The sequence below is a fragment of the Anastrepha ludens genome, chromosome 2 (assembly GCF_028408465.1).
Source record: "Anastrepha ludens isolate Willacy chromosome 2, idAnaLude1.1, whole genome shotgun sequence".
Taxonomy (NCBI): Eukaryota; Metazoa; Arthropoda; class Insecta; order Diptera; family Tephritidae; genus Anastrepha; species Anastrepha ludens.
This window is the reverse complement of record NC_071498.1, coordinates 135570459-135714637: the sequence shown is the minus strand read 5'-3', so window position 1 is coordinate 135714637 and position 144179 is coordinate 135570459. Positions and strand designations below refer to the sequence as shown.

The 144179-nt window shown below is 37.0% G+C and overlaps 8 protein-coding genes across 16 annotated transcripts in view; 4 read left to right on the top strand and 4 right to left on the bottom strand.

Moving 5' to 3' along the window:
* The window catches only part of LOC128855401 (beta-alanyl-bioamine nonribosomal peptide synthetase ebony), a 52055-nt gene extending 10325 nt beyond the window's left edge, over positions 1-41730 (top strand). Inside the window, exons 2-8 of the mRNA XM_054090271.1 lie at positions 36100-37233; positions 37405-37572; positions 37642-38413; positions 38484-38574; positions 38642-38817; positions 40739-40922; positions 40999-41730. Of these exons, the coding sequence (XP_053946246.1) occupies positions 36108-37233; positions 37405-37572; positions 37642-38413; positions 38484-38574; positions 38642-38817; positions 40739-40922; positions 40999-41142 (2661 nt within the window). The 5' untranslated portion in view covers positions 36100-36107 and the 3' untranslated portion in view covers positions 41143-41730. The remainder of the gene's footprint in view (positions 1-36099; positions 37234-37404; positions 37573-37641; positions 38414-38483; positions 38575-38641; positions 38818-40738; positions 40923-40998) is intronic.
* An 11255-nt stretch (positions 41731-52985) lies between these two features.
* Positions 52986-59351, bottom strand: LOC128855398 (negative elongation factor A). Of its 2 annotated transcripts, none has more exons than XM_054090267.1 (7): positions 58942-59351; positions 58075-58329; positions 56441-57997; positions 55256-56371; positions 54745-55143; positions 54493-54648; positions 52986-54429 (listed from the first exon to the last, which is right to left on the bottom strand). In XM_054090267.1, the coding sequence occupies exons 1-7, from the start codon at positions 59149-59151 to the stop codon at positions 54220-54222; spliced, it is 3903 nt and encodes a 1300-aa protein (XP_053946242.1). In that variant the 5' UTR covers positions 59152-59351; the 3' UTR covers positions 52986-54219. The 2 variants fall into 2 exon arrangements, with proteins under 2 accessions (XP_053946242.1, XP_053946241.1); XM_054090266.1 differs by having other exon boundaries at positions 54745-55188; positions 58942-59350.
* A 2491-nt stretch (positions 59352-61842) lies between these two features.
* On the top strand, positions 61843-63456 carry LOC128855400 (ATP synthase subunit C lysine N-methyltransferase). Its single transcript, XM_054090270.1, has 3 exons — positions 61843-62265; positions 62349-62530; positions 62592-63456. The coding sequence occupies exons 1-3, from the start codon at positions 62004-62006 to the stop codon at positions 62766-62768; spliced, it is 621 nt and encodes a 206-aa protein (XP_053946245.1). The 5' UTR covers positions 61843-62003; the 3' UTR covers positions 62769-63456.
* On the bottom strand, positions 63284-67832 carry LOC128855399 (protein O-GlcNAcase). The gene is made up of 12 exons (XM_054090269.1): positions 67392-67832; positions 67272-67323; positions 67101-67210; positions 66774-66997; positions 66277-66712; positions 66088-66202; positions 65929-66014; positions 64950-65857; positions 64805-64875; positions 64298-64743; positions 64141-64226; positions 63284-64075 (listed from the first exon to the last, which is right to left on the bottom strand). The coding sequence occupies exons 1-12, from the start codon at positions 67528-67530 to the stop codon at positions 63284-63286; spliced, it is 3465 nt and encodes a 1154-aa protein (XP_053946244.1). The 5' UTR covers positions 67531-67832.
* Positions 67833-69685: 1853 nt separating this feature from the next.
* LOC128859634 (uncharacterized) lies at positions 69686-71081 on the top strand. The gene is made up of 5 exons (XM_054096600.1): positions 69686-69966; positions 70086-70241; positions 70302-70439; positions 70517-70731; positions 70791-71081. The coding sequence occupies exons 1-5, from the start codon at positions 69823-69825 to the stop codon at positions 70918-70920; spliced, it is 783 nt and encodes a 260-aa protein (XP_053952575.1). The 5' UTR covers positions 69686-69822; the 3' UTR covers positions 70921-71081.
* Positions 71082-73393: 2312 nt separating this feature from the next.
* On the bottom strand, positions 73394-123420 carry LOC128855396 (actin-binding LIM protein 2). Of its 6 annotated transcripts, none has more exons than XM_054090260.1 (12): positions 122713-123420; positions 96658-96968; positions 93435-94112; positions 92880-92936; positions 92033-92559; positions 91793-91966; positions 82012-82151; positions 76756-76871; positions 74848-74914; positions 74726-74766; positions 74465-74665; positions 73394-74400 (listed from the first exon to the last, which is right to left on the bottom strand). In XM_054090260.1, exons 1-12 carry the CDS (start codon positions 122714-122716, stop codon positions 74287-74289), a joined length of 2430 nt encoding a protein of 809 aa, XP_053946235.1. In that variant the 5' UTR covers positions 122717-123420; the 3' UTR covers positions 73394-74286. The 6 variants fall into 6 exon arrangements, with proteins under 6 accessions (XP_053946235.1, XP_053946236.1, XP_053946237.1 ...); XM_054090261.1 differs by having other exon boundaries at positions 74726-74745; XM_054090262.1 differs by lacking the exon at positions 76756-76871 and adding an exon at positions 80426-80514 and having other exon boundaries at positions 122713-123419.
* A 3342-nt stretch (positions 123421-126762) lies between these two features.
* Positions 126763-136038, bottom strand: LOC128855395 (ubiquitin thioesterase trabid). Of its 2 annotated transcripts, none has more exons than XM_054090258.1 (10): positions 135825-136038; positions 134955-135362; positions 134117-134888; positions 133832-134051; positions 133646-133753; positions 132950-133568; positions 132644-132888; positions 132164-132375; positions 129929-130077; positions 126763-127882 (listed from the first exon to the last, which is right to left on the bottom strand). In XM_054090258.1, the coding sequence occupies exons 2-10, from the start codon at positions 135083-135085 to the stop codon at positions 127804-127806; spliced, it is 2535 nt and encodes an 844-aa protein (XP_053946233.1). In that variant the 5' UTR covers positions 135086-135362; positions 135825-136038; the 3' UTR covers positions 126763-127803. The 2 variants fall into 2 exon arrangements, with proteins under 2 accessions (XP_053946233.1, XP_053946234.1); XM_054090259.1 differs by lacking the exon at positions 135825-136038 and adding an exon at positions 135542-135817.
* Positions 136039-137295: 1257 nt separating this feature from the next.
* Positions 137296-140760, top strand: LOC128855394 (uncharacterized). Of its 2 annotated transcripts, XM_054090257.1 has the most exons (5): positions 137329-137351; positions 137475-137532; positions 137952-138257; positions 138333-138420; positions 139984-140760. In XM_054090257.1, exons 3-5 carry the CDS (start codon positions 138129-138131, stop codon positions 140436-140438), a joined length of 672 nt encoding a protein of 223 aa, XP_053946232.1. In that variant the 5' UTR covers positions 137329-137351; positions 137475-137532; positions 137952-138128; the 3' UTR covers positions 140439-140760. The 2 variants fall into 2 exon arrangements, with proteins under 2 accessions (XP_053946231.1, XP_053946232.1); XM_054090256.1 differs by having other exon boundaries at positions 137296-137532.
* The last annotated feature ends 3419 nt before the right edge of the window (positions 140761-144179 follow it).

The following is a 144179-nucleotide window of genomic DNA, read 5'->3' as shown; positions in this document are numbered from 1 at the left end:
TAATCACATTTGTTGTATAATCTTGACCTGCATTCTTACGAGATCAAATTAAAGAAATTTGGAACACTGATAGGCCTCCGCAATTAAATGGAAAAATTAAACTTATTTTTGTTTGCCTCCATCACTGTATCAACGGTTTTCGTACAAATTATTTCGTAATTAGTTTTATTGTTTTACTGAACCGGAGCCTCATAATCAATGAGAACACCAAGCCAGAGTGCACGGAGCTGTTGGATTCTTATTTATGTACTTCACAATTGGAATAAGGTTAGAAAGTGCAGCAATTGTCGGAAAAACTGTGCCAGTTCGTAGTACTTTTTGAACCTTTTGTATCATGCAGGATCTTTACCATGCCATTTTACTTTATTTATATTTTTTTCCAATTCGATTTATTTCCTCAATGAACTTTAACTTGCTTAATTTGCGCCAAATCTATGTCTAATCACCAAGTCATTTGCTCATATTTGGAAACAGAAAATAGTTTCAGATGCAGTTTTAAGAGTAAATGAAGTAGGAAGCAACTCTTAAGCGAATTCAATCAGTTCTACGATTACAATTGCAAACTTTAGTTCTGGAGCAAATGAAGCCAATTTTGGCGAGCCAGTGCCAGTTTTTGGTTTCTGGTATACTTTAATGAATTTATGCTTCACTCACAATTATGAAACGTTGCAAAAATGTCTTCAGATTGCGTTTGAATATTCAAAATATCCATTGAAATTTTGAAACTATTTTTTTTTCATTTTTGTTACTGAACGGAAACTAATTTTTCTGTGCTTTGTACAAATTTTACAAATGCAAAATTTTTATTTAATCTTTTTCATTTTAATTAATTAATTTTTTTAATAATAATTAAAATTACAAAACAAAATTTAATTAAAATATTCATATTTAGTATTACATATTAAGAAAAAACATCGTCCTCACTAGCTGAGGAACAACAAAAGCAATTTCTATAAATATTTGCCTAATAAACGGTTTCTTTTCTGTGAACTTATATTTCTTGCTTTCGAGAAGAACCTTTATTACATATTTTTAGCTGCATTAGAAATATCGATATCCGTTACTATGGTTTGACAGTTCAGAATGGCAAACTGTGTTGACATTTCTGCTCAGTAAAATTTGGCAAGTTATCATGACTCGAACACCTCTTCCAAATTGTTGAGATTTACACTCTTTTGAAAAAACAAAAAACAAAAAACGCCAAAAAGTGGGCAGTGTTATTTCTCATTAGAAATTAGCAACCACAAGGAAAAACTCAGGAAAAATGGCCTAAAGTGTATCTAAGATATATACACTACCGGTCAAAAGTTTGGGTTCACTTACATTATTTTGGAATTTTACACAATCAAGTCGGCTTATTAGTGTTTTTTTTTTAAACGTGCGTTCTGCTACTAGTTTGAGTTTAGGAGATTGTTATTGTTTACAAAGTGACTGTGGGAGACGCGTAGATCAAGCATGAACGTGTTATGACTTGCTGCATTCTGACAATGCGTGTAGTGCCTATTACGCGTAACATCTTATTGCTGCAAAACTCGCTTCAAGAATTATATTTCTAATTGTTGGTGTCATCTTTGTTATCAAAAAGGTACGTAAAACAATTTTTTGTAATCCAAAAAATAACTGTTTTACAAAAACTTACATACAAGTCGACGTTATACAAAAATTATCTTCTAATTATTAAAATTTCAATAAAACTACATATTTCTTGTTTTATTATTTAAAATGGGTCGGAAAGCAGAGCTTAGTGTAGAAACACGAGAAGTCATTGTAGCACTAAATGGAAAAGGCTATTCAACGCGAAAATTTGCTTCGAATTGTAATGTCTCTCAAACTGCTGTCATAAGAACGTTACAAAGAAAGGGCGATACTGGGTGCAATCAGAGTCGTCATCGTTCTGGGAGGCCTAAAACTACGTCAAAAGGAGAGGATAAGTTCGTATGTGTTGTAAGCAAAAAACAAATCGTTTTCTAACAGCCCCTGAAATTCGCGAACAACTCAATTCCTCGCGCGAGGCTCCAGTATCTGTTTCAACGGTACAGCGACGACTAAGCAACTACGGCCTAAAAGGGTGCGTCGCCGCCAAAAAACCTTTACTTCGAAAGCAAAATAAAGTAAAGAGACTTAATTGGGCTAAAAAACATGAAGAGTGGACAACTGAACAATAGTCTAAAGTCTTGTTCACGGACGAGTCCAAATTTGAAATTTTCAACAAACGACGCCGCCAATGTGTTCGTCGTTTTGTCGGTGAACGCATGATGAACCAATGTGTTGCTCCCACAGTTAAGCATGGTGGAGGGTTAGTGTTAGTCTGGGGATGCTTTACTGGAGACAAACTTGGAGACATTGTGCAAATTGAGGGTATCATGGACAAAAAAGTATACCACAACATACTTCAACGGCACGCTTTTCCGTGTGGGAAAAGACTTGTGGGCAGCGGATTCGTTTTCCAGCAGGATAACGATCCTAAGCACACTTCAAAATTTTGCCAAGATTATATTGCAGCCAAAGAAAATCAAAAACAACTCAAATATATGGAATGGCCTCCTCAGTCGCCGGATTGTAACCCGATCGAGTTGCTGCAACCTACTAATACAAAACAACTTTGGACATTTCTGCAAAATTGCTGGAATCAAATAAATGCAGAAACTTTGCGTAAATCAATTGATAGGATGCCCAGAATATGCGATGCTGTAATACGAGCAAAAGGCGGATATTTCGAGGAATCGAAAATATGAACAAATACTTGCGGGCTTATTTAAAAGTTAACATATTTTGTATTAAACACAATTACTTTCTGTAAAATAACAATATTAAAAAATATTTGACGAAGAAAATCATGATTATTTGAAAATTTTTTACAATTTTTCAAGTGACCCCAAACTTTTGACCGGTAGGGTATAAGGTATAGCTCTCTCTCTTTTTCCGTTATATCTTTTTTTCTCTCTCACGGAACGAAAATGCCCAAAACGTTGCATGGCCTTGAAATTTTACTCTCCATTCTCGCTCATCCATCGACGCCTAAGAAGTTTCACTTGCAAAACTAAGATTGTTCGCGAAGTTCATTGCGTTGGCGGCTTCATCGGCATTTATTTCTTTCGAATTCTTCCTGCCGTTACGGTGAATGGCGCGCGCAATCGAGAGATGCTCACTGAATTTTGGTTTTCAAAAATGAATGAATTAAACATCGGCGACATTTGGTTCCAACAAGACAACACAACTTACCATAGAGCCCGCTTTATAATCGATTTATTAGAATACTCAAGCCACCATTGACGACACACGGTCAGATTTACTAGATTTATTGGAAAAATTAATCAAAAATTGGAGTGATCGAATGGGCCATGTAAGTTGTAGACACGGCAGACATATTTCGGGCATCATATCCATATTTCATATTTTTTCAATCGGTAGATATTTGAGAGATTTTATAAATCAATTACACGCAGAAGTTACAAGAAAGAGAACACGAAAAAATAACGGCAAATTTAAATTCACATGAATAGGCCATGTGATGACATGATGGAGTGAATTTATGATGCATAGTTAGCTAAATCCTTATAGCTATTTTATATCGATAGCCCTAGTTATCGATATCAAGTACCAAACTCGAAAAAAGCATCGATTAAAAAATGACTTGCTTCGGGAAAAAGTATCGACTACTTACTTGCAAGGATTTACTATTTTTAAGCTGACTCTGAACGGCAGATGGTTTTTATGAGCAGTTTTTTTCATGTTAGAAATACACGCGGAGGCTTGCCATTGCCTGCCGAGGGGCGACCGCTATTAGAACAAACTTTTTATATTATTCGAACCTGTGCATTACCGAATAAAATCACCCAAAAGCTACGGCGTCAATTGCGCGGATATGATTTTCCCGATGCACAGTAGTGCATGGTAACGAAAATATTTCCGAAGTTTTATTTTGGTTTACTTAATAGTTTTTTCGACCTCGGTAGTCTAGCGTAGTCTAGCTAGCGTGCACTAGCCTGCCATCCCAGAGGCTGTGGGTTCGAATCCCACGTAAAGCACGGCCTTCTCACTTTTCCAAATTTACCTACTTTCCCTGTTTCTAAAAAAAAAAATTCCTCCCATTCCATTCCTGAACCCCAAACACTTATCCTTTCCATCCTTACTCCCGCACAATAGTCTGCGCGTTATTTGCATTTTGGATGCTAAAACAAGCAGCAAAGAAAACACACAGTTACACCTTGCATCAGTGGCGCCAGCAAGAGGAAGTGAGCGACCGCGGTAATAGCCCAGACACACAAAATTTAGCGAAGTCCTCAACCATCTGTGCGAGCCTTCTGCCAGAAAAATGCCTACTTAGGACTGGTAGCGGCAGGCTAATCACCTACCCTGTCAGAAATCAAAACAGATTAACGAAACCAACGCAAACTGACTTTTGTCAAGGTCCTATGCTCCCGAGAGGAATGAACAAGGACAAAAAAAATAGTTTTTTCATAGAAAAATAATGTTTAGTGAGAATAAGTAGGTAGGTGAAATGATTGAAGAACCAGGCAAAAGATTATTGATGGGATTTAGGTTGGCGCACTGCCCCAAGTTGTCGAAGAAAGTAGTACCTAGGGACCTTAATCGTTAAGTTGGACATTTACAGAGACATTCTCCTTCTCTGAAAGGAAGCTTCAGCTTGTGCAATGCGGATTAATTTGAAAACAAAGCTTTTTTGTGTGTGCGCCGATCGCCCCATGTCCGGTAAGCACAGCTACGAGTTTGGAAATTGAATGGCGCGGAGTCCTGAGGACATTCTGGGTGCTTTCTTGAGAAGTATTTTGTGTAATTCTCCTTTAGCAAACGTAGTTTTTCGAAGTTGTTCGTAGTCATCTTTTTCAAATAAATGCCACAACAAAACTTTTGGACAGATCAATCGAAAATTCTTTTGAAAGATGTTTCATGACAAGCAAAATGTTGGTTTAGAGGTCATTTGTTTATTTTCTGTGGCTTACTGGTTCACTCTCGTACGTAAATTAGATGTAGAATATCGGCCTGCGTTTGATACCAAGTCATCTTTGCCTATTTATGGTCATTTTAAAAAGCTCACAAAGTGTCAAGTCATTCAGCTGATGTCCGAATTGCTAAAAAATCTATGCTGGTATAATTTGTTCTAAGCAATACACTTAAGAATTTAATAAAATGCGTTTTTCCTGGCTAAATGTCATTTCATTTAGCAAGTAAATAGTACAGATTCTTCTTTACAAATTAGTTGAATCATACGCGTAATCCGTTTCGATTGTCCGCTTGAATAGTCACTTACTTTCGCTCTCATTTTAACAGTTTTCTTAGGAATTCCATATGAAAAAGGTAAAAAGGGCGCACACACATGCCCGTTATATAGCTGCTAATGGTTTATAGAAAGAAAACAACTTAAATATATTCACCCAATCACAATTAGCAAGAAACTACTGCTCCACTAGTTTTCAATCGAGAAATCGCATTGCACTTACATCTGCTCACTATTAAATACTAGCAAAAATTCCTCTATATACTTATACATATAAGATATTATTTAACACATTTCGAATGACGTAAGTCCGAAGTGAATATGTAAGTGGGAAGTTTACACCTGCATATATATACATATTCACTGCAATTAAACCTGCTCACAAACTAATTCGTTGACATAGTCTTATTGAACTTTTATCAACATGGACAACCAGCATGCAATGGAAACTATAACAATAAGTCAGCGAAAACATTACATGTAAACATCTAAAATACGGCACTTGTAAGATCTATTAGACGTAGACGAACTACGGTGCGTTGGTATAGAGGAAAGCGGTTAAAGCCACATCCCATCTCCTCAGCTTGCAAAGAGTCCAATGACTGGCATGTCTGTATGTAATAAGAGTAATTTGCTCAACAGCTTAAGAGGCAGTGGGGACAGCCCTTAGCATTCCACGTACTTGAGGAAACAAACACTTGAAAGACTATACGTCTATAAGTGCCTTAAAACTTAGAAGCATCTACTCACAGCAACACCCGTTGAGAGAAGCTTACAAACTTCCAGACTGCTGTAGTATTCATTTAGCTGAAATCCATGTAGCACCGCGGTCCACATTAGCACTACATCGAGGATGGACCCGTGATGGTGTCTATTAGCCACAAAAGAGCGTTTAGGCTCTCTACTCATGACGTATGGAGGTTATACGTCGCTGATAGTCTCCATTACTTTATGAAGCAGATGGAACTTCGAAAGAGTAGAATAATATTAGGTCGTGAGTCTATAACGCAAGCGTCTGTAATTGTTGTCGGTACGTCTAAGTATACATCCTCTGGAACAATGTTTCATATTCAATTCAGCACTTGTCGGGAAGTTCGGTGTAATCAGACGCGGCACAGGGCGTTGATATTATTTAACTATAGCTGCCGCTGCTGGAACAGCTCTATTGTTCGTCTTGTGTAGCGAAATCAGCAATTGCTTGGCAAACTTGCATGTAAGGTCCCAGCAATATTTTTAATTACACTTCTACTAGCTAACTTTGTCTCACTTGGCTGTCTCTCAAAGATCGTGGCTAACTCCTCACGTTCTCTTGCGAACCGTCTTCAAACTCCTCTGGGCGGGTAGGACAGTCTGGTGAAGTGAAGAGACCAAACTTATGCAGATAATACTGCAAGCAGACGTGTCCGCTCAGCATCTGAGGGATCAAGTAATCCACTTCTCTGTGTGTTCTTCGTAACCACGTAGCAAGTTAGGGATGAGTTCGTGTGCCCAGCGGCCATTAGAAGTAATATACCATCTTCGCTGCCATTCGTTAAGTGACGCAATTCGATGTTCCAACTTTTGGTCCCTTATTAGGATGACACCTTGCTTGGATAGAGACGGTTTAGTTCGCGTGCTAAGCCTGATGAACTTCGCTCCTTAAAAACATACCTTAGTTGTAGACAGTCAAGCAGACAAGTGGCCAAGACTCTTAGGTTGGAAATATGTAAATCAGAATGCCGTAGATCTTTACAATCGACAGTCCATCGTCGATTTATATTGAATCACTGGGTTTAGTGGTATTCTGGGAAATAAGGAAGCGGAGGTATTTGTGAAGATAGGGTCTGAGATAGGACTTAAGAAACCGCGTCGAAACACGCAAGGCTCTCTAAGGAACTTGATCTCGTAAGTTGGGCAAAAGGTTGCTCCAAATACTAACAAAACATTAGTTTGTGGGAAAACAAATCCATTATTTTTTTTCGAGCAAATAGTTTAAAACTGTCTTATGGTCGATCTTTACCTCCTGGGCGATACTACAACTACTGACATTGCGGTCAACTTCGATTATTTCTGTGATTTTATCAACATTTTCTTTGACTTCCATTGTTAACACCCTGTAACTTACAACTGAATGGAACAAACGAAAATATTTGTTCTGCCATTTGGTGTTTTATGCACGGAGATTCGAAACTGCGCACTTCCGAAATGTAGTCGCGCACCAAACCATTCGGCTACTGCGGCCTACTAACAATAGGTGGACGAATTTAGGCAGCTGGCTATCGCTCTATAAACGAAAAGAGCTCAGCTGGTTGTGGTTTCTCTGTGGTACTGAAATAGTGTCCATATGACCGCCAGTAAGGGAACCACGGTCGTCACTTCTATCGAAGCTTTAGAGATGAGGAAGAAGTAAAATTCATTTAGCATTTCTTCTGTGAAAGCTCGGCAAATTCATATTTACACTTAAATGATTAATGAGTTGGTTTAAGGATACTTAACGGACACTTAAAGACAAGTCTGGGGAAGTCTAGTCCCTGGCATTGCATTGAGTCTCTGAGGCCAGATAGCAAGAGTACCACGAGTACATTACTAGAGTGCCGTTTTGATACCACCCAGTGCACTCGCAAAAAACAAAACAGCGGGTCAAGTCCAAGCTAAATACAAAATTACTTGCATAAATTCCTTTTTCTATACGACAAGTATATGTTGTGACAATTAACATTGGTATCTTAATAAGCACTTGACCTATTGCTTTGACTCATTCCACACGCAGCTGCATGTTTTAAGCTTCCGGTGATACAAATTTTGCGAATCAATTAATTTTTTTATAACTCGCTAATAATCATGTTTAATTGAGGCGAAAATTAATTAATCAATTTTGCACCTTACAGTTATGAAGGTGTCACATAACTGCTACGACCGTTAACTGATTGATTTGTAGGCACAACCCAGCATCTGAAACAATTTGCCAAATCAATAGGTCGTCACATGTAAGCTACGTGGTGGTATGCCATTTTCATGCTTGTTATGGGCATAAATATATAAACGTGCTAACATACTTAAGTATGTATATATTTATGTATGTATGTATATGCTAGTTATTACATGTATATATGTGGCGGCATTTGTGTGTATGTGCGCAATTACGTTTAATGATTTGGCGTTCTACAGCTAAATCACCCCAACTTGATTGGCCGTTGAAATCAGTAAATTTATGCATATGTTTATATGTACAAATGTATCTACATATACACAAGTGTAAGAACTGTGCTGACATCTCGCTGTGCAATTGCAATTTTTTTCTTCAACGTTTTATTGCTTTAGAATATTGCAAACAAAACATTCTAACAGCACTTCTTACAATTGTTGTTGTTTTTTAATATTTTTTTCTATATCTGCAGCATAATTAAATTTACGTGTGCTTATGCATTTGCAGGTAAGTAATTAAATGAATAGAGTAGTTCTAAAAATGGAAAGGAAGAGAAAAAGTAGTTTTTGTTTTCCATTTTGTTTGGCAGATAATTAGGGTTATTTTTCGAAAAATATCAGTATGCATAGACACAAGTACGTTTAAAAATATTTTAGCGATCGTCGGCAGGTTTTGTAATTCACTTATGAGTGAATTTCAATGAAAAATTTCAATGAAGCTCCCTCGGTAGTGAATTACAGAAACCGCCCGAACATCTACGAAAAGGTGTATACAGGGTGCTGGGTGTGCGCAAATTTGCACAACGCTTTTAAGTAAATCACGAAGTATTTCGCGCATTTTCTTTTTCAAAAAGAAGAAGATGAGCTGTGTAATATTGCACCATCTGTCATATTGCCCATAAACGTCACAATTTTTTTTTATATCCTTGCCAATAAATTTAATACAAAAAAAATTATGTAACGCTACAATTTAGTCTCGTTCCTAGGGCAGAGACTAACGCATTCCACTATCATAATTTTGTGCAATTCCTCGCATATAAGGCCAGCTACCCATTTGTAGACATTAAGCAGTACCGTTCTTATCCATGTACTTCTGGATAGTCTTCTCGTTCGTGAAACTTCGTTCGTCATGCGTTATAACTCTGGGACAGAAAATTCGGCACAATTGTCGAAGACATTTGTTTACCAAGGTGGCTTAGTGGTTTTCCAGATTTCACAGTCGGTTCTACGTTACCGAAACGACCCGGATTTATATCCGGCCAAGGACTGTCACTCCAGCAGCATTCCGCGTATGTAAGTGCGAAATTCTCCAGCCTAGATCCAGAGGCTGATCGACTTCGCCTGGGCCCGAAACATGGTAGTCTGCAGCACCAGATTCCAGCATAAAAAGATACACCAAGCTACCTGGCTGTCTCCTGATCGAAAAACGCGAAACCAGATCGATCATGTTGTGATAGATGGAAGACACGCTTCTAGTGTATTAGATGTACGTACAATCCGAGGAGCCAACATCGACTCGGATCATTACCTTGTTGCAGCCAAACTGCGCACACTGCGCCTCTGTGCAGCAAAAAACGTACATCTACCTACGCAAAGAATGTTCGACATCGAAAAGCTGCAATCACAACAGACAGCCAGAAGATTCGCCACTCGACTCTCACTCCTGCTCTCCGAAAGCACTGCCCAACAAATCGGCATGCGCGAGCAATGGAGCAACATTTCTCGTTCCCTACGTACCGCCACCGAAGAAGAAATAGGATTCCGGCGAGCCCGAAAAAACAATTGGGGCGACGAGGAATGTCATGCTGCCGCAGAAAGAAAAGATGCCGCCTATAGAGCCACGCTGCGATCGGGCGCAACGCGAGCCATGTGGGATCGCTACAGAGAGCTGAAAAAGGAAATACGAAATACGTGAGTGCGAAGAGCTTGAGATGCTGGCCAATAGGAACAACGCCCGAAAATTCTACCAGAAAGTTCGGCGGCTTACAGAAGGTTTTAAGACCGGGGCGTTTTCCTGTAAGAACAAAGACGGCGATCTGGTCACTGACGTACAGAGCAATCTTGAATTATGGAGGGAACACTTCTCGAACCTGTTAAACAGTGACAGCTGCGCATGTCATAGAGAATGTGAAGATCCTGATACCCCAATCGATGACGACGGAATTGTAGTTCCGTTACCCGACCATGACGAGGTGAGAATAGCAATATCACGGCTAAAGAACAACAATGCCGCGGGCGCCGACGGACTGCCGGCTGAGCTATTCAAACATGGCGGCGAGGAGCTGGTAAGGTGCATGCATCAGCTCCTATGCAAAATATGGTCGGATGAAAGCATGCCTGCCGATTGGAATTTAAGTGTGCTCTGCCCAATCCATAAGAAGGGCGATCCTGCAATTTGTGCCAATTACCGCGGGATTAGTCTTCTAAATATCGCCTATTAGGTTCTAGCGAGCGTATTGTGTGAAAGGCTGAAGCCCACCGTCAACCAACTGATTGGACCTTATCAGTGTGGCTTCAGACCTGGAAAGTATGCCATCGACCAAATATTCACAATACGCCAAATCTTGGAAAAGACCCACGAAAGGAGAATCGACACACACCATCTTTTTGTCGACTTCAAAGCTGCATTCGACAGTACGGAAAGGAGTTACCTGTATGCCGCGATGTCTGAATTTGGTATCCCCGCAAAACTAATACGGCTATGTAAGATGACATTGCTCAACATCAGCAGCGCCGTCAGAATTGGGAAGGACCTCTCCGAGCCGTTTGATACCAAACGAGGTTTCAGACAGGGTGACTCACTGTCGTGTAACTTCTTTAACCTGATGTTAGAAAGCATCGTACGAGCCGCAGAACTTAATCGCTCAGGCACAATATTTTATAAGAGCGTACAATTGTTGGCGTATGCCGATGATATTGACATCATTGGCCTTAACAACCGCGCTGTTAGTTCTGCCTTCTCCAAACTGGATAAAGAGGCAAAGCGAATGGGTTTGGTGGTGAACGAGGACAAAACGAAGTTCCTCCTGTCTTCAAACAAACAGTCGGCGCACTCGCGTATCGGCACCCACGTCACTGTAGACAGTTATAATTTCGAGGTTGTAAAAGACTTCGTTTATTTAGGAACCAGCATTAACACCGATAACAATGTCAGCCTTGAAATCCAACGTAGAATCTCTCTTGCCAACAAGTGCTACTTTGGACTAAGTAGGCAACTGAGCAGTAAAGTCCTCTCTCGACGAACAAAACTAACACTCTACAAGACTCTCATCATGCCCGTCCTAACGTATGGCGCAGAAGCTTGGACGATGACAACATCCGATGAAGCGACGCTTGGAGTGTTCGAGAGATAGATTCTGCGTAAGATTTTTGGACCTTTGCACGTTGGCAACGGCGAATATCGCAGACGATGGAACGATGAGCTGTATGAGCTTTACGATGACATAGACATAGCGCAGCGAATAAAGATCCAGCGGCTTCGTTGGCTGGGTCATGTCGTCCGGATGGATACAAACGGTCCGGCTTTGAAAGTATTCGATGCGGTACCAGCTGGTGGTAGCAGAGGAAGAGGAAGGCCTCCTCTGCGTTGGAAAGATCAGGTGGAGAAGGACTTGGCTTCACTTGGTGTGTCCAATTGGCGCCGGTTAGCATGAGAAAGAAACGACTGGCGCGCTTTGTTAAACTCGGCCAAAATCGCGTAAGCGGTTATCGCGCCAATTAAGAAGAAGAAAATCCCTTTTTTCTCATCCACTACATCAATAGCGCTGAATGGCTGTAGAAGGTTTTCTCTGCCCAAAATTTTTCTTTGCACAGTAGTGGTCCACATTATGGTATCAAAACGGCACGTAAGTGCAACTTGAAATATGCCTGGGGTACTCTTGCCATCTTACCTACCTACCTACCTAATTATGGAGAATGTTTATGCTGTTTTTATTATTAAATCAATTATTGGTTTGTAATGAAATAAGCAAATCAAGCTCCGAGAATCTAGAGTAAGTCCCTGCTCATAATATGCAAACTGTGCAAAGCAACTGGCTTAATAAACTTGGCTGCTTATTTTGATAATTGAAAATTAAAAAAAATGTAATATAGTATAATTGCTTCAATTTTGTACCAAAATCACATAGCTGAGATGTGACTACTGACCAACATATGAACTAAAAATAGTTGTTAACTAAAAATATAACTCAGAAACTGAGAGTACTCTCACATACAAATACATGCAAATGCAAAAAAAAATAATTTGTTTCTACCGTAGGTGAGGTTGCTGAGCTAATGACTGACCCATAAATATTTTGATTGACTATTAAATACACAATTCAAATGTTATAGGTATTATGCGAAATGTTGTCCTTTCACATATACTAAACACATACTAAAGAAATATGGTACGTGACCGATTTCACAAACGCAATTCGGTTACTTAGTTGAAAAGTTGTGAGTATGCGTATGTAGATTCGAACTGTACTGAATGGAGTGGATTGAACTGCAACTTTACAGAACACAATGCACTTTTATCGGGAATCGAAATTTATTGAATTAAAAGGAAACAAATTCTGGAAAACAATAAAAAACTTAATATTCATTGGATTCTTGTTGCTCTTTTCCTCTAAAGAGTATTTTTTAACTTCGTCGTTTAACTTCGCGCCTTGTATTTTGCAGGGCTTTATATCGACTTCGTTGTTGAGTCGTGCATTGTCATTTGTTTTCCACCTCTGACCCAGACGTAGTTCTTTAAGACAACAACCACTGCCTGAGCCATTTTGGAGGTTTATTGAAGCATGGATGCATGAAAGTGTTGTGTGTGTATGCACAGGAAACTAAATGGATATTCTCACATACAAGGCTTGTTATTATATTTCTGGCCTAGCAATGGAAAAAGCAACACTGATGGTTTTATTACATTTTTTTTTCAAAACATTCTTCAAGATGATTAATACATTTTTGCATTCATTCGAGCCAGTTTTCGAAGTACTTTGTCTAGTTACGATTCCATAGCATTTTTTAATTTTTATGTTATCCAACGTAAATACACCTTTTTACCACAAAATACTCATGCAAAGTGTTATTGATGCATGCCTCTATCTCAAGGTGACAGAAGGAAAAGAGGCTTTGGATTACAGGGTGACGACCAACAATGGCTAACTACGTTTGTGTTAACCGCTTCAAACTACTGAATAAATTCAATAGGTGTGTGATATTTAAGCCCACAATATCCGCAGGTGTACCGAAAAATTGAGAGCCCAGATGTATAAATCTTTGCCCGACTAGAGCAGGGCAGCTGAGAAGAATGTGCTGAGATAATTCTACCTCATCCTCCAGACAGCATTTCCATAAAGGACTTGAAGCGATCCCAAGTCTCACCGCATGACTAAAGGACAATCGTATCCCGCAAGGGTACCCCTACCAAATTCGAGAGCTGCGGCTTTGTTAGTCTTAGAAGTCCCCTCGAGCGCACCGATCTATGCGTGGCCAGAAGCACCTCGCAACTTTACACGTTTGTGCACTAGCGTTTGCTGGGTTGGCGCGAAAGGAAACCCCAATTCTCTCGTTTTACAATAAAGCCGTCTCCAGGGTCTCCCGTCCAGCCAGCTCATTAGCACAGTAGTTTCCCTCTATGGCGTTGTTACCGGAAACCCATATGAGCCTAATATCGAACTATTCGGATGCAGTCGAGAGAGAAGTCAGGCATTTCCCGACTAATTTCGAACGCACAAACAACGAGCCCAAAGCTCTAATTGCCGCTTGGATGTCGGAGTAGATATTTACCTCCTTTACAGTAATTACAGAAGTAAGCGACCAATCCACTGCAGCCTTAGTTGCGGCTATCTCCGCTGCTCCAATAGGAATTGAAGGAAAAAATTAAAAATTAACAGCCAGTCCAGATTAAATTTTACTAAAATATGCGTCTGTATATCAAGTTCGGTCGGGAATGAATTTAGTTTCTACGCGTGTTTATTTTTATTTTTTCGAAAAAAGTTAATTTTTTAGTAAAAATTTGTCGATAATTTTTTCTATTTCAGTCTCTGTTGGACGATTATAACGAACGGAAATATACACAATTTGGTTAAATATAATTTTAAAAGACGGGCCATTCTCGTGCAAGATTTTAGTAATTTATTAATTGTTTTTGTTGTTGTTTTTTCTGCTAAACATCCGACAAAAGAAACATTATTGAACAATAGCAGCTAACAAAACAAAGCATTGCTTAAAGAGATACTCGCACTGGAGTTATTGTTTTCGCTTACTTAACTTAACCTGTGTAGTTTCAGAATACGGTCACAAATTGTTTAACAAGAATATAGAAACCTTTCAGAGCACACAGTTAAAAAAACTCAATTACTACTGCCTGAATTATTCAGAATGAGAATGAAAAAACACCTATTCAATTCTTTTGTTCAAAATAGCTGAAATTTATTGTTTTTGCTCACTTGCAGTTACACTAAACAATAAAGTTATTAAGCCTTTTAAAGGAACTGAACTTATTGCCTTTCGCTTATTGCGCATTAAAAATCAGTTTTTAAAAGAAACATTTTTGTATCGCATTTGCAAGCGAAATGAAACGTTAGAATTTTTTTACTAACTGACGGTACATTTTGCTGAACATGCAAACATCATAACAAATTATGTCCGCTTAACTAAATTAAATAAATCAAAACGTATTAGATTTGCGCACAGCTGGAACGCTTAGCGCAAAAAATGAACACACACTCGAACTCGCTTATGTTTATATACCTGTATGCATTCAATTGCGCTGCTGACGACAGCCATAGCTTGGGCAGACAATTTTACAGCAGCATCGCTTGTAGGGAAAAAATTTATGTAGTCATGCAACCTTTGAATGCTGGCAATTCGGAAGTACTTGTTTCCATTTTTTGTTTTTTCTGCATGTTTTAATGAATTTATCGCATGGTTTTTACTTGCTTATTTTGAATGATGGGCCCGTTATGAAAGCGGCGCCACTGTTAATATTGCCCATTTGCGCAAGAATGTGAGCATCCGAAGTACCGTGGCGTATGATAAACACGTTGAGTTCCTCTCAGGGTGCTTAATTAATGGCTTTTTAAATGAGCAATGGGGTAAAACCTATTTAATAACAATGGCTGAGGCAGTAGCTAAATGACACTGTGGAGTGTTTATGCGAGTGCTTATTTTACGTGCTCCTAACATATGTCCACAATTTGCCACAGACTATTGACTTATGCACTTGAAAATTGAACAAACGCTAACATTAAAGTTTATATACTCAGTCTGATTCATTTACAGTGACGGGATATGTTGATGCATTGTAGTTTTTTCAGTGCAGTGGCTGTATTTTCAGTATACTTGAGCGAACAAGCAAAACAACTGCATGCACTTGCATTATTTTACTTTGAGTGGCAATACTCAAAACGAAACTAACTATGTCTCATCTCTGAAGCTTCTCACTTATTAACTTTTTCTTGTGTGGATCTGGAAGTGGTCTGGATGACTCTCGTGGGAGTCAGGAAGAACTTATCGAGACTACACTGTGACTATCTGTTGAACCGGAGCTTTTCCGACTACTTCAGGCCCGGCATTAGATGGTCTGGTTAGTCTACCACCACTTGATGTTTTCATGCAAGAAAAGGACTTGAAAGCCACCTGCAGGCTGAAATACAATGGGAATCGGTACGGCGCCTGTCCGGTATTGGACAACTTAGAAGGCATAGATTTCAATCCCCCGATTCTCTCTAGAAAAGAGATACAGTGTGGTGGTTCCAGAGGCTCAATTGTGGTCACACTCTGAACAACCCGGTAAACACTGTTTTCGTATTTTCACGACTGACTCCAGAACCGAGCACGTTTCCGGCTCTGGTGACTACATGCAATCCAGTGGGACAAAACTACACTTTGCTCATGGTCTTAGACAGCCTTGCAACACCTTCAAGGGTAGTGGAGACCTGTAAATCCAAACTGAACTATGTTGGTCGGCTTAATATCCTAATGCTAACATGGGTCCCGGAACACGTGAGTATGGCGGGTAACGAGGCCTCTGACTATTTAGCTGGGTTTGGCTCTGCGGCCAACTTCTTTGGCCCTCCCGTCTGTCGCCATCACAGCCACGGTTAGCAAACAAGTTACTTCAACCCACAAGCCACTCAGGTTGAGAGAGGCTCTAGAGGACAAAACTGATCTTACCTGTCATGTCCGACCGAATATCGCAGATACTCCTGTCATTAAGCAGAAGGGACGGTAGGTAACGACCCACTTTCTGTGGGCGAAGCACATAGAAAAGGCGGGCATTTCAGACAGTGCACTATGCCCAGCATATGAAAAGGAGGATGAGACGGCGGACCACTTTCTGTGCGTCTGCCCGGCCTTCGCTTGAATCAGGCTTGAGGTCTTTGGCACTGCTGTGTTAAGAAGCGACTACCTTGTCGCTTTGGTCCCACAAGAGCTACTCAGATTTCTTCGGAGGTTGGGTAGATTTAAATAAAAATAAAAGGGAACCCGAGTGCAGTACTATGGACTTAATTTTGTCTGAGTGCTGTACTTGCTAGTTGTCCCGAAAAATAACAAAAAAAATCTTTATTTGCCAAGTCGATTTTGAATGTTGGTGATCATGCAATTTTACATACATTACATTGATTTTCATACGTTACTTTCAGTTTATATTAGCCACAATTTCATGATATATATCTCCATATCTCGCTGTCTCAATAAAGTTTCTTACTACAAATTCCCGTCCATCGCCTTCCCTTTCCATTTTCCATTTCTTAGCCAGCATAGTAACTTTTTACCTATGTCACATTTCTCATCTATTTTTCCTTGCAGAAATAGTTGAGGTTCATGATATTTATTGTTCCTCATAATATGACCCATATACGCAGCTCTTCGGCATTTGTTACTGTATCAGTCGAGGATATTTTCTGAAGTCTCCTATATAAGTATGACCACACCTCAAATGCTTCTATTTTATTTATATCAGTGGTTTTAATAGTCTATATCTATTCATAGCAAAGAGTAATGCAGGCAATAAGTAACACTGAAGTCATGATTATTGATAACTTGTTTGTACTTAATGAATACTGCTCTGGAAGCTTTAACTCGGGCTTTTATTACTTTCGAAGTTGCCCAATTTTCGTTAATCCAACATCCTAAGTATTTGAAATTTCGCACGCTTTCTACGGGCATGTCAATAATTGCTAAGCTTGTATCAGTATAGATGTTTCCTCTTCTTCAAATATATTATTTAGTTTAATTGACGTTTATTTTTAAACCGAAGTTTTTACTGCAAAGCGTAACAGCATTGACTAGTTCTGGTAGAGAACTTAAACTATCTGCTAAGAGGGTTGGTTGTATTGTCAACGTATCTGATGTTGTTAATATATATCCCATCTACCTAAAAGCCAGCTTCTAACCCTTGTAGTGCTTCTTGGAAGAGCCTTTCAGAGTAGATGTTAAAAAGTAATGGCGAGAGAATACACCCTAGTCTGACTCCTCTTTGACTAGGAATTGCGTCAGTACTCTCATTGCTTACGCTTACTTCTGCGGCTTGCTACCAATAAAAGTTCTTTGAATATCTTTAGTATCAATATCTATTGTTTTTAGAATATTGATCAATTTATCGTACTGAACAGTCTCAAATGCATTTTCATAATCTATGAAACACATAAACGCATCTTTGTGGATGTCTCTGCAATTTTCAACTAATACATGCATGAAAAATAGTGTTTTATGTGCTTCCATGCCTTCTTTAAATCCGCATTGAGTTTCTCCCATTGCCAATTCATACTTCTTGTAAATTCTTTTATGTGTAATTTTCGAAAATATTGTCAACGACTACTTGAAAAGTTTCATTCTATCTCCTTGGACTATAGATCGATCGCAGAATTAAAAGAGTTAAAGTGTTAAAAAAATTGAGGAATCTGTGAGCTTTTGGTAAACATTTTAAATATAAAAAAATTAACTAAAGGAGCCACTGTTCAAAAATTTATCAAGGGTTCTGAAAGGAGTTCCGTCAGCCCACACTCTTCAACGTGTATTTTCAAAGTTAAACTTGACAAAAATGAAATTACGAACTCGCATGCAAGCTAGTACAGTTGCATCCCTAATTCAAACGGAATATGGCCTACGATCCGCCACTCGCCTTCTCGCCATCTCTGGGCTCTGCACGCTTCACGAAAAATTGCTTGTGAAAGTAACAACAAAGTTATCGAGCAAAGTTCGCCGCTAGCGAATTTGGTTATACCTCTTAAAACTGATATATCGCACTATTTTACAAACAAAAGTAATTTTAGGCAGTTCTTTTCCAGCGCTGCCAAGATATACTTATTCTAATAGCAATCATCTTCGACATTTATGTACTCAATTATCACTTAATTACTTTATTGCAAATTTCATGATTTAAAAAACAGTTTTATTAGATTTAATTTCGTAAAATAATAATTCTTTTTTTTTTCAATTATAAATATTTAATTTTTAAGTATTGCGTTCAACAGTAAATTCCCCGCATTTTCAGAAACCAAACATGGGTGAATCATATCGTAAAAATGGTCTCATCCCAACATGGCTGTGATTACTAAATACAAAGCGTAGCAAAAAAGTAGCTGAAGCTAAGTTCGGCTTGGCACAAAACATTGTACATACTTAACTAAGTAGGCATGGAATAAATTAATTCTGCATTTATGCAAATCCAAAAACAAAAACAGAAAAACGAATGGAAAAACTGTAAAAGCAAAAATAATAAAAAAGGCGCCATATGGCCCGCCGCTCAACTGGCGAAAAATCAAAACGACCTTGAATCGTGGTTACGAGTTTGTAAAACCGCCGCCAAGTCTATATGTATTTGAATATGTTGTTTGTGCCTAAGTCAACAACAAGCATGCATACGTACAGTAGCAGTAGCAACAAAAGCTTTTATTTTACGGTTACAGCTTAATTCAATGACAAGTCAAGATTTCACCTCATCATCGGAGGCAGTGAACAGTGAACACCACAAAACTCAATTTGTTGCCCTTTTCCATTTTTAATGCTAGCATTCAAGTTTATCCAATTCGAACGGTAGTTTCCATTAAGAAGCGGCACACACTAATATAGGAACACACGCGCATATGTATATGTTCCGATATTCGTGCAGGCATAAGCATACTACCAGTTATCTCATTCACAAATGCCCAGAAGGTATGCAGCAGTTACTGCTAATAGTTTAAATTAATAAAAAAATACCTACTGCCAAACACAAAACAAAAAAAAATAAAAAATTAACAGAAAAATTGCAGCGAACTCCGTCATAGGTGTAGCACAAACGAGCGAAAGGGGATGAGGGCTTCATGTGTCACATATACTTAGTCTTGCCATAAATTCTGTGACAGAAAATTCTGAGAAAAAATGCGTCGGAAAAAGTTCCATTATTTTTGCTTTTGTTTGTATGCATTGTCTACTCATAAATTATACTCAGTTTCGTGGGCGTAGCTAAGGAAAATCGCATTGCGCTGATTGCATTACAAAAGTGCGGTAAAAGTGCAAGTGAGATTTACGAATTGCTGAAACAACTTAATATTTTGAGAATGTTTGTTTACCACACGATCAATCGTTTTTCCCAAATGTCTGAAGTGGCAGACAGAAAACGAAGTAATCGTCCTCGCGTGGTTCGAGCGGCCATAAAGGGCGTTCGAGAAAGAATTCGCAGAAACCCGCTTAGAAAGTAGAAAATCATGTTCAGGGAAATGAAAGTATCGACTAAATCCATGTCAAGACTAATTAGAGTTGATCTCCACCTGAAAGTCTTCCGTCGCTCAACTGATCACCTTTGGACAACGCGCTTGAAGAGAATTAGATTCGACAGATGCAAGTAGCTTCTTCGGTGGCAAGCGGTCACGGGCCATGAAAATATTACTTTTACAGATGAGAAAATGTTCACTGTTGAATAAGTTTTTAACAAGCAAACGACAAAATCTATGCTAAAACTTCTAAAAACGCAAACAATTTTGTTCCAAGGGTTCAGCTTAGCCAACATCCAGCCTCCGTAATGGTTTGGTGGGATGTGTCTTGTAAAGGCGTTACATCTCCTCATTTCTACGAAAAAGGAAAGACCGGTGTGAAAGTGTACCGGAAGGATGTCTTGGAAGGTGTGGGGAAGCAGTTGAACAGTACTCTCTTCATAAATGTGGAAAGTCTCAAATAATCTTTGGTTCAAGCAGCGTTGTCAATATTCATGGAAACCGTGCGTGCTACAGTAGCTGAATGACCTAATCACTTGAAGGTTTTTGTAAAAGCAAATGATGACCATTCCGAATGAATGTTTAAAATTTTTTTTTAATATTTACCTCATTAAATAAAAATAGTTTCATAAAAAAAGTATTATAATTTCATATCTATAACAGGACTTGTAACAGAACTTATGGCAGGACTAAGTACATACCTGTATATACCTATATTAAGAATAAATATTAATATTTCTTTGCAGTACAAAGAGTAGTTTCGAATAGTAGAAGGTGACACTTTCGGAAGATTCATAGCTTTTGGAAATGGCGTCGTAGGTCAATCATATTTGACACTTGTGAACTAGAAAGCTGCAGTATACAAACCAGGAAACAATGGAGCGCGTAAAGCTTGGAATAAAGATTTCCTTTTCTCAAAATCATGTTTTTGTTTTTTATTTTGTAAAGAAGTTATTCAAAAACAAAATTGGATGATCAATTCTGTGCCTGTATAAATACACTATTCGCTATGGGTCGCTATTTTATTATATTCGCACATTGGGTTATTAACAAAAATCTTTACATGACTTGAAAGTTTTAAAATGACTCTTAAAAAAATACTTAAACTTTTCTTTTTTTTATTTAATAAAAAAGGAAAAGTATTTTAACTTTGTTTTCTCTATGAACTATTAAAGTGTGTGTCCGTACTGTAGAGTGTTGTCCTCAGCACTGATTCTCTTCTTGTTTGGCGCGATAACCGCTTACGCGATCTTGGCCGAGTTTAATAAAGCGCGCCAGTCGTTTCCTTTTCATGCTAACCGGTGCCAGTTTGAAGCACTAAGTGAAGACAAGTCCTTCTCCACCTGATCTTTCAAACACAGAGAAGGCTTGCCTCTTCCTGTGCTACCACCAACCGGTGCCAGTTACAATCCAGTCGCATGGTCCAGCGAACCACGCCGTGTCTTAAGGTTTTTCCGCAAATGGAGGGACCTACAGTTTTACACCGACTCCGAACGGCAATGTTTTTTTATGGGAGAAATACACTCGAAGGTTTGCCATTGCCTGCCGAGAGGCGACCGCTATTAGAAAATATTATGATCTAGAAATGTTCCGCCTTGGTTCGGGTTTTCCTGCAAGGCATACACAACTGTCCATATGTCTACATCTGCATTAAGTTATGACACTCATGCGCAGAAACTTGCCTGTTATTATGGTAAATTTTCAACCAAACGCCGCCGCTCATGTTTTTTGCTTTATCAATGGCTAATTTTCCAGCAACTCAAATTATTTATTCTCCTCGCAACTGCTGAAGTCGGTTGCATTTATGAACGAGTATTTAATTTGCAGCATGAAATTCATTCAGCCTTGTGCCAACACCATTTTTCATTACATTTCTTTTTGTAATTGCAACAAATTTGGCAAATAATTGCAACAAATTTGCAACAATATTGGCTTCAAAATGTTGTCAAAAAGAATACAAAAATTTATAACACAAATTAATTGCGCCAGGTGAACGAGCCAAAGCAGTGGTCATATGACATACGAGTATATATACATACCTATATGTATGTTGGACACTCACAACATAGATATAAAAAACGAAAGAAAATATTATTGGGTAGGCAAAAAAGTGCCGCAACAAATTATCGATGTACGGTTTTAACATAAAATATCTCTTTTAATATACAACGCAACTGACAACTCTATAAAGCCTTTAAAAATTGATATTTTGTAGGTTCAAGTTAAAAAATTACTTAATTAAGAATTATTTGCATTTGAAAATGACAGCAGCACAGAATTCTTAAAAAATGTTTAAACCGCGTTTCGAGAGACCAACTACTACTGAAGAGGCGAATGAAATCATTGAAAAATGGATGTTGGAATCGAAGCCTGTACAGAAAATCCAGTTTAGTTAGCAGTTGGTTAGTAGTAATGTTTATAGTAGTAATGCAGTAGTTTTGTTAATAGAATGGGAAAAAAACCATTGGCACAACTTCATATTCTTGGAAGTATGATAGATAGTTCTGTAGGAAAGAATAGATATGGAAAAGTTATTAAAGTTTATAAATTTTATGGAAAAAGTTGATGGCGTGGCAGAAACTGTAGAGCTTAGCTGGGAAGCTTTATGTCCGAATTTTGCAACCTCGGAATATAATTTTTCTGGAGTTTGTGCAAAGCTCTTATAATCGGGTAAAGTTGAGCTATAAGCTTTTCATTCGGAAAACTCAAAAACACTAATTATCGTTCATAAAGGCACATAACTATTTGGTTTAATACAGAGTACCAAAAAAACTTCAAAATAAACATTTTATCTTTGCACAAATTTGTTTCCGAACTTTTTGTGCCACCCATATTTGAATTGGTGAATTTTTGCTGCATTCATAAAAATCAAATTTTGGCTTCTATTGGCAAAATTCTTCATATCAAAGTTTTATTTAGTCTCACATTTGCCATTTACATAGTTTTTGAGCTACGTAAATGGATTTAAGCGAAATAGTAATGAAAGGAATTAACGGTCGACGAATCTTGGATCTATGCATATGAGCAGGAAACAAAACAGCAATCGACAGTATGGCTGTTCCAAGACGAGCTTAGTCCAACAAAAGCCGTTCGTCTGTCTTTTCAGAAAAGTTGGTAATATGGTAACTGTATCACTAGAAAAACTTAAAGCAGCCAATGCTGAGTGGTAAACAACCATTTGGCTGCCAGAGGTCTTCGGAGAGTTAAGGAAAGCGAACCGCCGAAGACGAATCATCACTCTCACCGCTACCACATATTGGCTCACATAAGCACTCAAAGGATCGAATTAATGGATAATCCACCTTACAGCCACCTTAAATGGGATGTCAACGTTTTTCAACGCCTGAAGTCTTTACATAGCACGTTTAGAGGTATCCTCTTCTGAGTGGCAAAAGTGCTTTGAAAATTGGTTGCAAGCGAATACGAATAGTCTATTGACTTGCAAGCAGAATATTTCAAAAAACAGTAAGGCCGTTTTCTGTATTATTTTACTGGTTTTCATTATTAGGCGGAAAATATAAAAGCAACCCTCGTATTCTCCTTCCTCTAAAGCCTTTCAATATGTAGTATTATTATTTCTATTTTAGTATTTTTTCATTTGAGTCTACTCTCCCATTTTGTTATCGTTACATAATAAAAGCAAATCGCTCGCTTCCACGAAGGACGTTTTAACTCTAAAAATTGGTGGAAAAATGGAAGGAAAGCAGCTTCAAAATTTTCAACTTACCGTGCCTTACTAAATTAAAGTAAAGACTCATTTCGATTATATTTTTAAGCATAGAGGAACTGTTTTCTGCATTCTGATTTAACATTTTTTTCTTTTATTATTATAAAACTCGGCCGCCGAATGGGTTGGTGCATAACTACCAGAAACACCAAAATTAAGAAAAGCATTTTTTAATAGCGGTCGCCCATCGGCAGGCAATGGCAAACCTCTGAGTGTATTTGTGCTATGAAAAAGCTTCTCATAAAAATATCTGCCGTTCGGAGTCGGCTTGAAACTGTAGGTAGGATAAGAGGAGGAGCTCGGCCAAATACCCAAAAAGGGTATACGCGCCACTCTTGAATCAAATAAGCGTTTTATTCTTCTACATAAATCCTCTTCGCCAAAAAGTAACAAATAAATTTCCACTCACTGAATTTGTTTTCAAAAACCAGGGAAGTATTAAAACGAAGAACATTTTTTGCGCACCATTAACCTCCAAAATTAAATTATAAGAAACAATTTGATTTTCATTGTCTTTCAATGCAGCAGATTGAGCAAACACATGAACTTTTAAATTCTGAATAAATATGTATGAAAACAATATCCCAAATTTTTTATTATGAATATATTGTCTTACCTACTAAGATTTGAAATAATAAATATAGCATGCAATAAACACTAACAACAACAAAATATCCAACTAACAAATGTGCACAAGCATGTACAGGGCGTTACAATGACATTGACATAATTTATTTTGGAGGAATAAAAGAAAAAATTCCATCTTTTCCAGTTAAATTCGATATGTTTTTGCTATGACATGGTAAAGGGTGATCAATTTAGAGGTATCGAACTTTAAATTGAAATAAAACAACGAAAGTTCAAATTGATTGGGCAATCTTGATTATGTTTGTGACATTTATTTTTTAAAGATAGTCGTTCAAATGTTGGCCGCAACTGCGCAGTAGTTAACACCAATTTTGAATGACTCACTGGAGTACTTCAGTCAGTATCTCGTGAATAACTTTAGTAATGTTGACTTTCAATGCCTCAATCAAAGCTGGTTTAACCACTTTAAATAGCCCCACAAATAAAAGTCCAAATGTGTGATATTACTCGAACTTGATGGCCAATCCACTTGCCCGAGACGAGAGATTAATTGTTCACCGAAAAGACGACGCAGTAAATCCATTGTTTCACGGGCTGTATGGCAAGTATCGCCGTCCTCTGTCTTGTTGGAACGGGTTTCAATTTCCGACACCACGGCATCAAAAAGTTGTTTATCATGGCGCGATAGCGTTCGCCGTTCACTGGTACATTAACGCCAGACTCGTCTTTGAAGAAATATAGGCCGATAATTTCTCCAGCCCATAAGACGCACTAAGCGGTTGTTTTCTATGGATGAAATGGCTGTCGATTGGTTCTTGAATGCTGCAGGTTGCTCTTCAGCCCAAATACAGCAAATTTGCTTATTTACGTAGCCATTAAGCCCCAAATGGGCCTCATCGTTGTACAACATAAATTGGCCTGAACGCGCAATGAAGTCTTTTTTCACAGAGCGTCGATTTTCGTAATATAGGGTTTTTCAATAAGGGCGGGTAGATGTTGAAATGGAATAAAATGGCGTTTGCTGTGTGGCACGTAGCGCCGTCCTGCTGGAACCACATGTCGTCTAGGTCCATATGGTTCAATATGGGTCATAAGAAATTGGAAGGGCCACCACGTCTACCGAAAAATAGGCGCAATGCGCGCAACGATTGCGTTAATGAACACTCATTTTGATAATAAAGTTTTATCATTTGAACGTGCTGTTCAATCGTGTAACTTGCCATGATGATTTGGCATAAACAACTGAATAATAAACAAAAGATTTGACAGATGTCACCAAAACAAAATGGCTGCCATAGGGCGCCAAAATCGACCCGCTCTAATTGAAAACCCCTTTACAATTCCACTATTTGTGAACGTTGTTGAGACGTAAGTCTTTCCATTATGAAATGTCAATAAAAACTGAAAAAATTATGTATTTGGTTAGAAAAGCCCTATTGGAAAAGTACCTCCAATCTGAACACTCTTTATTCTGAACTAAAATGTTCACATACTCGTTAGGCTTTTCCCTGCAGGGTATTATTATCATATTATTATGATTATGATACAATATTTTGACAATAATCGGATAAACGAATAAAACTTCTTTGTTCTATCTGCATTGTGTCTATGAATGTACATATGTGTGAATATGTGTATAATTTGGTCTTATGAATTTGAAGCCCATTCTATAGTGCAGCCATAAACCACGTAAGAAGGTCAGTGTCGATGTCATAACAATCAGTTTTATAAATACATACATACATTATATGCAAATAAAAAGGCAACTTGGAAACATTAGAAATAAAAAAATCATATAATTCACTTTTAATTGGCCTTTAAAGTCTATCACAATCAACTGAGGCCAACGATATGCCAAGAGGAAGCCCAGAAGAGAAAATCAAGTATTTATATCATATTTATATAACAAGCGATTAGAAGTCAGACACATACGTTTTGTACAGACATATCTACCTACATACCTACATACCTTCACATATGGCATAACATACATACTATACATACGAACGCATATGGGCTTTTTCAAGTAAATCGCAATGCTAATGCGCATGCGTATGGCTTGTGGCGCATTCACAATACAATTCAACTCACATGCGAATGTACGATTCATACTAAAACGCTATGCATTCATACATACATACATTCATAGTACGTATGTTCATATGAATGCTTGCATATCGGCGAAATCATGTAACGTAACGCTGGATTGAAAATTACCTTCGCGAACAATAAGATGCTAAGTCTTTCTAGCCTCCGCTGCGGGGCGATATACATATATTACATACACATATATTTGTTTTCCTTAATGCGTCATTAAAACAAATGTGGCAGTGGTGTAAGTGTGCCACCTGTCTGTTAGATCGATGGACAGGAAAATGAGGAATATAAATTTTAATTGCATAAATTTAAATACCTGCGAGGCTTCACATCCGTTTTTAGCACTCATTCAGTAAATCATAGTAACGTCGTTCTTTGTCTATTGACACATTCAATAATTACAAGCGCACTTGCATATTTACATACTTATCTATGTATGTCAGTAGCAGTTAATGCTGAAGGTTGATGCTGTACCTGAATGAAAAAAAACTTTTAATTTTATTAAATCAATTTTGAATAAAAATACTTGTACGTATTTTTGTATTTTTATATGTGCAATTATTTAATACTGAGAGAAATTTAATCACGCCCGAACTTCTCTTTCTCCGATAGTCAAGCTGCGATCAAGGCTCTGACGACGCCATGGTGCAGGTCCAAACTAATCAACTCGTGTAAGGTGTATAGTAACATTTCTCTGATCTGGGTTCGAGGGCATAGGAACATAGAGGGAAATGAAATTGCTGATGAGGTTGCCACAAAGGGTACTGTATTGGTCTCAGAGACCGTCATCGGCCTCCCCCTGATTGTTGTTAAAGTGGGATTGCACAACTTATTTCTCAGGAAATCACAGCGAAAATAAACCTCCATTTCGAAAACCTCTGACCCCAGTACAATAGACTCAGGACTCAGAAAGTCCTGGGGACGCCACGCTATTCAATTTTCAAACACGTAGCTATGTTCACCGGTCATGGGATGATCGGCACACAGGCGGAAAAAAAGGTTTAATCCACATTGCAGGAGATTTGGCACCTTTCTGTTAAGATACTGTTGAGCACTTTCTCTGTAAATGCCCAGGCTTGGCAGCTAGACGATTAAAGTCACTGAGTGCTCCTTTTGATATCCTGAGGCAGTACGCCAGCCTAAATACCATCAATCTTCCCCATTATATCAACAGCTCTGACTGGCTGGAGGTCACATAATGCTATCAGAACGGGACGTTAGTGCTACTTGGGGAGTGTCAGTCTGGTACTTCAATTTCTATTTTATTTCGTACACCGTTTGTTTTCTACAAACTGGTAAAGCAGAGCATCTCTCATTTTCCACGGAGCACGGGAATCAATAGCCGCCCACTCCTGCCTGCACAAAATCTTAAGGAACTGGTGGCCACATATCATTTCTAATACTGACTTATTGGAATCGATCAATGAACTCCCCATCGAGCTAATCATCAAATGCAGACAGTTTGGTTGGATAGGTCATACACTGTGCATAGATGCCGGCAAAGTATGCAGTGCTGTCCTTTCTTGGGATCCGAAAGTCGCAAGAAGTTGTGGTACACCTAAGACCTCCTGGCGACGATAGATGCAGACCTAAGGAACTCTAATATATACATATATAATTGGCGCTTACACCCATTTTAGGTATTTGGCCGAGCTCCTCTTACTACAGGGTGGGCCATATAGCGTTTGCTTTTTGAACCACCTATTTTTTTGAGAATGGTAACACAAATGGCATGTCAAATATGTTCATAATTTACATAAAGGTTTGACATTTACGAATTTACGAAATTGGGAAATATTGAAAACCTATTTCCAAAGTGGTGAGTTTTTTTCTTCTTTTCTGATTTTCACATCGGTGGCTACGTCAATAAGCAAAATTGTCGGATTTGGGGCTCAGAAAATCCACACGTTACTGTAGAGAAGCAAATGCATCCACAACGAGACACTGTTTGGTGCGGTTTTTGGTCTGGCGGCATCATCGGGCCATTTTTTTTCGAAAATGAGCGAGGACCCGCGGTTACAGTAAATGGCGAGCGTTACCGTGACATGCTCAACGAGTTTTTGTTTCCAAAAATTGAAGAGGATGACATGGACGACATTTGGTTTCAACAGGACGGTGCAACTTGTCACACTGCCGAAATTCCGATATCAATTGGCCGTCTCGGAGCTGTGATTTAAGCCCGTTGACTATTTTTTGTGGGGAGCCGTTAAGGACAAATGCTATGCGAACCATCCAGAGACGATTGATGCTTTAAAACACGAAATCGAAGTTGCCATTCATGAAATTGAAGCCCAAACAATCGAAAATGTGCTTAAAAATTGGGTTGATCGAATGGCCTACTGTAAAGCCAGTCGTGGCAGTCATTTGAACGATATTATTTTTCATTCATAAATGATAATGTTCGATCTTCAAAATAAAAAAAAAGGTTGAAAAAATATTGATTCGTTTTTTTTCATAACCGATTCAAAAAGCAAATTTTACATGGCCCACCCTATATAACAAGCGGGTTACCAGATTGATTATGGAGTTGACTTATTCAATAATTTATGATGATCTGAATTGCTCAAGCACATCTTCTTATGAAAAGAAGTTGCCCAAAACTATACCTTCAAAATAAGTAAAATTTTTCGAAGCCACACTTGTGTAAGGCAGACATTGCAACATGGGCATCACTCTCCCCTTTTTTTTGTATTACCATCTTTCAGTTTTTCTGCAATAGAGAAAATATTTCTTCTGAATTATTACCAATTATGACATTTCGAATTTTTTAACTGATTCTGCCCTTTTTCTATGTTACTGCATTAACTGGAGCCATTAGGTTCCTAGTGATGAAGTCGATTTACGTTCTTAGTGATGAACTCAAGTTTCGCCTTCAGTAACGATCCGATGCATACAAGTAGATTCATGCAAATACTTGACATGTAGTTGCTTCTGCAGTGGTGTGAGCTTTTTCGGCACCTATCTTACGCCGACCTGCGATATATCAAGGTCGTATTACTCGACTCTTTTAACCTCATCTTTACAAATTTTTTTCTTCTCTTTCATGTGAACTTCTTAAGTGATAAGAATTGAAAAATAGCTATCCGCAGACCAGTAGCGTAATCTGCCGCCTGAAGAATTTTCGACACCTATTTTTTTTCATTTATATGCGCCTCAAGTGCTAGAACATATCTACTACTTATGTAAATTTCTTATTGGGGGCGTAGTTGTCCTCAGTACATAAATAAATTGACTTACACGTCAATCCATTTGGTAACGTAAAAGCTAATTGAAATTGCGTAAGAATTTGTGGTGGTATTTTATGGCACAGCTTAGCATTAGTAGATTAGCATAAAAAGCATATAATACTCGTTTTACATATATACGAATATAAAATATTACTTTTGTGAAAGTTGCTTCGGTTTATAAAAAATTTCCTTCATTGAGATATTTTATGGTAGCTCTTCGTAGATGCAAAGCTTAATTCAATGCATTATTTATAAATATACTACAGTAAATTCCTTCATCATTACGTAGGCATTTGGATAACATATTTATATATAACCTAATTCGCAACATATTCCAAAAACACGTCAAATGTATTTGCAATATAGCTACACAATGAATTATAGAATTACCGAAGCCTGGGCTACCTACGCACACTGTTTTATCGTAATGCAGTTGATTTTTCAGGCCCTTATTTTTTGATTTCAGGCTAATAGAGAGATGGCTTACAGAGTAGTACAGTTAGTTAAATTTTACAAAAAAGCTAAGTTTAAATTTCATTAACATTAAAATCTATAATAATGCCGTGATTATTACACAGTAGGAGTATCGCATAATAGACTCAATCACTGAATAATTGGTTTTGTTAGATGAATGAACAAACAAGAGATTATTTCTAAGTTTATTAGACGATAATTTATTTGTATAAATTTCCGCATGGAAGAAGAACTAAATCAACCAAAACATACATTAGTGAATTGTGTGCATGTGCAACTTGAGCTCGTGGCTGACCTGTTTTTCTACTATGGCACAAACTTTGCATTCGCCGTGAAAGAGCTGGCCATCGCTTTACAACATTGAATGGCAGATTAAAAAAACTTCATTTTTTCTTCAACAAGTTAAGAATCGATAATCGTTTTAACCCCTCAGCCGCGCTATATAGAGACGGGTACTGGGAGATTGGCATAAAACGAATAAGGTACCACTTAAAACATGCATTTGATGATAAATTCCTGCCATACGAAGAGTTCAACTCATTATTGACTGAAGTTGATGGCAGCCACCATAGTCGAATGGGATTGTGCGTGACTACCATTCAGGAGTGCGTAGTTTCGAATATCCGTGCATGAGACAACAAAATTTTAGGAACAGTTTTTTTTTTTTGATAGCGGTCGCCCCTCGGCAGGCAATGGCAAACCTTCGAGTGTATTTCTGCCCTGAAAAAGCTGCCCATAAAAAATTTGCTGTTCGAAGTCGGCTTAGAAACTGTAGATTCCTCCATTTGTGGAACAACATCAAGACACACGCCGCAAATAGGACGAGGGGCACGGTAAAATACCTAACAGAAGTGTTCGCGCCAATTATTATTATTTTTTTTTTATATTGCATTTAAAATATTTTCGTAAATATTAATATTAATTATACTAACTTTGTATTAATTAAGGGCAACTTCTTTTGAAATTTGTGGGCACGAAATTTGCTTTAAATAGACTTTACTTAAAATCCGAAACTGTTATCGAAGATGTCGAAAAAAATCATTGAATGCATATGAACCCGCCCTAATGTACCTGTATGGTATGGGGGTTGTTTGAAATACCTTGCAATAATAAAAACTTACTTTTTCAAAATAGTCTTCTTTTAGGCCTATGCACTTCATCCAATGTTTAGTTTGTTAATCCCTTCGAATAACAGGATTTGTCCAAGTCTGAAAAATAGCCATTCGTTTCTGCAATCACCTACTCGTTTGCATGAAATCTTTTTCCCGCCAGCCATTTCTTCAAAGAAATAGTAGTCCGTGGGTTCCAAGGGAGCCAAATCTTAAAAATAGGCGGGATAAGAAATGAGATGTAGCTCCATTTCCATTAATTTTGCGGCCACAACTGATGAGGATGAGCTGATGCGTTGTCGTGATGGAAAAGGAAGTCACTCGGCTTCCAAGATTTATATGCATACCAAACGCAAAGAAATATTCCGATCTGACAACAAGTTGGTGTACGACTTCAAAAATATGCTACTAACTAAACATAACCTCGATACGCGCCACTAATGTTATCTCTCTACTTTGCACGTAGAAGTTTAGTACATAAATCTATGCCAAAGTTTGACAATAACTAGTATTTAATGATAAAAACTTGTGCGAGTAAGTGGGTTAATGCTTTTGTACTGTGTAAAATAGATGTAAATTTAATTTAGGTTTTTATTAAATTAACGAAAATTGGAAGCTAGACTGTACTAAATGTTGTTGATTTCTAGTTTGAGTAGCCTTCAATTTAATTCATTTAAAATCTAATGCGTTTAACTAACTATTTACTATTTAGACCTTCAAAATAAGAACGGTTTTGATTGACTGCTCGTAAGCAATCACCTTTTACCTCTATACAATTATTTTCAGTTTTCTTTAGGAGCTACATAGCTACATTAATAAAATCACTAAAGGTGTTAAATGAAAAAATTAAATATGTTATAAAAATTAATTAAATTTCCTTTGCTATATGTAGCCAATGTGCTGAACGTTACTTATGTATAGGATATAGTGAGCAAGTTCATTATTAAATATTCATGCATAATTTCTAAAATGCATTTTAACTAACCTAATCTTGTCTCCAGAGGGCAATCACAAAAACAGTAATAGAAAACATACAGTTAGTTACAATATATTGATTAGCAAGCACTTCCACATTTTACAAATTTAGCATAATCTGACTAATACACACGCACATACATACACACATGCATAATAAAATATGCACTAAAACTGATATTCACACTCACAAACGCCACTTACCCATAACGACAATTGGCATTCAATAATACGATTAACTAAATAGCTGGCACAACAACAAAAAATAAAGCAAAATGCATTAATTAAGTGCTCTTAAATAATAAATATAGAAACAGCAATTTTTAATAGACAGTAGTAAACGACGCTGCATATTTGGTATTGCATCTAATTTACCAGCTTGCATTTACTTTTCACACATAATCGTCCTACTAGTCGTATACGCAACTTGTTGAATATATGAAATAGTAATAATGCAACTTTTTATGAACGTGTCAACATATGACATATTTGGATATGTGAGAGGCTAATAATTCACATATGAAAGCGAGGAAATAATAAATTTTAATAGATGTATTATATGTTAATAAGTTTAAGTTTATTAAGTCGGACTTATATTCCCGCAAAAAAATGCTACATTCGAGTGAATGTTTGTATTTATATATCTGCAAATATAAGTACTATATAATCAGGAATGGGTTTGGAGACGAACGAGGGCATACGAAGTATCAAGTTACTGTCGGCAGTTATAATTTTGAAGTAGAAGAGGATACTTTTTTTCTAATAGTGGTCGTCCCGCGGCAGGCAAAGAGAAACCTCCGAGTGTATTTCTGCCATAAAAAAGCTCCTCATAAAAATATCTGCCGTGCGGAGTCGGCTTGAAACTGTAGGTCCCTCTATTTGTCGAACAACATCAAGACGCATCCCAAACAGGGTGTACGCGCCAATCATATATATATATACAGAGGATACTGTTTACTTGGGAATCAGTATTCATATGGTTAATGATGTCAGCCTTGAAACTCATCAGATAATCTTTTTTGACAACATTGCTTAAATAGATCTGTGTCTGGTAGTGCCGAATTTCTTGGGTTTTATTACATTATTGTACTAAAATGCTAAACTAAGCTAAACTATTTATTCCAATTTTGCCTTCTCGTTTGAAATTTTGTAAGGCAAAAATATTCAAAAGAAATTTAACTAGTGTCGCAGTGTGTCGTGCTAATTTATAAAGATGAATATTTGTTTGTCTGTTTGTTTGTTTGCCTGTTCGGTATACACTCATTTACCGTTCATCCATTAGCGAGGGAATTGTTGTTTATTTGTTGTATGCTAGGGATGTTTTATAAATTCATTTGGATACGCTAGGAAACGATGGATTTAAGATATCTGTAAAAACTTAATTTATGGTCCGATTTTACTTAAATATTTCTACATTTAAGTCTAAAAGTTTCAATTATTATGTAAATATAAAATTTGCTTTTTGAATCGGCTATAAAAAAAAAACTAATCAATATTTTTTCAAACTTTTTATTTTATTTTGAAGATTGAACATTGTCATTTATGAATGAAAAATAATATCGTTCAAATGACTGCCACGACTGGCTTTACAGTAGGTCATTCGATCAACCCAATTTTTAAGCACATTTTCTATTGTTTGGGCTCCAATTTCATTAATGGCAACTTCGATTTCGTGTTTTAAAGCATCAATCGTCTCTGGATGGTTCGCATAGCATTTGTCCTTAACGGCTCCGCACAAAAAATAGTCCAACGGGCTTAAATCACAGCTCCGAGGCGGCCAATTGATATCGGAATTTCGGCTGATTATTCGGTTTTCAAAAACGGTAGCCAAAAGTTCGAGAGTAACTTTGGCAGTGTGACAAGTTGCACCGTCCAGTTGAAACCAAATGTCGTCCATGTCATCCTCTTCAATTTTTGGAAACAAAAACTCGTTGAGCATGTCACGGTAACGCTCGCCATTTACTGTAACTGCGGAAAAAAATGGCCCGATGATGCCGCCAGACCAAAAACCGCACCAAACAGTGTCTCGTTGTGGATGCATTTCCTTCTCTACAGTAACGTGTGGCTTTTCTGAGTCCCAAATCCGACAATTTTGCTTATTGACGTAGCCACCGATGTGAAAATCAGAAAAGAAGAAGAAGACTCACCACTTTGGAAATAGGTTTTCAGGTTTTCAATATTTCCCAATTTTGTTCAAGCGTATATCATCCCATTTCGTAAATGGCAAACCTTTAAGTAAATTACGAACACATTTGACATGCCATTTGTGTTACCATTCTCAAAAAAATAGGTGGTTCAAAAAGCAAACGCTATATGGCCCACCCTGTATAAAGGTAAACTATTGATATTTCACAATTAATTTTAATTTAACAACACATTTAAGACTACTATAATTTAGATTTTAAAAGATTTAAAAAGCAACTCTCGAAAGCGAAATAATGGAATTTAATTCACGTATATCGCGAGTAAAGTGAGCATTAGCATACAAAGCTTTCAAGTTTCCCCCATAAAAAGCGTAGCGGTGCCTAAGAGATCACTGAGAACATTAAGTCGAATCTTGTTCAGGAAGTAATGATAACCAATGGATGCAGTAATGTTATTATGCGTAAAAGGCAGGTCCATTATAGGCCTACGATTTTCTAAGAACTTAAGACTTATAAACATGAGACGAACAAAATATGATGGCATGGGATCAATAAAGTTCAGAGACCAAAAGAACGCGCAGATATAAAGTAACTATAGAAAGACTATAAAAAAACATGCCTGTTATATTCTGCATATTACGATTAGACTCCGAGAAGAATTGATTTTATATTTCTGCCAAGATTGCACAATAAGGATACCTTTGACTTTCCAATAGAATTACGCAGAAAAGTTTATGTTCAACACCTGGAATTAGTGCAATATTTCACTTAAAATTGCCGAGTCGCATCGGAGATACATCTGGGAACTGGCAGTACAATTAAATTTGTTGTATAAATCATGGCAGTCAAGAAAAATGCCGATTTTTTTCCTGTTACGGTACTTTTCCTGTCATTTCAAATGCATAACGGATACCTTTTCATTTTCTTAATAGTATTGTTTTAATTTGACCTTGTTCTGTGATATTTGTTGACTGTGTGTTTACTAAGTATCTGCTAGTGGGGTGTGAAAAAAACGAAGTCTAAAAAAACAATGATTTTATTCAAGAAGCTATACATTTATATAAATAGATGCCAATAAGCGGCAAAACTTATCAAATGTCGAATTATTCACAATAAGTTATTCATAACAAGCATTTCATTTACTGCTGTTGAATTATTCTCACCTCATGAATATGATTAGTATAGGGTGTTTCCTTAACTGCATGGGAAATATCGATATCGAAAACTATTGTTTGTCAGCTGAGAATCGGAAACTGTGATGATATTTCTGTTCAGTTCTGTTCGGCAAGTAATTGTCAGTAGTAATCAAATTGTAGAAATTTACTTTTAAAAACAAAATCAGTTTGCGAAGTTCCTTATTACTTTCCAAATGGAAAAGGTACGCTGAATGGCGAGCTCTATCGAGCCATGCTGGCTCAATTTTTCTTTCCAAATTTTTTCCATATTCAAAATTCTTTTTCCAAACTCTTTCCATTCGCAACTTGCCATACAGCACGCTTAAGAATAAATGTATTGCAATATTCAAGCCATCACTAATGCCATACGGCCAGATTGCTTTTAAAAAGTTCTCAAAAATTTGGCTGAACGAATGGACCATGTAACTCGTAGCCGCGGTGGACATTCGGCATATATCAAATTCAATAAATAAATGCCAAGAAATTATCTACCAGATTATATTTCTGTTTGGTATTACAATTTTAAGTTCTCAAACTCTAAAAAAGCACCCTTTGCAAGTGCATTTGCCTTTTAACTAAATCGGGGTATATCGTTTGTCTATTACATGCAACCTACCTCAACCAATTCAATATTAGGTTTCTATTTTTCTAAAGATATCTTAAATATAACAATCTTAGTTCATCACTACACATTTTTTTCTGTTAGTTCCTGTGAAATTATTTATGTCATCTTACACCTTTTTTATCCATTTCCAGACACAACAATGGGATCTATACCAAAACTATCAATTGTTAAAGGCCAACAACAGGATATAACGCCCCGTCCGTTGCATCGCCTTTTTGAGGCAAATCTGTTGCATCACTCGCACAAAACTGCACTGATAACGCACAGCAATGGCGGTTCAATCGCATCTGAAGCCACGCAATGCACTTACAAGGAATTGAATCAGCGCTCCAACCAATGTGCACGTCTACTAGCGGCTGACATAAACCGTAACTGTTTGCAACCTAACACCGACGGCGATTATATTATAGCAGTATGCATGGAACCATCAGATGTGCTCATCAATACGCTGCTCTCCATCTGGAAAGCGGGAGCCGCCTATCTACCAATTGACCCCACCTTCCCGATCACACGCATACAACATATCCTACGAGAAGCGCGTCCGACTATGGTGCTATGTGATGACAATATTGAACAACAACGCTTTAGCGGCACACTCACCATTACAAGCTCGGAACTCATTCGCCGTTCCACCGAGTTAAGTAACGCAAACTTAATTGCTGCCGAGATGCTGGCCGACGGTAGTAATCATTTGGCGATTGTGCTCTACACATCGGGCAGTACTGGTGTACCAAAAGGCGTGCGCCTACCACATCACGTAATCTTGAACCGTCTGCAATGGCAATGGCACAAATTGCCTTACGCGCCAACTGAGTCGGTGAGCGTTTTCAAGACAGCACTCACATTCGTCGACTCAGTGTCCGAACTGTGGGGGCCGCTGATGTGTGGACTTTCTATTTTAGTTGTACCCAAAGTAATAACTAAAGATCCGGAGCGTTTGGTCGATTTGCTAGAGAAATATAAAATACGTCGTTTAGTTTTGGTGCCAACACTTTTGCGTTCTATTTTGATGTATTTGAAGTTGAACGATGGCAATTCAAGACATCAACTGGTGCAACGCGACCGACTTTTGTATAATTTGAAGATTTGGGTTTGTTCTGGTGAACCTTTGCCGGTAGCACTGGCAGAAAGTTTCTTTGACTACTTCGCTGAGGGCATACATATGCTGTATAACTTTTACGGTTCCACCGAAGTGATAGGTGATGTTACGTACTTTGCTTGTGAAAGCAAAAAGCAATTGAGCCAGTTCGATCATGTACCGATTGGTGAGTCGAAACTTTGAGATATTCAAGCTTTTCCAATAAACGTCTTAATATAAATTTAACTGCTGGTTTAATTCATAATAACAGCTTATTTCATAGCATGGGCGGCGATTAGTGTCGTGATCTGTTTGTACTTAACACTTTTCTAACAGTTTACGTTTTCACCCGTGATAGGCATTCCACTTTCCAACACTGTTATCTACTTACTTGATGGAGACTTCCGCCCAGTCAAATATGGCGAAATAGGTGAAATATTTGTTTCGGGCCTGAATCTTGCCGAAGGTTATGTAAATGGTAGAGACCCGGAAAAGTTTGTCGAAAATCCATTGGCTGTGGAATTAAGTAAGTTCAAACAAATCATCCCTCTATGTAAGTACGTAAATGAATACAATTCCTCTTCGTCACAAACAGAATACTCACGTCTATATCGCACTGGTGATTATGGCTCTATACGGGATGGCAATGTGATGTACGAAGGCCGAACCGATTCGCAAATAAAGATTCGTGGTCATCGTGTCGATCTTAGCGAAGTTGAAAAGAACGTTTCAGAGTTGCCGTTCGTCGATAAAGCGATCGTACTTTGCTATCATGCCGGCAAAATTGATCAGACGATTCTAGCTTTTGTTAAGCTACGCGACGATTCACCGCTATTCAACGAACTACAAATCGAGGCTAAATTGAGAGATAAGCTCGCGGAGTACATGTCACCACAAGTTGTGCTTATTGACCAAGTTCCATTCCTTGTCAATGGGAAAGTAGATCGGCAGGCACTTCTCAAAACTTACGAGACAGCCAATAATAACGAAGGCGATTCCAGTATTGTGCTGGACTATGATTATACACTCGTACCCGAAGAGGTAAAGCACATTGCCTGTGATCTCTTTGAGACCGTGGGTGGCGTAATCGGTCGTTCTACACGCGCCACTCTATCGCCTCGCAGCAACTTTTACGAGTTGGGCGGAAATTCGTTGAATTCGATTTACACAGTCACACTGTTGAGAGAAAAGGGTTACAATGTAGGCATATCTGAATTTATTGCCGCAAAGGATTTGGGTGAAATATTGGAGAAAATGATAAATAATCGCAATGCCTCCCCAATGGTCGAGGACTGGACAAACGCTGCGCCACATCTTGATATGGTGGCTGAGCAGCTCAATGATTCCCACAGGCAGCAAGTGGTGGAGTAAGTAAAGTGTTGAATGCATTAATTGCGTATGGACATCTATATTAATGTAATTCTCTTTTTTACAAAGCATCATAGTTGACAGCTTTTATGGCAAGGCGGATCTGGAACAATGGCTCAAACCAGATATATTCCCGAATGACTACAGTGATCTTATTAATGTAATATTTGATTTAATTCCTTCCACTTATGTATTTATAAGTGAATTTGTTCTTTTCCTTGCTATAGGATATGTGGGATGTTTTAGTAGAGAAGAATCTCAGTTTGGTGGTACGTGACAGACGTACAAATCGCATCATTGGAACGGCCTTAAATTTTGACGCACGCGCTGAACCCGAAGTTGAGGTTAAGTCAAATCTTATTATAGTATTTGAGTTTTTAGAGTTTGTTGAAGGCCCCATTCGGTAAGTTTACTAATTATATATAGGCATATGTATATATACTACATAAACTTGTACACATTCATACGCATAAGTACGTACATATGTACAGGGTGATCAATTTAGAGGTATCGGATTTTAAATTGAAATAAAACAACGAAATTTCAAATTGATTAGGCAATCTTTATTATGTTTGTGTAGAACCGTAGAACCATATTCTTTCAAATGGTAGCCGCAACTGCGCCTTAATCCGTAAACACCAATTTTGAAAGACTCGTTGGGGCACTTCGATCGGTATCTCGTGAATAACTTTAGTAATGTTGGCTTCCAATTCCCCAGCCGAATCTGGTTTATCCACAAAGCATTTAGACTTTACATGCCCCTACAAATTAAAGTTCAAAATTGTGATATAACACGATTTTGGTAGCCAATTCACTAGTCCGATAAGAGATATAAATTGTTCACTGAAACGACATCGCCGTGAATCTATTGTTTCACGGGCTGTATGGCAAGTAGCGCCGTCTGCCGTCTTGTTGGAACGGGCTTCAATTTCCGGCACCACGGCATCAAAAAGTAGTTTATCATGGCGCGATAGCGTTCGCCACTCACTGTTACATTGCCGCCAGACTCGTCTTTGAAGAAATATAGGTCCATGATTTCTCTAGCGCATAAGTCGCACCAATGGATGTAATGGCTTTTCTTGAATGGCTTCAAGTTGCTCTTCAGCCCAAATATGGCAAATTTGCTTATTGACGTAGCCATAAAGCCAGAAATGGGCCTCATCGCTACTCACCATGCGTTGGCGTGAGCGCGCAATGAACAATTATCAAAGAGCGTCGATTTTCGTAATACAATTGTACGATTGGTAAACGTTGTTGAGAAGCAAGTCTTTCCATGATGAAATGTCATGAATTCTGAATAAAATGATGTATTTAGTTTGACAGTAGTGAAGCGTGATCTGTCAAAAAAGCCCTATTGAAAAAAGTACCTCCAATCTGGTCACCCTTTATAATGTTTTGATTGTTTTGAAAATGCTTTCTGAACGTGATTTTATTGGGTACAAATATATAGTATCAGGTGGCGCAAAATTAGTCATCGCGTTGAAAGACTTATAATTTTTGCAAATGGCGTCGTAGATCAATCATATTTGACACTTGAAAGCTATACTGCTGTAGTAAACAAACAGACAAACTATGAAGCGCGTAAAATTCAAAATAAAGATTTCCACTCAAAACCATTTAATAAATCAAATGTATTTTAAAGAGTTGTTTGCTGTTGTTGTTATTTAAAAAATTATTCAAAAAAAATTTTATGATTAATTTTGCGCCACCTTTTCTCTACTCAAGTAACTAATTCAATATTGTCAAGTTAGCATATCTGAGGAAGGCATACTAGAAATCCAGCTTAATTTTTTACCCACTAAACGTATACCATTTCGAGTACGTAGGTTCGAATCTCCGTGCATGAAACTCCAAAATGAAGAAAAAGTTTCTTCTAATAGCGGTCGCCCCTCGGCATGCAATGGCGAAGCTCCGAGTATATTTCTGCCTTGAAAAAGCTTCTCATTCCATGTGTGGAACAACATCAAGACGCACACCACAAATAGGAGCAGGAGCTTGGCCAAACACCTTACAGAAGTGTGCGCGCAAATTATTATTATTTTTTCTTAAACGTATGCCATCAATCGAGGGAAGCTCCAAGTAGCTCATTGCATGCGCGCTGAACCCTATTCATCCAAAACACACTACGACTATATATCGAATGATCTTAAAAATTAGAAATTAAAGAATTATTTAATGGAGGGACAAAAACAAAAAAAGTTGTATACAAATTATTCATTTTTATTTTATTTATAATATTTGTCCAAACTAAAAGTCTATGCAAAACTCAGTTTGCAGTTTTATAATTGTTTGCATTTTTTGCTTTAATTTATTTTAAAATAAAGGGACAACCAACTTCCCAAGGGGCTCAACAAAATTCTCCACTCGTTCATGATGGGCACCAGCTCCGAATTGAATCCACAAGAGAATATCGCCTGCATGTATTTCATGGAAAACGAAGTGCTGCGCGTTGCTAGAGAGAAACAATTTGCCGGAATTTTAACAACCAATACAAGTCCCTTAACGCAGGTAAAACAAAGGAACCAAATGGTTCAAGGTTTTGCAATATGAGCGATTTCTTATACTTTTCTCCGTACAATTACAGCAACTCGGTAACGATGTCTACCACTACAAGACATTGCTGGACTATCAGGTCAATCAATACGTATACATCGATGGCACTAAACCATTCGGAAAAGCTCCCGATTCACAACGTTCCATTGTTCATTGGCGCGAAGTTACCGACTAAAGTATGACGGGCCACAAACAATTCTTGTTGATTGATTTCGAAAGAAAGCAATCGTTTTAAAATATTAGTTATTTAGCATATCATTTTTTCACCACTTCATAATTTATTTTCGCTGCATCTACAAAAGAATAGATTTCCATTTTAATTCTACGCTATAAATGGCATACAAACATTTAATTATGTATTACTCAAGGATTGTGTTGATAAAGTCGGAATTTGCTTAAATTCAAGTTATGTATAAAAACGCAAATAACAAAAACAAAAACATATGTGCACATGTAGAAAATTTGGCGAACTTTTGTATTTCTTAACGAGTCCTCCACCAACTCAGAAACAGCACAAAATTAGAATCTAAAAATGGAAATCGGCAAATCTCATACTTCCATTATTTTTTATGTATGTATAGTATTATTTTCTTTGTTGCATACGCGTTTATTATTATCTTAGTTTTTGTGCATCTCTCCAAATATTAGATTTTTCGTAATGCATGTACCTGTTGAATACATAAACAATCATCTATTTATAAATCTAAGCTAAAATAAATTAAATAAATACAAGAATATGTCAAAAATACCAGACATAAGAAAATTAATTGTTTTATTTTAACCCTTTGCACTCCGTTGTTACCGTATTTGCGACGTTAAAAAGCTAACAGTAAATCCGCGGTCGCCGTAGTGGCGACATGGTGTTTTGCTGCCAAATGTTCAAGATTACACTGTGGAACAAGTTCAGGTTAGCAAAAATTAGGTCCATTCTGAGAGTGGCGGGTGAAAATAGAGGCGAAATTAGAAGACCCGTATCGCGCCGTTTTTTTATGTTAGTTCGAATTTTTTTTAATCGGCTTTCGAAGTTCGAAATCGGAGCCGATTTTCGGTATATTGTTTCAAAAGTACCACAAAAATTTTCGAAATCAATTTTTTCAAAAATTGTAATTGTTGCACAGGTCTCTAGCAATAATTTGGCTTTTACAGATTGAAAAAATATCAATTAGTCGACGAGTTATAGCCAAAAAACCATATAAGCAATTTTGCTCCTATTTCGAACTTCGAAGGCCGGTTAAAAAAAATTCGAACTAACATAAAAAAACGGCGCGATACGGGTCTTCTAACTTCGCCTCTATTTTCACCCGCCACTCTCAGAATGGACCTAATTTTTGCTAACCTGAATTTGTTCCACAGTGTTATTGGTATACTATTGCAAATACCAAAATACCATTTTTTTTCTGATGTGTTCACTAGAAGCAGATTTAACCAATTATTTTGTATGTTACATTTAAAATCAGTTAATCAGCAAGAAGCAGACATCAGATCACGGATTCAACGGGTCAGTAATTTTATGGAATATATCAATTCAAAATTTGCGGAATATTTTGTACCAGGACAAGATATGTATACTTTTCTGCTCAAATATGAACGAGACTGTTTTAATAAAACACAAACGGTTAATTATTGTTCAATTTTTATTTTATCTCCTTCAAAGTAATCACCATTGGAGGCGATACACATATGCCAACGTTTTTTCCAATCATCATAGCATTTCTGGAAGGCCGATTTCGGTATGGATTTCAGTTCCTTCTTCGAATTCTCTTTTATGACTTCAATTGTCTCAAAATGTTTTCCACGGAGCGGCAACTTGAGCTTGGGAAACAGGAAAAAGTCACATGGAGCCATATCAGGCGAATACGGTGCTTGCGGAACGATATTAACATTATTTTTGTTCAAATAATCGCGAACAAGACGTGATGTGTGAGCTGGTGCATTATCGTGATGCAAGAACCATGACTTGTTGTCCCACAATTCCTTCCTTTTAAGACGAATGTTCTCGCGCAAACGCTTTAAAACGTCTAAATAATATTCAGCGTTAACCGATCGGCCTTGCGGAAGGAACTCCTTCGTAATCGAAAAAAAACAATCAGCATAACCTTAATTTTTGAGCGACTTTGGCGTGGTTTTTTGGGTATCGGCTCCTCCGGGGGGCGCCCTTCCGGTGATTGTTGGGCTGTTTCGACGTCATACTCATAAACCCAAGTCTCGTCACCAGTTATGATGTGCCGGATGTCCGTATCAGTCATGGCGAGCATTTCCTTAGCGAGAGTTTTGCGTTGTTCTTTTTGAAGAAAATTCAACAATTTTGGAACAAGACGCGCGGACACGCGTCTCATGCCCAAGACATCATGAATAATAGTATGAACGGATCCATTTGATATGCTCAGCTTACTAGCTATCTCTCTTTCGGTCACACGGCGATTTTCAAGCACAATTTCCTTTACTTTTCCGATGTTTTCGTCGTTTACTGATGTTGCTGGACGACGTTCATGAGGCAAGTTTTCAACCGATGTACGGCCTTCTTTGAACGATTTGTACCACTGGAAAACACGTGCACGCGATAGAACAGAGTCCCCATAGGTTGTCTGCAACATTTTTAAGGCGTCTGAAGCCGAAATTTTGTTGGAATAACAAAATTTCAAACAAATTCTTTGTTCAACTTGAATTTCCATCGTTAAATTCGAAAAACACACTCGAGCTTGACTTGTTTACAGTAGCACAGAAAACAAACTATGTGACATATCACGCTGAAATTTGCCATGTAAGCTTATAACAGTCCTACCAAAAAACAAAAAATTTATTTTTGCCATATGTCATCCGCGGACCGTTTTATTGATAACGTTTCGTTCATATTTGAGCAGAAGTATGTGTCGACGAATCGGTAATTAAATTCAAAGGTAAAATCAGTTTTATAACCTACAATCCAAATAAGCCTACAAAATGGGGCATACGCATATACGTTTTGGCTCACTCAGAAACTGGGTATATATATGTACAATATTCTAGCATATTATGGTAGTATTATAGTATTATATTATAGAGGTGAACAACAAAATGTGGAAAAGCCAAAAATTGTTGTTAACTACACGGCTTCAATGGGTGGTGTTGATCGCGCTGATGTTTGTTTTCTAAGAAATTATCTTAAGTGGTGGAGGAAGGTGTTCTTTTGGGGAATGGAGATGTCTGCAATAAATGCATACATTTTATATAAGTGTGTAAAAAAAGCAAGAACGAAAACCACTGTTCCATTTGAAGTTCGTCAAGAGATAAGTCGATCAACTTGTAGGTGAATTACGCGAAGATCGATCAAGACCTTCCACTTCAGCAACTGAAACAAGACTGGGCAAAAAACTGCACATATAGCGAAAAAGCAAGAAAAGAGATTGTATGTATTGTTTGTTCTAATAGACAGGAAAAGGGACAAAGACGCGAAAAATCGGAATACTGTGATACTTGTAGACCGCGAATGCATATGGGCAATTGTTTCGAAAGATATCAAACGTTAAGAAATTTTAAGTCCTAAAATTTATGTTTTTCTTTTATAATATAAGTTAGAATATGTTTTACAGTAGACTCGCGGTTGAGGGAACCCCGGATTGAGGGAACTACTCGGTTGAGGGGACCACAAAAATTCTTTCATTGAGTACTCTGTAGAAGGAACCTCAAAATTTGTATGCAATTTCAGTTATTTTACAGTTATGTTAGAATGCGTATATAATTGGTATGTTGTATATGTATATTATGTACATTGTCCAAGCTATTTAGTTCGGTTCAGTGCGTTGAAGCAATTGTGCGAAATAAGATAGTGATAAAAAGATATATTTACTTTTGCTAGTTAACTATGAAAGCGAAAAGGTTTTTACCCCTCAAAACAAAATCTGAAATTATACAAAAGCTCGATAAAGGCTTTACATTAAAATCATTGGCTTATCAATATGGTGTTACCAAATCGACCATATCACGTATAAAAAATGGCAAAAGAAAGATTTTAAAAGCGAAGTCTCTGAAGAAGGGTGAGTTTGCTAATATGGAAACTAAGCTATATAAATGGTTCATCACTCAAAGGAGTCGATATATTCCAATATCTGGAAACCTTATTAAAGAAAAAGCTAAAGAACTGCATGCAAAAATGGAAATGGAAGTGGCTTTAACGCAAGTTCAGATTGGCTAAATGGATTCAAGGCTAGATTTGGAATTAGATTGTTGAAAATTTGCGGTGAAAAACTGTCTTCTGCTCAAGAAGCAGTGCCAGCATTCAAGGCAAAATTTTGGCGACTAAAAATGATTTACAGTTGGATGAAAACCAGGTTTACAATGCTGACGAAACTGAATTATTTTGGAAATTACTGCAAGACAAAACATACGTTAGCTCAAATGAAAAAAATGAGTGCGGAAGAAAAAGTGAAAAGCCGCGAGTCACAGTTTTAGTGTGCACTAATACAACTGGCAAACACAAATTAAAGCCATTAGTAATAGGTCAACCCAAAAAACCACGATCATTCAGAAATTTTCAGCTTCCGTTGAACTACACGTGCTCAAAAAGAGCATGGATGACTGTGGACATTTTCGAAGAATGGTTCCACAATTCCTTTGTACCAGAGGTAAATTAAATTATTAAATCATAACATAAGTAAATAATGAATTGAACTAAATAATTTTTTTTTTTTGTTTTTTAGGTTACCACATTCCTAATACACGCTAGATAATGCACCGTGCCATCCAAAACAAGAGTTATTAAAAACAGAATGTGGTTCAATTTTCGTTTTATATATGCCACCAAATGTAACACCCCTTCTCCAGCCGATGGACCAGAATGTAATAAGGTTAACCAAGTTGCACTATAGAACAAATTTGTTAAAATCAGCTATTGGCTATTACTTGACTATAAACATCCGATAGACAATGAAGAGTGCATCGAGGATGATGTGCCTCTCAGTGTTTTAAGACAGCAGATAGTTGCACAACAACATTCCGAATTTGAAGAATTACTCAATTTAACTGAAACTGCATTTCCACAGGCAAAAAACACAATCATTACAGTTACACGTGCACTTAACATGCCATAATTTTTTTTTTATTTCAGTCAAACTAAGTGTCAACGAACTAAGAATATGGGCAGGAATATATGACAATTGCGCTAATGGTACTGGGGGCGTTATCGATTATGTTAATCAACCTGTTGAGGCATCTGATGGGGATGAGGATGAGCATGACGAAATAAACGGCGGCAAGTGTAGAGGCAGCTGAAGCCATTAAAATTTTTGACAAAGCAATCCATTGGACCGAACACAATACCAACTCGCTCGAACACATCATTTTTCTTAACAATATCAGGGATATTGCAGTGAAAAAATCACTGGAAGCTAAGAAAAACAAAAGTACTATATTGGATTTCTTTAAACAATATATATCACTGCACAAACTATGTACCTCTACCTTACATACAACAGTATTAATAAAATATTTATAATCCGCCCACTTCTGTACATGTATAATTTCAATCTCAATTGAAGGGAAAGTCCGGGTTGAGGGGAATAGCCATTGCACGAATTAGTTCCCTCAACCCCGAGTCTACTGTATTTGTAAAATAGCTAAGAAATAAAAATTTTGTTTTATCGAAACGACTCTATTTTTCTTCTACATCATAGCTATCTACTAATGTAGTGCTGGAGTTGGTGGTCGTGGTGGATTTTGTGATCGCAAAAAATAAAGGCAGAGAACTTGAGCCTTTGGGTCATTTGGAGACCTTACGACCAACTTTCGATAAATAGAATAGATCCCGTTCAAAAAATATTTCTGCGGCGCACCTATTCCATCCTATAATTATCTTTTTCTTTATTTGCAAATTCTTAATACAGAATACAAGCAATCACAGTAATAAATTGTTCATTAATTTTACTACAAATATGATAAATAATTCGTTCTTCTTTTTTACATTTAACAAAACTATAAAATATTAGATATATTATGGTAATTGTCTCTGCTTCGGATTGCTTCCACCACCTGCCCAATAGTCCTTAATCCTGGCCACTCTCTTATGTTACGTAGCCAAGACATTTGCTTCCCTCCAATTCCTCATTTGCCTTCGATTTTAGCTTGCACAATCAGTTGCAACAATTCATATTTACATAGGATCACGCATAATATGACCAAAATAGGCGGTTTTGCGGCACTTTATCGTTAATAACAGCTCTCTAAGCTCTCTTTCTAAGTTTCGTTAAGACTTCGTTACTAACTTTGTCTGTCCACGATATTTTCATCATCCGCCGATAGCGCCACATCTTGAACGCCTCTAATTTATTCATACTCGTAGCCCTTAGTGTCCATGCCTCCACACCATACAACAAAACAGACCAAACATAACATCTAAGGTACCGAAGACGTAATTTTATGCTCAAGCTTTTATTGAAAAGAACTTTCCTGAAATTGAAGAAAGGTTCCCTCGCTGCTTCAATCCCACAGCAAATTTCTCTGTCATTTGTCCATGTTTCGCTAAGCCAACATCCTAGGTACTTAAATCGGGATACTCTTTGGATCGGATTGTCATATACATATACATAAATGTTTGAATTGGTGATTTGTTGAGAGTTTTTTGAAACAACCATGAATTTTGTTTTTTGGGTGTTAGTACTTAGGCCGTTTTGCAGACTTTTTCCGCTGACTTCTTTAAGGAGATTTTGCAGGTCATTAATTTTGTCAGCCAATATTGTGGCGTCATCGGCAAATCGTATGTTATTTATTATTTTGTCGTTGACTTCTATTCCTAAGTTGACTGAAGCCAAAGCTTCTTCAAATATATATTCCGAGTATAAATTGAAGAACATTGATGATAAAACATATCCTTGGTGAACTCCACTTTTGATTGAAAACTTCGCTCGTCACATAATTTTGTAGTCTCACGTTCGCAGTTTGGGCCCAATAAAAGTTGTAAATGCACGTTATTTCTTTTTCATTAATGTCCATTTGCCTTAAAATGTCAAATAGTTTTGGGTGCAATACCTTATCAAAAACCTTTTCATAGGCAATGAAGTATATAAAAATATCTTTCTGAACGTCTTTACAATAATTCTCGGCTAAAGCTAATTAATCTATGTAGGATCTCTAGAAAATAGAAAAATTGGCCTTTCACTTTCGTTTATTTGCAGCATTCTCAATGCAGCGTCTTCGCAATGTTTACCCTTTTAATGGGGAAAAGTTTAAGACCCAATTTGCGAGTAATGCACCCATTGCATTAGAGACAATGTACCCTCTCGTAGACTCTCTTATGAAGCGTAGGATAGATTATATCCCAACAACGGTTAAAGACTATAATTCATTAACCAATTTCAGCCTGCTTTATTTCGCTTTAACTAAATCGACTAAAAATTTTAAATTTAGTTACTTAACACTTTATGTACGGGAGGCCTATTAATAGGCTTTTCAGTTGCAGTAATTTTATTGAGGCGTCAAATACATAAAAGTGCATCCGCATTAGGCATTACTTTGCTGTGAGTGAGTATTGTTATAGGGGTATGTCCATGTACTTAAAATTTTGAGAAAGAATCTCGAAACTCAACTTCGATGTTTGGTTCGGCCTGTCATAAACAGGAAATTAAACTATCAGGCGCCTTTAAGATCTACCTGAGTGTGGTAGAGCATTAAAATAATTAAACCGTACCATTGGTATGATAGGATAAAGGTGCAGTGATGATGAGTGGCCGAACGGAATGTTTTCGTTAGATTATGAAATTTAGCTAACGAAATGTATCCTAATTACCTGTTAAGTAATATGTAGAAAACGGTAGGGTATAAACAGTGGTGCAATCTCCCAGGGCGCCATTTGTGAATTATTTAGTGTAATAGTGTGCTAGTGGAATTCGTGAAAAGAAAATTGGTTATTGAAAAGACTCGTTATCTGTATGATTTTATAATAGTATTAGCTGCATTATGGTGCATTTACGTACTTTCAAATCTTAATCCTTTAAAATGGATTTAACTAGCGAAAACGAAGAAGTATTTATTGATTCTTTGTCTCAGTGTTCTGTGAGCAGTGATTTCTGTGACGATGGCGATAAGCGAAAAGCATTCTGGATTGCCACTACAATACGGCGATTCAGAAGATGATGTTACTGTGGCATGTGATAATAGTTAGTCAACGACTGATAAACCAATTACTTTGGAACCTTTTGAGGGGAAACTCCGGCATAAAAGTTATGCCAAAATCGCAAGAATGCGTAGCACATGTTATAGAGTTGATTATTGGAGAAGATTTTCTTGAGTCTATGGTAAGCCAAAAAAATATTTGACAGTCTCAAATAGAGTAAAAATATCATCAAAGTCAAGAAAGTGGACGAATATTACAGTCCAGAGATGAAAAAAATGTTTAGGTTTAATTATTGTATTATAATGGGACAAGTGCGCAACGAACGACTTAAAGATTATTGGTCCACTGATCCATTTATTGAAACACCAATCTTTTCAAAAAATAATGAGCAGAGAGTCTCTGCTTGATTTGCCTTGATTTTCTGCACATTTTTATCTAGTCTGTAAAGTAATTTGTACTGCAGATTATCAAAATAAAATAAATAAATAGGTAAGCAGATACCCGGGCACCTTTTTTAACTTAAAATGCTCGAATCTCTTCAATTTAGATATGGCCATGGAACTCCGGATCATCATGATTTGGATGACGACCGCCTCAATCGAATGGTTTTCTTCAGAAGGCCTCTTCTATTCGCCAATCGCTAGCAATTGCAAATTAAGCAACTCGCATAAATAAACATATCTTGGTAACGCTGAAATAGAGCTGCCTAAAATTACACTTGCTTGTAAAATACAGGGGCCTGCACTCGAAGTGTAACCAACTTCAGACCGCTCGCGCAATTGATGCACGGGCATCAACTGTCTGTTAATTAACTAAATGACAGTCCAGAGTATTGTTAACAAGCACGTGGAAGCATTTTGCCGAGAGTAAACGCGAAAAAAGAAAATCAGTAATGGATTTCAAACGTAAAAGTGTGAATGCATTATTATTGGCTGGAAAATCACAACTAGCAATTGTTTGTCAGCTCGAGTACCTTAAAGTAAATAAAGTTTTTATTTATCGCACAATTACTCGTTACAATGATATTGATAGCATCGCAAAACGTCATGGAGGTGGTCATCAAAAGACGGCAACGTCACGTGAAATGGTTCAGAAAGTGAAGAAGGGCATGAGCGAAATCCCCGACAAAATGCCAATTAAATGGCGAAAGAACTGAAAATATCTGACCGTAGCATCCACCGCATACTGAAAAATGATCTCAAAACAAAATCCAAAAGGAGTTGCTTCGCTTGGCCGCTAGCGGTCAATTTCCGAACATTGTGTTTTCTAACGAGAAAATTTCTCAAACTGAGCAATTCGTAAACTCCCAAAACGATAGGGTTTATTTGACCGACAGTGCATACAAAATTTAAGTCATGGATTGTACACCAGGAGGCAGCACCCGTCACAGGTAATGGTTTGGGCCGCTGTAACCGCAGATTGCCGCTCTCCAATCGTTTTTATCGAACCTAGTGTCAAGGTAAATGCGAAATATTATCGGGAAAGTATTCTGGAGGTTGCTTAGAAGCCGTGGGCAGACAAACATTTCGGTGGCAGACCATGGACGTTTCAACAGGACTCGACACCATCTCACAAAGCTCGAGTGAACCAAGAATGGTTAAAGCATAACCTTCCAAACTTCATAACGTCCACACGAGGGCTCTCAAATTCAACAGACTCGAATCCGGTGGATTATTCTCTTTGGGTAATTTTTGAGAGTAAGGTCCGAACTAAAAGATTTACTAGTCTTGAGGCGTTGAAAAAAGCTATTGTTTGCGAATAGGCCAAAATAACTGCAAGTCACATTCAGGCAGCTTGCGATTCGTTTCTGGGCCGTCTCAAGGCCATAGTCAAGGCAAAAGGTAGTCATATCGAGTAAACGTAAATTGATTCTTAATTTTGTATTACTCTCACATATTTTTTACTTTGAATTGAATAAAAGTAATTTTCCAAACTAAATTTATGGTCTTTTTAATTGGTTACACTTCGAGTGCCAGACCCTGTAGTGAGTTATACCAGTTTTATGAGGTCTAACCATACTCGCTAGTGGCGAATCTTGCTCGATAACTTTGTTATTCCTTTCAAATGCAAATTTTTCGTCAAGTTAATCGAGCATAAAGATAGGGAACAGAGAAGTGGTTAATAGAAGAGGCCTACAGTTTCTCATCAGGCTTTGTCAGCATCCAATGGGTTGTAACTTTGGGTTGGTAACAAGGGTTGTAAACTTTAAACAGCTAAAAATACATTTAGGAGAGCTTATAATTGGTATTCTTTTAAGAAATAAATAAAAATATTTAGTGGGCTCGCAGAAGTCGTTTATGAACTTTCGCAAGGTTTAAAAGTTGATTGTGGTTTTGAGCTCTCTAAACGACTCTTTGTGAACCACTTAATTGTTTAACAGAAATATTGTACAGCATTAAGGCGAATTGATACTTAAATTTAATAAAAATAAAATAAATTTATTACTGCATGTTGTATTAAGATCGCCCATTGCAGGCTTAGAGCAATTTTTTTGTGTGAATCTTGCGGCGTTATTGTTTAACAGCCGTACGGAAATGCGAAAGTAATGGTACAGAATACAGAGGTGCGGCCAACATCACACCTTTGACCGGCTTTCGGCGGTTTTGAAAGAATCAGCTGATTTGCAGACATAACCGGCGTTAAGACAGCGGTTTGTTTACGAAAACACTGAAATTGCATTGGTGATATACGAAAAAAGATCAGCAGTCTACACTCATGTTACGACTGATTGGACGAGTGTGTGAATACGTGTGAAATGAGCGGACAGAATTCTACTGCCGCCCAATTTTGCTTTCTCACGGATAACTCTCTTCTATTTATTTTATAAGAAGAACAATTACAATCGATGAAATTCATTTGGTATGTAATAACTAACACCGACGAACTAGCACCGCCGTTCCCCCGACAGTCGGTTCTACGTTACCGGAACGACCCGGATTTACTATATACAGGGTTGCCCATATTCGACGGACCCATGTGTTTTTTGGGCCCATTCCAATCGACGAGGCTTGTCCCCAAGCAACAATCTTTGCGTCAATTGAATCTTATACGGGAATAAATGCAAATCAATGCGGATAATTCGTTGTAAAGTGATCGGAGCAATGCACAACTGCTGAGAACGGCGATTTTGGGATGTCCTTGGCGACGTCTCGTTGGCGCCTTGGTCGGTTTTGATTTGGCCTCTTTGGATTAGAAAGAGCATCACCAGTCGAAAACCTTTCGTACAAACGTATAATGGTGTTCTTAGAAGGCGCACTTTTCACAATATTTAATTTTTTATACGCACGTTGAGTTTTCACAATTGACTTCTTTTGTTGAATGTAAATTTCAACAATTTGGGAGCGCTCGCGTGGCGTGTACTGTACCATGGGTAAAATCTGCTTGGACTGACGCTTCCAACGCGGTATGTCATTAAGCGATCTGACGTCTTTGTCAAAAGATACAGGGTTGCCAGATGGGTCCGTCGAATATTGGCAACCTTGTATTCGGCCAAGGACTGCCACTCCAGCAGCATTCCCCGTATGTAAGTATGGGGAATGTTTATGCTGCTACAACAACAACAATAACAGTCACTCGCGGACACGTTTACTCTGCTTGGCAGACTCTCTCTGTCCGCGATAGCTTCGGATGACCAAAGCTGAGTAATCTATTATCCTTGAATGTCACTTGATTATCAAAGTCATGGGAGTTCACGTCGTCGGATTCCTTTCCTTGGTCTCTTTGAGAAAGAAAAATTGATGTATACCAATCCAAGGGCAATAATGCCTGAACTGAAAGGCGTGGTTCGACATATGTTTGATGAAATTGACTGGCAATATGCTCGAACGTATTGTCTTCTACACAATTACAATAAGAACAAAAGTTGTTTTCCGGTGAATTCAGTGGACCATATCTACCTGACCTCCCAACATACGAAATTTGACCGAAAAAACGAATTATGAAAATCGTTACTTTATAATATTTTAACATTAAGCCATCATAATAATGTACGTTATTTATTCTATATCTTAATTTCATTTCCGAATTCATGTATCTTTGTAACTACATACAATTCAACTTCTCAACTAATACAGATTTAATTGTATAATAATTTCTTATGATCAGTATTATGTCCACGGCTAAGCATTTTTTCTTGGTTTTTTTTTTTCAATTTAATATGCTATCTGCTAAAATATTTATTGTTTTCATTTTAAGAGCTAATACATACTTATGCAGCAGCAAATTAATGCAGTTAAACTTATATGCGCTTCTCGGTGTACATTTGCGATAGGCGTGTTCATATTATACATAGTACATATGTATGTATGTATGTATGGATAGATATTATATAACTTAAATTACGTTACGCAAGTATTAAACATTTAAACTACTTCCTTTTGTACAGCTAAGTATTTATATATTTAGGTTAGTTAATTAGATAGTGTATATCAATTGAAAAGTTGCAATGTAAGAGTACTGATGTTTCCAGGCCTAGCTTGCCACGTTATCCGACGTTTTTGAAAACGTGAGTTGGTCAAAATATACGGCACAAAAGATGAAAGATGAAACACAATTTTAAAAAGCACATTTTCTTTGTTTTTTACTACACTACTCTTGGTCTCCCAACTTTTGTATTTGCCAATTTTCCGTCGTATTTTTCTAATAATTTTTCTAACTGAAAAACGTGTTTCAAACAACTCTGATGCTTCTCGATTTTAGTTCCACATTTGCTTATAGAAATATGAAGCGAGTACATAATCGCGAAGTATTAAATGGAGTAGTGTACAACTCTAACATGTGTGTGTATGTATTTATACATGATTATATATAAAACTAGTTCAAATTTTTCATTTCGATTCCAAATCGTTAGGAACGACAAATCGTCATTCTCTGTTAGTTTAGCGCGGTCAACATTAAACGATTTGGTTCTAGTTGTGCGTATAAATGCTGTACTGTCCAAAGTTCATGGTCCTTTGGATCCACCTCAGCATTTGCACACGAATTGCACCTGGTTATAATTATTTTAATTTTGTTTTCACATTTTTTAAAAACTCTCTTCCACAACGCTATTCGTCACACGTGCACGCAATAGTGGTCATTAAAATGACAGCCATAACACCAGCGAGGGCACGCACAATGACATTCACGTCATCAATGACTGCACTGAACTAAAAGCTATGCACACTTCATTTAAATGACAACGGAATTTTGTGCTTGTATAATACCACCAGCGCCTCCGGTCCCACTGTTGGCGTTGCCGTCCACCCCTTGGCCTTGTACACTTTGATCGAGGCGCCGATAGTTTTGGAATGTCTTCCACTCGCCTGAATTGTAATCCAGCCTTATGTGTGATTCAACCAAGCAGAGCGCTGTACTTCCGTCCTCTTGTTGCACTTTTTCCTACGAAAACAAATAAAAACAATAAGTGTTTCTTGCACCAAAAGTGATTTAGTTTTTTTCTACCTCAGTTTCGCCCAATTTTATGACGATTACATTCTCAGAGTTAGGACGTGGATTTTCACGCATTCCCGCCATGAAACCCAATATGAGTGCCTTGTCGGGACGTGAAACTCGATTCGCTTTGCGGAACATTTCGTGCGCTTTATGAACATGTTCGTTCTATAAATTGGAAATTAATATTAATTAGGAAGCGCACCAAGACATGCGGTTATAAGAGTATGCAAAATGTCACTGTGTTCATAACCTGGCGCTTACCGATAGTGAGAGTCCCTTACGCTGCGGTGCCTGTTGAGTCTGAGGTTGCTGTTGTTGCTGCTGCGCCTGTTGTGCCACTTGAACGATGTGTGTGGTGCGCGAAATGCCACCCGTCGGTGTGCTTTGTTGAATTTGTATCTGCTGCGGCTGGCCTGTCCCCGTTTGCGCAGTCGTAATTATGCGTTGTTGCGGCTGCGACTTGTGCTGCAATACAATCTGCTGTGGCCGCATTTGTTGTTGCTGTGTTGGCTGTGTTATAATAGTTCGCTGAATCTGGGTCGGCTGCTGCTGGACTACCGCTGTTGAACTGCCGGCTGTTTGCACCTGTACTAACTGTGGCTGTTGACCAGGACGCTGAATCAGCGTCAGACCTTGTGGCAATGTCGTTAAGCTGTTACCCTGCACGTTAGAAATAACAGGTCGGATAATAGTTTGCTGAGTAGGCTGAAAAGTTAATAAAATATATTATTAACTCTAAGTGAACTGCAGCGATAAAATCGTCAATACTCACTGTACTAATGAGGTTCGTTTGAGTTGGCTGTTGAACAATCATGTGTTGGGATGTCAACGTATTTGTGGGTATAAGCGTTGGTATGTGTTGTTGTTGCTTCGCTTGCGTTACACTTTGCTGCTGTTGCAACTGTATAGTTTGACCTTGCTGCACGCCAGAGCCCGTCGCCTTTACTAGGCTGGGTGGACCAGCCGCTGTAGTCATCAACGTGGCACCGGTACTAGTGCTTAGACCCTGTAGTCCACCCATATTACTTATCGGTATCTGTTGGTACATATCACCGCCTATATTACGCAGTATGACACCCTTTTGGGTAAGTATGATGGTTTTGTTCTTCATGTTTGCGTTCGGATTTGCAACACCAACATTTCCAATAGAACCGCCAACACCTGAAGGATTCGTTGACTGCACCAAGACTTGGGTAAGTTTAGGCTGTTGCGTTGCACTAGTGTTCGACACGATCGTGTGCTGCGGCTGCTGTTGCTGCAGCTGCGCTTGAAGGTGCTGCTGCTGTGCTGCCTGAGAGGCCGGTTGTATGGTGACTGGCCGATTTGGCAGCTGCACATTTTGAATATTCAGCAAAGTAGGTTGTTGTTGTTGCGCTGTGGAAGTCGCTATTAGCGGTGGTGGATTGCCGCCAGTATTAGTCGCACCCTGTTGTTGTCGTACAGGTGTCATCATTACACCTGATGGGGATGTTTTCAATAAAATCTTCGTTGGAGTTTGCGTGTTGGACGAAGTCGCCGTCTGGTATAGCGTGGTGGTATTTTGCTGCGTGGGGCGAGAATGTGCGAACGAAGTCAGTGTGGGCATTGTAGCTGTTTGAAGCTGTTGCTGTTGTTGTGGCGTTGACGTGGTCAAAATATACTGAGCAGATGTTGTAGATGTACTAACCGACTGTGGTATATTTTGTTGCTGCTGCTGTTGCTGTTGTTGTTGTTGTTGATGATGCTGGAGACCTGTCACAGAATTAGCTGTGCGTTTCGCTGGTTGTATGATGGTCTGAGATATGATAACTGGACCACTGTTGGCAGCACTCTTCAATTGGCTCAGTGGCATAGACTTAATGGATTGTGCCGTTGTTGTTGTCGAGGTTCCAGACGAGACAAGTTGTTTCTATAAATATAAATACATACATATTGACTTATATTTATTACCAATAGGGGAATGAAATTAAAATCTTACCGGTCTTGAAACAGGCGCATTAGAGGATGAAATTATCACCGGTGTTGAGCTGTTAATTAATATTGGCTGCTGCTGTTGTTGCTGTTGCTGTGGCAGTGAATTTTGCTGAGGTAATGATTGAACCTTTGATGATTTCGTTGACGTTATTTTCACGGAAATATTATTTGGCAAATTCGCCAACGGATTGTTTGTTTGACGCAACTGTTGTTGGCTATAAATGTTAGCGGGCACAGTGTTAGTGACGGGGCTCTTTGTTACCATCGGTTTTATATCTAATTTCTCCATTTTTATCATAGTATTGGAATTAGTAGGCGATGTGGTTGTTGCATTTATCTTTTGCCTTGTGACTGTTGTACCGCCAGCGCCCAATGTTAAACCACTAAGAGTTTGCTTTTGTTGTTGTGGCGCAGTTCTTATCAGGACATGTTGAGTTGTTGGCTGCTGAATGGTTTGTGGTGTTTGCTGGGGTTTTTGTTGTGGTTGCTTTTGTTGCTGGATAATTATTCGCTGCTGCAGCCGTGACGGTGTTGATGGTAATTGCTGCGTTAGCATAGGCGGCTGGATCTGTGGCTCTATTTTTTCCACCTTAATATTAGGTGGCATTAAAATCTCTTCGCTCTTTATTTCAATCTCCTGTTTGATGCGTTTGTGGCTGTGATTCAAGTTATTGTTACTAGTACTGCCTTGTGTCTGAGTAGTTGTACGGATTTGCGTTTGAGTTTGTGTCTGCGTGGACATGCTGCTCATTTTGGTGGGTGTAGCAACTATGGCAGCAGTGGTAGATGTTAAAGCAGTACTGGCCGCACATGTGGATGGCAAATCCAATGACTTTATTTGCGGTTTGCTATCCAGCACTTTTGGAGAAGTTGGTTGGGTGTAGCTTAAAGATGGTGCATATTCAGGCGTTGGAGGTTCAATCTTTGCCGTCAGAACATTGTCTTTATTATCCGTTAGAATATCATCACTATTACCACTTTGATTTAAGTGTGAAATCGTTTCCGTCTTGATTTCAAATGTACTATTTGTACCCGCACCTGATGAAGTTTGAGGTGTTGCTGTAGCAACAGTGCCTGTTGCATTGCTAACACTACTTGCTTGCGTTGGTGATGTGGCTACTGGCGAAGCGCTCTCTGCAGCAGCTGCAGTTGCGATTTGCTTCTGTTCCTGTTTCTTCTGTTGTTCCTCTAATTGTTGTTCTCGTTTACGTTTCTTAGCCGCAGCATAACCCAATGGTTGCTCTGTAAACTCGATCAATTTGATACCGCCGTCCTTTCGACCCGCAGGCGTACGACTTAAGTTGGGACGTTGTGGTGTCCCAGATACATTTGGAGAACGGAAGCCTAAAGAAGGCACGCGGGAAGGTATTCCTTTGAGGGGCGTTGTGTCCGTCATTTTTCGCGGCATGCCACGCGAGCGTAATGGTATAGTCGGAGCAGAAGACTTTTTTAAGGATGATTGCGCATCAGCCGATTTATGTAGTAACTCTGTGCGCAAATTGGCACTTTTAGGTTTACGCTTTATAGTGAAATGTTTTACCGGATTCGGTTGCTGGCCAACCTAATGGAATAGAAAAATAAGTCTGTTATGCAAACAATTTTATTTTAATTACTAAAAGCATTATTTTGTCAACTTACCACCGAAACAAGAGCATTTTTGTTTAGATATAAACATTCAAGAGGAAGCATGCCAAGATCACAATGCTTACTAACCAATTTGCGCAAGTCATTCACCATATCAGTGAAGATAGGTCGAGTATCTTCATACTCCGATATTTCGGTATTCAGTGAACTTGTCGCGGGAAAAGTTTTCATAGTCTCAGCTAACATAGATACCCAAAGCTCCGAATCTAATCCTGCCACTTCAATAACTTCCTCCAACTCAGCTTTCCACTGTAATACAAAAAAATCTTGTTTTTGTAGATTCTATCGATTTTCAAAACAATACTTTCACATTTAACTAGAAATAAACTAAATTTTCGTATAACATCAAGTCATATTGTATGTATGTATGTATCTTTACACATGCTCTCTGAAACAATTGTTTGTAGTGATTTCTACTGATATAAGACACATACGCAACCGCAATAGCTAAATTCATTAACTAAATCAAGTGGCGGGAAAAAGATCAGCCGCAAAGAATTCATTAAAACAACAAATAAATAAATCATACACACATACTCGAACACTAAATAACAACATATTTTCATATGACGATAATTTATGTTTGGAAGAAAAATCTGTTTAAATCAAAACGACCAAGCTTTGTAGAAAAACTAATGACGGGGCAGTGGCGCTTAGCGGGCATGGAGCGATGTCGCCAACGCATGCACGCATACAATCGTAAAAATGCTAAACACTGGGCACCCGTAAACGCTTGTACAAGCATACGTTCTTTACATGTATGTGAGTATTGATGTGTGATCTATCTTAAGTTTTCATAATTCACACCATACACAGTCCCTTCCAACAAGCCATTCTCAACAAGCAAAAGCAGCAACGTACCTCTTCTACCAATCGTCGAGGTATATGGAAAAAACTTAGCAATAATTTCAGCTTCACTTGGGTCTGTAAATCTGGAAAGCACTCCTTTATGTTGCGCAGCACTTCCTTGTTAAGTTGCGAGCATATCGACCCACTTATCCACGAATCGTTCGAAGTGCCGAGTTTGTTATGCAGCCACAATGATGTGTCGCTGTCCCGCACATTCGCCATATTTTCACTTCTTTCGACTTTTTCACTTTAACAAAACCACAATAAACGTATTGGTTGCAACTCACAATATGGGCTTGCTTTGCAAACCTCCTCTGCGACAATATTTTATATTAAAACGCGTTTACTTTTCCCAACCAAAAAATTTGACACGAAATCCCGAAACGAAAATATAAATGGCGGCGTCGAACACGGTTGCATTAATGCGTGACAGCAACGTCAAGGGTTACCTGTAGTCAAAAATGATAAAATTGCACTTTTCGAAGTGTCATGCCCTGAGTACAGAAAATAAGCAAACAAAAAGAAAAGGAGCAACAAGACAATGTGAGTAATACCCCAGAATATAGAATAATCTCAAGATTTATCTATTTTTGTGCTGAATTTAAATGAGTTATACAACTACGTACCCAGTTCAATAAATATTTTTGTTTGTTGTATGTGAGTAAATAATTTTAGCATAAAATGTATGCAGTTCTTATTGGATTATATACCCAACCGTAAAGCACTTCCTATTATGAAATTCGTGTTTTATAAACACTTTCTTTCAACCAACTTGCTTTCTAATAATCACAATCTTCTTTTGGTTTCTATCTTCGCCCTCTTTTTATGTACATAGCATTGCTCTACAACAAACTTTGTGTCAAAAGCGCAACCTCATGTCTAGAATTGTTTTTTCTTTCCCCTCCGAATACGTAATCTTGTTTATTTTGTTCATAGCATTCGTGAATTAAACCCGATTTACCTCCAAAAATTAAATTCAATAAATATTGAATTGAAGATAAATTGACTACAATCTCAATGCAACTCTGCCAAATCTACTCAAAGAAATGTCACGAAAACAAAAACAGAAAACAAATAGGAAGCAAAGTTAGTGATGATGCTTTAAAAATGTATTTCTTTTTTTGTCTGCATACGGCAGATTATATTTAATTATTTTATTCTTTTTCTAAAACTTTAATTATTTTGATTGCACGCTGGTTTTGTAACAAGACATGAAAACGACTTTAAAAATTATTTTTCGTTTTTTTTTGTAATTTTATTAATTTTTATTATAATTAGATCACTGATTTAAGATATTGAACTGCCTAAAACATAAATTAATATTAAGAAAATATAGTTTAAAATATTAGGCCTAAAAAGCCAATATAATTCCTAAATTCTCAATTGAAACAGTGTATAAGTCATACGAAATTCCACCTTCGATAATCCTCGGTTTAATAAAAATTTGTTACCGATTATTCTCAATCACTTATCGATTAGTTGTTTGAAGCAAAGAAGAAACGTCAATAGGAAATGAAAATGGACGCCAGCAAAAAAAAAGGTTAATAAACAAGTATGATACACCGTGGGGGCTTCCGCTCACTGTGGTTAGTAGAGATACTACCATGAAGAAAACTTTACCGGAATGCATATATTCAGAAAATTAAAAATACAAAGTACTCCCCATTAAATGCAACGCACTAGCGTTTGATCTAGTTCACGAAACATTTTTGGATCTGTATTTTCGACTCAATCAAACGCAAATCACAGACAATGATGGTACTTTGCAACGGTACCTTATCATGATGTAAAATCCACGAGTTGTCTTCCCACAAATTCTTTCTTTTTTGGCGAATTACTTTACGTAAACGTCTCATAACACCCAAATAGTAGTCCTTATTAACTATCTTACCTTCTGACAAAAATTTGTGGTGTGCAATGCCGTTATAATCCATAAATCCATCCGTAAGCATCGTCTTATATTGATTGACAACTACGCGGTTTTTTTGGTTTTGGTTCATTCGGAGCTCTCCACTCACTCGCATGATGTTTGGATTGCGTGTCGGACTCCTTAACCCACGTCCTGTCTCCAGTAATGGTGTTCGATGAATGTTGTGTCAGATTCAGCCTTGCAAATTATGTGATTGGCGATATCAACGCGCTACATTTTTTACATGAAATTCAGGACCCTTGGGACCAACTTTGCAGCAACTGCAATGTCCTGAACGGGTCCATAAGTAATGTTCAAATCTTCTGGCAGGTCTCTGATGGTTAATTGGGGGGTATTGATCAATTTTTCTTTCCTTTATCACTTTAATGATGTTTTCATCATTAAACATCGAAGTACCACCTGTCATCAAACAAACAGTCGGCGCACTCACGTATCGACGCCCACGTCTCTGTTAACAGTTATAATTTTGAGGTTATAAAAGATTTCTTATATTTAGAAAAATCGCGAAAAATGAAGTAACTGTTTTGGGAAGACGACACCTTCAATTCGCCTTGTAGCTTTGTAGAGAAATCTTTTCGTTTGCTTTATTATTATTACAAAAAACAACTTATTTCTAATTTATTGATATTTTGCGGGTTTTCTTGAGTAAATCGAATAAAACTTGTTATTTCCCACAAATTTCCATTAAGTGATAAAAGAAAATACAAATTTATTAAAATAATTTCCTGCCGTAAAAATAACCGACAGAAAGAAGCCGAAATTCTGTGCAAATCCTCTCGATTGAATTTGTTCTAATTTTGACAGAGGGTACTGTCAGTCTATTACTCTCCGTCAGTCCGTTACCCTCTGTCCGCTGCAATTCTGTTTAGCACATTACTTATCAATATTCTGTTCTATCAGAATGTAAACACAGCAACAATAAAAAATAGCACATTGACATTCAAACCACCAAATTGAAATAAATAATATTGTTTTAACAAACTCTGAACATACTGCTTTCCTCTTCTATAATTTGGTTTCGCACTTTGCTTATGTCGATCTTCTATTGTAAGCCATTTAATAACCACCTATCTTTCACAAGGTTCGTAAATAGATGTGAGGGGAAATTTAGAAACCGAATCTATGGTTGAATTATTCAAATGCCATGGAATATTTGATCGAAGATAGTGCAACAAAACGCAAAGGTATTTCCACAACAGCTAAAATTTGTATAGCTGCTACCGGTGGGATTGCTGTTGGACTGAGTGTTATTTGTGCGTCCTTTGTAGCGCCTGCTTTTCGACGAATATGTCTTCCCTACGTACCCGCCACCAACGAGCAGGTTAGAAATGTGCTCAGCTTCTTACCTAAGAACTCGCGAAGAAAGTTATTGGACATAGGATCCGGTGATGGCCGAATTGTTATAGGTACAAAATATAGGTTATTAGAAATTCTGATTGTGATTACATTCAATTTATAAATAAATACAAATTTAATATTTCATAATTAGCTGCCGCTGAAAATGGACTACTTGCCGACGGAGTTGAATTGAACCCTTGGCTAGTTTGGTATTCCCGCCTGTCAGCTCTACGACAAGGTGTGCAGCGACAAACGAAATTCTTTAGGCGAGATCTGTGGAAATACAGCGTAGCGCCGTATGATTATGTAGTTATATTCGGGGTGGAACAGATGGTAGGCTTGTTCGCAAAACTCTTTTATTGTAAATAAATTATTAACAGTTTCTCTGGTATAGATGAAAGATTTAGAAAATAAGCTAATTGCGGAGGCACAGAGAAATTCAAAAATTATTGCGTGCCGCTTTCCACTTCCGAATCTGCAACCACAGCGTGTTACTGGAGATGACGTTGATACCGTTTGGTTTTACGATTTAGATAAGGCAAAATCAATTGGCAGTGAGACGAAAAACTAGAAAAATAAAACAATATACACCCTTCGACCAAAAAAAAAAAGCCACTGTTTAATTTTATCAAGTTTTTATTTGCTGGCTGTGTATTTTTGATATACTGCTGCAGGTGGACACAAGCTGAACACGAGAAATAAGACAGCAAATTACTGATAACTGCTTACATACATATGTACATAAAAAGTGCATACATTTTTACAATACATATTTTATTATTCGAATGGAGTAAGAAGTCAGTCAGAGAGCAAATACCGATGCTTTTAATAACGTTAAATGATTGTGAATTAAACTGGGATTGGAGTGTAAGGAAGTTAGTCCGCTTGCCGTTTAGCAAAATCTTGGCTAGGAATAACCAATTTCTTAAAGTCCCTTTTGATGACCAAAATGATTGTGTAATTACATATATTAACAAGAAAAAAAGAAAAGTTCATATCTTGATTTCTCATCTATACTGTTTTTATATTCGTCAACAGTTCACACATCTTTAGCAGATTAGTTATGCGCGATTGAGCTGGCAGTTGCTAAAAACGTCGTCCAACATAAATATATTTGTGCTCATGGTCACGATACACTTCAGTAAAACCGATTTTTGCATAATGCTGTCGTAAATTTTCGGAATCCTTAACGGACAGGCGAACATGCACACCAAAGCAACCATTGGAACGCAATGTTGCTAATGCCACTGTTATCAGACGCTTCAAAATACCCTGATCACGCAACAGAGCATCTTTTAAGGCAGCGGCTGTCATCACAGAGGGATATGCATTGCTTACTTCTGCCGGACATTGATATTCATAATTGTGAAATTCACGTATCATCTCAATCAGTAAGGCGTTAAGTCCAGAAGGCATTCCTAACTGCTGCCATTTCTCGTTGGCAGTACCGTTTATAACGTCTTTCTCCAGTAAAGACAGCGCGTATTTTTCCCTCATCGAAGGTATCCAGCAGACTTCCATATTCTGCATGAAACTGTGTACATTTGAGGCAGCTGCAGCATAACCAACAATGGCATTGGAAGCGTCATGAGCTACAATACATAATTGAGGATACATAGTCACAAAATGGCCAATAATGTTGTCTGCAATGAGTTCACGCAAATGACTGGGTAACAATGTTTCCACCAAATTCTCGCATTCAACCGACTTTTCCTCAGAGTATAGTGTGCTGAGTTGTAGAAAAGTTCGGGTACAAATCTGTCCCAACTCAACTTCGTCAATTGGTGTATATGGACGTAACAAATGATAGTCACTTGTTGGCAGTTCAGGCAGTTTATACATAAACAAGTCATTACCGGAATCCACAGGCATTAGACGCTTCATAATGGGAGAAAACGTAAAATATAGAAAACTTCTCAAATAAAATGTGATTTAATTTGTACCTGTAAATCGGCAATAAGTCCACCTCGAAATACCCAAGGTTCTTGATCGCCGGACATGAAGGCCTCCTTCCAGCCCTTACTAAACCCTGTAATTATTTTATGTCAAATACACCATATAAAAATAATTTTATGTCCCTTTCCTTCAATCTATGCTTACATGTGTATGTACCCTGGGTATATGTTTGCACATTAGCCGGAAAATGGCCAAGACTTAACCACTTTACAAAAGCGTTTAAAAGAGTTAAAGTCCCTGCAATATCCCACACGTAAGAAAATAGATCGTGACATATCTCCTTGTTAGCGCAATTGGCAATTTTGCGTAGTAGTTCGTGTACAGCATTGCAGTGTTTAGAGAAAGATTCGGCACGTTGCATCCACTCGGCTACCTCTGGTTTCGGTGATACTGCACCATCCGCATTGGAACATTTTCTAACAGCTTTGTCGATCCCCAATAAAACGCCAGCATTTGCTTTCAACCAGTTAAACTCGTTTAATAGCTTAGCACCACGACTTCCATGCTCGAACGGAAGATAAAAGAGATCACATAGTAAGTAAAGATCCTCCACTGTAATACGGCTGCTACTACCGGCTTCAGGAATGGTTCTAAGTTTTGAACAAAGACATGGATTTAGTAAAATATGCATTGCTGCATTAAAACACATACTTGTCTTCATAATCTTTCATGTCGGCATTGGAGAGTGGCGAGCCCCCAGAGCTTTCAACCTGCATGCTGTTCTGCATTAGAAAATATTAGAAGTGTTAGTATGAAAACTTTTGCGTATACAAATTTTAAATTAGAAGTCATTTACATTCAAGTCGTTCATGGAGCCATTGCAAACGTCGTCATCTTCCACGCCTTCAGCCATTACCACATCCTCAGAGATAATTTTGCGATCTTCTTTTCCGGAAGCTTGCGAAGCTAGACTGCTACTGCACTCCATCGGCTCATTGCCCCCTGCGCTAGTTGCACTGAGCGGGCTTAAAGTGTGCTCATCTATCATAGGTAGCGTCTCTGTGGTATTTATAATTTCCCCTGGTGTAGCGCTGGTATCTATCGATAAAACTGTGTCCCTGTCAACGACTGCTCCATCACTTTCATTCAGCGCAACAGCTAATGTCTTGTTTTCATTAATCGTGTTCAAATCTTCTAATTCGGTTGTTAGCACTTCAGCTTTCTCGGTAATCAATTTGTCCATCTTATTGACTTCGTTCGCACTCTCAGGACAATCCTTAATATTTACTTCAACTATAGCCGCCTGCGAAGCTTCTACATTATTTTCGTTCGTTATCGGTACTGAAGTGATCGCTGTCGGTAGCCCAAGTTCAGAACACGCCGTTTTACCATCGTCTTCCGTATCCACATTTCTAGGCAATATATCCTCCACTGCCTTGGTGTGCATTATTGGCACTGCCACAATCGATATTGGGATCTTTTTAGGCAACTCAATATTTGAAGCCACAGAAGTAGAAATTGGATTTACAATGTCGTCATTTGTTACAACTTTTGTCGGAGAAACCAAGGAATTCATTACTGGATTTCCAATCGGGTTAATAACGGATGAGTTAACTGTGCTGCAAACGTCTGCCAAAGCTTGAAGCTGTGTAGTGTTCACTTCCGGCACAGTGATAGTTTTCGTATTAGTAGATGTTGTGGTTGTTGTCGTCAAACTCATGCAGGTGTTGATAGACGGTATAATTGGTATAATAGGCATAACCACTAAGGCATGTAAATAAAAAGTGTATAGCATTGAAGAGTAATTCAAATTTATATTACATGCAGGTTCTTACTTGTCACTTGTGGCTGCGGCTTCGTAATAGGACCCCAAGCTTCTTTTGTTAAAAAGAACTCGGGCAGCCATTCATCTATAGCATTTCTAAAATAAAATTTTAATTAGTTTATTGTCAATTGTGACCTATCAATAAATATATCATTTGATTATATCTTACTTTAACGCGATACGTGGATGATACATATTTTTTGATAAACAATCCAATGGCAGCTCTTCCTCATTCGTTCCATCTTCGTTTTCAGTTTCCAATTTAATGTCGGCCGAAAGTGAACCTTTTTGATTAGCGTATATATTACAGTAAATAAAGTGGCTATTAATTCATTTGAAAATGAGGTGGATTACTTACTATTAACTTTGGAATCAAGGCTGCATTTCGACCAACTGGCCAAAGAGTGAATGGCAATGGTGTTAGCGTGAAACTCACAGTTTGGATTTGTCATAACTCCTCGTAAATGTGGAATTAATTCTGGCGAACGACCTGAATAGGGCCCAAGAAAAACCCGTTTCTGGTCGTAATCGTTAGCATGTAAATTATCCCAAATAACAGGCGGTCGACGTAGTACTTCCGTTATTTCTTGAATGGATTCCAGACTAATAATTTTAGAGATTACTTTATTTCCGGTCCACATTATGTCTATATCGTGATTAAGTTTAGAGCCTAATGTGTTTAAATACTCAGAATCGTGTACTGTTGGTATCGCACGAGAACTACAATACTGCGTGGGGCAAAACAGAAATTTCGGGTTGCCCAGATGTGAAAATATTTCGTTAGTTACAGACACCTAATTTGGGGAAAAGTAGGTTTTATAAAATTCAATGTAAATCAAGCAAATGCTGCATTACCTGCGCATTGGCAAATGTCTGGAAAGCTTCTTTATCTACTTTAGACAATTCCGAGTCGATATCGTCAAAGAGCAAAGCAAATGCTTCACATCCGAATTGTGAAACCTGATCAAGTTTTCGCTTGAGAGTTTGGATTTCTTTTTGACTACTGTAAGACATATCCAAGCCAGGTGAAAGAGCATAGTAAAATATTACATCGTGCTCTCTAGCTGCAGTTATTAAGCCTGCAAAAGTATTTAGGAAATAAATGTCAGCAGGAGAAAAAAAGCATTTTTATAGAACTGTGTTGAAAAACAAATCTGTATAGTTGTTTCTCAATATACATACTTGTTAGATGGTCAGCTTCTTCCACTGTATATAATTCACGCCAGTAAGCTCGATGCTTATAATCGTCCTTAGGTGCGTAGACGTATGAATCCATACCCCATTTTTTTAACCTAGACAAAATTCGGATATCAACATTTGTAACACTGTTTAACAGAGTTATTTCATACTCACTTTCTAAAAAGGTCCTTACGTTGCTCCGTTGTCCATGGCCTGCCATAGAAACCTTCGAACAAAACCAAAAAAATAGATTAAACCTCAAATTTACCCAAAAGAACTCTTCATTCAACATACCTTCGATTACACCGCATATAAAATTTCGTTTTTCCTTGCGATCCCGCTTCTCTTTGGTAAGGTTCGCAGGACTGCTTTCATCCGTCTGCCTTTCCTCTGGCATTGCTTCCTCAACTTCTACATTAAGCGACTCCTCCATTATAAGAGGTTTACAATTACAACCAAACAAGTTCAACGATGAAGATTAGTAAAATCTTTGCGTATTGTTTGGATATGGTTACTTGCTTTTATGAAAAACTTGACCCACGTATTTTTATCAAATTCGTTTTCACAAAGTTCTAACGCATGTAGAATATTTCGAATTTAATAAAAGTCATTAAATCAACACAACAGTGCATTTATTGTGCACAAATTTTAATGAGGTTTTTAGACAAAACAATTGCGAAAATGCAAACTACTGCAATAAAGCCGCTGGATTTTACCCCTGTTAATGTAAAATTAAAACTGCAATCGATATTGAGTTAAGTCGATAAATGGCAAAATCTAGAAAAAGTGTTGGAAACGATTTTGAGGACCGGCAAATGAAAATGAAGTCGAATGTGGCAGATTACCTGCAAAATTGACAATGTGCTGTCAATACTGCTTTGAGAGGTTTTCCTTTATAGAAATTATTTTGGTGGAATATTTCGGTGTTTTTGATTTCTTTAATTATTATTAACGATATGAAGAAAATACAAGGAGAAGGAATAGCTAATTTAATTTCGCAGTTAGCTGCTAATAATAAACAGTTGGAGGACATCCGTATGCGACGTTTACTGAGGTTGCAAAAAATGATGGCAGCAATGCGCATGGGATATTCTATATTACATTTTATAATAAGTAATAAGAGGACAAAACGTTTATGGACAAACGCTTTTTTCTGTAAAATGAATCCCTAATTAATAATATTGAACAAAAATTTTATTAAAATTATGTTTATAGACCTGTTTTCTTTGCCGGCATCCATTTCATTTAGTTTTTATTTTGATGTTTCTGCTTACATTCGCAATAATAATTATCGATAACACAGAAAACACAGGGTTGTATGTCAAAAAGTATCGTTATTATCTAGGATTATTTTATAATCTCAGATTTTGGGAGGGGAATTTTGTATGGGAAATCGCGCTTTTTAATTACGGATTTTGAGTTAAGCGCGAAAAAGTAGATCATCTACTTATATGTGAACGCATTATAATGCATAAGTCAATTCTTTCAATATTTTTGATTTTTTATAATCTAGATTTTTTAGATATAAGCTAGTGCAAAGAAACTATACGACCCCTTTCTTACCTCTAGAACTCAAAGCAGATAATTATTTTGTACAGCCTAAAATTGTGCACGTGTTCACCGCATTAGAAGTTTAAGAGTTGTTTTACAATTCTGTGATTCTTGATTTTCAATCAAAATTATTACAAACTGAACTCTGCAGATCGCTGATAAGCCAGAATCAACGGCCCAGGACAAATGAATTCGTAAATGAATACTGGTCAAAATAGGAGTACTTAGTTTGTTGGATGACGGATGAAATTCGTGATAGTAGCCAAGATGAACTAGCCAATATGTTCCCTTACAGTGCTATATCGCAATGCAAGAGTTCAAACAATAATAAAAATATAAGGTTATGAACCGTTTTACCTTGCCACGTTCCTTACATTATAATCAACGGCTTAGTACACAAAGCTAGAACATAAATGGAGGGACCTACAGTTTCAAGCCGACTCCGAACGGCAGATGTTTTTTATGAGGGACTTTTTCATTGCAGAAATACACTCGGAGGCTTGCCATTACCTGAGCGACCGCTATTAGAAAAAACTTTTTTCATTTTGGTCTTTCACCGAGATTCGAACCTACGTTCTCTCTGAATTCCGAATGGTAGTCACGAACCAACCCATTCAGCTACGGCGGCCGCCTCTCAATAATTTATATAAAATTCACCTAATGGTGCACATTTTCTATTCAATCCCACAGAAATTTGACTACAAATATTACTCACTTACTTTTTTTCTGATCTTTTTGTTATTTTAAAATTAAACTTTACGCCTGATCATGAAATGACAAACAGTTAATTTTTAATTTGGCAAATACCGATAAATTGTCAAGCTTGCCACCGCGACTCTTCGTTACTTGTTGCTAACTACTTTCGTTGGATTTACAAAAACAAAATATACGTAAACTGCCAAGCAACGAAGCAACAAAGTCGGTGTGAAAACCCCTACTACATATATTTCTGTAACGGTTTTCTATTCCCATCGCTAAAGGTCAAAGAGAAAATATGCGACAGTTAAAGGTTAAGCACTAGTAAACAACAATCTTCAATCGATATATTTAGTTATACTCGTCTTCGGGAGTGTCATCCCAATTTTCGTTTGTTTTCATTCTTGAAATATATTTGTAGAGTCCTTCAAAAAGTTGTGGAATGTTTGTGTGGGGCTATTAAAATTCTTATAATCAGATGAACCTAACGGACGTACCAATGCAGCCATTCATTGTAATACGCAACTACCGCGATGATGATGAGCTTAAATGCCAAGAACTGGTGCGCGACTATATTATGTCCTTCGTGAAGAAGTCCTTCTACTGCTTTTGTTTTAGAGAGGTATGTTGATTTAATGAAGCATTGTCCTTGACCGATTGAACATGTTCAGATACTTACATATGTATGTATATGGGTGCAAAAATATTCATAATTATTATATACTGTATGAACATTTTCAGATAACTTTACAATTCATTGTAATAACATGGGCTATACTCTTCATTTTCATTGGAGTGCCACTACATTTTTGTGCAATGACCATTCCCGGCTGTATATTTTTTTTGTACTCTGGAACCTACTTTTCGTTTTACGCAAAAGCAGTTGAACTTATGAATGTAATAAATAAGTTAAATATACAAAGAAAAAATAATCAGTTATATTTCCTTAAACAATAGACAAAACCGTCACAAAGTCTAGTAGCAGAGTGCTATGAGCCATTTATATTTCGTCTCAAACCACGAGAAGCGACATTCCAAATATTTTTGGAGGAATCTCCATATGAACAATCATATAAAAACAAGTTTAGAAAAAAGGTAGGATAACATAGGTACAATGTACATAATGTTTGTATTATAAATTTGGTATACTTTATGAATTTATTTGTTTTTAGATTATCGCTACCGTAAGCGTGAAAAAACACAATTCACTCTACAACGCTGCTTGGATGTATCGTTTCGCTGTGGCGCCAGACTATCCCTTTCACAAAGTCGCCGAACCAATGCTCAACTTGGTGTCTAAAAAATGTGTAGCAAATGGATGTAGTTCTTTAGAATGCACAATTTCCGAGTGGCAAGAAGAAGAACGCGACTTTTATGACAACATGGGGTATTTCATGGATTGCAAATGCTTAAACGTATAGCTATTACTTATCTACTTTCTTTCAGTTTTGTCACGCGTCAGATTTATCATAAGCAAATAATAGGAAGCAGTTTGACAGTAATGAAAACACTTCTCACTCATGATCTTCGTGCTGACGATGCTTCGCTACATCCAAAAATAGAAATAATAACATAGCGACACTGCCGATCAAATATACTGCACTGAACAAAACACAGAAGCCTTCCGAAGCATTCCTTATCCTAATACTCACAGCAAATGCGCACACTATAGTCAAATTAACTACGAATACATGTATTTTTACAATAAAACTCACACTCCATTTTTACAAATAGAAATTTTGTAGTTTGTAATGTTGTTGTTGCGGCATAAACATTCCCCATACATCTACGCGGAATGTTGCTGGAGTGACAGTTACATTGTGGTTTGTAATGATGAGTGGCGGTTGTCGTGAACGGTTTGTCCTAGGTTCGATATGAAACCTCAAATAACTGAAAATTTCCAAGTAGCAATCGCCTCTCGCCGACATCGTCAAACCGCCCAGTGCATTTTTAAGATCCCTCCATTTCATATCAAGACTAGACAAAAAAATTTGATAAGATTTCATTAATATATTCTGAAAATAAGGGATCTCAACCGTAGGATTCAGAAAATGATTAAATATCAATCGTTTTCATGAATCATTCATCGCACACTTTCTAATATAAAATATGATTTACTTGAAATTAAAAAAAATATATATTTGAATAAATATATGTACTTAGGCATTTAAAAAGAGTGTTTCTGTATTGCGATATTGACTATAAGTTGAGTTTCACTTTTATTTAATTGTAGCAAAAAAAGAATTGGTTCAGCTCATTACTAAAATTGAAAAATAACCCAGGTTTATTAAAAAATATTCCCATAAATTCACATATTCCAATAATTTTGGGCCCATGAAGTCAGACTAACTAAGAACTGGACAAGTTGCAAAAGTTTTGGAAAGTTAAAACCTGAGGATATGCCTTGAATTAATATTTTATCAATTATTCTATAAGGAATTTTTTTCTTTTTTTTTACATCGCCCTAAAAGATTTTTTGAGACTTACTACATATTTTGGATGTAGTTAATACGAGTTTTTTCTGTTGTTGCTACAGCTTACTGAACCCTGTCAGTGCGATGTAGTAACCTGCCATTTTCGTCTAACTAATTTAACGGTAGACTCAGAAAACGCGATGTTTCGAAAGGTTGGGTCCACAGGGAGAGGGGTGTTAGGTGAGTAGGTTTGATAGGGCATGTGAATAGATGGTTAGTGTCGTGCGGTGTGTCTCAACATGCTAGACATATATTGGGTTTGTCGGGGTCGATTCTGGATAAATACGAGTTTAACGCAATAGGACCAAAGTAACGCGGGTCTCGCGGGGCAGCTGAAGCTCTTCGTCTGCAATAGGTGTTGGTTGGACTCCGATAACGGCATTCAAGGATCGGGAGTTTAGAAAGGTGGTAAGTGTCTCCCGATAAATGTTGCTTAGTGTTTGTCTGCATAATGTCCGGCCCAGTAGTTGTAATTTTATTTTGTCCGGGATCTCAACAGTGTAGTTACGATAGCACCCAGAAGAAATTGCTTGCTGAGCATTTTCTTGTGCTCCTTAACAAGAAGCATGGGTGCCTCATTGGGTAGATGTTGCAGGGGGATGAGGGGGCATCAGTAGACATCCCGTGGCTGCACTAGTTCATACTGGTCCTATTGACTACTTATGATTTCGACGTTGTAAGAGACAGACTTGACGTTAGCAAAATTTCAAAAAAAAAAAAAATTATAATAATAATTGCAGAAGTTATCTCTGTTTGTGTGGCGCCCTCATCACAAGTCCTTGGAGATTCATCCAAAATCAATCGGACAAGAGAAATTAGTTTTATTAATAGATAATCTTGTGCCTGATTTTTGATCAGGCACGAGTTTTTTATGTTTTTCAAAAGCAGTACACATTTTATTGAAATCAACCAAGCGGTTTTTAAGTTACAGTGATCGCGAGTTCAAAAAACATAGTTTTGAGAAAAACGCATTTAAAGTTTTGCTATCGAACTCTGAAGCGCCCTTTGTTAATAATATTAATTGAATAACTCGAAAAGTACTTGTTGGATTCACTTCAAATTTTCACACAATATTTTTAGGATATTATACTTTAAGAGCAGTAAAAAAGGCTAAGAAACGACAGGTGGGCATTTTCCACCACTTAGGACTGGTAGCGGCAGGCTAATCACCTACCCTGTCAGAGATCAAATAGATTAACGAAACCAACGCAAGACAAGTCTCGTCGAGGCCCTATGCTCCCGAGAGGAGCGAGCAAGAAAAAAAAAAAACTTTAAGAAAATGCAAAAAAAAATCCATTTTTCTTTAATTCTGACTACCCCTAACCCCTTATAACACTCTTGACATAAGGTCTTTGTTTGTATCTATCTATCTTATAGTCGGTAAGCATCCTGTTAGTTGATAAATAAATAAAAAATGTAATAAATAAATAAATATGTCTTTTCAAATGGAAGAGGCCACTTCAGCAAATTAAATCCCATCTAAATCTTTTTCCCGTGATTCGGGATTCTTGGTTATTAGTTGTATTATTTCTACTTACTGCAAGGAATTCTCTTAGTAAATAAAGAATTAAACGATTCACATTAAATAAATGTTAAGCATATATTTATAAATACATTTTTTTAATGCAATTATCAGATTTTCAGCGTGTTATACTCGTATCTTAATCGCATGTTTCTATGCGTGTGTTCTTTAGAAAGCAAATTAGTACTTTAGCATCATTTCTGCTTTTCGACCTATTTCGCCTTAATAATACGCGAATAAATGCAAATGCATAAAGGAAATCAAAATATATAGAAATCAGTAGAAGTCAGCATACATGCAAATGTGTACATACATATATGTGTAGTGTAAGCTTTCGCAATATTCTCTTTTAATATAATTTAAAAAATACAGGTATATGCACGTATATAAATACAATATAATTGCGAACGAAAATAATATGCTATGTAAAATAGAAAAAGCTCAGAATTTGTTTAAGTTTTACTATTTTTGCATACTCGTATTGTAAAGCCGTAAAGCTTGTCCGATTATTTTCTTGTTTCTTTTTTTTTTAACGGTCAATATTTGCATTCAGGCAATACAACTTAATCTTATTCACTATTAGAAGATAGTTGGTACTCGATTTGGTTACAAAGGGGCGGTCTAGCGCGTTTCAGTTTCTTTTTCTATAGTTTGGAGCATTTAGTTTCTATAGTTTTTTCTCCTGTGAGTGTGGCAGACGTGAATAGCGGCGAAGCTATAGACGTTGACTCGTTGATTTTGCTTTGCTATGCTAAAGCAAGTGTACACGATGAGCCTATTTAATTTGAATAATCGTTTGTAATAACGATGCATATATATCTATATATGTATAATTTTTTTTTTCTTCTAAGCTACGAACAATCGCAGGTGCATGTGTGGGTTGAGACAGTCCTATTATCCAGCCAATAATCCGGTAGAGAAATGTTGATTCAATGTTTTTGTTCACTTAGAACAGCTTAGCTCGTCGTTTCAGCTCGTTTCGTCTCCATTGGGGTAGTCGATAGAACTCGGATCGAGAACATTGCAAAACATGCTCGAATTCTACATCGGATAAATGACGCTACAAGATATTTGAAATGTGTTAAAATATAATATATTCAATAGCTTAAAACGCTTGAAGTTACCTCTAAGTTGCAGCGATCAACATCTGTTGGCAGACGATAGTTTGTGATGATTAATAAATGATAAGGATAAATCTTAGCCGGCTCGTGTACCAGCAAAGAGTGTGCCATGTTTGGTAGACTGCGGCGTATCAACCCAGTTTGTGGATAATGATAGGACAAAACACCCGAATAAGTGCTAGAAGCGGGAAGCTCGCCACCCATCTATCAATAAATTTGTTTATAATGACGAGTTTCTTCCTATCGAGCATAGAAAGTACTTACCAAAACACGCCTATCACCATCTGTAATGGAATCAACTGAAGCTATAAAAAAAGAGTGCAAAAAAATTAAAAATAAAAAAGTCTAAACATTTATTTACAAAACTTTGCTTAATGGGTACTTGCCTTCCGATTTTCCGCAACTTAAATCTGTGCTATGAGTTTTATCCACAAGACCTCCATATGAAAAATCCTAATAGTTGGTAAAAAGGAAAGTTAAAATTATGTAAATATACCAACTGTTGAACTGTTGTGTTTTGAAAATTGAAATTGTTATGTGCAGATGTCTGGAAAATTCTTGTGAAGTGATAAGCAAATCTACAAAGGTGCAAAGTAAGACCCAAATTATAAATTCAACTTCATGCCGTGCCAAGCTAAACAAACAAATAAATTCCTCTTAAAAATTAGAAACAAGAACCACAAATTACAGAAAGTATACAGAATTAAAAAAAAAATTAGAATAATAATAAGAGTAGTGCACGTATTGAATGTATTGCGGAATTTTAAAAACAAAAAAGAAAAAAAAAATTAAATACTAAAAAAAAACAATAAAAAAGGTAATTATTCATTGTCGTGTCGCTAATTTGCGTTTATAAATATTAAACGGTACATTTTACGATATCTTATCAAATAATTCTGAAAATGTAATATGAAAACCAAATTTCTTCGTGTAAGGTACTTAATTTAAAGTTTGAACCATGTACGCAATCATTGAGTTAGCCGTCGTAACGTGCTAAATAAGGGGTGATCAGATTGGAGGTACTTTTTCCAATAGGGTTGTTTTTGACAGATCACGCATGGATAATGGATTTACTGCGTTGTCGTTTCGGTGAGCAATTCACCTCTCGCCTCTGACCTCGCCTCTGAATTGGCCACCAAGATCGTTTGATATCACACCTTTGGACTTTTATTTGTGGGGGGCATGTAAAGTCTAAATGCTTTGTTGATAAACCAGAATCGATTGAGGCATTGAAAGCCAACATTACTAAAGTTATTCATTAGATACCGACCGAATTTCCAGTGAGATTCAAAAATTGGTGTTCACGGATGGCCTAATTACGGCGCAGTTGTGGCGAATATTTGAAGGAGATTTTCTTGAAAAAATACATAAAGGTCACGAATGGTTCTACATAAAAATAGTAAAGTTTGAATGCTCGTTGTTTTATTTCAACTTAAAATCCGATACCTCTAAATTGATCACCCTTTACATACATAGATTTAAGTATACGCGGCTGCTACGGCTTATGTTGTATTTGTGTGGTTGTAAATGGCGTCACAGAAATTTTGGAATAATATAATATTTAGTAGGTATTGTTATTGTTGTAACAGAAAAAAACATCTCCCAGTCATTACAAGGATTCAAATTCTTGTTGTTCTTGTTGACTTAGGAAAAAATTAAATTTAGTGTACAACTGTTCCAAAAAAATGTTGGCTTATTCTTACCAAATCGTAAAAAGTTCAAGCCGAAATGTTAGGTTCTTTCATTTTCAAAGATTGTGTAACTATGTTTACGAGCTCCTAGCTTTGATAATAGCGGTACATTAGGTTAATTCAGTAAAAGAGTTTCTGGAGCAATAAATTGAAGTTGAAATACTTTGCACTAAGACATTGCTTTGGAAATATAATAGTAATAAAATGCCTTTAGTAAAATTGGACAATGTCCTTGGCATTATAAGCAACAAGCAAATAATAAACCTAATTAAGACTAGGTGTTTATTTATGCTGTCGTTGGTACAATGGAAAATCGCTTGAATTTTTTTTTGTACTATACACAACAAGTATGAGAAGTATTTGAAAACTGTAAATCGTCCGTTTTTACCGTTAAACTCATAATAGTCAAATTGGTAGTATTTTTTTGACAATTAAAAAAAAAAATCAAAAACAAATTATAAGATGAATATAGAAAACACAAACAACTTAGTAGCTATTACTTATGAATATGTAATAAGAAATATTTGCAGGTAGTATAATAAAAACAATTCAGAAGAAGTCATTAAGCATTTTCAAATAAAGCAACATATTGAAAGCGCTTACAGTAGCAACAGGGTGCACAGCAGTAGTGCCACCGGCTGGAGTGGATGCACTGAATGTATGTGAGCGTGGAGCCAAGCCGTATCCTGGTTTAGGGACATGTCGCAAGGCGCTCACCACTATGTAACGAATGTGTATGCATATATATAAAAAACCACATGTAAATATATTTGTGCGTGCGTATGTGTTCGTATGGTCGTATACGTGTATGTTGTATAAGCATGCAGGCATGAATGGATGGTAGCCACCAAGCGAATGATGAGCGTTGATTGTATGTAGAACGAAGCGTCCAAGCAAATGTTCAATGAATTGCAAATGAAGCGTTTTTGATATGATATTGGTGATATTTGACAGTCAAAAATGATCGACGAGTATGAAGAGTTTACCATTTGATGATGAGGATGAACGAATTGCGCGTTGTTATCGTTGATAAATATGCAAATTGGGTAGTAATCACCAGACACCAGAATCAAAATCGGTCGTTACGTTGTTGTTGTTATATGCAATACACATTGTTTTATGTTGTCCAGCACCGAGTGTGCATTTAATGTGCAAGTGGTTTACGAATTCATATATATATATATATATGCATATATGTAAATATATATTTGTTGAGCAACACGGGTAATATACACGATCACAAGCCAAAAGCAGCATTAAAAGAAAAAAATACAGTGACAATTCAGAGGAAGAGTTGGAAATGAGAACATTAGGTCAAAAGTTAAGGTAATTATAAAAAAGTTCTATAGATAAATATGTATGTAATATAGATATTTGACAGGGTGTTCTCCTAACTGATTTAAGATACCATAAAAGTTTTGAAAAATATAACAAAAGCTACATGGCTTTGGTATATGCATATAATTGTGCCTATAATTTAAAAAGTAGTCTAAGTCACTAAATAAAAAAAATGTTTTTTAGTAATTTGACATCGAGTTAACTTAATCTAACAATGTTCAGAAATTTCTTTTGCCTAATCGTCGAAAATGAGTTCGTAGACAGTGTTTGTTATTTCAATAGTATGCGCAAGTCGATTATTGTTAATTATGAAAATGCTCAAATGGTAAAAAAAAAAATAAAAACTTAGCTAGTTCGTTATAGTAATCAATGAACATTGATAAGGAACACGATGGAAACTCCTTTTCTAACTGAAAGCCCAACTGAAAAAGAAGCTAGGGGTTCTTCTTGTGTTAGCTATGTATGTAATTTGTTCTTATATTTAATTTATTTAATCCCGTATCGAAGCTGATCTTGATCGCAGGAGAAATGGAAAACTGAATTACTTTAAACATTCAATATTTTCACGAATCAATTATTAAAGGTTTGCTCACTTGTGACATTCGAATTCTGACACTCCCTTACGAAAGGCTGCATTTAAGAAAGTGGAAAAAAGTAATTCCTTTTTGGTAAAAAAAAAACACCAAAAAAGTATTTCTTTACTTTTTTAATTTTTTTAACTTAACCAAGATTATATTTTTTGAAATAATTTTTAAATTTAAAACCGATCGCGAAGTTGCGAAGCATCGCCAATATGAATAGACTCATAGACGAAATTGATTCTTCACAAATTTAGTTGACTAAAAACAAACTTTGAGCATACTTATACCTTACTTTGCTCCGCTTTGCTCACGTAAGTTTCGAATTTTGATCTCTAAGTCACGATTATTCTTACGTTACTAACTATTTTGCAAACTACCTGAACTTAATTAATTTAATTATTATTACATTTAAAGGGCTTTTTAATAGTATTTGCGTAGAATTTTTATTAATTGATTCATTCTTATTTTGAAAAAAGTTTCCTGCCCTCGACATTCTAGTCCTGTGGTAGCATTCATTCACGTGCACGCAATACGCTTTTTTCAGTAGTTGCCGCATGCCGAATAGTTGTACCGTTAAAACTTTTGAATATTACCTCCAATTTTTTAGCAATACTCAGAAAGCTGATACTGGGATATTTGCTAAGCCTCCTGTGGACACTTTATTTACCAATTTCACATGCTCATTTGAAACATGTTCCGTCAATCTCAACTTTCTTATAATGAAACCTGCAAACGCCGATACTATTCAATGCAAACATGAATTCCTTCAAAATCACATCATAAGAAAAAAAGCCTTTTAAATTCTCCATTAATGCATCAGTTTACGGTGATTAAAAAGTCCACTTTTCTCGCACATTGCCCCAATGAATATCTTATGTCCTAGCTTAAGCGTTATATAGGGATTCCTGGACATATCGATACAAATTATTGAGCGAGTTGTTGCTCATAAGCAACAAAATTGAAATTGAAACGAAAATTAAATGTTTTTCTACAAATTTTACTTTTCCTCCACTTTTACTCAACATTTCTAGAGCTAACAACCTAGTGACTTGCTAGAGAGCCGAGGGAACGAGAAAGCTGCTTACTGAGCAAACCTTTTATTATTGAATCATGTAACATTCTAATATTCAAAAATTTCAATTAAATATTTTAATTAAAAAAATTTAAATACACATAAAGCATTCAAAAATTCATAATTGTTTTTGACTGATTTTGTTTTGTACCAAATTTTTGTTTTCAATTAAGCTCATATTTACTTGCTTCGAATTTTTATATGTTGGTTATTTAGTTGCTTCTAAAAATGGTCCAATGCCCGCTTTCACCCATCAATTTGGAAGTTGTCAGACTGTTAAAATTTAAAATAGCAAAGTTTCGTATTGAAATTGTACATCCTTAAATTTTAAGGAGCCTGATAAATTTTAAAATTAATTAGTGAAATCGAGCATGAGTTATTTAAAGTTAAAACAACAAATTAGTACAAAACTCAAAACTCATAATAAATTTTTATTATTCAAGGCAAAAAAGCCGAGAAAGGTCATCATACATACATACATAGTAATTCACAATAGAAAAATATTTTTTCATCCAATCAAATGCAAAATCTTAATTATCTCGTAATAAGAAATTTGTGACTTAGACCACTTTCAAAATTATAGACACAGTACACAGAACAAAATCCATAAGCGTGAACGACTGCTGATAGAAGGGTTTGAAAAGGTTGGTGCAATTCTGAATGGAAAGATACATTTAAATTGTTTTTTTCTGTTTTTTTTTCCTAATATGGAAACACCAAATATCATTACTACCAAGAAAGAATACATCTTTGCATGGGGGCAGTTCGAATCAGCCACGCTTACTCATGTACTCGTATGTAGATGTAGGCGCGTATGTTATCCTAATAAAATTTTTAAATACAATTTATATATATAAGCAAGTTTATTATTACAGTGCTATAAAAGCGCTGGCTTAACCAAAATCAAAGCTAACAATACAAATTATAAAAAAAACACAATTCCAAAGGGTAACAAACTGATCAGCGCAGTTGGTCAGTAACAGTTTGGTGACATTTTATACCTCAAATCTATATTTATTTAAATACGGTATAGAACGTAGCTATGATCGAGTATATGTACCAAGATAGCGCATTATGTTACGTCGCAGTTAAAAGAATTTACTATAAATCTTATAGGTTATGTCCGATTAGACATTGTTAACCACAATACAAAGTGTTAATCACAAATGAAGTTGTATTCAATATGAAACGTAGTAGCACTACCAATCACCAATAATTTAAGCGAGCCGAACAGCATGACTTTCGCACCAGCATAGAAGCCACATATTTTGATTACACTTACGGAACTATAGCCATTGCGTATTGATGGCGGCAAAGTCGAAGTTTTCAATCCATATCCTGGTCTTGGTGGAGATCGGTAGGAATGTATCGCTGTGTTATATTTCAAATATGTAATTTAGTTTTGTGTATAAAACGCCCAATGTAAGCCTTATCAAAATTATAATAACTAGAATTAAAATAAACGAGACTGTCATAGTCATGGATAGAGTGTTACAAATAGTTCCGTTACACGATTGCACGAAAATGGCTTCTTTTAATAATCCGGAAGCGTTAACTGCCTAAATATGCTTCGTTTTAGTTTAGTCATGAAATAAGACTAATTATACATAGTTTTGTTTTTACTGTTGGATACTGTTGTTAATACAGCAATTTATTCAAATGTAACACGTACGTGCCGGAGACATATTGCCCTTATAGACAAAAATAGTAGAGTTTAACGCTACTTTCCACCTGAAGGTAATGGAAACGTGCAATCTTGTTTGTAAACATAATTTGAAAATTCTTCACCGTAAAACCCTCACTGAAAATACCTTTACAAAAAAAAAAGTATTGTTAATTGCACCTTTTAGGCGTAGCAAATGCCATGGACCATTTTTTGTTTTTGTTTTTGAATATTTAACTTAGTTAAAATTCACCACAGTTAAACTTCCAGTAACAGAGCATCGACTGTTGTGGGAACAAAAATGGATATATAAACCACGCATATTACTGCTTTGCGGCAGATGTAGCATATCATACATATTTGGCAGAGGTCCTTTTCCAATTTGTGGTGTGCGTCTTGATGTTTTTCCATAAACCTACAGTTATATGCCGCTTCTGAGCGGCACGTGATTTTTAATGAAGAGATTTTTCATGGAAGAAATACACTCGGGGACTTGCCAAAAATTTCCCGAGGCGCGTCCGCTATTAGAAAATTATTAAATAGACACAAACCCATTCGGGTACGGCGGCCGCTAATTACTAATTTATTAACTTTCGAAGATAAAGTGTTAACGATGCAAATTCGGGGATTTTTAGGATGTCAGAGCGGTCACCATTGTGTAGGGCCTTTACCCGGGCCCTCATGAAATACTAAATAAAAGAAAAAGTGGTTTTTCTAAGAGTCTTGCATCCTCGGCAAGCAATGTCAAATCTTCTAGTGCATTTCTGTCATGTAAAACGCTTCTCATTAAAAATCATCAGCAAAGCTACGGCATAAAACTGTTAGCCCCTCTATATGCGATAAAACATCAAGACGCACACCACATATAGAATAGAAGGAGGAGCTCGGCCAAACACCCAGCAAACCATTTATGTGCCAATTATATGTATATAAATGTACCTCATGTTACACTGCCAATATAAAAAATAAAAAAGTTCATAAAGATATCGAAGTTAATATTGTTTTCCAGATCGGTTGGTGCTCGAAATATAAGGTAAAATATATTTATAACCCGATCGATTTTGCCTGCTGTTCGAAAAATATCTTATATTCAATGCATACATATTTCCTTCTAATTATGAGAACGTTATTTTGCTTAATTTTTATTTACTAAGGAGCAATTGTAATTTGATAGAAATATGTGCAATACTTGTTTTGCAACCTACCGTTGTAGCTGGGCGCATTACCAAGCGATTTGCCTAACGATCCTCTGTAACTTGTTGACCGATCAAACATTTCATCTTCGTAGAAAGGCTTCTGATGATCCAAATTACGTGATGGTGAAGCACCAATGGGCGATTCGTATCTATTTTATTAATGATAAGTTACATAGATTTGTACAAATATTACATACATACCTACAATGTCGGACAAAACATATTGAACTGATACCTAGTCATGATTCATAAGACTGTATTTTTGTGACTAAATTCAACTAAATTTAACTCTTACACATTATAAAACAAGTAAAAATACTGCTTTATAAATTCATGATCGAAAATATACAATAGGTATATCATTATACCATTTGCAATTAAAAGTAGCATATAAAACTATAAACTATGCGACAAAATATATTAATTTCGAGTATAATAATCAATATTTCACAGCTCAGCCAGCCTGGAATAGAATCAATTAGATTTTTGATGATGTTGTTCTGAATGCTACTCAAAGCATTTTTTGCTGCCTCAAACAACTTGTCCTTATCACCATTAATATCATACCTTCCCTGGTTATTCGCTTGCACAAAATCATTTGCGAGAAACTCCCAATTGGATTGATATTTGGGGGCTGTGTCGGCCAGTTCAGAATGATAGAGCTTAGCACATTTTTAATGAAGGCTTAGGGGCATTGCCATGTAAGAATAACCACAAGAGCGGCATATTCCACTCTGCGTAGGGAAGCATCACATGTTGTAGGATGCTAGATGGCGCTAAATTAATCATGCAATTTTGTTTTTGAATAAACTCTTTACTAAATAAAACATCACAGATTCAGGGAGGAGCTCAGCCACCCACTAAAGGGTGGAGGCACAAACAAAATGATTTCGAGTGATGGAAATCTTTATTTGAACCTTAATGCGCTCCATTGCTTGTCTGTTTGTACACTGCAGCTGTCTGGTTCACAGATGTCAAATATGATTGATGTACGACGCCATTTGCAATTCTTAAAATTAACAATTCTTCCGATAGGTTGATTAATTTTGCGCCCCCTTGTACATAAATTTGTTGTTGTAGCAGCATAAGCATTCTCCATACGGTGAATGCTGCGAAAGTGACCTTCCTTGGGCGGATGACCTTCCGGGTCGTTCCGGTAAGCTAGAACCGACTATCGCGGGAACGACTGTTTTTGTAGCATACATAAATTTATCCATTATGCGGTTGGTTCGATCAAGCGATCCAATGCCGTATCCTAAAAGGCAGCGCTATACCATTATGATTCTTCCTCCCTGCTTGTCATTATCGAGGATCGAACCGCTTACTTTCTGGTCGGCGTACTCTCCTCATTTCGTCTGAGTTTTTTCAAGTTAAACTTTGATTCATCAGAAAATATAATGGTTTTCCATTTCTGCACTGACCAGCCAAAATGATCTTGAGCAAATTGCCATTTTAATTGGAAATGAAGGAATTTTTGGCTATCTATAACTTTTTAACTCAGCTCGCAAACTCTTTTCTGAACTTTTCGACTGCTTACTGTTAAGCTAAGTGACACTGACTACTGATTTGTCGTGATATTTTTGCAATTAAAGTTTTAACATCCCTGTGTCTTCGTGGTTGTCCACCACAATAAAATGTTTTGACGGTTTCAGACTTTTTAATTTTGTTTAAAACGACACTTACTACTGATTTAGGTGAGCAAAACTTTTCACAAATGACCTTGTGCGATAAACAGTTTTTGTATTACAATTACAGATTATTAAGTTTTTAAATTCATTTGAATGGGGTTTTCCTGCCATTTTGGCTAAATTCAATCATATGATGAAATATCCTTATTTAGTCCATTTTGGTATAACTGAATATGACGACGAGACTTTAATTCAAAAAAAAAAAAAAAAAAAAAAAAAAAAAAAAAAAAAAAAAAAAAAAAAAAAAAAAAAAAAAAAAAAAAACGCTTGAAAATATTCAAAATAATGTGTGCGTATACAGCTGTCAACAAATAACTGTATTTTTTATAGCTTTCCATAGTTTCCATAGTCGAGTATTGATTGTCAAATGAGAAGAAATTTATAAGCATCGCCCCAAAAGCAATTGAAAATTTTTTGTAAGAAAAGTGTTTTAAACAAATATAAATAAAATTTACTTCCGCAAAAAGATATATATAAATAAGATTTACTTAAATTTTTTGCGAAAACATTTCGCTTAATAATGTCATATTTCGGGAGTATTCGAACTCAGGCACTTCACTCGCAAACGAACTGTCAGTTTCCGCGTTATTTTAAAAGACATGCATTTTAAATAGGTGCAATCGCATCCGGCTAATTTGGGAACGAAATAACGGACGCAATGGCGAGAGAGGCTGCGGCCTCGCCTTTAATAGGTCCTGAGCCCTTCCTTGCTATGGGACAACACATTATCAAGGAGAGCTAGGGCTAAGGGCGGTATGCAGGCACTAAACTATGAGGCTACGCTAGGCGAAATCTATACTGGGCGGGTACAACCAAAAGATGTTTGAAATACTCATAAACCTCCCCAGGGATAAACTGAGAACGCTCACGGGCATTCTCACAGGCCACTGCAAGACTGCGTACCCATCTGCATATGACGGGATATGGTCTACCGACTCTTGGCGACCAATGCCAGAAGAGTCCAACGCACCTTCTCCTAGAATGTAGCCCTACAGCACGGAGAAGGTTGAGACATCTTGGCTAACTGCAGCCAGAAGAAAGGCACATACGCTCAATCCAACTCAGCTCTATTCTGAGTGAATAAGGGGCAGGGTCTGGATGAGGTACTGTGATGAGCAGAGGGCATAAAAGACCATGAGGGCAAAGTGCAAACTTCGCAGAGAACCTAATCTAAATAGGTGTGAAAAAATGTTGCTGCTATCATGTTGTTGGTGTGAGATACATACGAAATTTCAGGCATATTTCACGGCAATGTAATTTGTATGTATTTTCACAGCCATTTCACGTGAAACGCGAACTTTAGAAGCATAGTACCTTAACAGGTTTGAGTGTTAGACTATGCTTTGTGATTTTCGTAGAATACGCAATAAAATTTCGTTAAAAATATTTTTGGATAAATTAAAATAGCGTTGTTTGGTTATGCAGAAAGCAGCGCAGTCAGCGCAACCAACATAAACGATGCACTTGCCCTCTCTCATGCACTTTAACATCTGTATGTACATATATACAAACTTTTGTAAATTGCTCTTCGCAGCAATCAAAGCAAGTATATATCTACGCCCAACTGCAGGGCAAAGTCAGTCGCAATTGGATCGTATACCACGTCGCGCAGATTAATTCGAGGCGCCGTGCCGTAATTTTCTATTTACCTTAACTTCGAATATATGTATATACATATGTATATAAAATAAATTGTATTTTTTCGGAATAGCGTGTTTTTCTTTTCGTTGAAAGAACAGTTAACGAAAATGCTCGTTGACTACACATTTTGGTGACCCCGACGTGATCGCGATTAATATAATCCTATTTAAATTCTCGTGGAATATATCTATTGAAATAAATAAAACAAAAAATAGTTGAAATAAATAAAATAAAAAACAAAATAAAATAAAATAAAAAATTGTTGAAATAAATAAAATAAAAAATAGTTGAAATAAATAAAATAAAAAATTGTTGAAATAAATAAAATAAAAAATAGTTGAAATAAATAAAACAAAATACAGTTGAAACAAATAAAACAAAAAGCAGTTGAAATAAATAAGACAAAATACAGTTGAAGTGAAGTACAGAAGCACACGTACATAACTAAAGTAGCATATGTACGAACTTAAAAAAAACAATAAAAACACTAACTTCATACGGTATTCCGGTAGTTTTATCTTCCAACGGTATATCCCGCTAACTTCAACCTGCTCATACCGCTAACTTCAAACGGTATAAACTGCTAACTTCAACCCGTGCATACAATTTTAATATATATATATATATTATTGTTCGTTAATACATTTTTAATATTTTGTATGATGGCAACAAACGAAGCTTCTCGGTTGTCACCTGAGGATATGGTGATTTTTTACAAACGTAAGGCGCAATCAATTTATGCACAAGCGCAATCGATTGAACGGGCAATCGAAGGCGAAAAAATTAATCCATTCACCGAAGTAGATTTAAAGGTACGGTTGGAGTGCCTCGAACATATTTCCAGCACGTTTAACTTGGCTCATGACAGCTTAGAGGAGCTCAATTTTGACGAAATCGGCGGAGCACTGCGTTCAAATTTTGAAGAGCTACTCCTTTTACTTCGGTGTCGTATACGGCGTGAAATTCATAAACGTCAATCTCAAATGCCATCCTGCTCAACCATGCGGCACGATCCGGTTTTGGAAGGGCAAACAGTTGTTTTGCAAAGTCGACCACGTTTGCCTGAGCTCAGACTGCCTACATTCAGTGGAGGATATACGGAATACACAGATTTCTTTTCCTTGTTTTCAACCGTTATAGACAAGGATCCGGACCTCACGGATGTCGAGAAGTTGCAGCACCTACGTTCATATCTGAAGGGTCCAGCTCTGGATGCAATTCGTTCGTTGGAGATGAGTGGCAACAACTACTCTGTGGCTCTAGATTTGCTTAACAAAAGATTTAACAATAAGCGTCTTATTTTTCAGGCACACATCACTGAGATTATGGGCATCAAAAAGGTGGACACTTCTTCAGCGGTGAAGCTTCGTGAATTATCCGACAAGGTAAATGCAAACCTGCGCGCTCTACGCACCATGGGGAATTCGGAGCAAATAGCGGGGTGTATAATCGTACACACTCTTCTGCAAAAAGTCGACAGTATCACGCAGGCAAATTGGGAGGAAGCTGCGCCGTTAGATCTCATACCCTCATGGGAGCAGTTTACAAATTTCCTGGAGAAGCGTTGTCAAAGGCTGGAGAATGTAGAACATTCCATGGCAGCGTATACTCGTGGCTCACAGGTGGGAAAAAATAGTAGAACTATTAACCATGGTAGAAAATCATTTATTGCTACTAACAATACAAACAATTCAACCAATGGCTGTGTTTTTTGCGACAACACAGACCATGCTGTATATTCATGCACCCGTTTTTTAAATTTATCTCCACAACTCCGTCTTAAGGAGGTCAAAAGGCTTGCTTTGTGTTTAAACTGCCTCAGAAAAGGCCATCAGCTTCGAACGTGCAATGCTGGTCTATGTCGTACGCGTGGATCCAAGCACCACAGTCTGCTACATATCGACTCCTCTTCTTCACCAATGTCGTCACAAGGTCCTGCATCTTCAGTGCAAGCATCCTCCCAATTAGCACCTCCAAACACCTCTAAGCTTGTTTCAACTTCAGTCGCACACCACACCTTGGCTGCAATCTCACAAACAACGTCAATTGTCACATCTGCTCAGAATCTCAGTCCTGATGTTGTGCTTCTAGCCACTGCTGTCATCAATGTTAAGAACAGCGCAGGTACATGGGTGCCATGTCGTGCACTGCTCGATTCAGGGTCGCAGTTGCATATTATAACGTCTCGTCTTGCTCATCAACTGCAGTTGCGAAAAACCAAGTCATCCACCTACGTATCGGGTCTTGGTAATGCAAACTTCGCCTCTGATGGTTTGACTGTCAATATTACTATTCAGTCTCAAAACTCGGAGTACTCTACCTGCATTACAGCGTTGGTTGCTCCTAACATAACGGACAATCAACCCTCTTTTACTTTGGATATTTCTCATTGGAAAATACCGTCGAACATTTGTTTAGCAGATCGAGGTTTTTTCAAGTCGCAACGAATAGATATGCTTATTGGAGCCAGCCTCTTCTATGATCTCTTATGCATTGGACAAATAAAGTTAGCTCACGGTCTACCGTGCCTACAGAAAACTAGGTTAGGATGGGTTGTAACAGGTGGTGAATCGCAGCGGCAAAGGGGAGCGATATTGGCCGCACAGTCATCACTTGACATAGGTTACGAATCCAATGTTCAAATCGATCAACTAGTACGTAGATTTTGGGAGGTTGAAAGTTGCTGTGAATCTGTCGCCACATACTCCAAGGAAGAGCTTGACTGCGAGGCGCATTTTAAGGCCAATTATTTGCGTTTGTCTACAGGGAACTATTCGGTCCGGCTACCAGCAAAATTTAATATTGATCTCTTGGGTGACTCTTATCAACAAGCGTTTCGTCGTTTTCTTAATCTAGAGCGAAAATTGGACCGCCACCCACAGCGGAAGGCCCAATATGCAGCATTCATACGGGAGTATTTGAATCTAGGACATATGTCACTGGTTACTAAGAACAATCTGCGGTATTGCAAATACTTTCTGCCACATCACTGTGTTTTGAAGGAAGAGAGCACAACTACAAAACTCCGCGTTGTATTCGATGGCTCTGCGGTTTCATCTTCTGGATACTCGTTGAACGACTTGCTTATGACAGGACCCACCATACAACCTAAACTGTTCAACACATTGCTTCGGTTTAGAACCTTTCCAATCGCTTTGACGGGTGACATATGTAAGATGTATCGTTGTGTACGAGTCTCAGAGCCCGATAGTTATCTGCAGTGCATCTTGTGGCGTGACTCCCCACAGCAGCCGGTCAACGTCTTTAAACTTGACACAGTCACTTATGGTACAAGACCAGCTTCATTCCTCTCAATTCGTTCGATGCACCAGTTAGCCATTGATGAACAAACTGTCTACCCCATAGGCTCAAAAATATTAAAGCGCGATTTTTATGTCGATGATTTTATTACAGGCGGTGAGTCCATTCAAGAAGTCAAGGAAATTATGAGTCAAACTACAAAGCTGCTGGAAAAAGGAGGATTCAAGTTGAGAAAGTGGTGCTCCAGTAATCCTCAATTGTTGCAGACGATACCACCTGATGATCGAGAAACACTACTTAAGTTCGACGATGGAAGCGATATAACTAAAACACTCGGTTTAACTTGGGATCCTGCATCAGATTGCCTATTGTTCGCGTTCTCATCAATGCAGCCTTCATCAAAACATTGCAAGCGGTCCATTTTGTCAACTATTGCTCGTTTTTATGACCCACTCGGTCTCATCGGCCCTATTATTTCGAAGGCTAAAATCTTTCTTCAACAAATCTGGAAAGAAAGGCTTGACTGGGATGAAAGTTTGCCTTCATCACTACATTCATCGTGGCTTAGTTTGTGTGCAGATTTTGGCCGCATACCGCAAATAAAGTTTCCCCGTTTGTCAATCCAGCAGAATGGCGCCTATGAAATTCATGGTTTTAGTGACGCCAGCATCGAAGCATACGGAGCTTGTCTTTACGTCGTGTCAGTCAGTCAAGGAAGAAACCAGGCGCAACTGCTATGTTCAAAATCTCGTGTAGCGCCCTTAAAAACTCTTACGGTTCCAAGGGTGGAGTTGTGCGGTGCCTCCCTGTTGGCGCAACTCATGCATGAAATAGCTCAAATGAAACTTTTCTCGTGTCGATATTATTGTTGGTCTGATTCGGCGGTGGTGTTATCCTGGATTCGCGACGAACCTTCAAGATTTCAAATCTTTACAGCTAATCGCATAGCCACTATATAGGAGTTGACTGCGGGTATGGAATGGCGCTACGTGCCTACGAAGTTTAACCCAGCTGATATTTTATCCAGAGGTGCAACCTCTAACGACCTCATTAACTCATCTCTATGGCTGCATGGACCGGATTTTTTAGCTCAAGATAAAAACAATTGGCCAAACCCTTGCAGTCAAGTCAGTCAACTCCCAGAAATGCGCAAAAGGGTGTTATTTGCGACATCTGAGTACGTTGACATAACACTCAGGTGTAAATTCATAAATTCATTTGAAAAATTACAGCATGTTTTTGGTTACATTTATAAGTTCCAAAATCGCTTGCGGCTTTCTGGACTGACTGTTGATTGCATACGGCGTGGCACAAAACTACTCCTGCGCACCATCCAAAGGCTTCACTTCAAAGAGGATCTCAAATGCCTTCAAGCCGGTCAAGGTGTGAAGGCATCTAGTTGCATTGCGTCGCTCTCACCATTCATCGATAGTTGTGGATTGCTTCGTGTGGGTGGACGACTGAAAAATTCAGCGCTCGACTTCGAGGCGCAGCATCCAGTCATACTGCCGAGGCGTCATCCTGTCACTCAGGCAATCATTATGCATTTTCATAGGCGCAATTTGCACGCGGGTCCTCGTTCCCTACTAGCATACATTCGGCTGCAGTATTGGCCTATTGGCGGACGAAAAACTGTTTCGAACGTTGTAAGCAAATGCACTCTATGCTTCCGAGCTAAACCGCACTTAGCGGAACATATTATGGCTGATCTTCCGGAAGATAGGGTAAACTCATCTTATGCATTTATGGTCACAGGCGTCGATTATTGTGGACCATTCCATTATAAAAACGAAATACGCAACAAGCAACCCATAAAATGTTACATTTGCATATTCATATGTTTTGCCACGAAAGCTGTGCACTTGGAGCTCGTAGCAGACTTATCAACGAAGGCATTCTTAAATGCACTAAAGCGGTTCATCCTAACGCGTTGTCGCCCCACTCGTATATGGTCGGACAACGCAACCAACTTTGTTGGCGCTAAGAATGAGATGGCAGAATTAAAACGTTTATTCCTGAGCGAGAAACATGTGCAAGCAGTTCATGAATTTTGTCTAGCCAATACCATAGATTGGCATTTCATTCCACCTCGCTCTCCACACTTTGGTGGGCTTTGGGAAGCGGCCGTTAAAACTGCGAAATATCATTTTCATCGCTCGGAGGGCTCGTCATTATTAAACTTCGATGAACTGCGCACCCTTATTTGCCACATAGCGGCAATTATTAACTCAAGACCTTTGTTTCCACCTTCAGAGAATCCGGCTGATTTAGACGTTCTAACTCCAGCTCACTTCATTGACACTGCTCCTATCTCTACTTATGTTGAACCAGATGTCACGAAGATTAACTTTAATCGTTTGGATCAATGGCAGCGCGTATCATACTACCAGCAGATATTTTGGGCACGTTGGCGTGAGGAGTACTTAACTACCTTGCAGCAGCGCTCAAAGTGGCGCACACAGAATTTCGAACTCTGCGTCAACGACATAGTTTTAGTAAAGGACGAAAATCTGCCTCCTCTCAAGTGGCCCCTAGCAAGAGTCACCGAACTAATATATGGATCAGATCGTGTGGCACGTGTCGCTGTACTAAAGACTGCAAATGGAGTCATCCGAAGAGCCATCCGAAAGCTATGCCCATTGCCAAGACAAGATGAGGTTGAAAGCCAGAGTCTTCCAACGGGGGGAGGATGTTTGGTTATGCAGAAAGCAGCGCAGTCAGCGCAACCAACATAAACGATGCACTTGCCCTCTCTCATGCACTTTAACATCTGTATGTACATATATACAAACTTTTGTAAATTGCTCTTCGCAGCAATCAAAGCAAGTATATATCTACGCCCAACTGCAGGGCAAAGTCAGTCGCAATTGGATCGTATACCACGTCGCGCAGATTAATTCGAGGCGCCGTGCCGTAATTTTCTATTTACCTTAACTTCGAATATATGTATATACATATGTATATAAAATAAATTGTATTTTTTCGGAATAGCGTGTTTTTCTTTTCGTTGAAAGAACAGTTAACGAAAATGCTCGTTGACTACACAAGCGTTTTGATTTATGTTGCTTTAAATAAAAATTTTTGTGTAATTCTTCAAGACTCTCCATGTTAAGTGGATTAAGATAAGTACTCAGCTCAATATTTTTGTCCGACACTGTACATATTTAACAACTAAAACAGCAAAGTTTTCCTTGACATACCTTAACTTGAGTATAGGTTCTTTGGCTGCCGATGGGGTACGTGATGCATTTCTCGGGTCTAAATTCTGTTGTTTCCATTTTCTATATTTTGCGTGCTCCTTTAAATCTTTAGCAATAACTGAACCTATGCCCGAATTCAATTTTTCCAGCTCTTCAGCCTCACGATGTAGACGCCTATAGTGTACAAATGAGAAAAAGAAAGTGCCCAAAACAAGTAGACATAAATTTCCAATTGCTCACGTGTCAGCGTCTCCATTTTTCCTATTGTCGACTTCGTCGTCATCATCGGAAGTAGCAACACCTCTATAAGTATCACTGTAGCGGCGCCTACGCTCTGGATCTGTATATGGGTAAGGCGGTGCTGGGAAATCATCCCTTTCAATTTTCGGTTTCTCACCCGGCGGTGGCTTCTTTGCAGCTGGATAGTGAGACAGCTCTATGGGCTCTTCGTTGTTCATGGCAGGGCTCTTGGGGCGAGGCGTCTCCGACCGGATCGCATCTACAAGTACTTTCATGGCGCTGCGACTGCGTGAATGAGGCCGTGACGGTGGCCGACTGCCTGCCGTTGAACCAGCTGTACTGGTGGCGTACGACGGCGGTCGATGGAAATGTGGTGACAAAGGCATTTTATCGTACGGATCAATTGGCTTGCGTAAGTAGTGTGGAGCATCTGTCAAGTAGCTGTACGTATAAATACGCGAAATATCTTCACCACCGGGACGGCCGTATTCACGTAAGATTAGCCCGGGACTAACGGTACGGTAGTGCTGCAAAATCGATATTAAGCAGCAATTAGTTACTTAGTGCAAAGCAAATAATTGCGTATATTTGAAAACCTTTCAAGTTAATTGTTTTATTTTTTTTTATTGTAAAATTAACTAAGCAAATTAATATTCTTTGTAATTAGTGTTGATTTGTGATTTTGATTGTGATTTCTGTATATGTATATATTAAACTTAAGAAAACCAAACAATTTTTATTATTAAAAAAGTTAAGAAAAATATTCCAAATCAAAAATGTGATATGTACTTATATACAAAAACAAAAAATAAGAAAAAAAAACAAATAAACTTAAAGAAAAACAAACCTTTCGGCTAGAGGAATAAAGTGAACCATTAAAACTCGGCGTTCTGGAGCGCGTGTACTGAAAACAACAGAAAACCATTGCAAGCTCAAATTGTGAAAAATAAAAAATAAACAATAAATACGGGAGAAAATAATAATCAAGTGTGGAGAAGGAAGATTAGGAAAAATCGGTGCTCGAAGGAATTCACAGGCGGAGAGGGCGGTAGAGGTGATTGGTTTGTTTGGTAGGTAGTCTCGTCTCCCTCGGAAGGTACTAGCCATAAACATGCGCACCACCAACGGCATTAACATACTGATTCATTGAGGTGTTATTTCAATTCCATGTAAAAATCGTCTGCATTTGGGGAGTGGAGAGGTGATAGGTGGGACGTGCAGCTACACAATCATATACAGGTGCGCAGTGCAAGAATATTATTTTGTGCAGCTCATCATGCTTCAAACTCACACATTTACCGATAAAGCTTACAACTGATTATGAAATAATTTATTTAATATACAATATTAAAGGGTTAGTCCATTGCAGTGGTTAGCAAATCACCGAACCATCTCCACTTACCATATCACTGAGCGCACTAGAGCTTATACGATCGCATTCAGTGTCCGTAAACCCACCATTACCGACGGCTGGGCCTCCACCATTCAATATTATGCCGGATTCAGACGGACCAGGACCACAGCGTGGATGCCAAATAGCGCTACCTTGTAGGTACATTTCTTCGCCATCTCCGAATGGATCGCCGCACTTCGTACAACGTGCGCATGTCGGATGAAAGTGATGATTATCACCTGCTTGTAACACTTTTCCGCTAATAAAGCGATTACAGTAAGCACATTTGACACCAAATGATTTTTGATAGCACTTCTCACAGTACGGCACACCATCCTTGCCCATATATTCGCCGTTTAGTACGGCATTACATGCTTTGCAACGGAAGCACCAAACATGCCACTGTCGATCCAACGCAACTAATGCTTGACCTTCTTTCAATAGTTCACCGCATCCGGCACAGTCGTTTGGGTCATAGTCTTCCTTCAGATGCGCTTTATCCGACACCACGCCACTAGTCATCTGCTGGTGTGCAGTGGCACGTGTTGGACTTTCAGCTTTTGGAACTGGTGAAACCGTGCCTTCCTTACGCGACGTTTCGGCAGTGGTCGACGTTTGTCGGATGGGCGATGAAGTAGCAGCTGGAATACAATTTTCACATAACACCTCTTTGCCGGTATTTGTTACCTGTAACCAAAAAATGGAAAAAGTTTGCAATACGTTTTGAAATATATCATTCAATAGCCCTTTTCCACCGAATTTTAATTGCAGTATACGCGGCCGACGTGGCTGAATAGGTTTGTGCTCGATTACCATTCGATGGGGGCCGGGTTCAAAAACAAAAATGGACGGGAAACAGCTAGAGGTAGAAAAGGGGTTTTCTAATAGCAATCACCCCTCGGCAATCAATCGCAAACCTACGATGCCATGAAAAGGGTTTTCGGAAAAAAACCATCTACCGTTCAGTGGCGGTATAAATCTGTAGTTCCCTCCATTTGTTGAACAAGATCAAGGGAAACACCACAAATTGAAGGAGAAAAACTTGCCCTAACTACTATTCATTTGAACCCCAACGATTTCTTCCCATCTACACCTCGCTGCAAAATTATAAATACATTACTACAGCAATAACCATTTAGTGCAAACTTTCAAACTTTGTACAAAATTTAATCAAAACTTTCAACTTTATGACCAGAATTTTTAGAATTCTAAATATGCAAGTTTTAGTGACTACAAAATGCCGTTGATTTTGATTAAAACTTTTAATGACTTTATATATACAAGGTGATCCATATAGTTGTTTTATGAGCAAAAATCAAATTTTTTACGTTATTTACGTTGATTTACTGAAAAGAGCAAACATTCCTATTATTTATCTAACCCGTTAACCCAGTTTTCCAAGATAATATATTTTTTGCATAACATCGGCCCTTCACGGCACCTAACAAAAAAGTCTAAAACAACCAAATCGCAGCTCCGAAATGGCAAATTAACATCGCTCAGACGGCTGAAAACTCGAGTGTGGCATTGCGCCCTATCCACTGAAATCAAAGATCGTCCAAGTCCAGGTTTTCAATTTACGGCAAAAAAATATTTACCAAGTCTTTGTAGAGCTCAACGGAAAAAATAATTGTGAACAGATAGGTAGATAGGTTTTCTAAGAGCTTTGCACCACCCTCCTCATAGTGCTTTGAGCCCTCTACTCATCACAGTACCTCATCTAAACCCAGTTCCCTTATTAAACTTAAGATAGAGCTGGGTTGGATTGAGTGTATGTGCCTTTCTTCTAGCTACAGTTGGCCGATTTGTCTCAACCGTCTCCGCGCTACATTCAAGGAGAAAGTGCATTGGACTCTCCTGGGATTGGGCGCAGAGACCACAAGAATCATTAGACCGACTCTTTAACATAGTCGCCAAGATGAAAATGCGCTTCGTCAGAAAATATGAATTTGACTTCTTTTCAATGAATTCAGTATTTGAGCTACACAACATTGGCTTTGGAAATAAGTTTCCCCAACGTTGTATAAGGGTAATAAGATCCACTCCGTGCCGCAAGATTTCCAATGCTGTCATAGTCAAAATAACATAAAACAAATATATAAATAATTGGCGCGTAAACTTGTCTGAGGTATTTGGCCGAGCTCCTTCTTCTATTTGTGGCGTGCGTCTTGATGTTGTTCCCCAAATGGAAGAACTTACAGTTTTAAGCCGACTCCGAACAGCAAATGGTTTTTTATGAGGAGCTTTTACCTGACAGCAATACACTCGGAGGTTCGTCATTGCCTGCCGAGGTCGACCGCTATTCGAAAAATTGTTTCTATCATTTTGCTGTTTCATGCACGGATATTCGAACCTACGCACTCCCAAATGATATTCACGACCAACCCCCTGAAATGGTTTTCAGTCTGGAAATTTGTGTACTACAGGCACGTCCAGCCACGCGATATGATAACGGTACTTAGAACGGAACGCGAGTTTGAACTATGTAAAAAAAGAGGAGTGCAAGATATTTTTTGTTACATTTTTTTGATTTTTTGTTTAACCCACCGTTGGGCACCCGGGTCTGGTCAGACTGGCTTTTTCCACTTTGGACGTGAATTTGACATATTTCCATTAAAGCTAACGGCTTCAGCTTCCAGGTAGCTTCTTCAAATTTAATTTTCTATTGATTTATGGATAGGTATAGTATTTTAAAAAGAATAATCGAACAGGACGAAAAAAGGCCAGACCCGGGTGTCCAACCAAAGGTTTTAAAAAAGGTGTCCAACGGAGTGTTAAGTTGAAAATTCGCAGAAAAAATTTAAAATTAAGCTAAAAGTAGCACATGGAAATGGCATGTTTTTATTTTGAACTATTTTATAAATAGTTTTTCAACAAAGTGGGCCGAGGAAAGCTTCGTACTGAAGAAAAGCGTAAAATTATCAAAAATCTTCGAAAATAGGAAAACGCGTACAAAGAAACTCAAAATATCTTTGGATGCTCTGCTTAAATGGTAGCAGAAAATTACTTTTCATGATTCGAAAAATTCCCTTTATTTGGTAATGCAAAAACAAACCAAAAACATGAAACATGCAATTGGGTTTCTTTACATAAAAATACAGGCAGCTCTGGTCAGCCACCTGTAGGCAACAGGTCCCATTAAGCCACAACGCTTGACATTTCCGAAACGTGATTCAGTTAAATTCTTGTTGGCAATAGGTTATTTAATAACAACAAAAAACTATTTGCTTACCTTGCTTCCTGATTTAAAAGGGTTGCTACATTTCGAGCACGTGAAACACTTTTGGTGATACGTCTTTCCCATGGTCGAGACCACTTCACCCTCGACATACTGTTGGCAAGCGGCACACTTCGTGCCGTAGAGACGCTGATAGTCGGGAATGCAGTAGTAAACGCCATCTTTGGTAAAGAATCCGCCAGTGGCGAGCGACTTTTTGCATTGACAACATTGAAAGCAAGCTTTGTGGAAATGCTTATCGGCCACACGTAGCACCTCGCCAGAACACTTTTTATCGCATTTAGCACAATAAATTTTTTGCTTTCCTGAAAGATAAAGAACATAAACGTTGTTTAAGCTACACGGAGCGACAAAATAAAATAAGCAATTATTTAAGTTGAATGTAATAAAACAGTGGACAATAAATATGCATGTAATTAGCAAATACTAACAGTGGCTGTCTGTAAAAGTTTGTTTTTGTTTTTGTTTAGCAGACTTAATAAACTGGCAAACATTTATTAGGGTACACAGAAAGTGCACCTTTTACTAAGCATGTTATATTAACATGTTTTTAGCGGTACTTGCGCTATCGAATTTAGTAACTAAAATTCATATTCAAATTTGGAATATTTTTGTACACCGTTAATTCTAAAACTGTTTCTTATCATACTGAGAAAGAAAAAGTGGTTCCACTACTGAAACCTGGAAAACGTGCTAAACAAAGAGAGCCTTATCGCACGATATCTCTCTTTTTCACAGTAGTGAAGACACTTGAAGCTCTAGTAGCGTTGGACCTATTGAAGGCTTTCGATACAGTCATTTCACGCTACTAGATGGGGTACCATTAGATCAGATTGACAACGACGACCGGTGGCTTCACCGTGACAAAACAGCCAAGATATTATTACGGATAAAAAAATTGTGCCAATTAAAACGTAGTTTTTGGACACAGCTTATAAAAATGATTGTAATATCATAAAATGTAACCCATTACTCCCTGTTGGTCATTCAAGTAACATCACTGGAAATTTGTAAGAGACCTATAGGTACCGTTTTTTATAGTATAAATAGTACGCTTAGCAATCAGAGAATATTTATTTATATATTATTTTGGATTTTGGAAAATACAGTCGTGACCATAAAGAGAAAAATATACAAGGAGCGCTACTACACTCTTTAAATGGAGGAGAACGATTTTTATTCAAGAGGTCGCTTAATCAAGGTAACTATTTTATATTTGACAGAAATTCGTGATATTTCCACACACACCTCCAAAGCATAATAATTGGCGCGTACACTTCTGTTAGGTGTTTGGCCGAGCTCCTTCCGTTATTTGTGTTGTGTGTCTTGATGTTGTTTCACAATGGATCTGCAGTTTTAAGCCGACTTCGAACGGCAAATGGTTTTTATGAGGGCTTTTTCATGGCAGCAATACACTGACGAGAAGGGACCGCTATTACAAAGACTTTTTCATGTTTTCATGCACGGAGATTCGAACCTACGCACTCCCGAATGGTGGCCACGCATCAACTATTCGGCTATGGCGACCGAAGTGGCAGCCAAAGTGGCATAGGTTATGAAAAAACTCAATTGGTGTGGACAGATTATTTAATTTAACAAGTAATATTGACTATTTGCGTAGTTTCATGGAATGACTCAGTGTACTATAAGAAAAATAATAACAAATATTTGTAAGAAAGGTGCACTATGTATTAATACGTAATTTTATTATATATTCATATACATACCTTCACAACTTCAACTTCTTTACTACTAACTATATTTTTAATTTTATTGTTAACTAGCTTTAACCCGCGGCCCCGCTCGCATAGGAGTAGTTTTGAGGGATTTAGGATATGTATATATAATATATAAAAGAATTACAAACAATAATTTCATAGAAAATAATTTTTTATTAATAACCATAATATTACAATACCCGGCATCCGTTGCTATGCGTCGTTGAATAAAATCAAAACAACCAATCAGAAAAATATCAAGTAAAATTATTTTTATTAATTTTCTATCTCAAACCGTTTTTGAACTTTGCATTTGGGTCATAGTTGAACAGCTTATGCGGATTATGAAGTCTAGAGTGTGCTATAAATAGTGGGAAATAGGAAAAACTAAGATTTTTTAGATTAAATTTAACCAAATATTCGTTTATTAGTGACGAATGAGAGTGGTGGCGCGGCCTGGGGGCTGTGGGAAGTGAGTTCCATCATAAAAACATGCCTATAACCTTCATTAGGTGAAAATATGAATGTATAAAAATTTTTACGTCATTTGGTGTTGTCGTTTCGTAGTGATGCGCGGACAACGTGCAGACATTCACCTTTATAGTATAGAAGATTTTTTATCTTAAGATCAATCATTGTAAAAATAACCTATGATTGTATGTATGTACATACGACAGCACACGAATTTATTGAAGCTTCACAGCAAAGTTCGATTTCCTGCTGCTATACTCGTAAGATTAATATATTACACTCAAATTACGTTAAGGGGTTACGTGGGTTTCGTCGGGTAAAAAAAGGCCTATTTTCAATATTTTTTTTTTCTATGTAAAAAATTAGTTATTTAATTCAAACTTTTTTCTGTCTTATAGATACATATTAAAGGAATAATTTCTGAAATTAAAAAAAAAAAATCGATTTTTTTAACCCACGAAAAGCATGTAAACCCCTTAAAATGTCCTGCGAAAAAAAATTGGAGCACAAATGGCAGGGCTTAATCTCAATGGAAAGATCTCTTACTCTTTCAATGTTCAGGTTATTTAATTTTGTGTATTATTTTGTTTTTTTGTTCATTTCATATGAATGACCTTCTTTTGAGCCAGTCTGGCAGAAAGCTGCTCCTAATGTTTCTATATTTATTTAAAACTTGAAAGTCCTATTTTTTAATTAAATATTCTAATCAACTAGAAGCGGTTTTAACATAGGACTATAACTATGGGTCATTCATTTCGAAACTTGCGTGCTACTTGGATAACAAATATCTTTTTAAAAGGAAATAAAAGGAGATCTGAAAAAGATTTTTGAAATTCAAATTAAGCACCAAAAGTTTTTTTTTAACTCCAAGGAAATAAAAGCAGATCTGAGAACGATTTTTGAAATTCAAATTAAGCACCAAAAGTTTTTTTAACTCCATTTACTACACACAATCTGTCAGAAAAAATAACATTTATTATTATTTATAGTTACAATTGAAATAAGTTAAGCTTTACGTAAGAACACCCAGCGGAGTTCATTACATAATTATGCGTACTATATATTATATATATTACGAGACATACATAATTTGATACGTTTTTACATTTTAAATCCTTACATTAATTCATTACCCATACATTTTTTTAAATATCGTGTAGTGAAGTGGTTATTAATAAATGGATTAACTGCTCGAGGATTTGAATGAGTGGCAAGCCGACTTCTGTATCGCTGACTGATTCTGCTGATTTCTTCGTAAATTGCCGTAACATTTAGATCTCGTACAATGCTTCGTTTCCATCGCAAGGCGCATTCCCAACAACAACAACAGCACACATACGTAACACTTTCGTTTCGAATCTCTGCAGCGTTTCCAGATTAGATTTTAAGGCCGAGCCCCATATTTCGACTCAGCACGTCTTTTAAGAATTGTACGTTGGTTTAAGAATTGTTCTGTATATGAGTACTTCATTTTCTAATGAAAATGCTGATTTGTAGCCAAGTAACCAGTAAAGTGAATGGAGTTTCAGCCCAAGTTCTTTCCGCTTTAAAAATATGTGCGATCGCCACGTGAGACGCCTGCCATTATCTGTCTGAGGTTAGAGCGTTGTTTAGAGATACGTTGAATGAAAAAGGTTTTTGGAAATATAAAAATGTGTCCTCTGAGACTACCAGTCTGCAGAATACTTATGCTTCCAATACTTTACCCATACAATCTGAATATTAGATGTAGTCGCCCCCATGCTGAAACCGTTTGTCATTTAAATTCTTTTATTACCTTAGTTTAGATCGAGATACCATAAGTAGTCATGCGTTTTTGATATAATAATTAAAAACTGTCAAAGTCTGATTTTTATGACATCACACATATTTTTTCGTAACATTTAACTGAAAAAATGTATGTAATTTAATTATACAAATTTGAAAAGGCAATTAACTCAAAAACATTGAAACTACGCGTGTTATGACCCAATTGCCTAAATTTCGGAGTCTTTACTGCACTTTCACCAAAAAATACATTAGATTAATGATTAGAAAAATGTACTTGAATACCAATTTACATTTAACTTAGGGCCAGTTTTCAGTGCTGGTTTAACTGCGCTTTTCAGTTTAGCTACGCTTACACGCCCAATTTCGCAGTATTAAACTCAGTTAAAATAAATCATCACAGTTAAACTAGCACTTAGAATTATGGCTAGCACTGCGTCTGCACTATACAACTCTATAACTTTTATGAATGGTGAACTTCATGGGAATTTTGAATTTTGTAAAGCAAACAATTTTGTGTAATGAGCAGTGAACACGAAATGATACCAGCGAAAGTGCCTGCACATTTTTTTATGAATTTCCATGGCATATTTAACTACGCAAAAATATAATTGGTTCAAATAGAAAATATTTCGGAACCAGTTCGGTTTTGGCTTGCTAAAATAAACAACGTAGGTAACTAAATGGACCGAGACTCACCTTCTCTGTTTTGAGAAGTTTTCTCGCATAAATTAGGGCATCACCTATTTCCACGAAGTCTTAAGCGTGATACAAGTTGTGTTCGTGCAATTGCGAGTCCAGCTTATCTTAATTTAAAAAATTAGGGATTCTTAACTTATTACACGTATGTATGTAAGAGTTTGCTTTGAAGCTTTCTTGAACAACTCACAAAAAAATTGAGCGTGAAGTCGTATTGTTAAAACCTAATTAGATCCTCCGCTTTCCATTCACATGTAACTTATGTGAAAAATTTAAATTCATGAAAGGCAAGAAGTAAAAATAACAAACTGGTTATAATTAAGTAAGCTAACATATGCCTAGAAACACAATAAATACGTACATGTGTGAAGTGTACATACATACAACGAATAAGAAATGTAATAAAAACATGAAAACAAATTGGCGGCCAATATTTAATTAAATTCAAGTTCAAAGTATGAATAAAGAAAAATACTCGAAAACAAAGGCTCTGAAAGTGTGTATAATAATACTGGCGTGACTTCCTCCTCCTCTGACCTCACTTTTGTTGTGTTGTTGTAAAAGAAATATTGGCCTTGTTTAATGCGACAGTTAAATATATATTACTATTATATACGTACATTAGGGTGCATCCACATCGCTTCCGTTGATAAAATTTTTATGCATACCTTCTAAGCTTAAGCTGCGATTAGTGGTGCCACACATTAGCCGTTATCGTAATGCAATCGGCTTTCTTGATCAACCATATGGGCAACACTGTAAACGTTTATAAAGGTTGGTTAAATTTCAAGCGCCGATGTTGAATGTGAACCACACCTAAAGTCAACGACACCGTTGGACTTCTTTCTTTGGGGTTATTTGAAAAAAAGGTGTACGTCGATAGGCCAGCAACAATTCAAGAGCTAAAGGATGAGATAATTCGGCACATTAACGACGTAGAACCTCAATTATGTCTCAGCGTCATCGAAAATTTGGACCATCGGATGGAGGTGTGCCGCTGAGGCCGCGGCGGCCATTTGACCGATATTTTGTTCCATACGTAATTGAGCCATACCAATATTATCATAATAAAGAGAAATGACAGTAATTCCCTAAAAAATTGTATTTTATTCAAAATCAACACCGGCCCTTGAAACTTAACCACCCTTTAGATAAGGAACTATTTGCATTTGGTGGTCTTTGGAGGTGTCCCGCCGAGGCCGCGGCGGCCATTTGGCCAATATTTTTTTCTATACGTAATTGCGCACTACCAATATTATCATAATAAAGAGAAATGATAATAATTTCCTAAAAAAAATTTATTTTATTCAAAATCAACACAGGCCCTTGAAACTTAACCACCCTTTATGTGCCGCAGCATAACCGCAGCCATGAATTTTGGTTTTCCCCGATAGTTGCGATAAAAATTTGAATATTAGAAATGAACGACGAAAAATTAGTTGACTTAGTGGAAAATTATCCGTGTTTTTAAGACAAAATGCAAATTTTGTCATTAAGTCTGCTTCAATATCAGCTGTTTATGGTTACGGCGTGACTAATCGACAAATGCCATAATGTTGCGGCTATGGTTATGATTACGGCTAACATTATGGCTACGACACCACTAATTAGGTACAGTTTCAAACTCTTCTTTATTTCGGAAAAATACATATATGCATTTAAAAACTATTTTTATTTATAATAAAAAATCGATTTTGGGAGTATTTCCCCAATCGGTTCAGTCACGTAAATTTTAATATATTGTATTTCCGTAGCATTTTGGTGAAAATTTTAAAATATACTATTGTAATAAATTGTATAGTTCTGGTAAAAAAATAACAACTTTTTTGGTGTGTCACCCTAATGTATAAACATATACTTGAATGAATTACAGAAATGTGTGTCAAGGGGAGAAGACCGCCATCAACGTTTCATTTCATATTTCATGTCCCTAATGGGCTCCAAATTCAGGACCAACCGAATGGTAGACACGAACAAATATACTCGGCTGCAGGGGATGCGTTATACTAATAATATATGTAAGTGCGCCACGCCAATTCATTTCCAACATACTTAATAAATATTTATAAAACATACCGAAATCTTTTGCCTGAATTTTATTTTTTTATTCTTATCTTATTCGCATTCAAACCGAAATCTGTAGCTGTGTATCTCTAGCTTTAGTGTTGTTACTCAAAATAGGGACATTTTTTTTTAAATAACAAAATGGCGGACTTTTAAAAAAAAGGTATGTTTTTCGGGTGGAAATCAGGGCTGAAAAAAAACGAAAGTAGCACCTTCCAGAATGACAAGCCTACAGAATAATTATCAGTTTAACTTTTTCGTTTCAGATGTCTTGAAGAGCCAAAATCCTGTTGACACGCCACCTATATTTCTGAAGACGGTTACTTTGGTGCCACACTACTACAAAAAAAAAATATTAAAACAAAAAAAATGTTTTTGTATAATATATTATTTGATGTCAATAATAACATCCTATAAAATCAAAACGATCGCATTTTATTTTCTTAAAAAAAAAAATTCCTAAAAAATATCTATGTATAAAAAATGAGTATTTGACGAGAAAGGTTAGTTGATATTTCTTTTAAAATTTCGCAGATAAGTTTTTTTGTTTAAAATCATCAACTATTAGTTAATTTAGTTCAAATCGTAATTTTCAAATAAGTTACTCGTTCGTTGCCGTGGTTTCGTAATTGATAAATATTTGTTTAACGGATTGCGAAGAGTCAAAGGGCACTTTAAAGTGAGGTTACTCGGGTACTAAAACGTAATCTATTGGTAAGATGAGAAAACAACTTAAAAAAAATGTTGTTTCCAATGAAAATATGTGACTTGAATAAAATGCTTCTAAATAAAACCACAACTTCGCAAAAAATTACCTTTAGAACCCAATACAATTAAACAAAAAAATATTTTTTTTAATATTATCCCCTGAGTGAAAGAAATCGTAATGTTATGCTCCGCCCGCTACTAAAAATTTGGGCTTACAAATTTGAATACTTTAAATTTTTTCGTCCAAAAACCACACAATTTAAATAGAGAATACGTACACATATGCCATACATATGTATGTATATAAATTCCTACACTCTGGAAAAACAAAATACGAAAATAGATGATTCGAAGAGTTGCGCAATGAAAGAGAGAGAAATTACAAATACAACCACTTGCTCTATGCATTCCAACCATGCGTGTGTGTGTGTGTGTGTATGAATCGACAAAACATATATAGGGACCGACTCATTTGCAGCGCAACAAACTCATTGTTTGGATAGGGATTAGTAGGGCAATAAAATGCTATATTACATGCATCTACAGTTACTTAGCAATAACATTATTGCCATTATCCACATTGACTTCTTCAAATTTTCCGACAAATAGGTAGAATGTAAAAGATTAAAATTTTTTAAAATATTGACAAAAAAAAAATTCCAGGAATTTAAAAATAACATTGTAGAATATATGGCTGCGTTTTTAAAGAGTAATTCCTCTTCAACCCTTCAGCGTTCATATAAACTTGCCAGAAAAAGTATCCGTACACAAAGAAATGAAAGCAACATATTAAGAAATTCGTTATTAAAAAAAACTAAAACATTTCAAACTTTTATGAAAAAGGTTTAGACAGTAAGTTTTCTAAATTTTTTCCTAAGTAGATCTTTAAAAATTAAATTTCACAATATAAAAACAAAAAAATTTACTTCAACGAAGCAGAAAAAGTATTCGTACATTGCAATATACGGTTAAAGTATTCATATTTGACAAAAAAAAAATAAGGTGTTACTAACTTGTGGAATAACCTTTCCGCTTGAGGACATCCGAAAGTCGATATGGCATGGAATGGACTAATTAAGAAGTATCCTCTTTGGTAATTTTGATCCATTCACGTTGAATGCCACGCCGATTTTACATGGTTTGCCTGTGGCGCCAACATGAATTTGTTAATATGCAAAACATATTATGTGCACATGAAATTTATACACACATTTCTCATATTTAAATAAAATATTTTTGTATGTTCTATAATACATTATATCAATTACTCTATTGCAATTACGTAAATAAAATTGAAAATTTTAAAACTTTTAACTTTAATCAAATTATTTGCTTCTTGCTATCCTAGCCGCGGGGGTCACCGGTGACCCCCATGGCATTCAACTTGTTAATTATTACATTTTTAAGCATTTCCTTGGAGGTTATGCTGTGCTGACGGAGCCTGCGCTCCAGTAAAATATTTAAAGAAGAAAATTGATCCATTGTTGACTTTATAAAAGCAAGTTTGCCAACTCCTTGCGCCGCCATGCATCCCCAGACCACCACATCTCCCCCGCCATGCTTCACAGTTGGTACAAAATTTTCTTTTTCGAGCGCAGTACCGCTTTTGCGCCACACAAGTTGTCTTCCTTTAATGCCAAATATGCAATAGTACGGTTTTCTACGTGCTACACGTCTGCGATACCCATCTTTTTTTGCCAAAGGAATTTGAAAAGTTTTTACTTATTTGTATTATTATTATTATAAAGTATTTACTTATTTTACTATTTCAAATTCTATAAACACGAAATGTATATTTTATTTTCTGAGCAATAGAAAAAACTCAGGACGTATTTTTTATAGTTGAGTTTTTAATGTAATTTTAAAATATACTTATTAATGCAGCTAAAAATGAGGCGTGTAATAAGAATTATGTTGTTTTCTTTCAGTATTATTATTTTTTAGTTAAAATTTTGAAATAAATTAAATGATTATATTTCTGCCAAGAAAAGTCTCTCATAAAAACTATCTGACAATCGAAGACGGCGAAACAAAATTTAGACGCGCCCCAAAAATGGAGAAAACCAAGGATGTGCTTTTTATTTACAGTACGTATAATAAATTTTGAATTGACACAAATAATATGCACCATTATTTCTCTTCACCCGACTCCATGAAAAATACAGCACTTTACGTTGATGGATTTTTAGAACAAAAGCTTTTATTTTTCCCCCACTATAGCTAAATAGCTTTTTTAGTGTATTTGTGTTTGGCATATCGGCTGTTAGTTCGATTCGCCAACATGTGAGATAATATTTTTTCTAATAGCTCTGGCCTCTCGATCGTAGCATGAGCCGATAATTTTAAATTTAGATGCCGTCAAAGGCTGTGGTAGAGTAAAAAATTAAGTACAGTAATCCCGCCTGAAGCATTAAATATTCATTTTTTAATGAATTTTCGTTCTTTGGCAATTAATTTTGTTGTAAATTTTTTGTTAAATTTTATCGAAATCAACTTCGACTGATTGAAGTTGATCATCGCTTACTTCTTTAATGGCCCAAGTTAATTGAAACGTCTTTTTCGAAATAGTAATTTACGTATCGGGAACCAAAAACGGTTACCATACTTTAAAATCCATTAACTAAGCACTCACACACTCGCGCAAATATTTCATTTCAGCCAAGTATCGTTCGCTCTTCATTTCAAAGAAACTCGGTGAACAACAGCATTACAAAAATTGGGTAAAAGAAAAAAACAAAAGCCACAATAATTATCATTATTGAATTATAGAATACAAAATTATGATGTAGAGAAAACAGAAGATCGCTACGTCCCGAAGACCGCTACGATATTTTTTGCGAATTTGACAATTGAGTGACGTCAGTACCGAAAATGCACAAGCCTTTTTTTCGTGGCCTCTTCTATTCGCCACGCCCCTTCTCTGCTCGCTCCCTTGACGAAACATCCGAATGTGAAAGCATACCTCATAAAACTGGTATACCTCTTTAGGCAGCTCTATTCCAGCGCTGCCAACATATGTTTATTTATATCACTGGCTTCATCTGTTGGCCACTTGCTAACGCTTGGCGAAAACTTCTATCTCTTCTTTTTATTCGCTTATTTTCTGTTCTGACGGCACCGAACTTGGGAAGGCGCACTCATGTTTTCCATCGTTCTTGTTGGAATTTGGAGATTAATTTTAGATAACCTATGAGAGAGAACTAGGCGAAAAGTATCAAGCTAGCATTTGAACCTTAACTGTGTAAAAACAAAATGGCAGTATGCCTCTGAAGAAGAAATCGGATTCCGGCGAGCCCGAAAAAACAATTGGTACGACGAGGAATGTCATGCTGCCGCCGAAAGAAAAGATGCCGCCTATCGGAATGCCGTTATCGGAGTCCAACCACCACCTATCGCAGACGAAGAGCTCCAGCTTCCTCGAGAGTCCCGCGTAATCTTGGCACAACTACGTTCTGGATATTGTAGCAGGTTAAACTCCTACCTATCCAGAATCGACCCCGACATACTAAACATATGTCCTGCATGTGAAGGTACCCCGCACGACACTAACCACCTCTTCACATGCCCCATCAAACCCGCTCATCTAACACCTCTCTCCCTCTGGACCCAACCCGTCGAAACTGCCAGTTTCCTGGGCCTACCGTTAGATGAGCTAGACGAAGACGACCGGTAATTTACACTACACTGACAGGGCGAAGATACTGCTACAACAACAACAACAACAACATGCCGCCTATAGAGCCACGCTGCGATCGGGCGCAACGCGAGCCATGAGGGATCGCTACAGAGAGCTGAAAAAGGAAGAGAGACGTATTATCCGACAGAAGAAACGAGAGGCCGAAATACGTGAGTGCGAGGAGCTTGAGATGCTGGCCAATAGGAACAACGCCCGAAAATTCGACCAGAAAGTTCGGCGGCTTACAGAAAGTTTTAAGACCGGGGCGTTTTCCTGTAAGAACAAAGACGGCGATCTGGTGAATTATGGAGGGAACACTCCTCGAGCCTGTTAAACGGTGACAGCTGCGCATGTCATAGAGAATATGAAGATCCCGATACCCCAATCGTTGACGACGGAATTGTCGTTCCGTTACCCGACCATGACGAGGTGAGAATAGCAATATCACGGCTAAAGAACAACAAAGCCGCGGGCGCCGACGGACTGCCGGCTGAGCTATTCAAACATGGCGGCGAGGAGCTGGTAAGGTGCATGCATCAGCTCCTATGCAAAATATGGTCGGATGAAAGCATGCCTGCCGATTGGAATTTAAGTGTGCTCTGCCCAATCCATAAGAAGGGCGATCCTGCAATTTGTGCCAATTACCGCGGGATTAGTCTTCTAAATATCGCCTATAAGGTTCTAGCGAGCGTATTGTGTGAAAGGCTGAAGCCCAGCGTCAACCAACTGATTGGACCTTATCAGTGTGGCTTCAGACCTGGAAAGTCTACCATCGACCAAATATTCACAATACGCCAAATCTTGGAAAAGACCCATGAAAAGAGAATCGACACACACCATCTTTTCGTCGACTTCAAAGCTGCATTCGACAGTACGGAAAGGAGTTACCTGTATGCCGCTATGTCTGAATTTGGTATCCCCGCAAAACTAATACGGCTATGTAAGATGACGTTGCTCAACACCAGCAGCGCCGTCAGAATTGGGAAGGACCTCTCCGAGCCGTTTGATACCAAACGAGGTTTCAGACAGGGTGACTCGCTGTCGTGTGACTTCTTTAACCTGATGTTGGAGAGCATCGTACGAGCCGCAGAACTTAATCGCTCAGGCACAATATTTTATAAGAGCGTACAATTGTTGGCGTATGCCGATGATATTGATATCATCGGCCTTAACAACCGCGCTGTTAGTTCTACCTTCTCCAAACTGGATAAAGAGGCAAAGCGAATGGGTTTGGTGGTGAACGAGGACAAAACGAAGTACCTCCTGTCTTCAAACAAACAGTCGGCGCATTCGCGTATCGGCACCCACGTCACTGTTGACAGTTATAATTTCGAGGTTGTAAAAGACTTCGTTTATTTAGGAACCAGCATTAACACCGATAACAATGTCAGCCTTGAAATCCAACGTAGAATCTCTCTTGCCAATAAGTGCTACTTTGGACTAAGTAGGCAACTGAGCAGTAAAGTCCTCTCTCGACGAACAAAACTAACACTCTACAAGACTCTCATCATGCCCGTCGTAACGTATGGCGCAGAAGCGTGGACGATGACAACATCCGATGAAGCGACGCTTGGAGTGTTCGAGAGAAAGATTCTGCGTAAGATTTTTGGACCTTTGCACGTTAGCAACGGCGAATATCGCAGGCGATGGGACGATGAGCTGTATGAGCTTTACGGCGACATAGACATAGCGCAGCGAATAAAGATCCAGCGGCTTCGTTGGCTGGGTCATGTTGTCCGAATGGATACAAACGCTCCGGCTTTGAAAGTATTCGATGTGGTACCAGCTGGTGGTAGCAGAGGAAGAGGAAGGCCTCCTCTGCGTTGGAAAGATCAGGTGGAGAAGGACTTGGCTTCACTTGGTGTGTCCAATTGGCGCCGGTTAGCACGAGAAAGAAACGACTGGCGCGCTTTGTTAAAATCGCGTAAGCGGTTATCGCGCCAATTAAGAAGAAGAAGTATGCCTCTGATTTTATAGGTGCTTTCGAAGACGTTCGGCTTGTTTGTATGATATACTTGTGAACTCTTATCCCGCTGATGAGAGTTGGAGCAGTTTACCAAGTCCTGCTAAGCACGGTGAAGTCAAGTCAAGTCAGTTTCGACAGAGTGCGGTAAGAGAGAAAAGGGTGTGTCAGCCTAGACAGACGGTAGCGTTAATTGAGTTTAATGACTTAATTCGGAATTATCTCATGAACTAATGCAAATTGACAACTGGACTTAATTCTCATAATTGAAGCGGATTAGAGGAATTTTCGATGGCAACATTGTCAAAAAATTTACAGTTAATATTATATCTATTGTGAATGAAAAATAATGAAACTTTTAAAGAGGAGAAAAAGAAAGACTGGATGCAATGCTACTTTGCACTAACACGATGGAAATTGCATTAAATGTTTTAATATTTCTCAGCAGTTTGAGAAATTGCAATTTAAGAATTTTTAAAAATAAATAATTATTTTTCAGTATCAGGACAGCTTATACCCGTATTTTTTGCTTGCGGCCCATCTTTTACTAACAGAACTATCCAATAAGCAAATCAGCTGTTCACTAATCCTCATAACAACCGTCTGTTACACTACAATTTTAATCAGAAGTCGCTCATGGAAGTGCCGCATATTTTAGAAATTGAGCTTCTAAGTGTGATTCGAAGTTGGGACCAAAAAAAAAATATTGGTATCATGCGACACTTTTACTTGTAATTACCAGAAGTGAAATATCACTACTCTTTCATTTAGAATTACGAGTGGTACACATATAAGCCTACTGAAAAAATAACAAATAGGTAGACTTCATTTGAGAATGAAAATGGTATGGAATGAATGAGAAAATATTTAAACGTGATAAGATATATTCACAGGTTGATGCGAAATGCTCAGTTGGGCCTTTGATGAAAAATAAAAAATTGTTATATACTTTTGGCGAGAAATCGTACAAATCTGCAAACAATGTACGTGCAAAATTGATTAGTTTGTCAAATTGAAATTCAAATTAGCGTTTATGTTAATTGTGTGTACCTAACAATGTTAATATTTGAGGTAATTATTATTTTTTACATGCAGACGCTTTATAGGTAAATAAATACTTGTATGTGTATAAAATGTAAAAAAATTCTTTTAAGCAAATTGAGATTATGAGATTATTAAATATACAATTAAATTAGTTGGCTTTAAGTTTGAAAGCAATAAAGCAATAAGCAGACACAGTTCATCTGTTCAGTTATTAATTGCCACGAACACCCTGTGTAGAGCAGATTCAATACCTCCCCTAATACTCGCTCTCTTTCCGTTATTTTTTTATCTCCACAGTACAAAAGCTTATTTTACATTATTCTAATTTTTTGGAGCCGTTCGCAAATTACTTTTATTTCATTGACAAGATGAGCCCTCAATCAGATCAACCGATTTATTTTATTCGAAATCGAAAATTCAACAACTGCGCAGTCTAAAGCCACATCGGATCAGAGTTTTAGATCGCTAAAGAAATGTTCTTGAGGATGATGATACAGCTCTTTTTCACTCTTACAAGTACATACATACATATATCGCTCGTATATCACCGGCTAATGAATTTTTTTTGAGGTGGTAAACAGAATTTGCATTGACAAATCAGGCCAATATGATTTGTAGTTGTTAGTTCAAATGCCTATTTTAGTCAAAAATAGGACGAACGGAATAATTGCGCAATTATGATGCTACATGATATTCCTCGCAAATGTACTAATTCCAACAATTTCAATGAAGATTTTGGCTGATATTTGATGAACTCACACACAGTTTTAATGGAAACTGCGTTGATCCCTGCCATTTCGTTTACAAAAAAGCCGATGCCACCAATACAAATGCCAGGAATTTGGAAAAATATCAGAGAAAGATATTGTATATCTATGTACCTCTCCGACAGACTCAATAATTGTAAGGCTTCTTGTAAAAAATTTTCCGAAAAAATACTGAAATAAGTTGTAGAGTTCGTTTCCACAGTAAATATAAGCTTTTTATTTATTTAATAGTACAATATTCTAACACGTAAAAAAAGGGGCACTGGCTGCCAGCACCTTTGGCTCGCTGATGTAAAAATAAGATATTCTTGTAGTTAACTTAAAGGCCTTACATGTAAGTTAAAGGTCTGTATTTGTAACAGGTGGGAGTAGAACACTTAATTAATTAGGACTATGGTCAAAATATAATAACTACGTAAAAGAAGAAAATTTCAAATCAATTTTTTGAATCCAGATTCCGAACTAGAAATTCTGATATTTTTGATATATTTTCTGAGGAAGTAGTTCTTTTAACAGTGTAGAAGGTATTTAATTACGAAAGATACTTTTTCTGATTGGTGCAAAATGTGGGCAGTCGTTGAGTAGATGGCAGACCGTTAAAGATGATGAGTGCCAGTGTTGGCAACAAGGAGGACTGGGACCATTGAAAACGTATGAATGGACGACGATTGTGTGTCCTAGTCGTAGGCGGACAAATGCTTTGATATCGTTGCAACGGCAATTTAGTGGGTAGTTTGGTTTTATCCTGTTTGGATTATTACCGATATTATGGTGGGTGGGTGGATATATTTATGCTTTTATTACCTTCAAATCGTCGTGGCGAATTTTTAATAAAGCCGTATTTCAATTGTCTACATATTTTCTCAGGCCTAGAAAATTATTCTCTTTTTGGATAAATAGGTATCTACATATTAATATCCACCCACTTTTTTTCATTTCACATTGCCTGTAATATAAATTTAACTACAGTTAAACAGAGCATTTAAATTCTCATAACCAAATGTAATTTTCGTTGTATTAGCTTGATAAACATAGACTCTCTTTAGACCCTCTATAGATTGAGTGAACTGAAAATGTTATGTTAAGAATATTAACCATTTTGCAAATGTAACATTTTTTTTTTCAAAGATATTTTCAGTCATTGCCAGAGCCACTAGAGCATTAATTGATCAATTACTTTATATCTGTCATAAATATATATTCTTCTCCAATAAATTAAGTAAATACTGCCATTTTTTGGAAATAAAAGCAAACATGCAACTTTCAGATTAAAATTTTTACATAGAAAGCGGACAGCTCGGAGAGAGAGCTGTAGTTAACAGATCTCAAATATAAACAAAAGTTAATTCTGTTGTGGTGGAGACGCTATTAGTTAGGGCATAAGCCATTAAAATTTAAGTATGACTTTCAGTATACAGAGGCGGCCAGATCAGATGCAACTACTTATATTATCCTATTATAGATTAAAGATATCCTACCGGGGCAATAGTTGCATGGGATTTATGTAGGGTATGTGTGCAAATTGGAAGTTCGAATTTGAATTGTTTCGAAAAGTAAAAACTGTGTACCAAGAATAAATTTGCAGATATTGCCTTACATATAATCAATGTCAAATATCCCTTTAAAGAATAATCCAAAGAGTAGATCACAGTATTCTGTAAACCAGCAGGATTGTTACGTGAAATCCCGCGCTCATCCAATAAATAAAATAAAATTAATCAGGTTTCTATCGCGCAGACTCTTGCATTCATTATATGTTTGCTAGACTGGACTGACCCATTTCACCTCACATTATTTGGGCGCATTTAAAAAGACTTCACATCCATATGGTATTTTCAAGCATACCTATGTAATAAATTGAATTTTCGACATTCTCAGTTATGCTAAAAATAGCTGCTCATAAAATATACGCTTCATTTTATTGAATTAAATTTTGTGTTGATTTTATTTCTATTTAATCAGAAATGAAGCAATTTGTTTGCCAAATTCTACTAAAAATATTTAGTGAATCAGATGAATGTACATAAGTAAATAAACAAAATATTCGCCGGCGATAGACAGCTTCTGTCATTTGTGTTAAAAAAAAATATATATACATGTACATATGTGTGTATGTATATTTGAAATATAATTAAATATGACAAAAAAGCTCGATTACTTTTACCTCATTTTCCGCTTTAAAACAAATTTACAACATAATGAAAATATGTACAAATAAAATAAGTAATACATAGACACATATAATATGTGAATGTGTACTTTTGATGCCAATAATAGTTAGAAGCTCGGAACCTACAATTGAATTCGATCAAATCATATGATTTGTTATATTTTGTAAATAAAAAGTAAATAGATTCCAAATAATGCTACTTTTAAAAAATATTTCAAGCATTACTAGGAATATCTATATACATACATACATTTGAAAGCAAGGTGTGCCAAAAAAAATATTTCTTAAATAAAACGAGGCATTTGGTTTCATTACTGCATTCATTATTCAATATCTACAAGAGTTATACATAAGTATTTGTAGAAAGAATTCATTAAACAAAAAAAAAAAAAAAAAAAAAAAAATTAAATTCAATTAAATCGAGATGATAAGGCCATCATTTACTTTTTCTCACACAAATGCATTATACTCATGACACACAGGCGGAGACTCCAGTGAATGTGTGCCGGTTATATGTATGTACATTTCTAACTACTTTAAAAAGTGGTTTTACATATATAAGTATATACGTAAAAACGTATACATTATAGTCTGCACTAACATAATAACTTTTTTAACGTACCTATATGTACGTATCGTCAAACATATATGTATGTTTGTACACAAGCACATACATATATACCACATAAGTAAAACTTTGTATGTACATACTAATGTCTACTTATATATTGCACATAAGCAACCCAAAAAGCTGTGAATGTTTGCAAGTTCAGCTGGTTAAGTCAGGGTATGACGTACTAGACAGACGTTCGCTTCGCACCGCTTCTCATCATCGTAAACCATCGTTAACGCCACGATACTAAAAAATGTTCGTTCGTTAGAAAGTCCGATTTTTTCATTTGTTGTTTTTATTTTTGTTTGTTAAAAAACAGGTCGGGCGTAGTTAGTATTATGCAATCAACATTTTCATTGTTCTCATAAGTTCTCACAGTGGTGTTATCAACAAATGACAATGTTCGTATGCAAACATTCTTGTATACATACATATATGAGTCAATCGTGCAGAAATATAAATATATATATGACTATATTTAAAAAAATTATAAGTTTATTTAATTCCTTTTGGAAGATGATTTTAATGAACTTTTTTTTACATTTTATTTATTACAAGTGGTTCTCTTAAAGCCTACATACATATTTATACATATAAATTTGTATTTGAGTGTGCTTGTTTGTAGGCTCATATGACACGGTTAAGCCTTCAAGTGGAGTCGATGATGTCATTCGGAGCCGCTAATTGAGCACATACGCACGAATTTTTCATGTAAATTTTCGTATACACGCAGACATGTGTTCAGTTGTACATATGTACTATGTATGTACGTATGTAGATTAATTAAAATAACGTCAGAAGTTCGAATATTTATTTCGAAGCAGCAAAAGGAGTTTCTAATTTTTTTATTTCAGGGGCCAAAAAATTAACAAAAGTTTGAGTCAGATACTTCATTTATGTGCTCGTATGTATGTGAAAGCTAGAGAAAGAAGTAAGAGAGCACCAACTGTGGTAAATTGCTGATAGTGACCCAATTTTGTTTTTTCAATCAAAAGGTTCCCATTTGTTAACCATCCACACAATTTTTTGTCTCTCAATAACAACATAATATGTACATATGTACATATGTATTGCATAGTTAAGTGCTCCATTGAAAATGTTCTAATTTTATACCAAAAGGTATAGTTTACCTTTTTTTTCAAAAATCTAGCTTTTGATGATTCAAATATATCTTCTTGGACTGTCGAAAATGTTCGGCAATCACGAGTTGGAATCGTTTAAAGTGATTCACAATCAGCCAGTCAAAGGGAAGTGTCTAAAAACATTGGGAACGATTCGAAAGAAAGCAAATCAGACTTCATTAGGGATTAACGTCAAGAGACGTCCAAAGATTGTTTTTGCATTTTTCCACAAAAGTGGTAAAAGTCTTTGATTACAATTCACCTTTGGGTGACCCGGAACGATTATTTTGCATACAGTTCAAGCAGCTCTCAACTTCCGGTCGTTATGTGTTAAGTATTTCTGTTTAGCAACCAAATACGCATGTTCGGTTTAAGGCAAGAATGATAGAAATAAGAATGCGCCAACTATTTGCTCTTCGCAATAAATTTAGTGCTTTTTTATATAAGTTGGTGTTGTTTGTTTTTAAGTTGGTGTTTGTTTCATATTTTTAATTTAAAGCTACCGAAACTATAATTTAAAAAGAAAAAACTTTATTATTAAACAAAAGAATGTTAAAAAAGGTCACTCTGAGAAGATTTTGTGTTAATGAAAATTTGTTGGTTCTTATAAAATTTTAATATTTTGAAAGTGTAAATTTAATTTTTAATCTTTTTAAGGTTATGCAAGAATAGTAAATGCCCTCTCTCAACTCTTCTTAACATTGAAAACCTTTTTACACATTTTAAAAAGTGTTTGAATTTACTGAATGCGAATTAAAACCATAGAGGTGTAATCGTTTCTTCCGGTCCTAAATCCTTAGTGGGACATAGGGCATCAAGAGGTGTATTAATAGTAAAAATAAAAAAACAAAATTCCAGAAAATACTGGAGAAACCATAATTTTACAAAAAGAGTACCTTATCTTGTTACATAACCTCAAATATAGCAAAAAAGTCGTTCTCTTAACAAAAAAACTCATAAATTAAATCGTACATAACTATTACACATTTATTAAAAAAAACGCACATTTTAAAGATAATTTGTCGCATATACAAAGTTCTTTAAGTAATTCACTAAAAATTTGGTGTTTTATTTTCTTTGAATATGCATTTTAGTGCGTTTTTTTATCCAAAGCTAGCTGCAGTAGCGAGAGAGAGATTTGACTGCTGAAAGGAGAAGAACACCAACAACGACTGCAATCGCGGGCAATGGACCAGATGTTAAAACTAATTTGAACTAATTTAAAAAAAATTATATTTTATAAAATTATAAACAATACGTTTAATTAAAACAGAAAATGTCATGAAGAAAGAACTAAGACTCCGAGACTAAAAAACAAAACAAAAAATCCTAAATCAAGTTACGAAAATGGTCATACTGGGGCTAAAACGATGCAAATCATTGTTAAATTCGCTGGGAACAAAATAACGGTACCACGATAGGCGCCATCTCATTATTCTTTCCATCATGGGTTTAAGGGCTCACGAGAGTCTACCGCAACAAGTGGGTGATTGTCTTAGAGCAACCAATGCGATATTTAATAAAACATCCCAATACCAAGATCGAAGCATGTTAGAAACGATATTGCGATCATCAGAGAATGCGTGACGTCACATCGCCATGTCAAATTCGCTGAGACCAAAGTAGCGGTACTACAACCGGCGCCACCTTATTACTCTCTCCATCCACGATGTAGAGAACACAAAGGTGGCGCGCTATTAACAGTCCTGCTATTTTGTTTTTTAACTAATTTGACAGAATTGGCTGTTTTGAGAGACGTCAGCACAGAGAATGAACAAGCTTTTGGGCCTAAGTTACTTGGATGTGCATCAATCAGGGAATATTTTGTTGTTTAGATAAAAAATTATGAAAGAACGAATGATAAAGCCTCCTTTGCTTCCTACATCCATCCGCGTATTCTTTCTCTTGTTTTCATTTGTTTTCTTTCAGCTGACGCCTTGGCCTAGAGATGGTGCAAACTTGTGCCCATTATTCATGCGCAAGAGCTGGTTGTGCGCTGGACTTCAGACCCGTCCCATGAAACGCGTATTCTTTCTCTTGTATTCATTTGTTTTCTTTCAGCTGACGCCTTGGCCTAGAGATGGTGCAAACTTGTGTCCATTATTCATGCGCAAGAGCTGGTTGTGCGCTGGACTTCAGACCCGTCCCATGAAACAAACGTGCAATGGAAAAAGTATGAGTTTAAACAATATAAATATATATATACTATATATGTATATATATTTTTTTAACATAAAATGAAGGAGATCTAATTTAATAATCGCCAAATAAAAAATTTTTACTACTCGTACATTTACTTTATTTACATGCACATTGGGTGAAATACTTACATTTTCCTTATAATTCATATACGCTATGAAATTATACACATATACTTATATGTCTCACACACATAATACCCATCGTTTCTAATTAAATGTATGCACCCACACTGAATAGTCGCCCTTTAAATCGTATATATTATTAAATTGTTAAAATTACACTACAATATACAATAAAAAAATAATAATTTCTCGGACGTTAAGAGGTCAACGCCATTCCCCGATGATCAACAAATAGCGTGCAATGGGAGTATTGTTGGTAAAATAACATAACCTACATAAGTAGGAAAAGTAATTATGTGCCCACCCTAATGCAGCTCCCACACAGTTCCTTCACAGCGCTGTCACTGCTACTCATGCTCTACACTCTGTGTTGTGTTTGACATTTTTATATTGCTGCTGCTCCTGCTTCTGCCGCCTCAGTTACCAATAGTCACATTCACTTCATTCGAGTAGCACTGACGCCACTCAATCTAAGTTGACTATGTGATGGGGCGAACGATGCGGCAAATGTGAGGAAGTAAGTGGCAAAACAAAAAAAAAGTAAAATAAAAAAATAATACAAGTGAAAAATAAGGAGAGGAGTGCCGCTTAGCCGAAGAAGAAACAAGGAAATTAAAATTAAATTCAATTGAACTAACTGGCAGAGAGTCAAGTGCAGGTGACCCACATTCACGAACTCTAGTGAATCGCTTCATTTTGCTTACAAATCCATGAGAAGACAGGCACACAATTCAAGATACATAATAAGTATGAAGATATACATAGGTAATCATATAAATAACCGAATTTATATGGTCATATGTATGTGTGTAATAATAATTATCTTAAAATTAAAAACTTTAAATTATACTTCGACAAATTATTTGTGAAATTAAATCTGTATTTGATGCAGGTATGTTTTTGAAATATGCCCATAGTCACGATTTCAGTTAAGTCAATCAATATCTGCAGTAGAACATTATGTGAAGCTTTTTATTAGGTTCTTTACCAGTTGAAGAAAATTTTTATATCATTAGGTCGTGAATTTTCTTTAATAATTCGATGCAAAATTGTATCCAAATAAAAGACAAATGCTGTTAAATAAATTGTGCTTTAAGATCGTTACCAAGTAAAGTCTATCTGAAACTTAAATATGTAGATACGTCTGTTATTGACGCGACACAACCAAACAAACATGAAATCCTCTCAAACAAATAACTAAACATTTCGTCTTTTATATTATGTGTTTAGATCCGAAAATATTTATTTTAGAAGACGTGGACCGATTTACTGCACATTAAAGAAGTCTGTGATGAGGTCTTTTGGTGAAAATTCTTTGATGGTAAATGTTGTCTCATTTATCGATGAAAGCCTTACTAGGTATTAACCAAAATATGACTTCAAAAACTTGGATTTCATTCAAGTGAATCACTGTTATTGCTCTCACTAAAGTTCATGCACTTTAATGTTCGAGGTTGCGCTTTAATGTTATTAATTTAAACTTTCAATGAATACCTTTGAAATTAAAAATAAGTTTGTAGTTATTTAGTAATTCAACATATTTTTAAATTCATACATACTACAACAATTGCTCTTTTAAAGTAATAAGCTAGTAATATAATAGGTTTGTTCAAGTTTTGGTGTTCATGTATCCGAAAAACTTGCAAAGTAGGGGAAGTGTGAGAGCAATATGAAATTCCATTTTGAGAGGAAGTTGCTAGTTTTTTTTTACTTATAAGAATTTGCAAGTGAGAAAAACAGCTGATCGCAAAGTAAAAATAAACACGAATTCAAACTTGCAAATCGAGTCGAAATGCCAAAGTTAAATAAAAATTGTGATTAAAATGGAGAATGCAAGTAAATATATTTTAGATAAAATTTATAAAGTTCATTTGAAGTCATATATTAAATAGGAATTGCCCAATGATACATGTGGAGATATGTGCTTCTTAACCACAACCTCCAGTCACCGTTGCTGCTGTTTCCGAAATACAAATCGAAAGAATTAAAAGTATCTTTTCTGTTTTATGCTTGTACTTCTTGGTTATTAACTAATCTAGCAACAAATGTATGTATATACATATGTATATGCACTGTATATTATACAGATATGCATAGACGGAAGCGAGAAAATATTAAGAAAGCTGTGATTGCCACAACAATACAATTGCTAATGGTATGTTCTTCATTTGACAGCGATGATGAAGTGGAACAAATTATTGTGGACAAAATAAAATAATGTGATGTAAAGTTCATTATTTTGCATTTCATTTGCTTTATTTATATTTTAATTTCATTTTTTTTTTTTCAATTAAAAAAAAATTTTATTTTTATGATTTTTCCCGCCAACTATTTAATCAGCTGTTCGTAAAACATGCAAATCGTTGATGTGTACTTTATTTCTACTTTTGTGTGCGACAGTTAAATGTAAACTGACAACGACGTGTAGTGTCTTCTCGAAAGTTAGATCGTGTAGACCGATTGTTAACAAAAAACAGACGGGCGCAGGGTAATTCAGAATTGATCGGCCAATTGTTTTCAATGTCGCCAGCATTTCTCGAGACTATCTAAATAGGCTTTTGTTTCATCGATAGTCTCTCTCCCATTCGACCCAAATCTCTTATCGACGAAACATCTTTTCATTTTTGAAAACAGAGAATAGTAGCAGTGGCTAAATATGCAGAATATGATGATATAAGTACTTAGTCTCAGAGGTTATGTAATAAACACAATATTCGAGAAATAGCTACCTCGTGACTTTTGACCATTTTGCCGAAAATTTTTATCAAGATGCCGACAGAAAAGTAAAAGCCTGTTAGTTCGACATGTTAGTTGATGGTAATCAACAATCCCTGTTCTCGATGTTCAGTTGATATCGGTTGATCACAACGTCGGTATAGCTTTGAGAAAAGACCGATGGATCATATTTACATGCATAATGCGATAAAAAAGAAAAAAAAAACAATAATTGAAGGAAAATTCCAAATAAATTTATTTTTGATTATTTTCAAATTAACAAATGAAACCAATTTAAATTACCGAATTGAAGATTTGATTTAAAATTTCTATCACACCAATACGTAGGGGAATAAGTAAAGAATACAAACCGTCTCGATGTATGCTGACTATAACGGTACTACATTTTTTATGCGCGAATTAAAATCTGAGGAGATATCAAAAGAAAGGTATTTTAATTGCCTTTCCAATGATGTACTTGGCCATTTAAATTTTGCGATATTCACCTTTCACCTTCGATATCTCCTCCATTTTTAATCGGCGCATAAAACTTTTACTAACGTTGTAATTAGCATAAACAAATTTTCGAACCTCATTTTTTTAGCGAAACGATGCGTATTATTTACTAATACCTAGGTATGTACATACATACATACCTACACTTGCATATTAAAATTAAATATTTTTAAATGCGAAAGCTAACATTTTTGTACTGTTTCCACAACAAGTTTTTTTATAAAACGTTGCAAGCAATATTGTTGTTAGTTATTGTTGTTTCAAAATGCGTAGTGCAAATATTTTAGAGGTGATTTTCCACCATTAAATGTATAATTGAACAAAAAACCATATTCTGTACGCCCTTTTCGTTAGACCAACTTGATTAGCTTTTTCGAATTGCATTGAATTAACAGAGATTTATGTGATTGTTTGTATGTAAACGCTGATTAAATATCTAGCCATTCGCTAACCATAAAAATGCATTTGGTTGATTTCTTGAATGAAGCTCTTGGCGCGGCTTGCGATTCATTGAGAATTAAAATAATGCCTCGAACGGTAAAATGCGTGACTGAGTTGCATATTCGAAGACATCACCAGTTTTAAATACGAAATGTTGCGGCTGTGAAGTGGGGTATCTGTAATTAATTGTAGTATAGCGATAACAATATGAATGACGTACGCCAACAGCTACAGCGACTGCGGCGCAAGCGGTGATATCATTCTTCGAATTTTCGGAGATTCGAAATCCAATTGGATTTAACACTCGCACGGCACTGTAAAATCAGCTTGCGTATAAAAGGAAGGCAAACTATGATAAATCGCGCAAAGAAAATAAAACAGGGAGTGGACATAGTTGCCAATGTGTGTGCGTTCAAGAGAGAGAAACATAACATTGTAGCAGTGATGTCAAAACGAAAAAATTTTTCCCTTTCACCAATTGCACGAACATTGAGGGATCTTACTCATTTTAAAGATTACGATCGCTCACTCAAGAAACTCGATAAAATTTAGTCAGAGGCAATAATTTTAAGGCTTAACTTGTAAGAATATATGACGTAGTCCATAGCTGAATAAAATAATTAATATAAAAATAATCAATTAGCTTAAATTTGAGCACTAAAATATTTTTAATTGCAAAAAAAAAAATACTAACTTGATGTTGAAGAAATAATATACAGGTTTATTTAACAAAAAAAGGTAATTTGAAAAATCTTTTCACTAGTAAACTATGATTTAAAATTTTATAAAATAAAAATTTTAATGATGAGTATGAGTTTCCATATGCAAAAAAATAAAAACATTGGCATTGACTGCTTTAACCCCAATTCACAGAGTTTTTTATATTATAATAAACATTAGATGTAAAAACAGAAATCAGTTGGGCCGTATACACTTAACAGGATAGTAAAACTGGAGTCTTTGTTTCGAAAATTTGATTGAATTAAAAAAAGTAAGACCTAAAAAATAAATAAGTATTTGTTTTTTGCAATAGTTTTTCTCCATTTCGTGGCATCACTGCATTTTAGCTGAGTATCTTAGAGTATCCTCTCCACCTGAGATCATAGTTAAATTAAAATAAAAATGTTATATGTGTATGTATGTACTTCAAGCACTTTCTTCCCACACTATTAATTTAAATATATCTGAGGGATTCTTAATTACACAATTTTTTTTAACAAATAGTACCATATATATTATCACACCTTGTGCGCTAATTCGCACTCTTCTTACCCATTTTGCTCGTTGCTCCCTTTCGCGGTTCTCAAATACTCGCTCTCTGTCTGATACAAATTCACTCGATATCACGTTGTTGTTATTTTATTGTTGAGGCACTGCTGCTGTATGTTCGAAAAGCACCACACCAATATAATCAGTCTCGCGTTTACGGAACACCACTCAAATTGGACAATTTCTTTAACCACTACTCCGCTACCGATACCACATACACATGTATAAACATGTATCAACGATTATCGACTAACCAATTGGCCAATTGACCGATTCCAACTAGCTTTTTTCCCAATGGAACTCTTGATATCCAATTCTAATTAGTAAGCACCTTTTTGCCCTTTATCAATCAATAACTTATCTTTTCCGTATTTATTACTTCTCAGACAGTCACGACCTTCGTCTCCCTTTTCACTTCCAATATTTTAATATGTAAAGCTTCCTAACGACTCACAAATCACTGGACTTTAGTTTTGCAAATGCAAATATACCGACATCGAAACGAATTTACACCGCTACTTTATTTCCAAAACGCAAGAACTTTTATTGCATTTTTCCTTTTAAAACTAATTTTACGGAGATACGATACCGCTTATAAGCGACACCACTAAATTTTATTTTCCTAATTTTGCGCACCAAAAAATTAACCACCACACACCCGCTGTAAGCACTATATCGCACCGCTTCAATTTTCGAATGAACTTTATTTCGCTGTCGATTCGATGGACAACTTCAGGCGAAATCATTCGCCACAGTTCACTGGTTGCACCAGATTCGAATATCATACGAATCACAGGGCGACGAGTGAACAAAGCGCAGGGCGATTGGGATAAAAGAAATATTGCTCGAGGTTTGGTTAATCCCGAGAACGTAAATATTAAATACATATAGGTATGTATGTTTTTATTCATTTATACTTACGTTATTTGCCAATTCGAAATTATTCCTAGCCAATAAAATGAATTAAATTAAAATTAGGTTGAATTAAGCTAAAAATTTATATGCTGAACTGAATTAACTGAAATATTATAATGGGAAAAAACGTAACATAAAATAAAATTAAATTTTACACATTCCTCATAAATTTTTTGGGGAATAAAAACGTTTCCACAATCTTAGGGCTATGTTTGTACCCTCAGCAGATTGTCTATACGTGTTCTCTTTATGATGTTACAATAACAAACCCCGTCTAAGTATCAACATTTTTTCAAGGCCAACGTAATTATTGACTTCTAATATTGCAAACGTCTAGCATGAGGTGTCTTGGCAGCCTGCATAATACTACTACGCCATACCCACAGGAAGCCCTACGGATAAGGAAAGCACCAACCAAGTGAAAACATTCTAAGAAACAATAGCGCCAAACCTCGATTAAGCTTCAGCAGTCAATTTGTGTTTAGCATAAAAGCTGGTAATCTGAATGTTGTACGTTTTATATGAACTTTGAATACGGAAAAGAAAAGGATAGAGGAAGTGGAGGTTTGAACTTCTATTGTACTTGCATCCAAACACAACCCCTTCAATAAACCTAAGATGGAGCTGGGTTGGGCTGAGCGAATAATTGCTACTCTTTTTCTATTATGGTATTACATTCGATAAGGAGCCGTGTTGCAGTTTTTAGAGCATGCCCGCAGAATCGACAGAAGTCAATGGACCATATCCCCAAAATGCTAGTGATCATTCTCAGCTTGTCCTTAGGGAGGGCTATAAGATGGTTAAATCTTTTTTTATCATACTCACCAGTAAGGACTTCAGCTGACTTAGTCCCATGTCCCACGGTTTGGTGCCAACTTAGGTCTCGTAGCCTTAGTTCTTTCTCCCTTTTAAACTCTTCTTTGGTGGAAGAAGGCATGTCAAGGAAGAGTTCGAATGCTATTAATAACGGGGCCGCATCCGCTGTAGCCCGTGCATCCATTACTTCGTTCCCAGATATACCTACACCTGTACTCTGGCACCAGTTTAAGCCGAATACGGTTATGTATTCCTAGAAAATTTAATTTCTCGAAGCACTCAAGGACTAATGAGGAATTAACCTCAACGAATGACTATGCCTTGGTGCCGCCCGACTATCGCTCAGAATGGCAATTCGTTCATGCCGGAGATTCCTCTATAATTTGAGCTCTGCACATAGATAGACACTTGTGCTTGAAAGATGCTGGGAAAACTATGCATCGACACAGATCGCTTTGTTTTGGGACCATATATTGCAGCACCTTTGCGGGTCATCTGTATACCAGTGCAGTCTATAATCCGAGCGTTTCCTTTCGAAAGGTGTACTCCAGTTTATTTTATCATCCAATTTAGTCCTGAATTTGAATCTTAGTGACATCATCCTATCTTCAGCTGAAGGTTAAAGTCGATGACACACCAATACCGACTATTAACAACCCCACGTTTCCACGACAGTCGGTTCTACGTTACCGAAACGACCCGGATTTATATCCGGCCAAGGACTGTCACTCCAGCAGCATTCCCCATATGTAAGTATGGGGAATGTTTATGCTGCTACAACAACAACAACATTAACAACCCCAAATTACGGGGTATTATCTTCGATAGGTTGCTCTCCGTTTCAGAACTTTCAGGAACTACACCTGCAGGCACTTGCTGGGGACTGAGCCACCTCCCAGGCACATTAGGAGGCATCTCTTTGACTATGCTGATGAGATCCAGGAATATACATAACACCTATTGAACTCAACAGTTTACAAGCAGGATTTAAACGGCATTTATCGGGTTTTTTACCACCTTCCTAAACTCCCGCCTCCCGAATGCCGTCATCAGAGTCAATACACCACCCATCGTAGACAAAGAGTTTTCGCTGCTTCGTTAGACTCACGTCACCTTGCCACAATTGCGTTCAGGTTATTGTAACAGGTAAAATTCCTATCTGTCCAGAATGTACTCCGCACGACACTAACCATCTATTTACTTGCCCCTTCAAACCCAATCAACTAATACCTCTCTCCTTTTGGGCCCACTCCGTCGAAACAGTATGTTTCTTGGGCCTATTGTTAAATGAGGTTGACGATTACGATCGGTGTTTTCACCGTACAGGCATTCCATGCCCTTGGATGAGACCACTTTTCCTTCTCCTTCTTCATTAACGCAATAACCGCTCAAGCGATTTTAGCCGAATTAAACAAAGCGCGCCAGTCGCTTCATTCTCTTGCTAACCGGCGCCAGTTGAAAACCTCAAGTGAAGAAAAGTTGTTCTCTACCTGTTCTTTCCAACGCAGAGGAGGCCTGCCTCTTCCTCTGCTACCACCACCTGGTATAGCATCGAATACTTTCAGAGCCGGAGCGTTTGTGTCCATTCGGACGACATGACTCAGCCAACGTAGACGCTGGATGTTTATTCACTGCACCATGTCCATGTCGTCGGAAAGCTTCTACAGCTCATTGTTTCATCGTCTACGATACTGGCCGTCACCAATGCACTTTCGAAAAGGCGGTTTTCCATTCCCAGAAGCCGCTCCGTATGTTAAAATTGGTCTAATTATTATAGTATACATCCATGTGCGTAGATTCGAATCTTCGTGCATGAACGAGCAAAGTTATAGAAAAAGTTTTTTCTAATAGCGGTTGACCCTCGGCAAGCAATGACAAGCCTACGAGTGTATTTATGCCATGAAAAACCTCCTCATAAAAAACCCTTTGCTGTTCCGAGTCGTCTTAAAACTATGGGCCGCTCTATTTGGAGAACAACATCAGGACGCACGCCACAAACAGGAGGACCGCAGCCACACACCTAACAGAAGTGTAAGCGCCAATTTTTTATTTATTGTTTTTACATCCGTGTTGTTATTGTAGCAGCATAAACATAGCGCATGCATGTACGGGAAATATTGCTGGAGTGACAGTCCTTGGCCGAATATAAATCCGTGTCGCTCCGGTAACGTAGAACCGACTAACGTGGGAACGAGTGTACATCTATCTCAGGATGCAGTGCGAATATCCAGAGTTTTCGTGGCATTCAAATTTTTTTTTTTTGTTTTTTTTTTTTGTAAGAGGTAATGTGATGACACAAGTAAATGCAATTCTTTTCGATTTTTAATCCATCTTATTTATAGTATATTTGTGTGAAATGGGCATAAGTTTCTTTTTAATAACATTACCAACAAAAATTATAATATTTATAGTATAATAATCCATTTATAATTTCAAAACAAATTAATCGTAAGCAACTATTAATGTTTTCTCATACACCATTCATCATTTACCTCATAATTCTTTACTATCTCAATCATTATTGCAGATGTATTTTAATTTTTCTTTTTTTTTAATATAAATGTATTTTTTTAATTACCGACAATTACTGGTAAAATTGGGCCGACAAATTGTGTCGGTCAGCAAAAAGAAACTCATTACAATAAAATATTATCTAGTTTCAAGTATTACATATTTTACATTCATTTGATTTTGTAAATACATATTCTTATTAATTTTTTTTTTGCAGTTTGCTTTTTTAAATTTACTTGAGACTCAAAAGATTCATGTTTTTCAATGCCTTTACATATCTGAAAATTGTTTTAATCAGGGTTTCAGACGCTATCGTTTTTCTCCTTATAATCCCTTATTCGCTTTGTCTTTTGACTTTTCCTTTCAGTTTAACGATTTAATATTTTACACATCTACGAGTTGGTGTGATCTCTGTTATAAACATTATTGTTTGTTTAGATTTATGCTTCCCTTAGATTAAATTATCAGCTTCTTTACTAAAATCAACGATTTCTGTTGAATTGGAAACGGATATGATTTTTAATTATTTGCTATTTTTTGTAGTTTTTTTCTTGCTATATTTATGTATATATCGTATGAACCAACGAATACGTTAGTTCTTTAATATCCATTATCTACGTAAAATATGCTTTAAATTTTGTAATCAATATAACGTTATGCAAGTTTTCTAGGTATCCATACTTTTAGTTATTTCATTTCAGTAATTATATATATATATATGTATTCAATTTATGTTTTGGGATTCGGTTATCAAGTATACGCCACGACCATATTTGTTGTCTGTTATGTGTCTTAATGCTACCGCCGGGAGCGCTGTCCCCAAGGAGAACTGCAACTAGATTCTGCTCGTACCTATTCTTCATCAGAGTCACCCTCACTTGAATAGCCGGTTTGCTGCGGTCTCCGTACAAAGGGTGCCGTTATAACTTGACTATAGGGGAAAATTAAAATGAAAAAAATGAAAGTTAAGTTTTAAAACTCTAGGTTGAAATATTGGGTTGGCAACTAAGTAATTTCGGATTTTTTTTTGAAAATCAAAGACAATTTTTTTATGGAACTAAATAACTTTATTCTGTAATGTGCTGCCCATTTTGATCAATGCACATTTGCCATCTTTGAGGCAGCATTGTAATTGCACGTTCATAAAACTTCTGGTTTTTATAAGCAAAAAACTGAATCAGGTACGATTTGACATCATCATCATTATTGAAATTTTGACGTGATAACGTCTTATAATTCGATTTAGCCGGCTGCACGCACGAAAAAATGCGTCGTTATCTTGCTCAATCGTCGTTATCTTGCTCAATAGTCGTTATCTTGCTCATGCGTCGTTACCTTGCTTGAACTGCAAGCGAGAGCGCGGAACGAACGAAAAAGAGCACAATCGGCCCCGCGTTCGGCAACGTTCGACATCTGGCTCTCTCCTACTTGAGTGAGCATATATATGTATGTATATGCGCATATGTATAATATATAAATTCACATATTTGTATTTGCATATGCCTTCTTCCTGTGTGCTTGGTAATGAACCACTTCTCTGTTGAGAATAGGACGATGATAGGAAAAGTAGGAAATGAAAGGGAGTGTTTCGAGTGTAATGTGACTTGAAAAAGTCAAATGGATGATGGTGCCTCTTAGTGTTGTTGACTTATTAACGTCTGATGCACAATCGAAATTGAACATATCTTTCATGAATTTGATAAATGTTTCGTAATTTTCACGTTTATGTAACTTGATCAAATCCATTGCGATTCCATTTACCTTCTTCTCTATATCCATAAAAAATATCTATCAAACAAATAAAATTAAAATTTTCTTTTGAAAAATGCAACCATTCCATCAGTATTTTCTTATGACGTTGTCACGTTAAACTATCGCCAGTAAACCGACTTTACAGACCTCTTTTTTACCATTCAAGGAGTTTTGTAAGGATCGAAATAAAAAGTAATCAGATGGTGCAAGGTCAGTCCTATATGGTAGATGTGAGAAAACATCTCAACCAAGCTCCAATAATTTTTGCCGAGTAGCCAAATATGTGTGCGGCCTTGCATTGCCATGATGGAATACAACACTTTTTCGATTTGTCAATTCGGGCCGCTTTTCTTCAACTGCACTACTTAATTTCGTTAGTTGTTCAATGTAGACATCAGAATTGACCGTTTGGTTGGGTGATAAGAGTTCAAAGTAGACAATTCCTTTGTAATCCCACCAAACTGATAACAAAACGTTCTTTTGATGAATATCAGCTTTTAATGTTGTTTGAGTTGGTTCACCTGACCTGCTTCACGATCTCTACCGCTTGATATTGTTGTAAACAACTCATTTTTCATCGCCAGCTGTCAGTCGTTTTAAAAATTGATCATTTTCATTACGTTTCTTTAGCAAATTGCAGCGGTTAATGCGTTGCGTTAAATGCGTTTCTTTCAGTTTGTGGGGAACCCATGTATCGAGTTTTTGAACATAGCGAAGTTGTTTTAAGTGATTTTCAATGCTTGTATGTGACCCATGAAACTTCTCTGCAATCTCACGTGTTGTACTGTGACGATCCGAATCGATTATTGCTTTGATTATGGCGTCACCAACTTCAACTGGACGACCAGAGCGTTTTTCATCTTTGAGTGAAAAACCACCAGAACGAAATTTGGCAAACAAATTTTGACACTGTCGTTCTTTTAAGGCTTCGTAACCATAAATAGCACATAACTTTTTATGAGTTTGCAATGCGGTTTTCCCTTTGTGGAAATAAAAAAGCAAAATATGACGCAAATGTTCCATTTGATTTTCCAACGAGCGCCAAACGAAAAGTAGGCAACGGATCAAAAAACTTTTAGATTGACAGCTGAATTGCCAACTATCAAATAACAAAATGAGTTTTACATTTTTACTACGTCTGCAAACCTAAAAATTCAACTGAAGCCATCTATGAGTGAAATCAGCAATTACTTAGTTGACAACCCAATAGTTATGCGACACTTACGCGATTCTTCGATAGTGGTTTAGCCATTCTTCCAGCATTTGTGCGACCAACAGCGGTCGTTTGCGCAATTTTTGCTGCGCCACCAGTAGACCTCCATCTGTAACGCATACATCCAACCACTGTCTCATTATAGCCTCTTCGCGTCCCATCTGAGAAATTCAAAAGCATTGTTTTATAATGTGCGTACAGATGTAGTCACAATAATAGCACAGAGAGTGTTATACTACAACAAATTAAACAAAATAAAGTTTCATATTTCGTACCACATTTTAAAAAATTTAACACATTTTCACCAAAATTTAAAACATTTTAGTCAGATTTTTTAGAAAAATGTTGAGTATGCAGTTTTATAGCGAATTCATTTTTTAATAAACATCTGTGGAGAAAAAACGACCCGGATTTGTATCCGGGCAAGGACTGTCACTTCAACAGCATTCCTCGTATACTCGTAAATGGTGAACAGATTTTTAAAGGTGTACTACGTAGCAGACCGTTATTCGGCTCTGAGCGAATTCGACAGATGTGCTGCAGTCATGTAGGGATGTGTTTCACAAAATTTTGCTTGTGGCACTGACATACGAAAAAAATCATCACAGCCAATGCTCATACGATTGATTTTTTTACGAATTGTATTGTTTAATTAGAATTGATATTTTAATTGATTTTCAAATATAGCTAAATGTAATTTAAAACACACAGCAGCATTCGCGCACAATTTTACAGCTTTGCTCATTTGTATTCACCGTATCCGTAAACAAACCAATGGTATGAGCATTGGCTGTGATGATTTTAATCGTATGCCAGCACAACCTACATTTTTCGAAACACATCCCAAGTGACGTGGAATCTAAAGTTCACCTCAATTTTTTTTCACCATACCTAACAAGTACACTTGGTAATCTATCATCCCTGCCCCGTATATGTATTCCACATACATGCTACAATAACAGACCTAAAGTTGTTTCGGTCCATGGTGAAAATAATTGTGAAGATGTGGCGAATAACAGGCCAGAGAATTTTACAGAATCAGCTGATAGGCCGACGTAACTGGGGTCACAAAGCGGTTTGTTTACGAAAAAGCTAAGATTGTATTATTGATATACGAAAAAATCAACACAATGTCACTTCATTGCCCTCCTAACATTGACTGATTGGACGTGTAAGTGAATAGATTTGAAATGATCGTGCAGACCGGCAGGACGTGACAGCCGAAGTTCTCATAATTTTCTCTTTCACCATAGTTATTAGCCAAACCAAGACGGATTTATTGCAGGTGATGCCATCCGTCAAGCCGCTTTTTTCGCCGTAGATATGAATAACGCCAAAATTATTTGTTTTGCTTATATCTGTGTGTTTACCATTTGTGTACATTGAGAATAAATAGTTTATTCAAATCAAGGCGAATTCATAAAAGGTTGTATCGGTAAATCAACTGATTTGTTTTGTTTCTTTCGCCGTGTCCATGTGGGTGTCAGCCCAGAATGACGCAAGGCGAATTCATTCTTTGATTTCTACTTTGCTTTGACAAGCTAACGTACAAAATATTATTGTTGGTCTAGTGACACCACCTTTAATGAATTCGCCTTGATTCAAATAATATCTAAAGTGAATATTACAACAAAAAAAAAAAAAAAAAAAAAAAAAAAAAAAAAAAAAAAAAAAACATGAAGGTGTACTGGGTTTGAAAAAAGATAAGTGGGGTAGAGAACCCTTTTTTGGCGTTCCTAGAGGAGAAACGAAATGGCAAGTGTGGAAGAGAACATGCTGATTTTGACGTGATAGAATTCAAAAAGCAAAAACAAATGCGGATGCCATCACCTGTAATGAATCCGCCTTAGGCAAAACCTTGTAAATCTATCATTCTGGTTTCAGGCATTAAAAATGCGTTCTCCTTTTGGGAAGCAAAATGGTGCGTGAAAAGCTAGTGGTAAAATGTCAATTAGAGCACCGTCAATAAAAAAAAAAAATTATAATAATCAAATATCAATGCCAATTTTGACCAACTTTAAACATGAACAATATTATACTAAAATTGATTGCTCTATAAGACTGCATAAACAAAAATTTTCGAAAAATTCTAACTAAAAAAATTTGAAATTTTGATGAATTTTTTTATTTTCTCTAATTTTGTTCAAAGTGTGAAACTTTGAGTTATATGATTTTTGTTGTAGTATAACCTATATTAAAAAAAAAAAACAATAATAGTAAATAGCTAAAACTTTTGTTCACTATTACCTCTGCTTGAGTCAAGAAGTGTATTGGCAAAAGTTTCGATTCGCAATCCATCAACGGCAGATAACGCACGTCCTCGGGTTCATCTCTGCGTGGGTCGATACGAGCAAATGGTTCCATTGGCACTAATGCACTGAAATGTCCGCGCGTATAGCCGAGCGCAATAGGTGATTTTATGCAGAAATTTTGATCCCAAAATAAAGGCAAGTACAGACCTAAATTTTACGGAGAGAGAAATATGTAATTCAATAACTTCTAGTTTTTTATTGCTACAGTTAAGATATATATTTTTTCAAATAACAATGATTGACGGGATATAAGTACGGCTAACTTCGGTATTATAGCAGCAAAAGTCGACGTTCCCGTAGACAAGCCGAATTCATATCCGGCCAAGGATTGTCACTTCAGCAGAATTCTCCGTACATGCATGGGAAATGTTTACAACAACAACAACAATCGTGATATTTCAAAATTCTAATTTACCTTCAAATCTCGCATAGCCAATATCCTCGCCGCGAAAACTTTTAACATATTTCACACCGTAAACGATAATTGGTCGTCGCAATATATGAGCCAGAGCAAATATGTGTAACTGTTCCAGTGAGGAACCCGGCTGGCTGGCTAACGATAGCAAATTACTCCAGTCATCTTGCCATTGGGCATCTTCCAGAGTGAAGTGCAACATTGATGCCTGCCACTTTTCGTACTCCTTCCAACGTGGATAAAAACTGGTAGAAAGAGAATTGTGTTGGCACTAGGCACCATGTAGGATGTGTGTGTGTTACTTACATCGGACCACATTGATGCAACGTATCCGCCAAGGCTCGACGAAGTGTGTTGTCGCGGTCGAATACGCCCCAAGTTGCTTGCATTGCCGAGTCTAATAGACAGTCGCCGGCACTGCGATTCCACAACACCAATAAACGCGATCCCAAACGTGCTGTTATCTCCAGCGACCAATTAAGTGCTGGGGGAGGGTTTTCAAGCTGTTTTTGTGCATCGCGATCCAACAGTTCATCATAAAGCTGTTCTTGAATTTGAATCGGCAATTCTTCTATCTCTGCTGGTAAAGCAAATGTCGCATGCTCCTGCACGTAGAAACAATTGAAGGAGGTTTTACGCATGCGTAGCGTATTGGCAAAGTGCCTTCGTATATCAGCGGCTAAGTCCGGTGCGACATAGGAGGGTACACGCTTAATGCCAGGTCCAGAGCCTGAGATCTGTGCAAGCAGCATGGGCAACATCTCTTCACGATGAAAACGGATCGCCAAATGAATTAGCGTGTGCCCCACATCGAATGCCGAGTTGCGATTTAAAATAGCAATTTCAGTCGCGGTTAAAGCACGCGCAGGATTGCCGCCACATGACAAATACGCCTCTACAGCGCTATAGTTGTTCTCCACAACGCCTTTAAAGAATTAAGCGCGATATGATTAAATTATAAAAAAAATATTCTAAGATGCAATAACATTAATTCAGTCCTACCAAGGCATGCATTAAGCCATTGCCAGTCAACCTGCCGCCGTATTTGTCGCTGACGCCGCTCTTGGCGCTCTTGCACCGTATCACAGTTGTTTATAGTCTCAGAAGAACCTGCAATGCATACATACAAACGTATTTTTGGGATTATTGTAAACAAAACTATGCAAATAAAAAGAGACTGTCTTTTACCTAGTTGGTAAATATGTTTCTTGTTGAATGTATTATTCGTTGACACAGTCATGTCGTGGTTTTCATCCTTCACATTGAGGAATTTGTTGCTGCATGACCCGGATGTTGCAGTGATAGCGTTGCTATCCCCCAAAGAAGCTATGCTGGTCGCATTTCCATCACGCGGATCACCACACATGGAACATTTAAGACTTTTTGGCCAATTTTCATAAGTACATGTCTGCGTGTAAATGGTAGATTGATTATATCACAAGTAATTAGGATCAACAAAAATCATTGACTTACATTACAGGCCCATTTGGATACATAACAGTTCTGCAGAGGCGTGGACGATTGATTGTGTTGCTGTTGTTGTTGATGCTGCTGTGACGTATTAGCAAGATTATTTAAGTGAGTTGTGTTAACGGTTGTATTAGTTGTGGCGGTAATCATATTAGTAGTGGACGACTGTTCAAATGGGCTTAGTCTATTTGAAGCAGCGCCTATAGATTGAATATAGCTATTGCTCGATTTTCTGTTAATTTGCGATGTATGACTGCTTGCTTCATTCCTTTGCGCTTCCGCAATATTACTACTATTCAATTCCATATCATTAGTGATACGTAAAGCTTTTAACTGATCTTTAATATTGTTCGACGAAATTGTATTAGGGTTCGTAATATTAGCTGTAACAGTTGTCTCGCTGCCCTCCCCCGTCTTTGATCTTTTATCCATGTATCCTTGCGGACCCTCAATTGCATCTAAGTTTCCACTTGACGTTAAAGAAACTGCGGCGGCTTCACCACTATTGCAAACCTGTTGATCCACGTTGACATCAACAGTAGTACCACGTTTGGTACAACATTGTACACAGCGTAAACTTCTTGGCCAATTTAAATAGGTGCACATTTTGCAGGCCCACTTGGCGCAACCAGAAGGAGAGGCAGTAGCAGGTAAGGTGGAAGGTACGTCTTGCCGCGATTGTGCATAGCAAGCATTAAGGCTAGAAGCTTCCACCACATCGGCGGTAGCGCCACGCTCTTCGTCACCATCGAATGCTGTTTGTGGAGGACTGAGCCTAAAAATTCAACATTTGTAATTAACTGCATATATATGTATATATTTATACAGTATACAACTTTACCTAAATATATCCTCATTCAACAGCGGTTTCGTACCTTTGCACATAGTGCATTTTAGTGACGAGGGAAAATTCTCATAGGTGCAATAGTCGCATGTCCACTTTTGTACTTTGCTGGCATCGGAATCGCACATTTCTTGGGCCGAGAAAGCAGTACGTTGAGAGCTAAAGCTATCTGCGTTACGTTTGCAATACTACAATTCACGGCACAAGACTGCACAATTGCTCCCGAGTAACAGTTTAAACGATTGGTTATCAAATGAAATTTGCGTGTTTACAATTTTATAACCTTTGAAATCTTATTGGATACACAATGCGCCTCTGAGTAAGAAGTTTCTTTTACTGTCGTGCTTTGCGCGGCACTTATAGCCTTTCTGTTTTATTGTTCTATTTCACGCGGTTATCTTTGTACTGGAGGGCATTGTCGACGTATACGTGTTTTATCGGCCAAGGGCAGAAATACATACCAGTGAAGGATGCAAGCAGCGTCAAACCAAAAGGAAGACAAAAACAAATGCAAATGGGATTATTTAAATATAGGCAAGGCCAATCAGATATGTCCTTGACATTCAATATTTGTATGCTCTTACGAAGTTTTGCAGGATTTTCATTATATGCGACATAAACTTAGCAAAAATGTAATTCTTACTGCACACAGCCCTTCTTTCCCTTTATAATCGGAATTGGTACAAAATAAGTACTTTACTTGATGTACACTAAATTTTCACGCGCGTCGACTAATTCTAATTATGATTTTTAATTGGAACTAAACAAAGGAACACGAAACAGTAACGGTCAGCAACTGAACAATAAACTTTCACTGCACCTCCAATATTGTGAAAAAAATACATGAAAAGCATTAAAAATATTCACCTCCCGCCCCTTTGCTTGCACGAATAATTGCAGCTACACACGCATTCGCACTTGAACTCGACGTGCCGCAATTTATTTATTAACTTCGAATTTTATTATTTCATGATACTTATTTGTTTTTCTAATTTTTTTTTTGGAATTTTTGCAGAATTGCAACAAATAGAAAAATTACTGAACTCGACTGGGGAAATGAAAATGGACCACAAATTTATTACGTCAATATTTTGACAGTTCAATGCGTTTGCAGCAATGCAAAACGGTGGTGATGTGTTAGAAAATCGGAGTAATAGTTTCGGCACAAAAATGTAATTCTACATATTTTTCAATTCGAGTTTTGGATTTTTAAAATAGTTTTTGAGACTTTTTCAAAAATTTTTAAAGGAAAAAATTATTGACAAGTTTTTATGTTGATTATATGTTGATTGACGCATAAGTATACAGTTATGTCTTTATAAGAGCGTTAAGCCTCAAGGTGTAAACAAAAATGCAGCAATCCACAAAATTTATATGGAGAAACACCCAATAAAGCTAATAGAAATTGTCAAGTTTGAAAAGTGTTAAGGTTTGAAGTTAAATAAAAATAAATAAATAACTGCTGCGTACACTTCTGTCAAGTGTTTGACCGAGATGCTCTTCCTATTTGTGGCGTGCGTCCTGATGTTGTTCCCCAAATGGAGCGACCTACAGTTTTAAGCCGACTCCGAACGGCAAATGGTTTCTTATAAGGGCTTTGCGAGAAATGCACTCGGAGGTTGCCCGTTGCCTGCCGAGGGGTGACCGCTGTTAGAAAAAACTTTTGGTTTGAAGTTAGGTGTTAAGAAAAATGTATGAATGGACTTTTTCATATAATATTCATTCATAATTTCATGCCAATTATTCCACAACAATTATTCTCACTCTTGCGGACTAAAGGAAAATTAGCAGAACAAATCTAGTATAATTTAGAATGTTTGAGTGTATTTTACAACTTAATGTGCTGCGTAAAATTGAACATTGCGAAGCGAAATTTTCATAATTACACATGGCAGAAAAAATATCTTACCTCACCTCATTTTTGCCCCAAAACAAAATTGTTCTGAAAGCAAAAAAGTTCTAGTGAGAAATCGCCCAATAAGAATGAGAAAACATGATCGCGTCGAAAATTAGATTTGAGGTCTGTTGTAAGCGTATACATAGAAAATTAATTTATACTTTGTTAAATGTTTCCGTCTGACTGCAAAAATATATGAAATATTTTACAAAAGTTGATTGATTTAGTAGCCCAAAGCTTGGCATCCAGGTGGTAGATTTTGCCAGATTCACCAAAACCAAATAAACGTAAAAGTTAACGGAGCAACGAACTCAAAGTGAATACCCCTATTATATATTGCTTTTGTTGTTTACATAGTTGCATTTACACGGAGTGCCAAGAGATCTTTTGATTGACACTCAGTTACGCGCCCAACTAAAGCAATAAAAGAGAAAATAAAATATGCAATAAATTGAAAATGAAGACAAGGAAACAAAGAAAGTGATTGAAGATCGGAAGTAAGTTCAGTGCGTAAACAAAATAAATAATTATTTTTTATAATTGGATAAGTAAGAAAGCGAGAATAATAAATGTGCATTGTGCAAAAAGAATATTGGTTTACATTGTTTTTAAAAAAATAGATGGAATACAAATGTCACACGAAAAGTAATGTGAATTTGGAAGTACTACATATTTGTGGTAAGTAATGATTCATTTTATTTACAGGAATATGCATACATATATGTATGTATATGCGGTTTTATCCAAAACCGTTTTATTTAATGCCTTTGTGTGCGGCTTGTGACGGGACGGGTACAGGTTCAGGCATAAAAATGCGATTGCGTTGTACTGCTACAGTTATGTTCGCACAAGTCTCGCAAAAGGCATGCATTAAAAATACATCATATGTATATAAGTATGTATGTACATGTGTAGTGAAACTAAAATATTAGACAAATCAAGTTCGCGGCCTAAGTTTTTTGTTTCCTAATAGGCGTAGCTCAAAGATAACTATTAAGTACCAACAAAAAGGCAATAAACAACAACTCCAATTAGCAATTATTTACGTTTAATTATATGAATTACCTCGTATATCTATTTTTTCAATGACACGTTAGTGCAACGACCAAATAAAAAGGAATAGCAACAACGTCTACCATTTTTGGTAGAGAAAGTGGTTAGGTCACTGATGCCACCAGGAGACGTATCGTAGACAACGGAGTATTATTCCTGTAACTGCAAACATTTAATTTGGATGAAATAATTGCGCCGCGACTTGCCAGTCAATCGTAACCATGAGCATACGCACAAGGGCACTAGTCTTTTCCACTTTTTTCGGTAGCTGCATCGCAATTGGGCTTTTATTGGTCAGTTTGACTACGAATCATTGGGTGCGTGCTTACCCAAAACGCCTCAATTCCACAGTAAGTAAATACATGTATGCATATATGTTTGTATATCTCAAACAACCACTTCTCTTTCTATTTCGTATTTGAAAGGATTCAAAAGGTGATATCAACTTTGGCTTATTTTATGGCAACAAGGATCTCAACTATGGATTTGGTGTACGCACTACACCTATTATTGGTATGTAAATATAGAATAAGAGGTGGCCTACACACAGTACAAGTTTCTTTTAAACATCGATGCTACATGACCTGTTAGTCCAATTTTCTGGCGCATTGTTGACGATTTCTGGCTCTATAACAAATCACAGCTTTGCGATCGGCGATCTGTATGTAAAATTTCGATTGCTTAGTAAGCTGTGTAATAGGTGCTTCCTGCCGTCGTTGTTGCAGCAGTAACAGTGCGCCCTGCTCCTAACTGTTGATCGCTTTACGCTCTCAGAAGCAGTTATAAAAAGAAGTTGTATCTGATGTCACTAGTAAAAACTTCGCACCAAACTGGAACCTTCTTCAAATGCATTGACTTCATACGAATTTTTCGAGCCGAGCCTTGAAATTGCTACAACAATAATAATAATAATCGTAACGTTTGTCCACAAGCTAACCAGTCTCACAAATATTTTGAAAACCTTTTAGCACACGACGAGATAGATTTCGCCCAGAACTTCAATAAAAGCACGGTTTGAGCAAAACAAAAATTTAGAAATAATTTTGTAAATGGTGTTTCCCATAGTAATTCAAGCGTAAACCAATTAATTTCGTCCCGTTTACGTATATATTGGCTATCAGTTAAAATTAGGAAACAGATGTCAAGGTCAAAACTACCTATGCTACTAAAAGAAACTTGTTGTTGTAGCACCACTAATGCATATGTACATATACAGTTTGTCAAGAATATCTTTGCATAGTGAAGAAAAATTTAAAATTTTAGCTTTGATCGAGAATTCCAACAACAAATAAAAAAGCAAACAAAAAATTTATATTCCAATGGTATTTTTTCCCACTCTTCTCTGATGAATCGTATTAATTCAGTTTTATTAGTTAGCGATCTTTTTTCTACTTTTATTTTTAAATGAACCTACAAATTTTCGATTTGGGTTAATGTCGGGACTTTCGACGGGAGTATAAATAACTTTGTTTTTGCAGTTGTAAAGTAACCAGGACCTGTATAAATAAGATTTATGTTTGGGATCATTATCTTGATAGCATTTGTATTTAAATTTGTTTGAGTTTTCCGGGCCAACAAAGCCGAATTTTCTAATACTGGAAGTCAATTCGTTTTTTAAAATATCAAGATATACTTCCTTGGTCATTATTTCGTCCAAAATTTTGATTTCACCCATTCCCATTGTTGAAGACAATCACTTTATAACTAAATAATTCCTTACCCCTTTCACATTCCATACGATTTGCAACAAAACCCAAATGAATGAAATTCGCGGAAAATAACTGCATTTTTTGTTGTTTTCATCAGTTATGCAAAGATTTTTTTGACACTTTTTAAATAGAGTAAACATCTTTTTTTGTTGTTGTTTTTGTAATGTGTGTGATTATTTAATAACTGTTGGCGCCTAGTAGTCGTAGACAAGTACAGTAATGGAATGAGTGTATACATTTTTTGTTTGCTTTTTTATTTGTTGTTGGAATTCTCGATCAAAGCTAAAATTTTAAATTTGTCTTCACTATGCAAAGATATTCTTGACAAACTGTATGTGTTTTTTACTCATTTTGAATTTTCCTGCAGTTTACACATTCGACCAAAACGGACCAGAAACAATGAATTTTTGGCTTTGGCTAATCACGGCTTTGGGTACTGGCTTTGGTTTGCTTAGTTGTGCAATATCCGCCATTGCAGCTGTGTTGAAAGCTGCATCTGCGGCAAAACGTCCCGGAACTATGGTACTACTATTCGCTTCTAACATTTCAGCAGCAGCAGCTCAAGTGATCGCCTTCATCTGCTGGCTTGTACAATTCTATCAATACTTACAGCAGAATGTTCTTGCTGTTCAGGACCGTAATTGGTATAGTCATGGTTTAGCTTTTTTGGGTTACAGTTTCTACTTGGTAATTGCCTCTACACTTGTTGTTATATTAAATATTTTCATATTGTTGCATGCCAAACGTTGTGAGCACCGCGACCGCCAACGACTGGATCCACCTAGCGAAGAAAAAAATCAAAGCGCCATAATGCTGTACTAAGAGTTTACCTTAAATCGTAATAGAACAAATTGTTTAGATTAAAACGAACTGATGTTAATTCGTTAAAGGCTGGTGTATCTGTCTATATCATAATTCTCAAAACGCAAATGTTTATACACAAAAATGTAATTTCCTCAAACAGTTTTTTTTTTTTTTAGTTATTAAAAAGTAATGGTAAATATAACATATTTGTAAGGGAAACCAACTGCTCAGGCTTTCGCCCTAAAAATTATTTTATCTTTATTTATGTAATGTACATATTCCAAAAGTAAGGAAAGTACATACATATTTCAAAAAGCACAACATTTTGTGCAATTATGTATCTTAAGAATATTCTACTATTTTATTTTACTATTTTATTATACCGCCTACTTTATTTGAATTTGCATTTTCCGTATTTCGAGTTTCCTATGTACTTATATACATGTCTACTTACATACATGTATATTTTTATGAATGTATTCATATGTATTTTTACTATTTTTTCATAAATAAATCTAAAATATGTATGTATATGAAAAAGTAAAGTTTTTTAAAATGCATTTTTCTGTAGTTGGTGCGTACATTCTTTGTTAGATGTTTCTCGTATCACCTGAAAGGCAGTCGCGCATGACTCCATTCAACTATAGCAGCCACAACTGTATGAAATATTAATTATGAATTATAAATTAATTGAATGATTTAACTAATTTAATACAGAACAAAATTTACCAATGCAAACACTCAAACTTATTGATTATACTGACAAAAATACTGGAACATCTGATTGCGAAAGGTGTGACTATTTCGTTCCCATGATAGTAGGTTCTATGTTAGCGGACCGACCTGCATTTATATCTGGCCAAGCATTGCCACGGATGTACGGGGAATGTTTATGCTGCTATAACAACAACTATTTCAAAACTGCCAACCTTAGATTTCGCCTTTATAACATTTTTTTATTCCATATTACCAATGAATACAGAAACACACAAACGTTACACAATTTTTTCCAACTTGGCTGCATAGATGGAACAACACAATGAAGTGCCGCTGCATACATCGTTGCATTCCAGATTGCAAAGCTCGTTAGAAAGAAATCGCTCGTGGGTTTTTACCTGACTCAGTTTTTGACCGAGCATGGCCGCTTCAAAGCATTCCTCCATTGGTTCAAACACGAAGCGGATGCCAGTTAGGAATACTGTGGGGGGAAACGCGGTAGAAGATGTCTACCATGTATTCCTCGAATGTAGGCGAATCAATGGCTCTAGATTGAAGCTTCGCAGCATATTTGGCGGAAATCACGACCTTTCGTCTTTCGTCATGAGTCTTTCGTGCAATTCATGCTACAAAGCAAGGAAACACGGATGGCAGCATGCGATGCAATATCAGAGACGACAAAAAAGCCTAGGACCTTCGAAAGGCTACGGTGTAGGAGCGGCGTCTAATTGGCCTTCCCCCTCGCACAATGTAATAAAACATAAACAAAAAAAAAAAGTTTAGTCTCCTGAAATGATAACCAACGCTACAACGTAACGTCCATCCAGATTTAAAAGCTTATTTCAAGCTCTTCTAGAAGGATGGATCAATTGTTTTGTCTACCTTTGTCCTATTCTTTCCTTTCACTGTCGTATAAATTCTGTTTCCTGCTCGTCGTTGACGATTTCTTTATGTGGGTTTTAATAAGCCCGCAATATGGTTCTGGTCCATGCAATTTAGATGTAGCGCCTAATTTTTGTAGGCAGTTTGATCGGGGACCTTCATATTTCGGTACCCTTGCTCTCAGAGTATTGAGGGCAGTGAAGCATTCCTCAACGAATTTAGATGTTATTGTGTAAGACTATAGTGTACATAGGCTGCTTCTGATATAATACAGATGCACCTCGAAGTAGTACCTCTTCGTGGCATGCGTATCGATTTTTTACGCCCATCCGCACAAGTTCTTCCATCCGTAAGCTTCGACTAATCTGTGTACCAGATGCCATCTAAAATAGATATCTTGAAATTTCCACAAATCTTTAGCGCAGGAGTTATTGCGTCACGCAATTACACTACACGATTGCTTATGAATTTCGTTGCGATTTCCATATGCTCAGGGAATTTCCGATCTTTTGGTGAGAAATATTGTTAAATTTAGTTATCCTAGGGTAGCCTCCTTCTCTATTATGATAAGAAAAGGTGGTGCACTGTCAGTGTACTGAGCGCGGCAGGTTCTCATCTCTCTAGTTCCGCCGAAGCACACCAATGGTAGCGCAGTCCTTTCTTCTTCTTAATTGGCGCGATAACCGCTTACGCGATTTTGGCTGAGTTAACAAAGCGCGCCAGTCGTTTCTTTCTCGTGCTAACCGGCGCCAATTGGACACACCAAGTGAAGCCAAGTCCTTCTCCACCAGATCTTTCCAACGCAGAGGAGGCCTTCCTCTTCCTCTGCTACCACCAGCTGGTACCGCATCGAATACTTTCAAAGCCGGAGCGTTTGTATCCATTCGGACGACATGACCCAGCCAACGAAGCCGCTGGATCTTTATTCGCTGCGCTATGTCTATGTCGTGCAAAGGTCCAAAAATCTTACGCAGAATCTTTCTCTCGAACACTCCAAGCGTCGCTTCATCGGATGTTGTCATCGTCCACGCTTCTGCGCCATACGTTAGGACGGGCATGATGCGAGTCTTGTAGAGTGTTAGTTTTGTTCGTCGAGAGAGGACTTTACTGCTCAGTTGCCTACTTAGTCCAAAGTAGCACTTGTTGGCAAGAGAGATTCTACGTTGGATTTCAAGGCTGACATTGTTATCGGTGTTAATGCTGGTTCCTAAATAAACGAAGTCTTTTACAACCTCGAAATTATAACTGTCAACAGTGACGTGGGTGCCGATATGCGAATGCGCCGACTGTTTGTTTGAAGACAGGAGGTACTTCGTTTTGTCCTCGTTCATCCTCAGACCCATTCGCTTTGCCTCTTTATCCAGTTTGGAGAAGGCAGAACTAACAGCGCGGTTGTTAAGGCCGATGATATCAATATCATCGGCATACGCCAACAATTGTACGCTCTTATAAAATATTGTGCCTGAGCGATTAAGTTCTGCGGCTCGTACGATACTCTCCAACATCAGGTTAAAGAAGTCACACGACAGCGAGTCACCCTGTCTGAAACCTCGTTTGGTATCAAACGGCTCGGAAAGGTTCTTCCCAATTCTGACGGCGCTGCTGGTGTTGAGCAACGTCATCTTACATAGCCGTATTAGTTTTGCGGGGATACCAAATTCAGACATAGCGGCATACAGGTAACTCCTTTCCGTACTGTCGAATGCAGCTTTGAAGTCGACGAAAAGATGGTGTGTGTCGATTCTCCTTTCATGGGTCTTTTCCAAGATTTGGCGTATTGTGAATATTTGGTCGATGGTAGACTTTCCAGGTCTGAAGCCACACTGATAAGGTCCAATCAGTTGGTTGACGGTGGGCTTCAGCTTTTCACACAATACGCTCGCTAGAACCTTATAGGCGATATTTAGAAGACTAATCCCGCGGTAATTGGCACAAATTGCAGGATCGCCCTTCTTATGGATTGGGCAGAGCACACTTAAATTCCAATCGGCAGGCATGCTTTCATCCGACCATATTTTGCATAGGAGCTGATGCATGCACCTTACCAGCTCCTTGCCGCCATGTTTGAATAGCTCAGCCGGCAGTCCGTCGGCGCCCGTGGCTTTGTTGTTCTTTAGCCGTGATATTGCTTTTCTCACCTCGTCATGGTCGGGTAACGGA

What these genes read in the sequence shown, in the direction of transcription:
- LOC128859634 (XM_054096600.1), top strand. Translation starts at nt 69,823, where the DNA reads ATGAACCTAACGGACGTACCAATGCAGCCATTCATTGTAATACGCAAC. An exon ending in AAAACAAGTTTAGAAAAAAG is followed by an intron (nt 70,440 to 70,516) that starts GTAGGATAACAT and finishes ATTTGTTTTTAG; the next exon opens with ATTATCGCTACCGTAAGCGT. An exon ending in GACTTTTATGACAACATGGG is followed by an intron (nt 70,732 to 70,790) that starts GTATTTCATGGA and finishes ACTTTCTTTCAG; the next exon opens with TTTTGTCACGCGTCAGATTT.
- LOC128855400 (XM_054090270.1), top strand. Translation starts at nt 62,004, where the DNA reads ATGGAATATTTGATCGAAGATAGTGCAACAAAACGCAAAGGTATTTCC. An exon ending in TGATGGCCGAATTGTTATAG is followed by an intron (nt 62,266 to 62,348) that starts GTACAAAATATA and finishes TTTCATAATTAG; the next exon opens with CTGCCGCTGAAAATGGACTA. An exon ending in TATTCGGGGTGGAACAGATG is followed by an intron (nt 62,531 to 62,591) that starts GTAGGCTTGTTC and finishes TCTCTGGTATAG; the next exon opens with ATGAAAGATTTAGAAAATAA.
- LOC128855395 (XM_054090258.1), bottom strand. Translation starts at nt 135,085, where the DNA reads ATGTGCGATTCCGATGCCAGCAAAGTACAAAAGTGGACATGCGACTAT. An exon ending in ATGGCTTAATGCATGCCTTG is followed by an intron (nt 133,569 to 133,645) that starts GTAGGACTGAAT and finishes AATTCTTTAAAG; the next exon opens with GCGTTGTGGAGAACAACTAT. An exon ending in TTGCATCAATGTGGTCCGAT is followed by an intron (nt 132,889 to 132,949) that starts GTAAGTAACACA and finishes TCTTTCTACCAG; the next exon opens with TTTTTATCCACGTTGGAAGG.
- LOC128855399 (XM_054090269.1), bottom strand. Translation starts at nt 67,530, where the DNA reads ATGGAGGAGTCGCTTAATGTAGAAGTTGAGGAAGCAATGCCAGAGGAA. An exon ending in AGACATTTGCCAATGCGCAG is followed by an intron (nt 66,713 to 66,773) that starts GTAATGCAGCAT and finishes TCCCCAAATTAG; the next exon opens with GTGTCTGTAACTAACGAAAT. An exon ending in CCTTGATTCCAAAGTTAATA is followed by an intron (nt 66,203 to 66,276) that starts GTAAGTAATCCA and finishes CTAATCAAAAAG; the next exon opens with GTTCACTTTCGGCCGACATT.
- LOC128855394 (XM_054090256.1), top strand. Translation starts at nt 138,129, where the DNA reads ATGAGCATACGCACAAGGGCACTAGTCTTTTCCACTTTTTTCGGTAGC. An exon ending in CAAAACGCCTCAATTCCACA is followed by an intron (nt 138,258 to 138,332) that starts GTAAGTAAATAC and finishes CGTATTTGAAAG; the next exon opens with GATTCAAAAGGTGATATCAA. An exon ending in ACGCACTACACCTATTATTG is followed by an intron (nt 138,421 to 139,983) that starts GTATGTAAATAT and finishes ATTTTCCTGCAG; the next exon opens with TTTACACATTCGACCAAAAC.
- LOC128855396 (XM_054090260.1), bottom strand. An exon ending in TTTATTCCTCTAGCCGAAAG is followed by an intron (nt 92,560 to 92,879) that starts GTTTGTTTTTCT and finishes TCGATTTTGCAG; the next exon opens with CACTACCGTACCGTTAGTCC. An exon ending in TTGATCGCTGCAACTTAGAG is followed by an intron (nt 74,401 to 74,464) that starts GTAACTTCAAGC and finishes AATATCTTGTAG; the next exon opens with CGTCATTTATCCGATGTAGA.
- LOC128855398 (XM_054090266.1), bottom strand. Translation starts at nt 59,151, where the DNA reads ATGGCGAATGTGCGGGACAGCGACACATCATTGTGGCTGCATAACAAA. An exon ending in CTCGACGATTGGTAGAAGAG is followed by an intron (nt 58,330 to 58,941) that starts GTACGTTGCTGC and finishes TTTGTATTACAG; the next exon opens with TGGAAAGCTGAGTTGGAGGA. An exon ending in GTAAGGGACTCTCACTATCG is followed by an intron (nt 54,649 to 54,744) that starts GTAAGCGCCAGG and finishes TCCAATTTATAG; the next exon opens with AACGAACATGTTCATAAAGC.